The 144179-nt window shown below is 37.1% G+C and overlaps 9 protein-coding genes, 1 long non-coding RNA gene and 1 other non-coding gene across 24 annotated transcripts in view; 10 read left to right on the top strand and 1 right to left on the bottom strand.

The window, feature by feature from the left end:
• Positions 1-4885: 4885 nt before the first annotated feature.
• On the top strand, positions 4886-6205 carry LOC103429376 (thaumatin-like protein 1b). Its single transcript, NM_001425475.1, is given in 2 exon segments — positions 4886-4991; positions 5372-6205. Coding segments are annotated over 2 exon segments (747 nt in total). The 5' UTR covers positions 4886-4924; the 3' UTR covers positions 6052-6205.
• A 34718-nt stretch (positions 6206-40923) lies between these two features.
• Positions 40924-42250, top strand: LOC103411735 (thaumatin-like protein 1a). The gene is given in 2 exon segments (NM_001328785.1): positions 40924-41040; positions 41419-42250. Coding segments are annotated over 2 exon segments (741 nt in total). The 5' UTR covers positions 40924-40979; the 3' UTR covers positions 42099-42250.
• A 6067-nt stretch (positions 42251-48317) lies between these two features.
• On the top strand, positions 48318-61367 carry LOC103444147 (uncharacterized). 2 transcript variants are annotated; one of them, XR_011571083.1, is made up of 21 exons: positions 48318-48753; positions 50091-50243; positions 51279-51457; positions 54359-54466; positions 55143-55313; positions 55396-55959; positions 56208-56282; positions 56483-56611; positions 56698-56772; positions 56866-57075; positions 57289-57441; positions 57530-57744; positions 58100-58217; positions 58308-58440; positions 58527-58722; positions 58800-58905; positions 58987-59127; positions 59219-59342; positions 59498-59611; positions 60313-60746; positions 61042-61367. XR_011571083.1 is itself a non-coding variant. In XM_008383062.4 (20 exons), the coding sequence occupies exons 1-20, from the start codon at positions 48555-48557 to the stop codon at positions 60684-60686; spliced, it is 3537 nt and encodes a 1178-aa protein (XP_008381284.3). In that variant the 5' UTR covers positions 48318-48554; the 3' UTR covers positions 60687-61367. The 2 variants fall into 2 exon arrangements, 1 of the variants encoding a protein (XP_008381284.3); XM_008383062.4 differs by having other exon boundaries at positions 60313-61367.
• Positions 61368-88648: 27281 nt separating this feature from the next.
• On the top strand, positions 88649-93207 carry LOC139188012 (uncharacterized). The gene is made up of 2 exons (XR_011571082.1): positions 88649-91947; positions 92951-93207. It is a non-coding gene; the product is annotated as an uncharacterized lncRNA (long non-coding RNA).
• TRNAV-CAC (transfer RNA valine (anticodon CAC)) lies at positions 90791-90864 on the top strand. The gene has a single exon. It is a non-coding gene; the product is annotated as a tRNA-Val (tRNA).
• Positions 93208-94316: 1109 nt separating the features above from the next.
• LOC103444144 (protein TONSOKU) lies at positions 94317-105377 on the top strand. 2 transcript variants are annotated; one of them, XM_070804863.1, is made up of 20 exons: positions 94317-94646; positions 95148-95942; positions 96752-96928; positions 97191-97282; positions 98349-98447; positions 98604-99082; positions 99172-99215; positions 99305-99559; positions 99684-99825; positions 100429-100545; positions 101143-101243; positions 101377-101500; positions 101678-101790; positions 102937-103048; positions 103206-103310; positions 103405-103468; positions 103563-103683; positions 103804-103977; positions 104398-104515; positions 104608-105377. In XM_070804863.1, exons 1-20 carry the CDS (start codon positions 94374-94376, stop codon positions 105084-105086), a joined length of 3984 nt encoding a protein of 1327 aa, XP_070660964.1. In that variant the 5' UTR covers positions 94317-94373; the 3' UTR covers positions 105087-105377. The 2 variants fall into 2 exon arrangements, with proteins under 2 accessions (XP_070660964.1, XP_070660965.1); XM_070804864.1 differs by lacking the exon at positions 103804-103977.
• Positions 105378-109695: 4318 nt separating this feature from the next.
• LOC103421048 (putative glutamine amidotransferase GAT1_2.1) lies at positions 109696-111996 on the top strand. The gene is made up of 4 exons (XM_008359083.4): positions 109696-109920; positions 110151-110911; positions 111039-111251; positions 111539-111996. Exons 1-4 carry the CDS (start codon positions 109833-109835, stop codon positions 111788-111790), a joined length of 1314 nt encoding a protein of 437 aa, XP_008357305.3. The 5' UTR covers positions 109696-109832; the 3' UTR covers positions 111791-111996.
• A 2977-nt stretch (positions 111997-114973) lies between these two features.
• On the top strand, positions 114974-128986 carry LOC103444141 (LEAF RUST 10 DISEASE-RESISTANCE LOCUS RECEPTOR-LIKE PROTEIN KINASE-like 1.3). 8 transcript variants are annotated; one of them, XM_070804862.1, is made up of 5 exons: positions 114981-115924; positions 126690-126713; positions 126809-127147; positions 127248-128149; positions 128665-128986. In XM_070804862.1, exons 1-5 carry the CDS (start codon positions 115144-115146, stop codon positions 128692-128694), a joined length of 2076 nt encoding a protein of 691 aa, XP_070660963.1. In that variant the 5' UTR covers positions 114981-115143; the 3' UTR covers positions 128695-128986. The 8 variants fall into 8 exon arrangements, with proteins under 8 accessions (XP_070660961.1, XP_070660963.1, XP_070660959.1 ...); XM_070804858.1 differs by lacking the exon at positions 114981-115924 and adding an exon at positions 118942-120016; XM_070804861.1 differs by lacking the exon at positions 114981-115924 and adding an exon at positions 120940-121873.
• Positions 128987-129487: 501 nt separating this feature from the next.
• On the top strand, positions 129488-130663 carry LOC139188011 (uncharacterized). Its single transcript, XM_070804856.1, has one exon. It carries the CDS (start codon positions 129755-129757, stop codon positions 130226-130228), a length of 474 nt encoding a protein of 157 aa, XP_070660957.1. The 5' UTR covers positions 129488-129754; the 3' UTR covers positions 130229-130663.
• Positions 130664-134896: 4233 nt separating this feature from the next.
• Positions 134897-139917, top strand: LOC103401795 (uncharacterized). Its single transcript, XM_070804855.1, has 5 exons — positions 134897-135556; positions 137843-137879; positions 138491-138727; positions 138831-138878; positions 139350-139917. The coding sequence occupies exons 1-5, from the start codon at positions 135252-135254 to the stop codon at positions 139749-139751; spliced, it is 1029 nt and encodes a 342-aa protein (XP_070660956.1). The 5' UTR covers positions 134897-135251; the 3' UTR covers positions 139752-139917.
• A 590-nt stretch (positions 139918-140507) lies between these two features.
• The window catches only part of LOC103444327 (chloroplastic group IIA intron splicing facilitator CRS1, chloroplastic), a 5654-nt gene continuing 1982 nt past the window's right edge, over positions 140508-144179 (bottom strand). The window contains exons 2-9 of one of the 5 annotated variants that reach the window (XR_003776319.2): positions 144126-144179; positions 143876-144006; positions 143232-143582; positions 142987-143143; positions 141900-142192; positions 141746-141805; positions 141418-141587; positions 140508-141073 (exon numbers count right to left, since the gene is read on the bottom strand). The exon at positions 144126-144179 is cut by the window's right edge and continues 469 nt beyond it. Coding sequence is in view for 3 of the 5 variants with exons in the window: in XM_029108553.2 (XP_028964386.2) it covers positions 140990-141055; positions 141746-141805; positions 141900-142192; positions 142987-143143; positions 143232-143582; positions 143876-144006; positions 144126-144179 (1112 nt within the window). In the remaining 2 variants the exon portion in view is untranslated. Of the gene's footprint in view, positions 141074-141379; positions 141634-141745; positions 141806-141899; positions 142193-142986; positions 143144-143231; positions 143583-143875; positions 144007-144125 lie in introns of those variants that run through there. The other 4 variants (XR_003776320.2, XM_029108553.2, XM_029108556.2 and 1 more) reach the window with 4 other exon arrangements.

Here is a 144179-nt window from a genome sequence, read left to right as displayed (position 1 = left end):
CCCAAGTCTAAACCACACAACACAACTCAAAACGTCCAAGGGCATATTTGAAATTTCACGCTTAAAATATAAAATTTCGGGATGGGTTGTGACACATTTAGTGTTAAAAATGTTACAATTAGTATATTTATATTTATGGCTAAATTTTTTATCGTATATTTTTATTTTTAGTTTGTACCTATTTTTAATTTGTACGAATTTTTTTTTCATTTTTAATTTGTACCCATATATTAGTTTCTTTTTGTGTCCATATTTTTTAAAGTTTTATTTGTGTTTGTACCCATGTGTATACCGTCACATGACATTGTATATTTAATCAATGATAGAAAAATTACATATGGTATATTTATGTTGTATGCCTAAACTTTGTATCATATATTTATATTTTTAGTTTGTACCCACTTTTAATTTGCAACATTTTTTTAAATTTGTATTATTTTATTTTTAGTTTTATTTTGTACCCATGTGTTAATTTCTTTTAGCTCCTATATTTTTTAAAAATTCATTTGTACTCATAATTTTTTAATCTTTTATTTGTACCCTAATTTATTTATAATGTACCTGTCACATCACGGCTCAGGCCCCTACCACATTCCAGGCTCGACTCTGTCGTAGCATGATATTGTCTGCTTTAAGCCCCAACCACGCCCTCACGGTTTTGTTTTTGAGAACTCACACGAGAACTTCCTAGTGGGTCACCCATCATGGGAATGCTCTCGTGCAAACTCACTTAACTTCAGAGTTCCGATGGAACCCAAAGCCAGTGAGCTCCCAAAAGGCCTCGTGCTAGGTAGAGATGAGAATATACATATAAGGCTTACAGGATCCATTCCCTTGGACGATGTGGGATCTAACATTTAACAAGTTATTTATATCCATGTTTTCTTTTCTTTTTTTTTTAGTATTTTACATTTAACAAGTTATTTTAAATTTCGGGGACGAAATTTGTATTAAGGGGGTGGATTGTTAGATCCCACATCGCCCAGTGGAGTAGATCATGTAAGCCTTATATGCATATTCTCATCTCTACCTAGCACGAGGCCTTTTGGGAGCTCACTGGCTTCGGGTTCCATCGGAACTCCAAAGTTAAGCGAGTTTGCGCGAGAGCAATCCCATGATGGGTGACCCATTGGGAAGTTTTCGTGTGAGTTTCCAGAAACAAAACCATGAGGGCGTGGTCGGGCCCAAAGTGGACAATATCGTGCTACGGTGGAGTCAAGTCCGAGATGTGGTGGGGGCCCCCTGGATGTGACAGTACCCATTCTTCTTTATTAATGTACCACTTTGTTATATGTGAAAACCAATTTTTTTGTAAAATGTACCAATTTTTTTTAACACTTTGGATACATTCTTTTGCCATTTATTATTTCTTATTTTCACATAGTTTTCATCCATTTATTCAATCAAAATGTTTGAATTTTTTTTTATTATAACCGTTTCTAATAGTATTATAATGGGAGATTTTAAATTTATAGGATTATAAATCTCATAAAATATCATACAATTAATGTCAAAACTATAAAAATATAAATATTAATTGTAATATAATGAGGTGTACCAAGTCAAGGGATTTTGATCAAACTTTGAATACCATTAAGGTTTTAGTCAAAGAATGTTAAGGATTAAAGATTGCATCCAAAGTATCCCTTAAAATAATATGATTGCAAAGAATAAGTTAGGTATACAAAAAGGTTGTATGAGTTTAAATAAATTTTTTTTTTCAAAAGCATGTGGTTCCTTTTGTACCTATGGATAATATGTACTAAAATAAAATTTTCTTTTTCAGAAGCATGTGGTTCCTCTTGTACCTATGGATAATATGTACTAAAATAAAATTTTTTTTTTCAAAAGCACGTGGTTCCTCATATGTACTAAACCTACTGACTAAGTCACACAATGACTAGTTACTGTCACAAAATTTCAAAGACAAAGAATACACATTGGTGCTTACAAACCACAAATCCAAAACTGTCAAATAATATGAACATGCAGACTATTCACAAAAATACAAGATTTGAATCCTAATAATTATACTAGTCTTCCTGCACTCACTCACGAGCATGTGAAGGGCGGTTTTTTAATCATGGCGCGCTACGCGCAACTTACACATTTTAGATGTATTTATATGTGTGGATTGCTTCAATTTCTTGAAACATAAAAGAAAGGTGATTATCATCTCTAATAATACAGGTAGGAATTTAAAGTTTACTAAAATTTTTCTTTTTTTTTTAAGGGGAACAACTAGTGGAAGCCACGATTATCCACCTCTTTCAGGGAGCGGAAAGTTACTAAAGTTGAGGGAAATATTTGTGAAATTGAAACAGTGTTCGTGCAAAACCTGGTGGGACAAAATCTGGAACGCAGGAAAAATAGTATCCTAAACATTTAGAACAATATTTAAGAAGAGACGCATTCCTAAAATTATTCATGTTCTTTTTGCCTAGAATCTGTAAAACCAAACAGAGAAAATCCTTATAATTTAGTTGCAACTAAAAGCTAAATAAAAAGTATTATAACAATCCAAGAACTTTAATTGACCTTGATACATATAACAGCAAAACATATTCTTAACTCATATCGTTCTGTCCTTTTGAAAATTTATTGAGTTTGGTTAAAATCAAATATTAGCATTATATGGAATATAATTGCATTAAAAGTTGAAAAGGGAATTAAACATTAAAAGAAAGACTATAACCATATCATGAATTCAAAGGAAGCAAAATATTTTTGTACACTACATTTCTTGTGAAGACTCCTTGCGGACCATGTAATTCTCCTTTATTTACCAAAATTTTTGTTGTAGATGTTGAAACTCCTCTTGATAAAGCCACGTATAATTGTCCATAACTGAATACGTCGTCTGGTAGATAAATATTTTACTAATGCAGTAATTCTGTTTGTATTTTTGCTTGAATGCTCCACTAATTTACTGCACCAAAGCCTATTTAACCACAAATAAATGAGGAGACTATAGATATGGAGTTAATATTAGTAATGCAAACCACTAATTTACTTCAAATTATATTAGTAAACTTGTCACACAAGCAATTTAAGAGCAAACACAATAGTCTACGGATTCCCACATCTGTTATTTGGAAGTAACTGTACGCGTAGCAGTTGAACTTTTTTAAAATTAAAGTTAATTTTTATTTATGTTGCCTTAGATTTAATTACATTTTTTAAATAAAAAATGGAAGAAGAATAATTAACCATCCACAATGTGAGTTTGAAGATGCATTCAAAACATGTAAATACTATTTTGTTCTTTTTTTTTATTTGAGTAGTTGTCCATTGTTTTTTTCTATCAAGTGATGGCATTTTAGAGATATTTGTATGTTTTACTATTTTGCAGCTCGTTTACTAATCCATAATCAGATTGAGGGGAGTTGAATTAAGGAGAAATTGAATTGAAGAAGAATTGAGATGAGGTAGAATCAGATTAGATTCATGTTAGAGTAGTTTACTAAAATTGTGCGGAATCGGAGTAAAAAATGACATTGATCTATAAAACTGCTTACTAATTCACATGAATCAGAATGAAAACTAATGTGATTACTAAAATACCCCTATTTTAACTAATCTATTTTATACTCTAATTATTTTTAGTAAAATTTTATTGTTTTTTTTATTTTAGTAGAGAGAATAATTGTTTTTAGTAAAACTTTTATTTTTTTTTTATTTTTTTATCTTTTATTGAGGCATATACTGCTCCATTTTATCTTCCCCATTTTTTCATTTTTCACCATGACCCCATCTCTCTTCCCTACCCCTTAACCCATGGCCACCGCCTTTCCTGTCACTAATCACCACTAGCCACCTCATATGTCACCACCAGCCAGCTCCCCTTGCGCACTCTCTTGCCCCAACAATTTCCTCTCTCTCCTCCTATTTTTGATTTTGTAAACGGTAATACTAGGTTCGTTTAAAAAAAAAGAAGTAATATTAGAAAGATTAAATTTGTAAACAAAATTCGTAGATTAAATAATATATCATTAATACGAATGAGCACGCATATCAATATTTAAGTAATAATTCAATCATTAATTCTCATATTATTTAGTTTATAAAATTATATCTATTATTTTATTTTTCCTAACATCACTCTTTTGTAAATGTTTAATTCGAATCACCGCCAATAAACGAGAATGAGTGCAATTCTCATTCTTCTCATTATAACTCATTACGTAAACATGCCATTGATGTGCTCCTCCTCTTATGTATATAAATTATTAAAAATGGAGGGGATGAGGAAAATCGAAGCTGACAATTCAAGCATTCTAGCACTTGTTCATCTCCTTCACGGCAGCCCGATCCGTCTATCACGGTGCACAAATGGCGCAAGCTTAGCCATCTGTGTAGCTTGTTTGTCAAAAATTCAAAATCATGAGATTACTAATCAAACCTTTTAATTGATCTCTTTAGGATTTAACATTTATGGATCATATTAATTAACTAAGAGACATGTACTGCCAATACAGCTGCATGTACCAGAAAAAAAAAAAAGGATATTCTATTTTAAGAGAGAGATATTCTACTCTAATCAAAATAAAAATTGGATAGGCCGCATTTCATCCATATTTTTCTTCTTCTTTTTTAACATAAAGATAAAAACTAAAATTTAAAAATGAAATGAATATCAAATGACTCTTAACTTTTGGATTAAAAATGAATTTTTGGAGGGAGCAATTGCAGGTCAAGGATGATAACCATACCATTCCAAGACCAAATATTGTTATCCATTTGTTAGTTAGCGCGTTCGTTTTCCTAGTTCCCATTGCAGTTTAGACCCGTAATTCTTACTAGTGCAAAAGATCAAAAAAGTTAGGCATGCTCTAAGCCTATATAAACCCCCCTTGGTTCCTAAGTTTATCATCAAATCAGAAGTAAGTTAATTAGCAGCAAACAGGCAATTAAGACATATTCAATGTCGATGATGAAGAGCCAAGCAGCTTCCCTCCTCGGCCTCACCTTGGCCATCCTCTTTTTCTCAGGTAATATTATACAAACTTCTCATTATATTTTTTGTTCTTTCTGTTTCCTATTAGTCTCTAGTATATTGTATGCATGCCTACCTGATGCAAATATGAGAGGGGTTAGTCCGCACTATATTGTAATACTGTTAAACGTGAAAGTAGGAAGTCTAAGAGAGAATAACGATGATGGATAATTCCGTGACGTCCACTAATAATTTTATTAAAACAAGGAGTACTAGTACTTTTTAAAAGGATACCGTAAAAGTTCTCAATCCGGATACATATAAGTGAACTAACCAATGTGGCTAACATGAGATTAGATATATATTTATAATTGTATGTAGATTTTTCAGTATCAATATTCTTAGTATCTAGTTCTATGTTGAACATAAATGCAGGTGCACATGCAGCGAAAATCACTTTCACAAACAACTGCCCCAACACTGTCTGGCCAGGAACCTTAACCGGTGACCAAAAACCGCAGTTATCACTCACCGGCTTCGAACTAGCATCCAAAGCTAGCCAATCAGTGGACGCTCCATCTCCATGGTCTGGTCGCTTCTGGGGCCGAACCAGATGCTCCACGGACGCCGCTGGAAAATTCACTTGTGAAACTGCAGACTGTGGCTCTGGCCAGGTCGCATGCAACGGGGCAGGCGCAGTTCCACCAGCAACTTTAGTTGAAATCACAATTGCAGCAAACGGGGGTCAAGATTATTATGATGTTAGCCTTGTTGACGGCTTCAACTTGCCTATGTCTGTCGCCCCACAAGGTGGCACGGGCGAGTGCAAGCCCTCGTCTTGCCCTGCCAATGTTAACAAGGCGTGCCCGGCTCAACTTCAAGTGAAAGCGGCTGATGGGAGTGTCATCAGTTGCAAAAGCGCTTGCCTTGCGTTTGGTGATTCGAAGTACTGCTGCACTCCGCCGAATAATACGCCGGAGACATGTCCTCCCACAGAGTACTCTGAGATCTTTGAGAAGCAGTGCCCTCAAGCTTATAGCTACGCTTATGATGATAAAAACAGCACATTTACCTGCAGTGGTGGACCTGACTACGTCATTACTTTCTGCCCATAAGCACGAAATGGGATTATATATGCAGATGATGATATCTGTTTCTTTATGTAACAATAATGAAGAAGAATAAATTCCGCGGAGCTTGACACATTGCTGTTGTCAAGAATTTGTAATACTAATTACACGATCAAATAAAGGAACAAATATTATTTTTAGAATTTTATTTCCGTTTTATAATCATCTCTTTATATTATGTATCTCCACCAAATAGTATTTGAAAGGATCGTTTTTTATTGTTGGAACTTCCAAAGTAGTACATAACACAGTACAGAAATAACAGTTAATATAAAATGTTCATATAATTAAAACACGCTAGAGTATTAACTTGGATCGGAAATATAAAACCTTTTTGTTTTTTTGTTGAGTTTCTCCAAGTGCTAGCAAGAGTAGTTCTGTTGGTTTTTGTTTTCCTCTTTTTGGCCGGGCCGGATTGCCTAGAAGGATTTTTTATCCTTCTTTGATTTAGATGTGCGAGTGTGCCACCACGTGGCCTAGAATGATCGACGTAGAAAAAATGTAAGCCGCCGAGCAAGTAACATTTTCTCAGCTTAGGTTTTTTTTCTACCTCAGATTCAAAGGCTTTGATCGAACAACCAAGTGATGACATGGATGGAAGGGAGGGAAAATGGAATGAGAAAAAGGAATAGAGAATATACAAGATTAAACTTAACCTACTTATGAGAAAGTATAAATTAAATGAAGAACTAGTGCGTAGAAATAAAGGTAAATAAAATTAAGACAAGACTAAGAGTAAAATGCATAAATTAAAGAATTCAAAAGACGAGTGCTAACTACTCAGTACTACGGTCTAATGATATTTCTCTTCACTTAGAAGTGAAATGTCTTAGGTTTGAATCTTGTGGATTGCGAATTTGATACCAAATTAGGTTGCCTATTGTATGGCTTTGCCAAATTCCCCCTCCCCTCAGTGTAAAAATATCGATGTACTAAAAAAACGAGTGCTTGAATTAAATTTGCAATAGTAAAAGAGAATTGAAATACAATGCGTTGATTAAATTACAGAATGTAAAGAAATTGAGAGACAAGTGGGGGAAGTAAATTGCATGAAAACAAAAAAAATCTAGACTACGGCTCCTGGTTTGATTTATCCTCTTCTCATCCCACTGGTGTATCTCCTCCTCCTTCCTCTAATTTTTTATTTTTAGTCAAGTTTCGCCGCGATTTGCGGCTTGTCGAGTCGGTGAGTTCTGATCTAGTGCTTCCACTGGGTCGGGTGTTCCAAACACCATCACCTTCTCTTTACTGTCTGCCTTGGATGGCAGTGTTGCTCATGGATTTCTACGCGCTTCTTTCACTTTGATGCAGGTTCTTTGTAATCTGTGGTTGTGCTTGGACTAAAGATTGGAATTGGTTGATGGGATTGTTGAGGCGAGGCTCGATTGGGGGATGGGATGCACTGTTGCAGCAGCGTTGGTTGAGGCGGTGGTTGCAGCGAACCCTCAGTTGTTTTTAGTTTTATGTTTTCTTGGGACCCAACTTTTAGTTGGGCTCTTTTTTGGTTTGTTTGGAAGGTCCCATTTTGCTTTGTGTACATGTATTGGGCCTTTGTTGTAAGATTTAATTAGGATTTTGATATGATTTGATTTAGTCTAGGTTTTCTTGTCTTGTAGACAAATGATTGTTTTGATTTATTTATTAGTATTACTCATTTGTAATCTAATAGATACCTCTTTTTGAAGAAGAATAAAGAATTAAAGTAGTATTTGAGAATTGTGAGATGGTAGAGAATTCTAAATTTACCTTAAACCCTTTATATTCATCTTTTCTACACTTGCATAAATTGGTGCGGCCACACTATTGCATTAACCGTAAACATGGGCAAACACAAAATCACATTGACTCTAATAGTGGCATGACGACATTAAAGTCATTTCGGCCCACATTGTACTTCAATTTATATTAGCCCGGGATCTCAGTCCTAACCCTATGTAAGCCGTACATTCCCATATTAGGTAATTGAACTACTAGATCAAAGCTAATTAGACCAAATAGCGTAAATTCGGGTACAAATAATTTCTATTCATTAGGTTATAATATTGAATGGAGATACTACTTATAACGTGTATAACACCAATATAGAGTACATAACCCTAACTGGATATACGTACCTCATACGTCCGTTAGGATTAAAATACTTACAAGATGGGTTTGGTGCCAATTGAAAACGCAGTGAGATGATACACCAGTTTGTTCAAATCCGGTAGTAAGATTGAAATAGTGTTACAATCTAGTCTTCTGTTAGTTTATGAGAATTGGACAACAAATACTCTATATTAAATAACAGTAAATGGAGCAACAAATTAACTCGTAGAGAACATGATTTAACAAGGTAAAACCTCACCACTTGGAGAAATTAACGTCCACAAGCACTTTATCAGGCAAAAACTATCCACTATATATAATTCATGAGTCGATTTTGTACTTTATATTTTACCTTAATCTTAGTTATAATTTATTGGTTATTTTATTAGAACTTTGATATTTTGTTATGTATTTTTAATGTAGGATATTTGACTTTCTCTTAAGCAAAAAGTGATCAAACGGATGAATTTTGGAGTGATTTCAATTGGATGATGTTTGTCCATGTTTTAAGATAATTGTAACAAAATTTCAGATTTTTCTACCAAGCCGTTTGACCGTGGCAATGAAATAAAGACCCAGCGCGCAGCTTTCCCAGATTGACGTTTCTAAACGTTTTGGGTATTTTGAAGGTCAATATGGCATATTTTGAGAAAGATTCATTCTAACAAATTGTTAGGAACATCTTAAGCTTTAAAAATAGACCTTTTGGGACCAAATCAGAATTGATTTAGTTGGTTAAAAGATGGATTTTCTCTGCAGTCCAAATTTCAGTTTAACTAGGAAACTTTTTATTTCTTAGTTATCTTATTCTATTATGTTTCCTAGTTTTTAGAAGACATTTTCTAGGTAGGATTTTATTTTGTAGTAGTATAAATAAGGATATTTAGCCATTAGAGAAGGAAGAACGCATTACTTTAGGGGAAGGCACTACTTTTGACGATTCAAGTTTATTTTCAAGGTGTTTTCTATCCATGTTCTTAATAATATTTTGTTTTATGATTGTTCGTAACTAATTTCTTTTGCTAGGGTGAGGCTATGAGCCTTAGCAAGAATATGTAGTTTATTTTCAATTTGCTTATGATATTATGCATGTAAGTTTTGAATTATTAATCACCATATTGAAACTATCTATTTGTCTTAGTGATTGGTCACCATTAGGATATTTAGAAAAGTAATTTGATGCAATTTTGGGGGAGGGCTGTTCCTGGAATTGACTAAGGCTTGTTGTGGTTAATATGTGTAACTTCTTAGGATGGACGACATATCTTAAGGGTTATATGGTTTTTCAAAAGTTTTACAAAACTTAATAAATCTTGCATGTTCACATTCGATTTGGACACCATGAACAGATTGCATGTTAGATATACGTTCTATGTTAGAGGTTCCAAGTGGGACATACTTTAAACCTAACATTCAAAATATGCATGTGTAATTCATAAGTAACTGGAAGAACTGTGTAGGATTGTTAAGGTGACTATAGAACCCTAGTGCTCAAATTTATTTTCAAAACTATTTTCTTTTGTGTTCTTTACTTTCTCAATTTATTTAATTGTTTTTAATTAAATTCGTTTTTAATATTTTAGGTTATAAAACCATCCTTTTCCTAACTTTGTTTTCAAATAATTAATTAAGATTTGATTTTAACATAAATTATTCATTCAATCCCTGTGGAGAACGACCTTGCTAAATCCGACTATACTACGATTACCTTGTACTCTTGTAAGTATTTTTAAGTGTTTTTATCTCTACTTTTGCAGGTGGTAAAAATCTTATCAATAATCAAACAAGTACAAATAGGACTGGCAAAAGCCCACCTTAGTACCCTCCTAGTAGAAGGTTGTTTCTTCTTCACACCCTTGCTACTTAAACATGATCAAATACTTGTTTTCCGCGCTCCATCTCTTCTAAGTACACAACTGGGAATGCAGTCATCAATCACCTTGGAGCTTTATTCACCTTAATCTCATGTGTAGGGAATCTCCAATGGTAATTTTATTTGGCCAAAATTCTCCAAAGGTAATTAAAGTAGGTTAAATTGCACTATAAATTCCGACGTGACATATTGCTTACTCAATTGACTCATAAAAAAAATTTGTCACTCCAATGGATTAGCCAAACAAAGTAGTCAAATTTATATTCAATTGTTTTCTTTCTTCGATAACATCTACTTTTATCTTTTAGATTTGTCATCTTTTTTCACAAAAAATATTTTGTTATATATAAAAGAGATGTGGAGCTCGATTTGCCTACTCGTGGTGTAGTAAGTGTTGAAATGTCTCACATCGACCGTATCTATGAGAAAATAAAAGTTTAAATACCCTAATCTCACTCCAATTAATACCGATGCCTTTTATGATAAAACCCCACACCTGACGGTTTGGACATGTGGTAATTATCAAGTTGGGGACAATATCGGTGTTGTTGGAGGTGGACCTTGGGTCTATCTCTCTGATAATTCTACATGGTATCAGAATCAAGGAGCGAACTCGTACTATACTGCCACGTGATGGGTGGGTCTTCTTGGCCACGCGCAATGATGGTGGGTCCCTTGACCCTGTGTGTTGGGTGAGTCGTATTGGCTCCAAGTGGTTGTCGATGTGTAGATCTCCAACGTGTGACCCATTGATTGGGCCCCACGTGAGGGGGCGTGTTGAAATGTCCCACATCAACCATATCTATGAGAAAATAAGAGTTTAAATACCCTAATCCCACTTCAGCTAATACCGAGACCCTTTATGATAAAACTTCATACCTGACGGATTGGACATGTGGTAATTACTGAGTTGGGGACAATATCGGTGTTGTTAGAGGTGGCCATTGGCCCGTCTATCTGATAATTCTATGTCATTGACGCTAGCTTTTGCCTATATTTCTTCATCAAAAGAGATTTGCAACTATGAATGAAATGATTTGATATACAAAATTAAACCAATTATAAGAAATTAAGAATTACAAGGAGCGTTCTCATAATTGTTTTTTCGCACAAGAGCACCAAGGTTGCGAAGTTGTTTTTCTTAAATATAAGGATATATTTTACGTTTAGAGTTGAGAAATTTGGCATAAGCCACATGGCGGCTTTTCAAAACCATACTAAGTGCGAAAATTGTAATTTAATTTGAGGTTAAGATTACAGTTTTCAAATTAAATTACAATTGTCATTCAGTACTACGGACTGATGGTATTCCTTTTCACTTGGAAGTGAGAGGTCTTAAGTTCAAATCTCGTGGATGACGATTTCGATATCGAATTAGGTTGTCCATTGTGTAGCTTAACCGAACTCTCTTTTCTCCTATAGTAAAAATATCAAAGTACTAAAAAAATAAAAAGTCAATAGTTGACCTTTGTGGTACGGGTGGGTTTGAAAAATCAAAATCTGAAAAAAAAAAAAAAAAGGGACTAAAAACCGAACCGAAAAAAAAACCAAATTGAATCTGGTTTGTTTGGTTAGGTTTTTGTGGTCCGAAAACTGAACCAAACCGATATATGAAATCATATATAAATACAAAACCTGGTGGCGTGAGGATTCGAGAACCCCTTCCCTCCAAAGTTGGGGATAGTTGCTTTAAGCCAACTTGACTGTAAGCTTTGTGTTGATATAATTGTACCAATAAGTTATTTATAGGTATTCTAATCTTTAATACTTTATAAAATTTCTAAAGTTTACAAACCGTAGCCGTCACTCCCATTTCAGTTTTCACCTCTTGGTTTTCTCAAACACACTCTCTCCCCTCCCTGCTTTCTTTCTCTCTACTTCCTCAGCCTATCTCTCTCCTTCCTCTCTTCCTCCAAATCACCCTCTCTCTCCAGTTTTCTCCTACCCTCCTCGCGGATTCCTTCTTCCAAACCATGATTTTCCCTTGCCCCTTTGGAATCAAAATCCCCTCAAAATTGGAAGATTCTACTCCCGATTTTCCGATCTCTCACATGTAATTTTTGAATTAAAATGAATATGATTTATATTGTGATTTTGCTAAATTAAAATGGGTTTTTCTTTTAATTATTTTGTGGGGGGTTTTGCATATTATAATCTTCCAATTTGGCAACAAGGAAAGGAAACTGCGTCAAGTCGCGACCAATGAATGAGCAAATGCATAGGTGTTGCCATGGTTGACGAGAGGTTTAGGTATGAGTGGGCAGGTTTGGGTTTGATGGAGAAGAGAAATTAATGGAGAAATTTAGGTTGGATTTGAGATATGTGTCATGGTTGGGGATGAGAGGGACGGATGAGAGTGGAATGCAGGGAAGATTGGTTGTTTGGTTACAGGTTTAGAGCCTTAGATGTATTCTCCTTACTAAGTGAACTGACAAAAGAAAGAGAAAAAAAATCGAAACCGAACTAGAAAAAACAGAGCCAAACAAAAAAATGAACCAAACCAAAATTTCAAAGGAAAACTAATGAAAAGGGCTTGAAAACTTTAAATGTTAACCAAAAGCCATGCACTAACTTTATTTAATGGTTAGGACAAAACCCAACACTACACTAGTCCAAATAAAATGGGCCAAACAATAAGTGTCCCATTTTGCCCCTAACGGCAAAGTATTTCTCCGTTTGATATCTGTTCCTTCGTGGATCTCTGTGTTGTGGTCTGTCTCCCCCATTTCTTCATGAAACGATGCCGATGATCTCCTCGAGAATGCAAGGAGAGATCCCGACCAACGAAAAGCCTAGGTCCACTGACCTCAATTCAATCTTTCAATCTTTGGTATCTTTCTGTTTCATTTGAGCCCGTGCCAAGCGAAGGGAGAGGAATAAGAACACATCTGAATCCTCCTCTTCCTTTGCTCCCCTGCCCCAACTGTCACCACCTCCGCCGTCTCACCCGCTTTCAATCATCATCATCAGGTACGACTCTTCACTCATCTCCTCACTGTCTCCATCCATCAATTTATAAGCACACATATGTGTGTGTATATAGATTACCCGAATGATAATTTAGATTAATCATCTCATTTTGAGAATTGTTCTAAATTACGAACCGAAAGGCCCCGAATTGTTCTAAATATATAGTTTGTATTATTATTCTATATAAGTTTAAAAAAAAAGTTTTAGTCACATTATTTATTTTTATCATGAGAGTTCCTTATTATCATTACTAGGATAAATTTTACTTAACATGTTGTTGTCCAAAATTAAAATAAACTAATATTGTATTTGTATAGGCAAGAACTAAGAAGACATACATATAAGTATGAAAAATATGAAAGAATATATAAACACTCGTGATTCATCATTATTCCTCCACGAGTAGATAATGGCTACACTTACATTATCGTTTAAATTTTTAAAATCCTCCAAACCTTCATGAATAATGTTTTTTATTTGAAGGCAAAATTAATAAAATTAATAATAATTATTGTAGAAGTGTAAAAAATGTAAAAAAAAATATACAATCACTCATAGTGACAAACTTTCCAACTTGCATGAAGGGGTCAGCTTCGAAATCCAACACTATAATTCATAAACCTTAAATTTATATTTAACCGTCGATTGCCATTTACGCTTTATTCTTTTTACTGAATTTCATTTTTAAAATTTTCTTTTTTGAAAACATAATCATCTGGCGGATGTAAGAAGATAAATGGTTTAGATATTTGATATCACGTTTCGATATTTATGATTAACTGAAATATGAGTCGATGCCGTATAGTTTGTAGAAACATTATAACCATCAAACAATATTTTCACTAACCGTAAAACTCTGAATATAATATCAAGGATCCAAATCGTTCATCTTCTTGCATCCTCTAATAGATCAAGTTTTCAAAAAAGAAAATCTGAAAAAACAAAATTTGATGAGAACAATGAAGCGTAAATGTAAACAACAATCAACGGTTAAATTTTGATATATGATTTATATGATTATAGTGGCGAATTTCGAAGTTAAGCTTTTCATGAAAGTTGTAAAGTTTGTCATTACGAGCGTTTATATATTTTTCTATATTTTTTTACACTTTTACATTAATTAAAAACTATTAAAGACTTTAGGTAAGTGATAATATACTTAAAAGAAAAATACGTTTTTATATTTTGGATGTGACAATATGGTATGTATATATTTATTTAGTATTATGTTTTTCATTTGATTATTTATTGGTTTAAAATATATTTTCCTTAATGGGTAACGGGTCGGGTCGTATTACCTGTTAATATTATCGGGTCGAGTCATTTTACCCGTTTATTTAATAGGTGTTACACGACACGACCCGCTAAGATATCGGGTATGACACAAAAACGACACGAATGCCATGTCTATAAGACATAGGCCATGTGCCTATGATTGAAGTGACAGGTGATAGAAACCAACTCATTATCAGCCAAACAGCATTTTCTAATGGCATGACAAGTAAATAGATGATGACTCACTGCCTTCCGAGAGCCATTGGCCAAGAACAAAGCCAAGGTAGTCAGGCCAAATCGCTTATAAAAGGAGAAAGAGACACCAAAGACAAGGACACTTAAACAACCAATCAAAAGACACGCTCAAACAGCCAATCAAAAGATATACAAACTCTGCTCTCAAGCCAGTTCGTACCCAGAAAGCTGAAACTTGTCCAGATTCAATCATTTTAGCTATAGTTCTCCCGGAAAAGCCATCTTTTATCTAATGTAAAAGCTTTGCTACCTTCCCTTAGTGTTGTAATACCGATTCCCTCGTGTAAAACCTATTTACCTTCCATCTTTTTTAGCATACAACCTCTGTAAATACAAAGAAAAGTAGTTGCAAGAAGTTCAACCTTACCCGACAAGGCTAAATCTTGCCCGAGTCTTTTTGTTTTGTACTTTCATTTAGTATATATGTCACTTAATGTACTTTCCATCATGTATTCAAGTCATCTTCAACTGCTTTTCACTCAAGAGTCTCATTCGTATTTAAGTCTGGTTAAGTTCATAAACCTGGTTTCATTAAAAAGCAAATTATGATCGAGGAAGTGGTTAAGAGGGCCTTGAACTCCCTTCGTTTTGGACATACAAGATTATGAACCAAAAGACCTTGTTTACAAGGCAAGAAAAAGAACTTAACTCATCTGTGACAATCCCTTGATAATAAGAAGTTTAAGTAACTTGGGGCGCAAGTAATCAACTTAAACCACGCATATTCAACAATCTGTTATACTAAGATAACAGTGGCACGCTCAGATCTTAGTTAGTTTTGATTGCGAGCCTTAAGGCCTACACCAAAGGCCATACAAGGGCATATTTCAAACTAATTACAAACTTAACTTGCAGCACACCCAAGTAACAAGAGCTCGCCCAACGACCAAACAACGTGCCACCTGCTTAGGGAGCTGTGTAAGGGAAATCTTGCCTGAACATAGTTTTGGCAAACCTAGTGGGACCCTAATAATCTTGTATGCCAAGAAGAAGAAATGAGCGAACTTTCAAGTGGAAAACAGAGTATAGGCAACCCCTTTGTCCAACAAGATCAAACATGACAGATCAACCAGAAGATTTCCCCTCCCTACGAGTTCCTACGATCCTAAAGAGCCCAACTTATTCGAAGAAGTCTGGCAGGAAAGTTACTAATGAAGACTTACAAGCTACTATGGTACAAGTTTTGAGAAGTATGGAGAATATCACTTTGGAGACCAAAAGAGAAGTTAGCTGACTATGTTGCTTAACATGAACTCTACAGAGAAAGTTGGAGTTGGAGTACTCCACACCAAGATATGGGTATGCCAGGAAGGTGATCAGGGAAGCAAGCCTAGAGAAATGACTAGTAATTCCTCTATTCCCCTTACTCGAGAAAAATATGGATAAAAGGAAGAAGAATGAGGAAGTTGAGGCTAGTCAACCAGAGGAAGAAGAAATGCAGGAAACAAGTTTGCCCGACCCTCTGTTATTCCCACTAGATAGTAGGGGGCAGATCAAGCTAGAAGGAAGGAAGTTTGGAATGACTCAGCAAGTTGGCAAGTCCAGTGGAAAAGGTGTGCCCATAGTTACGGGCAAGCCTCCCTTATAGAACCATAGAATGAGGCTTTCTTAAGCAATGAGCGTAGCTCGAAGTAAGGACCTCTTTACACCCTCCCCACACAACAATGCAGCTAACCAGTAACTCATAAATGAGCTAGCTGAACTAAAAATGATGGTGGTCCAGAATGCTCAATCCCAGGCTCACCCACTATTCAGAATAATATATCAGAAGCCTTACCCTGAGTATATTGATGAGCAAAACCCTTTTCCCCTCAACTTCAAGATGCCCGCATTCCCAAGCTGCAGTGGGGAAGATTGTAATATGTCTTCTAGAGACCATATTTTCAAGTTTTCCAACTACTGTGTAGCATTTGAAGACAATCCTAACTACAAGTTGAGGTTATTTGGGAATTCAATGGTTGGTTTAGCATCTTAGTGGTACACTATGTGACCCCCTAATTCCATTGCCAACTGGGGGCAAATGGGGATGGCTTTCCACAAGCAATTCCATAGGGTGGAGCCCGAGATAACCATCAATGATTTAGTGGAAGTAAAACAGTATGAACATAAGTCTACAGAGGAATTCATGATGAGGTTTAGGAGGACAAAGATGAGGTACCAATTTCCCATCAATCATGCTCAACTCATAGCTATTGCCCAACAAGCTTTAAGGCTACCATTGAGGAAAAAGTTCTATGATATGCAATTTAATGAACTTCAAGGGTTAGTGATTGCTGCTACCAAGTATGAGAAGTTGTTAACCGAGAAGCAGCAAGTGAAGCATTCGTCTAAGGTGCCCATTTTTTACAAGAACAAAGCCCCAATACACCAATTGGAGTTTGAAAGTTTAGAACAAAGGGAAAATGACAGCAATGTAAGAGAAGGAATTGAGTTATGCATAGCAAAGATGACCACCCCTTCAAACCTTTAATGGTGAAGAGATTGGTTCAGCCTATCAATGACTAAAAGATTGTTATGAATGATAGAAGTTTTATGCCTGGAAAGCCCCCGAAGTACTAGACTTATTCTTTTAATTTGAATAAGGTTGTTGACGTTTATGAAGAGTTAGTGAGGGCAAGGGTAATCTTGCCCAACAACACCAAAAAGATGCCCGAACTTAAAGAGATGAGGGGGGAAAAGTAGTGCAAGCTTCACTACACTTTCAACCATTCCATAGTCAATTGTGTCCAGTTCAAGGATTGGATCCAGGATCTCATAGTCAAGGGGAAGCTGTTGTTAGAAAAACCTCAGGCTAACATGATGATTGACACATATACCTTCCCAGAAGCCCCCATCAACATGATCAACCTTAACTGGGTTAAGAAAGGAAAGGGAAAGGCTACTTGGGAAGAGAATAATGAGAAAAGGCAAGCTGTTAGGCCATATAAAGGTGTTAGAAGATTGCCCGACATACCATAAACAACTGTAATCAAGGGAGTGATCTTATGTAGTAAATGTCAATGTGAATGTGAATTAGAGGTGCTAACATCGCGCGCCATTAGTGATCGAAAGTTAGTAAGGAGAATTGAGATAAATGAACAAGATGCCCACATAAGTGTTAATCGAGCAGCAGAAAAAAAAACTTCCAAGAATGTGTTCCAAAAGTTAAGTTAAGATTCAGAACCAAAAGGCTTATCTGAGGTATTTAGGAACCATGAGGTCTCTGAAGAAGCTGAAGACAAGGAAGCCAAAATGCCAAGGTGGGTAGAAGTGAAACCTCCCTAACCAAGTTATCATGGCAGTGCAAGGCAATGATGGAAAAAGAGAACCATAAACCCAGTCCCCCTAGTTACTAAGAAAAACTCAACCCAACTTGGTCGAAAATGGTACATAGTCTGGAAAGATGGGAGACCTGTTCGAGAGATGTAAGCATCTATGATTGGAAGAGTCAAAAGCAGCATAAAGCCAATATGAGTTTATTGAAGATCCTTACCATTTTAGAAGTTTCTGGGAATGTTAAGTTTGAGGAGGCCACACAAGGTGGAACGAGACAACTCCAATGGAGAAGTAAAAAAGAGATAGAAATAACTAATAGTAAAGTGGAGGGTGAATGAGATCATGTACCACATAACCCTCATCCAGGGAAGTACAGAGTACTGAGAAGGGCTCAGGAGAATGTAGTGATAATGCTTACACCAGGTTGGAGACTAGAGCCTCTCTGTTTCAGGACTATTTCCCTTGAGAGGGGAATACCTTCACCTATACTGGAAGATGAACCCTACGAAACCCTAAGACAACTGCTTAACTTTGATATAATAGTAGAAGAGGAGGTGCCTGAGTTGATGCTAACCAATGATGCTCAGGCTTGGATGGACGAATTTGTGTATCAGATTAAAGGAAAGAAAGAGAGGTACTTGGACCCAGCAACTTTTATGTAAACATGACTTATGTTTTATCAGCCATGTTTTGCGTTGTACCAAATCAGCCAACCACAATGGAGGGTGATTACTTGGCACTATAACCAATGATGGCACTTGTTAACATTGAAGAAGTTAGGAAAGAAGTACCAAGCGTTGCAGACTTGCCCGAACCTGCATGAAAGGAGCCCGAGAGGGTATATTCTGACTGAATGGTGTTAAGCAACCCAAATCTGGCCCTAGCCTACCATCTCAAGCCCATATACGTAATTGCTCATCTAGAAAGAGTACCCTTCAAGAATGTGTTGATAGATGGTAAAGCAGCGGTTAATGTGCTCATACTTAAACAAATGAAGAGGCAGTGTAAAAGTAGGGAAGATCTTATTCCCACTGATCTAACAGTTTCTAGTTTCTTTGGAGCCATCACCAAAACCTATGAGATGTAACCCTTGGAGGTTGACTTGGGGTCCAAGCAAATTATGTTGGAATTCTTTATGATGGATAACAGCTCTACTTATAGAGCATTGCTTGGGAGAGATTGGATTCATCAAAGTTTGTCTATGCCATCCACTTTACATCAACAAGTTGTTGTTTACCATGAGTCCAGAGCCGAAGAACCAGGATTTTGGGAAATTGTGGAAGCTGAGTCATGACCATTTCTCCCCACAGCCAATATTGTTGAAGCAAGTTTTTACAATCCCAGTGTTAGGATCTTGCAGTGTTTGGGAGCTGATGAGAACAACCGCCTTACTATGGTGACGGCCCAAAAACTCCTAAAATAAGGATTGTCTCTCACCAAGGAGGAATGGGATAGGCCTCACATTGTCCCAGCTCACCAACACCAATGATGTCCGAACAGAAGAGGAATGATCAAGTGATTGCAGTCAGGTCCTTAATCAATAGACTATTGGTTTATGGAATAAAGATAAGAGAAGTAAAAGAGACCTCAATCAAGGAGGAAGTAGAGTAGGAGAAAGAGGCTTCAAGCACCAAGGACAAAGACGAAAAAGAGTTTTTGGGAGAGGAAATAGAGGCAGCCATTCACATGGCTGAGTGTATATATGACTTGGAATGGCCAGATGAAGTGCTCGAAAGCCCAAAGTCAGTTGAATTTTTATGCACATAACCCCAGAAACCAACACTAGAAGTACAAGACCCCTTGGAAACCATTAAATTAGAGACTGGGGAAGATCCAAGGCCAATACAACTCAGTGGCTTGTTATAAGCTGGAGATCGGGCAAAAAGGGTAGACCTTTTGCATGAATTCAAAGATTGCTTTGCTTGGCATTACACAGAAATAACTAGATTGGACCCTAGTTTAGTAGAGCACAAAATGCCTTTCAAGGAAAGGTACAGACCTGTAAAGCAAGCTCCAAGAAAAATGTCAAAAAAGATAGAGGAAAAGGTAAAAGAAGAGATCGAGAGGTTGGTAAATGTCGGATTTATTAGGCCTGCAAAGTATGTTGAGTGGTTGGCCAACATTGTACTTGTATTAAAAGTTGTAACTAATGTTATCCGATGTTGTGTCAACTATAGAAACATTAATGAAACCACGCCTAAAGATAAATACCCCATGCCTATGGTTGACCTATCCAGGGAAGCAGTTGCAACTTGCAATACACAAAGTTTTATCTTTCATGGATGGGAATGCTGGTTATAATCAAATAAAATGGCTAAAGAGGATATACATAAGACAACTTTTAGGTGCCCAGGGCATGTAGGAGCATATGAATATGTGGTCATGCCATTTCGGCTCAAAAATGTTGGTGCAACCTATCAGAGAGCAATGAATGCCATTTTTCAAGATTTGATCGGGCATAAAATGGAAGTATACATTGATGACATTGTGGTGAAATCTAAAACTGAAGAGCAACACTTAGAAGACCTCAGATAAGCCTTAGTGAGAATAAGGACCCACAAGCTAAAAATGAATCCTAAGAAATATGCTTTTGGAGTAAGATTGAGCAACTTTTTGGGATTCTTTATTCATCAGAGAGGTATGGAGATAGACAAAAACAAATCTCGAGCTATAATGAAGTCACCTTCTCTCATCAACAAAGTACAATTGCAAAGGCTACTGGGGAAGATCAACTTTTTAAGAAGATTTATTGCTAATTTGGCAGGCAAAATCCAACCATTGACTCTTTTACTAAGGTTGAAGAATCAAGAAAAGTTTGAATGGGGCCCACAACACCAAGAGGCTTTTGACAAAGTGAAAGTTTACTTAGCCTCTCCACCAGTGCTCATGCCCCCTCAGAGAAGGAAACCTTTGAAGCTCTATATCTCTGTCTCTGAAAAGTCAATATGAAGATTGTTGGCTCAGAACAACGAAGGGGGGAAGGAGCCAGCAATATACTACCTCAGTAAGATCCTTACTGAGGTAGAGACTAGACATACCCCAATTGATAAGCTATGTTTAGCTTTATACTTCATTGCCTGCAAGTTAAGGCATTACATGTTACCTTACCACATCCATATCATTGCCAAGATTGATGTGATCAAATACATGTTGTCTAAGCCAATGCTAACTGGAAAAATTGGGAAATGGATTCTAGCACCTTCAGAGTTCAGTTTTCAATATGTGCCTCAGAAAGCCAATTACAGACTTCTTGATCAAGCACCACGAAGCCCAAGATGAACTTGTCAACATCCTAGGAACTCTGGAAGTGGCCAGCCTTTGCATCATACCAAGTAAAGATCACTCGGACAAATAGGAATGGATCTAGCAAGAAGTAATAAGGATAACTAGCCTTTGGATTACTCCTTGGAGGTTGTATTTTGATGGATCTTGTACTCAATATGCTACTAAAACTAGGATTGTTATCATTGATCCCAAGGGAGTTCAACATTGCTACTTATTCCTTCTAGATTATCAAGATACTACTAACAATCGAGCAGAGTACAAGGCATTAATCATTAGCTTTGAAATCCTAATAGAGTTGGGGGCAATTGAAGTTGAGGTGTTTGGTGATTCCGAGTTGGTGATTAATCAGTTAAATAGAGACTACAAGTGCAAACACATCACCATGGCAGGTTATTATCTGGCAGCTACTCAATTGTTGAGTTATTGGGGTACTGAAGTTTCAGTTAATCGTATTCTTAGATAAGCAAATTTAATTGCTAATGAGATGGCATAGTTGACTTCTGGAGCACATATCCAAGAAAGAAAGATCGAGGTGGATGTGGAGGTACAAAGGAGGAATCTCCCTTCTATCTTTGAGATAGGATTCAGCCTAGATGTAATAACCAAAGAACCTAAAATAGAAAACTAGAGAACACCCATCGTCCAGTACTTAAAAAACCATTTTTCTCCCACAAGTAAGAAAATTAGGCAGCAAGCAATTAAGTTTGTCATGTGGGACAGACCATTGCTGAGAAAGACTCAAGATAAGATTATGTTGAAGTGCTTAGGCCTAAAAGAGTTAATGAGAGTGATGGCTGAAGTGCATGAAGGCATTTATGGAGCACATCAAGCTGAAACCAAGATGAGGTGGTTGCTAAGATGGTATGGCTACTTTTGGCCTGACATGGAAAAAGATTATAAAGCTTATGCCAGAGGTTGTGAAGAATGTCAAAGGCACGGACCCCTCCAACACATACCTTCAGTACCCTTGAAACCAATAGTGAAGCTTGGCCTTTTAGAGGATAGGCAATGGACTTCATCAAGAAAATTTACCCAGCTTCTAACAAGGGGCATACCATCATAATTGTGGCAACAAACTATTTCACCAAGTAGGTAGAACCTTCAGCTGTGAAGACTATTACTTCAACTGCTGTGAAAAAATTTATTGAAACCAAGATCTTACATAAATATGGGGTGCCTGAGACAATTGTTAAGGACTGAAGACCATCTTTTATTTTGAAAGAAGTGAAGGAATTTGCAAGCGAGTTCCAGATAAAGATGATCCAGTCTAGCCCCTACTATCCCTAATCAAATGGTTAAGCGGAAGCTAGTAATAAGATCTTGGTGAATATTATTAAGAGAATGGTAACAGATAGTCCAGAGAAATGGCATGAGAAGTTGGGAGATACGCTTTGGGTTTACAGAACCTCAAAGAGAATAAGAACTGGGACCACCCCTTATGCCTTAACCTTCAAGAAAAATGATGTACTCCCTATGAAAATCAATGTAAGTTAAGTAAGGCTTCAAAACGAGTTTGGTTTACATAGTGAGGAATACATTCAGGCCATATTTCAAGGGATTGAAGACTTGGATGTAGCCTGAATTGAAGCCTTAAACAAAATTCAAAAGGGGAAGAGAGCTATTGCCCGATCATACAACAAAAGAGTGAAGTTAAAAATCTTCAAAGAATGAGAGTTGGTATGAAAGACAGTTCTACCCTTAGGTGCTCAAGTTAGAGGTTTTGGGAAGTGGAGTCCCACTTGGGAAGGTCATTTCCTTATCAACCAAGTGTTAGACATATGAGGGTACTACTTAGTAGATTTAAAAGGAAATTTGCAAAGGCATCCAGTTAATGCCAAGTTTTTAAAGAAATATCACCCCCACTATGTGGGATGTTAGAAACTGCTAATGAAGTTTAAACATTGGCAGAGATGGTAGATCCTTTTTATTTAAAAAGTTAGATAAAGATGGATAAGTCAAATAAGTCAGAAAATATCTTTTATTCATAATGAGAAAAGTTACAAAATTCTAGCCTAACAAGTTCACATCCCTAGCTAATGCAGCTATCCTGGAATGATAAGTCTGCATAATGGTAAAAATTCGACCAGGTTCTTTAAAGGCAATGTTGTTGTTAGCTAGCTGGGCCCCGAAGTCATCCACCTCTTAGTTGACCCTTTCTTCAATCTTCTGGTAAAGTTTGCTTAAGAGGGTCATTTGCTCGGCCTTTAGTGCTGAGAGTTCCTCTTCCAACTTCTGGACCTCAGAGGCCACCACTATGATTCTATCTTCTATGACCGAGCCCTCCTCTACCAATTTCTGCAGAGAAGATAAAGTCCTGAAGTGCTTATCCTTGTAAAACTTGATTTTGTTAGATTGCCTCTTTGCCTAAATATGCTGGTCTCTCATAGCTCTCAAATTCTCAAGGAAAGAGAGAAATGACTCATATTGAACCTTTGACATTTGTTGAGCTTGGTACAACTTAGTAAGTGCTTTCTCTACTTCTTGGATAGCATTAAGGCTAAAAGAGGCAATGAAGTCCCTCTGCATCTACTCCCTAAAGACTCGGCATAAATCTTGAAGATGTTAGGGCTTAGAAAGATGCCTTGGAGACCTCAGCTTGGTCCTGAATTGCCCTAACTTTCTGACTAGTTCGAGCAATGAAGTCGTAACTGGAATGGAAGCAAGAGGATGAGGCATCACTCCAGCACCCCCGGAGACAGCAACGGTGGAGTCAGCTTCATTTCAAATGATGAGGGTAGACCTAGAAATGGAGGAAGCAACAGCAGCAGTCTTCTTCGGCCGAGGAATGGGAATCCCTATGACCTTATAAGCCTTGGGAGGTCGAAGAAGGACCACCTTGCGAGCTGCAGGCCGAGGAGATTTGCCCAAGCCCTCGCCAGAAGCCTGTTATGACCCAAGGGAAAAACAAGTTAGAGAATTAAGACATACATAAGTTAAAGAATAAGTAAAAGTGACAAGACTTTAATACCTGAGCTAGCCCTTAAATTATCGATAAGGCACCTCTGTGGTCGCAGTTGCCTTGGGAGAAGCAAGCGGACTAGCCCGAGAAGTAGCATGATGAGCCCTCAGGCTAGTCACTTTTGAGACCACAATGATCTCAGGGACTATAAGCTCCCTAAAAGTTGTTGGTGGTTGCTTGGTGGCCTCATGCACTAGAGAAGACTGAGAGAATGTAAAACAAGGTATAAGTATAAGTTAAAGGAGAACTTAAAAGGAAATTTATAAGGGCTTGAGAAAAAAGGTACTAATTGAAATGCTACCATCATCCACGAAGTGCAACATCTCCCCAATTGTTGGATTAAACTGGGAAGTGAGAGTCAGCACCATCGTTGGAAGAATAGTTGAAGAGGTGAGGGCTGAGGTTTGCCTGACTGAATAAGCAGATGCCCCAACCTTTGCCTATAAAAGAAGGAAGATGGTTGTTAGTTTCAAAACTTGGAAAATCACAAGCTTAACCTTGAATAAGAAAGAATTATACCTTTGAGGGCTTAGCCCGAAGAGGAGAAATATGTGATGCTTAGGCTGGAGGAGAAGAAGGCTCGGGCTGGGAGATCCATTCGCCTCGAGTATTCTATTACAAGAAAACAAGCAAAGAATTAGCACAATGGTCAAAGAAAGTGAACTTCAAAAATAACTTAGTGCTTAAGAAATGAAGCCCATACCTTTAATTCCTCGTGGATTATATTAAGGACCTCCTTATTTTCCTGTCGTACCTCTGCGCCCGATTGCGATCCTTGGGAAGTGGGGGCAGGTTTCTTAGTACCAGGAGGCCCTGAGTATAAAAGACGGGGAGTGTTAGTTCAAACTTGTGGAAAGTCGAAACTGCGAAAAGAAGACTAAAGCTAAAATCACTTACTGGAGGATTTTTGTTTCTTTCTGCCCGCTTCAGCTAGATGGGCAAATGAGAGCTTTGAAGATTGAGAAGTCTATGACCTAGTCCTCTTCCTGGTTGGAGTTGTCCTCGGGCCAGGCAAAGCAAGTCGAGGTTGAGGCCGTTCCTCGGGCTCAGACTGTGAAGATTCTACTACGGTCGTCTTTGCCCGCCGAAGTGCCAGCGTCTCTACCTTATGCCCAGCCTTGGCCTTTGAATCGTTAAAGAGATCAAAAATGTCTCCAGCATCTCCAACAGCTTAGCTAACCCTGCCCCTTTCCTTGCTGCCTCAGCAGCGGCCTCTTAGAGAACCAGAACATCTGCAACTTCTTCTTCTGGCCCGACATCCGCTTCTTCAGTGTTGCCTTGGGCTGCAAGACCAAAATAAGGGTTAGTAAATGACAGGTGATGGAAATATCGCAAGGAGAAGAAAAATAGAAGTAATAAGGTAATGCATCTATAAGAATGAGCTGGTTCTTTTCGTTGATCACCTCTTTTCAGTTCTCATGTTCTTCCTTCTTTGCGAAGGATTTGAAGAAGACTTGCCTGAAGAGAAGATCATGTGCCTATCTGATGTCTATATCGTACTTTTTTGACCATTTAGCCTCCCATCAAGTGGAAAATGATGGAGTGCACTCAAAGTTCAACGCCACGAGCTTGTGGGCGATTCTGCTCATCACCTCCAAGCTACGCCGAGCTACCTGAAAAGTCATGTCAGAGGGAAAGCGGAGGTGGAATAAGGTTCCACTGTGCATGGAATTGAAGTAGGGCACCAGGATGGCCTACTTGAACCCTAGCTGCCTACCACAGAAATTGAGGTGGTAGACTTCTAGCCCGCGATCATAGCCTATGCGGTCGCTGCGCATTCCCTAAGCCAGCTCCTGTTGTTGGATGCAGCTTATAAATTTCTCCTTGCAATGGTCGCTTGCATTTTCTCCAAAGGCATCTTGGAAGATCTAGTGTGAGAACCATGGATACTTTCTAGCACGGAGACACCCCACTCCAAGTCTACTCGAGTTTGACAAACCTTGAAGAAGTAGAGGCATGCAAGGTTGAATGGTTTGTAAGAGAAGCCTCTGCTAAGTTGCGAGCTGGAGCTACTCATTTGGGGAACTCTAGATTAAGCGCCCAAAACTCGAGGAAGTACTACTGGAGTTATAGCTAGACCATCCAGGTTGGCCAGTTAAGATTAGTTTCAAATGGCTTACCTTTGGTCATTTCGTACAGAATATGGTATAGATGGGCCAAGATGAAGGGCTCATTGGCCACGTCATCGAAAGAATGTAAGGCCTTCAGCAAAGGAACCCACTCTAGCTTCATTCTTTTGGACTTGTTTGGGAACATATGCTTGTTCAACCAATAAATGAGGAAGTACATGTGTTCCTGAGCCCTATCTACAGTGGAAGATGGCGGTCTGAAAGTCTTCTTTGAAAATAGGATAAAGCCCACAAAAGACATCTCATAGCTTTTGAAAGTGGATGGGTTATACTTCAGACGAATGATGGATTTTGAGGCACCCGAGCTCTTAGCAGTCAAGCAATAAGGCGAGGACCAATCGTGGGTAACGTCCATGCATCTGCCCGAGGGCCTTAGTCCGAAAACTTAAGCCATGTCAAGGACAATATGAGACATGGGACCCATTCTGAAGTTGAATGTATTGGTTCCATTGTTCCAAAAGAGAAGAGTTGTGGTTAGGAGCTCAGGCTTGGCAATAACAGTGACCTTGGAGAGCATGATGAGCTCGTAGATCCTATTGGCCATCCATTTCTATTTCTAAATAGGCTTGAGCTCGTCTACCCACTTTGACCAAGCCTCATCCTCCATCAATGGAAAGCCTCAGCGGAGTAGAGGCTAGGAGTAAACTAATTAACTGCGAGCATGTTATTTTCCACCGCAATTAGGACTCGGGCAATCTAGGCTGACACCAGGAAATGAACCCCTCAATTTTTGAAGAAAATTAATGAGTTTAGGCCAGCCCGAAGGCGATGAAAGTCGTTGAGTCAGCAATGCAAATTGACGATCCTTTCGCCAAACTTGCATTAGGTGCCATTGGTCGATTTTTGGGAAGAAAGTGAAGAAGGTTGAAGGCAGAAAGCAAGGAAGAACTGCGAAGGCAAGAGAATTCTGGAAATTCTAGAAGCTCAGAGAATAAGGATTGCTTGAGATGTTGGTTGAGAATTTAAATGGAGGTTATATAATGGGTAGTTAGTTAATGTTGGAGATCGTGGGTGCAAAGGTTTATTCGAAAATGGATGTTAAAAGTGGTACAAGTCCCGAGTTAAAGCATGCAGCTAGTGTTTAATCATAATAATTCCATTCTTCTTATTCCAGGCAATCACCTCATTATTAATGTCTCGATTGGCAGACTTAACAATGATTAAGGGGGGCATTGTTTAGGTTAATATTTAATGTTGGCCTTTGTGTTAGTAAGGCCCAAGGATGCCAAAGTAAAATGGAAGCTTGCCCGAAGCCCAATCGAGAGGCCTAAAGCAAATTGAAGCCATTTCAGCCAAGACATAGGTCATGTGCCTATGATTGAAATGACAGGTGACAGAGACCAACTCACTATTAGCCAAAAAGCACTTTCCAGTGGCATAACAAGTAAATAAATGATGACTCACTGCCCTCCGAGAGTCATTGGCCAAGAACAAAGCCAAGGTAGTCGGGCCAAATGGCCTATAAAATGAGAAAATGACACTCGAGACAAGGACACTCAAACAACCAATCAAAAGACATACAAACTTTGCTCTCAAGCCAATTTGTACCCAAAAAGCTTAAACTTGTCCAGATTAAGTCATTTTAGCTATAGTTCCCTTAGAAAAGCCATCTTTTGTCTAGTGTACTGCTACCTTCCCTTAGTGTTGTAGTATCGATTCCCTCGTGTAAAACCTATTTACCTTTCATCCTTTTTAGCATACAACCTCTGTAAACATAAACGAAAGTGGTTGCAAGAAGTTCAACCTTACCCGACATGGTTAAATCTTGCCCAAGTCTCTTTGTTTTGTACTTTTATTTAGTATATTTATCGCTTAATGTACTTTCCATCATGTATTCAAGTCATTTTCAACTGTTTTCACTCAAGAGTCTCATTTGTATTTAAGTCTGGTTAAGTTAATAAACCTGGTTTCATTAAAAAGCAAACTATGATTGAGGAAGTGGTTAATAGGGCCTTGAACTCCCTTCGTTTTGGACATACAAAATTATGAACTAAAAGCCCTTGTTTACAAGGAAAGAAAAAGAACTTAATGCAGACTTAACCCATTTGAAACAATCTTTTGATAATAAGAAGTTTAAGTAACTTGGGGCGCAAGTAATCAACTTAAATCACACCTATTCAACAATCTGTTATACTAAGATAATAGTGGCACACTCAGATATTAGTTAGTTTTGATTGTGAGCCTTAAGGCCTACACCAAAGGCCCCACAAGGGCACCTTTCAAACTAACTACAAACTTATGGCATGGACAACACAACTCAGGTGACGTGGGGCACGTGTGCCCATTAGGCTTCACACATAGGACAACCTACTATGATACCATGGAGAAAGTTGAGGTTCTACCCTAAAACCAATTGGTAATATGAAGAATAACACAACTACTTACAAGCACATGCAAGGTCCCTCCTCTCATCAATATAGGATTCATTCTCAACAGTTATTTATACCATCTATTTGTATCATCTCTCTAATAGAGATGAGACCTTTATGTGTTAGAGGACCCTACTTCTATTAAAAAATTAGTACAAATGATGGTCCAAATGGATGATAAATATAGCACTACTTGTTACAAAATCAATATCATGATTCATGAAAGTTTGCAAGGTCAAGATTTCAGGAAACAAGCTAGCGGCTCACTCATAATCATACAAATAATTTCTCTCAATTTACATTTTATCACGATAGGTGTGAGTTTTATTACAAAAAAAAAATTATATAATTAAAAGTGGAACCATTTAATTCAAGTTTAACTTAGGGAATAAAGATACATTAATTAATACCAAAATGGTGTGACCAAGTCTAACTTATCTATTCATTTCTTGGTTGCAAGGGTGTTCAAGTAATTCTATGCTTTTGTGAAATTCATTCTACAAATTGAAATTCGATATACCTTTTATATGATCAGGGTGGATCCACCTTGAGATAAGGTGGGTCAGCTGACTCCTCCAAGCTCATAAATTCTCTATCAAAAAGCTGGGTGCTACCATTTGTAAATTTGAGATGCCCTTCAAAGCTACATTCCAAATGCTCAATGAATTGCTTGTGGGGGTATTGGGCAGGGTAGTTGCTAGCCTCATGCCTTTGTATTCCTTGTATATGTTGGCCTCTGTCGGCATGCTCACTCAACAGCTATTGACATCAGTTGACATGCTCGTTCGGAAGCTGTTAACATCTATCAACAGACGTGCAATATTACTTGGCAAATGATCTCAGGCCTACCAAGGTCTAATGAAATGCCAATTTGCATGTTATTTTGTTCAAAAAGAATATGTGTGCTACACGCACTATTCTTATTGACACCCTAATATTATTTATTGGATCTGTCACTGTATACGGGAGATAACTGCTCCTTTAACGAAATGGAAAATGTCAAAAAGTCAAATTAATTTGTAGAATTTATGAGATAGACTACATACGTATCGTCTCTAAAACCTTAATTTAAAAAAAAATTAATACTTTGCAACCAATTTATTCATCAACTTCTTTGGTATAAATATATTACTATATTAAAAAAAATTAGTTAAAAAATGTAATTGGATTGTGAAAAGGGAAATTTTATTTAAACACGTATTAATTGTCTTTTTTATCCTATTACATAATTATCATCGAATACAAAATGAAATTAACAATAAAATTGAAATTTATCAAACCCACGCCCAAATCCTTGGATAATGAATTGGATCCCATTCGGATCTAAATTGTGGGATTCTAGGGATCCTCACATCTTAACCATTCATCGTGTATCGTGCGGTCAGAAATTATTTAAGTTTTTTTGTTTAAAATTAAGCATAAATAGTACATGACGAAAACTAGCCACAAGATATACAATGAATGGTTAAGATGTGAGGATTCCCTAAAATCCCTATAAAGTGGATCCGGAGAGAATCCTACCGCAATCCAAGGAGCCATGACCTTGAATTCCTTGGTGAGGAAAGCATCTAAAAGCAGACACTTTATGCTGCAAAATAAGGACTACGATTCTCTCCCCTCCTCTTTCCATCCTCTTCCATCCCCTCCTCTCACATTCTCTTATTTTGTCTTTCTCTTGCTATAAAAAATTAATATAAGATGTTAGCCTGACTTAACCGTAACCGTTCAAATAGGAGGGGAGAGAAAGGGAGGGAAAAAAAGAGAGGGAAAAGGATCCTACTCCGCAAAATAAAACCACAGGGACATGAAAAGTAGACGAGGTGGACTGCATTGTGTGCGTGGGTGCATACATTGGTGTTGTCTTTGGCAGTGTTTAGATTGGCCTAGTCATTGCAGCAAGTAGAGAGTAAACGAATCACAAGAAAGTTTTACATTTTTGGATGCATATATAACGTTTATACGTAAGATTCATAAATAATTAGAAACTTTATTGAATTATTCAACTTGACATAAATAAGTAGAAACTATATCAAATTATTCAACTTGTCTACAGAAGTCGAAGTCCAAAAAGTTTTCATTCCCATAAACAAGTAGAAACTTCACCAAATTATTCAGTTTGGGATTTTAATTTTTAAATGAGTGTAAAGATCAATTTACATTTTGAATTAGGTTTGTGAAGCTAGTTTAGATAGTAAATTTGAGTATAAAGAGATATTCATAGGGATGGACAACGGTTATAGCAGACAGGTAACTATGGTTATTTATCCATAACCGTTTAAGCTCTTACCCGCATAAACGTTTAACCAATGAGTAATTGCATAAAAGATTATACTCATACTCATAACCGTTTATAAATGGTTAACCATACCCATAACCATATACCGGATTAATCATAACCGCATATATCCGTTTACCCGTTTATCCGTTTTTTAACCCTCTTATCCTTTTTTTTAATCCATTTACCCTTGTTTTATCTGTCTACATATTTTTTTAACAATTTAAAAATTAAAAAAGAAATTTGTATATCTGAGAAAGTTTGGGAGTAGAATTCCCATTTGAGCGACATGCATCTGCATCCATAAGGATGTTGAAATTAAAGAAATTTTTTGTTGACCAGTATATATATATATATATATATATATATATATATATATATATATTACGTGCAAATCTCTGATTTCATATAGAACTACCCTATATAAATATATTTATATTTATATTTTGTTGTCACAGGTGATAGTTGCACTGTTGAAATTAATCAAACTTCGACTGTTTTGGCGAAGATGAGAGAGAGTTGGAGATGAGAAAGAGGGCACCGAGGACAGAAAATGAGCGGCGGGAGTCTGGGAGAGATCAAATAATTTTAGGATTTTTAGTTATGTATTAAATAAACAGTTAAATGGGTATTCTATTATAACCACGGGTAATGCTCTTAAATATTCATTTAAATTTTACTTAGTAAACGGTTATACCCATAACCGTTTGTTTGTTTAAACGATTACCCATAACCGTAACCGTGAGTTTTAAATGGACAAGTAATCACGGTTACTCATACTCGTGGGTATTTTGTCCTTCCCTAGATATTCATTCTTTAATTAAAAATATGAGAAATTAGGTTCACATCATTCTTTTTGCTACTCCATTGATTAAAATCCTATTCATTTTCAATTTTTGATCAATGTTCTTTGGGTATTAATAATATCATTAATTATTTGAATAATAAAATATTTTTATTTTTAAATATATTCCTTTTGACACACCCCGACCTACATCAGGGCATGTTGGCCGTCACGTGGGAATGACGTAACCATGTGCACAGTACGGAAGCAATAGAGATAAAAGGGAATTGCGAAGGAATAAAAATCAAACTACTAGCAAAACTAGTTAAGATAGAGTGCTAGTAAGAGATTAAGTGCGAAATACACAACCAGAGTATAAATAGTCCAAGTGTAGTCAAGCAGGACAAGTACTAATAATACAACACCCGAGGGTGATCCTACATGGTGATGTTCTGTCAGAACCCCCGTCAGAATCCTCGTGATCCACCAAAGCACTTCTACTTAAAACCTGGAGGGGCCAAAACAGAAAGTGTGAGTGGGCAAAAACAAAGCATTTCAAAATCATTTCATTTCTCAGAAGTTCTAAACCCTCGCTGTAAAACCTGTATAATTTCCTAGAAAATAATAATAATAATAAGTTATATCCGAAATCATACTCAAGATGAAAATTCATAGAAGTATATCATGCCAAAGTATCTCAATGCAATGTTATAGGTAAACCAGGAAAAATATATAAATGTCAAATATCGCATCAGCCAAATCTCTTTAACTCAAACTGCACTGCTGAGTATATAGCTCATAACCAATCTTAATCATATCAAATCAAATCATGCACACAAGTCGGAACCACCTACAGTGGTCTGTATGACAAGACTAGGTGTAAAGTAAATATGCTCTAATGCTATGATCACATGAAAGCTGTGCGAATAATCGTGGGTCACCTACGAGTCGAAACCAACTAAAGTGGTATGTACGACAAGCCTGTGCACCTAACTTAGATCCAAGGTGAGCATACGATGCAGGAGGTGAAGATCACGTGAATGACTGTGCCCTAACTCTAGGCGGGAGCACTAACACTGGGTGCAAGTTTATGAGCTCTCATCACATCACATCATAACTCGTATAACTGAAGTAATCTCACATTTTTAATTTATAAACTTACCTGGCACTTACCAGTGCGTCCGCAGCATCAATCATAATTATATGCAACTACTAATGCATAAATAAAATAGGCAGATACTTTGTGATGTGAGAATTACTTGACACACAAATTAAACCCTCTTTTTGACAATTGTAGTATAGATGTAAGTAGGGTATCGTTCTAAACCGGGGATTAGGAGGGATTGCTAATCTATCCTAAATTAATTTAAAAATATTAAACAAGACTCAAGGACACAAAACTAGGCTAAAAACTCTAATAACTCGAAACACACTTAGAATGACTCAAAATAATGAAAACAATCAAATTAGACACTAGGAATTGAAATGGACGGAAATTGAATTAAAAGATTAACAACAATGAAAACTAACTAAATAATATAATTTAATAATGGGGGTAGTTTGGTTTTGATGAAAAGTAAATTAAACTTAAATAAATTACAGAATTGACAAAAACATGAAATTAAGGTGAAATGATAAGTGACGGATTAGCTAGAGGGTTCTTCTCCACACATGACACATATGCAACCTAAATTGATTTTCAGTTGTTCTTTCAATAAATTGTAAATCTCAACGCCCCAAATTAACCGTGAATTGCACTAATTAACCCTCAGTTTTTCCACAATGTTATTGGGTTGGATGATTGCATACGACAACCCAAAACATTCCCTACAAGTTCCCTACATGAATTGCATAATAGAGATACAAGCAAGAATCATTAAGTTCTATGAAAAACATAAGCATTGACGAGGCACTCGTTACTATGATTTGCATGAAACTTATGCCAAGAATTTACTTAACATGATTGTGACTAGCAACCTTCACTACTTGTGAATATAAGTTCATAACGATTAGGTGAAATTCACTTATATTCTAGCATCAAATTCATGCATGTAAATTAAGTATGCATCCTTAATCGACATACAAAAATAAGTTATAAATCAAGCAGTTAAGCAAATTAAATCACAACTCAGAAATCACAACTGAAGGTAATCAATTCATATTACAAATATATTCATGGCTTTGAATTAACCTCTAGCCAAAATAAATTTAGTTACACATTTTTATCAAATTAAATCAAAAGTAAAACATAAGTTTGGAAAGATTTAACCGAGAAGAATGGAGTGAAGCCTCTGCTTTGTGCTCTGCGCAGTCCTCTTCGTTCCTCGCCAGTCTGCCCGTGCCTTCTCATGCGCCAGTTTCTGTCAGTCTCCCTCTCCTCACTGGTCTCACACGCTGCCCAAAAGGCAGCCTTCTTTCCTCTCTCCCGCGCCCAACAGCCTCTCGGTTTCTCTCCTTCTCACTTCTCACTGTCCCCACGTCCTGACATGCGCTTCCTGCGCTCCCCCATTTCTGTGCAGTGCCAGTCTGCCCGTTTCCTGCACTCAAAGCAGCCTGCTCTCCTCTGCGTGCTGCAAGTCTTTTTCAAAGCTGCAAGGGCAGCTCCCCTCTTCTCTCTCCGCACGTCTCTCTATTTTATTCTTTCTGTTTTCTTTTCTTCACACGCTGTCTTTCTTTTTATTCTTTTTTTCGCACTACCTCAGTGCTCTCCCGTCTGTTTCCACCTCTCTCACCTACTCTTATCTGCCCTCTCTGACCTCCTCTTTTCCTTGATGTCAATTAGCTTCTTTATCCTGAAAATCGATGAGTCAAAGTAAGTCCCCATTATTTAATTTTTCCAACTGAACTTGAAAGCAGGAAAGATAACGGACAGGCCATCCTCTTTATTTTCTGCCATTCACTTCCTTTGTTTTCTGTTTTTAGTCTCTTTATTCCTCTGTCAGTGCACTTTCATTATTTTTCTAATGGTCCACCCGTGTTTCACTTTTCTGTTTATTATTTAAAACTCATTTGTGCTATTTTTATTTTCTTTGCATAAAAGATCCTATAAACACAAAAATAACATAAATAGCTCAAAAATATAAAGAACTAACCAAGAAAAGACGAGTGAATTTGAAGTAAAAATATATATAAATATGATCCGATCAAATACCCCCATACTTAGCTTTTGCTAGTCCTCGAGCAAAACAAAGAAAACATGAAAAAGTACTAACATGAAAAACATTAGCTTCCCTCTATGTGACCCTCATCGAATTTCATTCAAGAAAACAAATCATCAAGAACCATAGCTAGCATCAAGGAACTAATCCAAGTTCATCTTCCTAATTCAAATATTAGCAGTAATCTTTAAATCATCCTTGAAGTGTAGTGTGTGAGATAGCCATGCTAATGCAATTTCAAGTTTTTATTTTTAAAATCATCATATGCAAACTAGCAACCTTCTCACGGGATATACACTCAATCACACATGTGTTTAGTTTTAATGTGTTTTGCTCAAAGAATCAAATGTGAAATTTCTACCATAAGCTTGCATAAAGATCACTTCTCCACAGTCATAATTGCAAAACTTAAATCAAGAGGACTTTTATTGGATGTAATGAGGCTTAGGGAGAGGGTTATTGAAATGAAAGAATAGGTAAACACAAGTTCCAAGCTACATTGCAAGCAATTCTTTTGTTTAGATTTATAAGAACTCAAGCTCTCCAACGATTCTTCTGATACCTCCAATCACACCCTTAAACTGAAACTTTAAAAACTTTTTATTTTCTTTGTATACAATCTTTCTTTCTTTTTTTTTTTTTTTTTTTTTTTAAATACAAACATGAAATACCCCCACACTTATTCTTTTGCCAAACACCTTCAAAGTATTTCACAAATGTTTCTCATAAGACAATCTCACATTGTAGCTTGCTTGGAAAGGGTAAGGAAAAAAAAATGTTTCAGGTATAAGGGTAGACATATCTGGTGATAAGAAATAAAAGGCTCAACATATACGGCTCAAATTGGCAATCTAATGATATCATTTTTCTTTGGGAAACATGGTTATTTGGGCCATGGTGGTAAACCTAATGCCTCTATCATTTCCAAGTTCATGCAATCAATGACAAACATTTCGAAAGATCGTTACGCAAGTTCTAGAGATGTATCTCACATAAGTTCATCACACATGAAAGAATAGGAGTGTATGAAAAATGCACACACTTTCAATAGGCTCAAAAAACTCACATAGGATGTATATGGTCACTAAATTCACATATGAAGCTTTAAGTCATACTTTAGTTTCACATTAACAAGGCTATGTGCATTTGGTTTTTCAAAGATGGTCAAACATGTACAAAACTAACAAGAGAATTAGGAATTTCACAAAACACATGTTAACTAAGTTCTTGATGATCATGGTTCAAATTTGATCCAATTATATCATTGGGTCGGGAAACTAACAAAAATCTAATTCAAAACAATAAGGGAAACAAGACAATATTTTTGGATTTTTAAATTTTCCGATTTTTTTTTTTTTTAAATTTTTTTTTTTTTTTTTAATGAAAACAAAACTAATTAAGAAAACAAAAAGCAACAACACAGAAACAAATGAAACCAGTTCGTAGTTGAAGGTACAAAAAATTTCAATTTGGTCATTTTTTATACTCTTTACCCCCAAACTTAAACTGGACATTGTCCCCAATGTCAGAAAACACTATAATGATGTGGGATCTAACATTTAACAAGTTATTTATATCCATGTTTTCTTTTTTTTTTAGTATTTTACATTTAACAAGTTATTTTAAATTTCGGGGACTAAATTTGTCCTAAGAGGGTGGATTGTTAGATCCCACATCGCCCAGTGGAGTAGATCATGTAAGCCTCATATGCATATTCTCATCTCTACCTAGCACGAGGCCTTTTGAGAGCTCACTGGCTTCGGGTTCCATCGGAACTCCAAAGTTAAGCGAGTTTGCGCGAGAGCAATCCCATGATGGGTGACCCATTGGGAAGTTTTCGTGTGAGTTTCTAGAAACAAAACCATGAGGGCGTGGTCGGGCCCAAAGTGGACAATATCTTGCTACGGTGGAGTCAAGCCCGAGATGTGGTGGGGGCCCCCTGGATGTGACAGTACCCATTCTTCTTTATTAATGTACCACTTTGTTATATGTGAAAACCAATTTTTTTGTAAAATGTACCAATTTTTTTTAACACTTTGGATACATTCTTTGCCATTTATTATTTCTTATTTTCACATAGTTTTCATCCATTTATTCAATCAAAATGTTTGAATTTTTTTATTATAACCGTTTCTAATAGTATTATAATGGGGGATTTTAAATTTATATGATTATAAATCTCATAAAATATCAAACAATTAATGTCAAAACTATAAAAATATAAATATTAATTGTAATATAATGAGGTATACCAAGTCAAGGGATTTTGATCAAACTTTGAATACCATTAAGGTTTTAGTCAAAGAATGTTAAGGATTAAAGACTGCATCCAAAGTATCCCTTAAAAATAATATGATTGCAAAGAATAAGTTCAGTATACAAAGAGGTTGTATGAGTTTAAATAAAATTTTCTTTTTCAAAAGCATGTGGTTCCTTTTGTACCTACGGATAATATGTACTAAAATAAAATTTTCTTTTTCAAAAGCATGTGATTCCTCTTGTACCTATGGATAATATGTACTAAAATAAAATTGTCTTTTTCAAAAGCATGTGGTTCCTCTTGTACCTATGGATAATATGTACTAAAATAAAATTTTCTTTTTCAAAAGCACGTGGTTCCTCATATGTACTAAACCTACCGACTAAGTCACACAGTGACTAGTTACTGTCACAAAATTTCAAAGACAAAGAATACACATTGGTGCTTACAAACCACAAATCCAAAACTATCAAATAATATGAACATGCAGACTATTCACAAAAATACAAGATTTGAATCCTAATAATTATACTAGTCTTCCTGCACTCACTCACGAGCATGTGAAGGGCGGTTTTTTAATCATGGCGCGCTACGTGCCACTTACACATTTTAGATGTATTTATATGTGTGGATTGCTTCAATTTCTTGAAACATAAAAGAAAGGTGATTATCATCTCTAATAATACAGGTAGGAATTTAAAGTTTACTTAAGTTTTTCTTTTTTTTTAAGGGGAACAACTAGTGGAAGCCACGATTATCCACCTCTTTCAGGGAGCGGAAAGTTACTAAAGTTGAGGGAAATATTTGTGAAATTGAAACAGTGTTCGTGCAAAACCTGGTGGGACAAAATCTGGAACGCAGGAAAAATAGTATCCTAAACATTTAGAACAATATTTAAGAAGAGACGCATTCCTAAAATTATTCATGTTCTTTTTGCCTAGAATCTGTAAAACCAAACAGAGAAAATCCTTATAATTTAGTTGCAACTAAAAGCTAAATAAAAAGTATTATAACAATCCAAGAACTTTAATTGACCTTGATACATATGACAGCAAAACATATTCTTAACTCATATCGTTCTGTCCTTTTGAAAATTTATTGAGTTTGGTTAAAATCAAATATTAGCATTATATGGAATATAATTGCATTAAAAGTTGAAAAGGGAATTAAACATTAAAAGAAAGACCATAACCATATCATGAATTCGAAGGAAGCAAAATATTTTTGTACACTACATTTCTTGTGAAGACTCCTTGTGGACCATGTAATTCTCCTTTATTTACCAAAATTTTTGTTGTAGATGTTGAAACTCCTCTTGATAAAGCCACGTATAATTGTCCATAACTGAATACGTCGTCTGGTAGATAAATATTTTACTAATGCAGTAATTCTGTTTGTATTTTTGTTTGAATGCTCCACTAATTTACTACACCAAAGCCTATTTAACCACAAATAAATGAGGAGACTATAGATAGGGAGTTAATATTAGTAATGCAAACCACTAATTTACTTCAAATTATATTAGTAAACTTGTCACACAAGCAATTTAAGAGCAAACACAATAGTCTACGGATTCCCACATCTGTTACTTGGAAGTAACTGTAAGCGTAGCAATTGAACTTTTTTAAATTTAAAGTTAATTTTTATTTATGTTGCCTTAGATTTAATTACATTTTTTAAATAAAAAATGGAAGAAGAATAATTAACCATCCACAATGTGAGTTTGAAGATGCATTCAAAACATGTAAATACTATTTTGTTCTTTTTTTTTATTTGAGTAGTTGTCCATTGTTTTTTTCTATCAAGTGATGGCATTTTAGAGATATTTGTATGTTTCACTATTTTGCAGCTCGTTTACTAATCCATAATCAGATTGAGGGGAGTTGAATTAAGGAGAAATTGAATTGAAGAAGAATTGAGATGAGGTGGAATCAGATTAGATTCATGTTAGAGTAGTTTACTAAAATTGTGCGGAATCGGAGTAAAAAATGACATTGATCTATAAAACTGCTTACTAATTCACATAAATCAGAATGAAAACTAATGTGATTACTAAAATTCCCCTATTTTATACTCTAATTATTTTTAGTAAAATTTTATTGTTTTTATTTTATTTTAGTAGAGAGAATAATTGTTTTTAGTAAAACTTTTGTTTTTTTTTTCATTTTTTTTATCTTTTATTGAGGCATATACTGCCCCATTTTATCGTCTCCATTTTTTCATTTTTCACCATGACCCCATCTCTCTTCCCTACCCCTTAACCCATGGCCACCACCTTTCGTGTCACTAATCACCACTCGCCACCTCATATGTCACCACCAGCCAGCTCCCCTTGCGCACTCTCTTGCCCCAACAATTTCCTCTCTCTCCTCCTATTCTTGATTTTGTAAACGGTAATACTAGGTTCGTTTAAAAAAAAAATGTAATATTAGAAAGATTAAATTTGTAAACAAAATTCGCAGATTAAATAATATATCATCAATACGAATAAGCACGCATATCAATATTTAAGTAATAATTCAATCATTAATTCTCATATTATTTAGTTTATAAAATTATATCTATCATTTTATTTTTCCTAACATCACTCTTTTGTAAATGTTTAATTCGAATCACCGCCAATAAACGAGAATGAGTGCAATTCTCATTCTTCTCATTATAACTCATTACGTAAACATGCCATTGATGTGCTCCTCCTCTTATGTATATAAATTATTAAAAATGGAGAGGATGAGGAAAATCGAAGCTGACAATTCAAGCATTCTAGCACTTGTTCATCTCCTTCACGGCAGCCCGATCCGTCTATCACGGTGCACAAATGGCGCAAGCTTAGCCATCTGTGTAGCTTGTTTGTCAAAAATTCAAAATCATGAGATGACTAATCAAACCTTATAATTGATCTCTTTAGGATTTAACATTTATGGATCATATTAATTAACTAAGAGACATGTACTGCTAATACAGCTGCATGTACCAGAAAAAAAAAAGGATATTCTATTTTAAGAGAGAGATATTCTACTCTAATCAAAATAAAAATTGGATAGGCCGCACAACGAGTCATTCATCTGCTAACTAAATATTGAACTCAGTATAAATATAATACGTTATTGTGATTTATGTGAGTTAAATTTGAAATCTCATACAAACAAGTGAAAAGAAATATAGCTAATTAGACTGCAATACTAGATGAATAGTTAGCCCGCATGATCAATCAACTCAACTCATATTATAATACTATATTGTTCATTCATTTTTCCATTATATGAAAATGTGTTTACAAACCATTTGTATAATATGTGATTGGTGATTAACATTGCATGACACTGTTAGAATCTCATTAAAAAAATAAGACATATTACATTGCATAATAAGATATGTTTGATAATCATTTAGTTTTTAATTTTTATACTTTGAGATACGAAGTTTACATAAAAATGATGAATGATGAAGAGTGGTGGGAGGAAAAGAAACAAAAAAGAATGAATGAAACAAATTTATGAAAGTGAAAGCTTAACATAATTCTTTTTTTTCTTTTTTTTTTATGAAACTTTTTTTATACATTTTTCTATGTCTCTCATGGTCTCACCATTCTTTCTTCATCCTATATCCTTCATTTCATCCATATTTTTCTTCTTCTTTTTTAACATAAAAATAAAAACTAAAATTTAAAAATGAAATGATTATCAAATGACTCTTAATTTTTGGATTAAAAATGAATTTTTGGAGGGAGTAATTGCAGGTCAAGGATGATAACCATACCATTCCAAGACCAAATATTGTTATCTATTTGTTAGTCAGCGCGTTCGTTTTCCTAGTTCCCATTGCAGTTTAGACCCGTAATTCTTACTAGTGCAAAAGATCAAAAAAGTTAGGCACGCTCTAAGCCTATATAAACCCCCCCTTGGTTCCTAAGTTTATCATCAAATCAGAAGTAAGTAAATTAGCAGCAAACAGGCAATTAAGACATATTCAATGTCGATGATGAAGAGCCAAGTAGCTTCCCTCCTCGGCCTCACCTTGGCCATCCTCTTCTTCTCAGGTAATATTATACAAACTTCTCATTATATTTTTTGTTCTTTTTGTTTCCTATTAGTCTCTAGTATATTGTATGCATGCCTGCCTGATGCAAATATGAGAGGGGTTAGTCCGCACTATATTGTAATACTGTTAAACGTGAAAGTAGGAAGTCTAAGAGAGAATAACGATGATGGATAATTCTGTGACGTCCACTAATAATTTTATTAAAACAAGGAGTACTAGTACTTTTTAAAAGGATACCGTAAAAGTTCTCAATCCGGATACATATAAGTGAACTAACCAATGCGGCTAACATGAGATTAGATATATTTATAATTGTATGTAGATTTTTCAGTATCAATATTCTTAGTATCTAGTTCTATGTTGAACATAAATGCAGGTGCACATGCAGCGAAAATCACTTTCACAAACAACTGCCCCAACACTGTCTGGCCAGGAACCTTAACCGGTGACCAAAAACCTCAGTTATCACTCACCGGCTTCGAACTAGCATCCAAAGCTAGCCAATCAGTGGACGCTCCATCTCCATGGTCTGGTCGCTTCTGGGGCCGAACCAGATGCTCCACGGACGCCGCTGGAAAATTCACTTGTGAAACTGCAGACTGTGGCTCTGGCCAGGTCGCATGCAACGGGGCAGGCGCAGTTCCACCAGCAACTTTAGTTGAAATCACAATTGCAGCAAACGGGGGTCAAGATTATTATGATGTTAGCCTTGTTGACGGCTTCAACTTGCCTATGTCTGTCGCCCCACAAGGTGGCACGGGCGAGTGCAAGCCCTCGTCTTGCCCTGCCAATGTTAACAAGGAGTGCCCGGCTCAACTTCAAGTGAAAGCGGCTGATGGGAGTGTCATCAGTTGCAAAAGCGCTTGCCTTGCGTTTGGTGATTCGAAGTACTGCTGCACTCCGCCGAATAATACGCCGGAGACATGTCCTCCCACAGAGTACTCTGAGATCTTTGAGAAGCAGTGCCCTCAAGCTTATAGCTACGCTTATGATGATAAAAACAGCACATTTACCTGCAGTGGTGGACCTGACTACGTCATTACTTTCTGCCCATAAGCACGAAATGGGATTATATATGCAGATGATGATATCTGTTTCTTTATGTAACAATAATGAAGAAGAATAAATTCCGCGGAGCTTGACACATTGCTGTTGTCAAGAATTTGTAATACTAATTACACGATCAAATAAAGGAACAAATATTATTTTTAGAATTTTATTTCCGTTTTATAATCATCTCTTTATATTATGTATCTCCACCAAATAGTATTTGAAAGGACCGTTTTTTATTGTTGGAACTTCCAAAGTAGTACATAACACAGTACAGAAATAACAGTTAATATAAAATGTTCATATAATTAAAACACGCTAGAGTATTAACTTGGATCGGAAATATAAAACCTTTTTTTTTTTTGTTGAGTTTCTCCAAGTGCTAGCAAGAGTAGTTCTGTTGGTTTTTGTTTTCCTCTTTTTGGCCGGGCCGGATTGCCTAGAAGGATTTTTTATCCTTCTTTGATTTAGATGTGCGAGTGTGCCACCACGTGGCCTAGAATGATCGACGTAGAAAAAATGTAAGCCGCCGAGCAAGTAACATTTTCTCTTTTTTTTTCTACCTCAGATTCAAAGGCTTTGATCGAACAACCAAGTGATGACATGGATGGAAGGGAGGGAAAATGGAATGAGAAAAAGGAATAGAGAATATACAAGATTAAACTTAACCTACTTATGAGAAAGTATAAATTAAATGAAGAACTAGTGCGTAGAAATAAAGGTAAATAAAATTAAGACAAGACTGAGAGTAAAATGCATAAATTAAAGAATTCAAAAGACGAGTGCTAACTACTCAGTACTACGGTCTAATGATATTTCTCTTCACTTAGAAGTGAAATGTCTTAGGTTTGAATCTTGTGGATTGCGAATTTGATACCAAATTAGGTTGCCTATTGTATGGCTTTGCCAAATTCCCCCTCCCCTTAGTGTAAAAATATCGATGTACTAAAAAAACGAGTGCTTGAATTAAATTTGCAATAGTAAAAGATTGAAATACAATGCGTTGATTAAATTACAGAATGTAAAGAAATTGAGAGACAAGTGTGGGAAGTAAATTGCATGAAAACAAAAAAAATCTAGACTACGGCTCCTGGTTTGATTTATCCTCTTCTCATCCCACTGGTGTATCGCCTCCTCCTTCCTCTAATTTTTTATTTTTAGTCAAGTTTCGCCGCGATTTGCGGCTTGTCGAGTCGGTGAGTTCTGATCTAGTGCTTCCACTGGGTCGGGTGTTCCAAACACCATCACCTTCTCTTTACTGTCTGCCTTGGATGGCAGTGTTGCTCATGGATTTCTACGCACTTCTTTCACTTTGATGCAGGTTCTTTGTAATTTGTGGTTGTGCTTGGACTAAAGATTGGAATTGGTTGATGGGATTGTTGAGGCGAGGCTCGATTGGGGGATGGGATGCACTGTTGTAGCAGCGTTGGTTGAGGCGGTGGTTGCAACGAACCCTCAGTTGTTTTTAGTTTTATGTTTTCTTGGGACCCAACTTTTAGTTGGGCTCTTTTTTGGTTTGTTTGGAAGGTCCCATTTTGCTTTGTGTACATGTATTGGGCCTTTGTTGTAAGATTTAATTAGGATTTTGATATGATTTGATTTAGTCTAAGTTTTCTTGTCTTGTAGACAAATGATTGTTTTGATTTATTTATTAGTATTACTCATTTGTAATCTAATAAATACCTCTTTTTGAAGAAGAATAAAGAATTAAAGTAGTATTTGAGAATTGTGAGATGGTAGAGAATTCTAAATTTATCTTAAACCCTTTATATTCATCTTTTCTACACTTGCATAAATTGGTGCGGCCACACTATTGCATTAACCGTAAACATGGGCAAACACAAAATCACATTGACTCTAATAGTGGCATGACGACATTAAAGTCATTTCGGCCCACATTGTACTTCAATTTAGATTAGCCCGGGATCTCAGCCCTAACCCTATGTAAGCCGTACATTCCCATATTAGGTAATTGAACTACTAGATCAAAGCTAATTAGACCAAATAGCGTAAATTCGGGTACAAATAATTTCTATTCATTAGGTTATAATATTGAATGGAGATACTACTTATAACGTGTATAACACCAATATTTTGTTATGTATTTTTAATGTATGATATTTGACTTTCTCTTAAGCAAAAAGTGATCAAACGGATGAATTTTGGAGTGATTTCAATTTGATGATGTTTGTCAATGTTTTAAGATAATTGTAACAAAATTCCAAATTTTTCTACCAAGCCATTTGACCGTGGCAATGAAATAAAGACCCAGCGCGCAGCTTTCCCAAATTGACGTTTCTAAACGTTTTGAGTATTTTGAAGGTCAATATGGCATATTTTGAGAAAGATTCATTCTAACGACTTGTTAGGAACATCTTAAGCTTTAAAAATAGACCTTTTGGGACCAAATCGGAATTGATTTAGTTGGTTAAAAGATGGATTTTCTCTGCAGTCCGAATTTCAGTTTAACTAGGAAACTTTTTATTTCTTAGTTATCTTATTCTATTATGTTTCCTAGTTTTTAGAAGACATTTTCTAGGTAGGATTTTATTTTGTAGTAGTATAAATAAGGATATTTAGCCATTAGAGAAGGAAGAACGCATTACTTTAGGGGAAGGCACTACTTTTGACGATTCAAGTTTATTTTCAAGGTGTTTTCTATCCATGTTCTTAATAATATTTTGTTTTATGATTGTTCGTAACTAATTTCTTTTGCTAGGGTGAGGCTATGAGCCTTAGCAAGAATATGTAGTTTATTTTCAATTTGCTTATGATATTATGCATGTAAGTTTTGAATTATTAATCACCGTATTGAAACTATCTATTTGTCTTAGTGATTGGTCACTATTAGGATATTTAAAAAAGTAATTTGATGCAATTTTGGGGGAGGGTTGTTCCTGGAATTGACTAAGGCTTGTTGTGGTTAATATGTGTAACTTCTTAGGATGAACGACATGTCTTAAGGGTTATATGGTTTTTCAAAAGTTTTACAAAACTTAATAAATCTTGCATGTTCACATTCGATCTGGATACCACGAACAGATTGCATGTTAGATATACGTTCTATGTTAGAGGTTCCAAGTAGGACATACTTTAACCCTAACATTCAAAATATGCATGTGTAATTCATAAGTAACTGGAAGAACTGTGTAGGATTGTTAAGGTGACTATAGAACCCTAGTGCTCAAATTTATTTTCAAAACTATTTTCTTTTGTGTTCTTTACTTTCTCAATTTATTTAATTGTTTTTAATTAAATTCGTTTTTAATATTTTAGGTTATAAAACCATCTTTTTCTAACTTTGTTTTCAAATAATTAATTAAGATTTGGTTTTAACATAAATTATTCATTCAATCCCTGTGGAGAACGACCTTGCTAAATCCGACTATACTACGATTACCTTGTACTCTTATAAGTATTTTTAAGTGTTTTTATCTCTACTTTTGCAGATGGTAAAAATCCTATCAATAATAAAACAAGTACAAATAGGACTGGCAAAAGCCCACCTTAGTACCCTCCTAGTAGAAGGTTGTTTCTTCTTCACACCCTTGCTACTTAAACATGATCAAATGCTTGTTTTTCGCGCTCCGTCTCTTCTAAGTACACAACTGGGAATGCAGTCATCAATCACCTTGGAGCTTTATTCACCTTAATCTCATGTGTAGGGAATCTCCAATGGTAATTTTTTTTGGCCAAAATTCTCCAAAGGTAATTAAAGTAGGTTAAATTGCACTATAAATTCCGACGTGACATATTGCTTACTCAATTGACTCATAAAAAAAATTTGTCACTCCAATGGATTAGCCAAACCAAGTAGTCAAATTTAAATTCAATTGTTTTCTTTCATATAACATCTACTTTTATCTTTTAGATTTGTCATCTTTTTTCACAAAAAATATTTTGTTATATATAAAAGAGATGTGGAGCTCGATTTGCCTACTCGTGGTGTAGTAAGTGTTGAAATGTCTCACATCGACCGTATCTATGAGAAAAGAAAAGTTTAAATACCCTAATCCCACTTTAATTAATACCGATGCCTTTTATGATAAAACCCCACACCTGACGGTTTGGACATGTGGTAATTATCAAGTTGGGGACAATATCGGTGTTGTTGGAGGTGGACCTTAGGTCTATCTCTCTGATAATTCTACATGGTATCAGAATCAAGGAGCGAGCTCGTACTATACTGCCACGTGATGGGTGGGTCTTCTTGGCCACACGCAATGATGGTGGGTCCCTTGACCCTGTGTGTTGGGTGAGTCGTATTGGCTCCAAGTGGTTGTCGATGTGTAGATCTCCAACGTGTGACCCATTGATTGGGCCCCACGTGAGGGGGCGTGTTGAAATGTCCCACATCAACCATATTTATGAGAAAATAAGAGTTTAAATACCCTAATCCCACTTCAGCTAATACCGAGACCCTTTATGATAAAACTCCATACCTGACGGATTGGACATGTGGTAATTACTGAGTTGGGGACAATATCAGTGTTGTTAGAGGTGGCCATTGACCCATCTATCTAATAATTCTATGTCATTGACGCTAGCTTTTGCCTATATTTCTTCATCAAAAGAGATTTGCAACTATGAATGAAATGATTTGATATACAAAATTAAACCAATTATAAGAAATTAAGAATTACAAGGAGCGTTCTCATAATTGTTTTTTCGCACAAAAGCACCAAGGTTGCGAAGTTGTTTGTCTTAAATATAAGGATATATTTTACGTTTAGAGTTGAGAAATTTGGCATAAGCCACATGGCGGCTTTTCAAAACCATACTAAGTGCGAAAATTGTAATTTAATTTGAGGTTAAGATTACAGTTTTCAAATTAAATTACAATTGTCATTCAGTATTACGGACTGATGGTATTCCTTTTCACTTGGAAGTGAGAAGTCTTAAGTTCAAATCTCATAAATGACGATTTCGATATCGAATTAGGTTACCCATTGTGTAGCTTAACCGAACTCTCTTTTCTCCTACAGTAAAAATATCAATGTACTAAAAAAATAAAAAGTCAATAGTTGACCTTTGTGGTAGGGGTGGGTTTGAAAAATCGAAATCTGAAAAAAAAAAAAAAAGGGACTAAAAATCGAACCGAAAAAAAAAAAACCAAACTAAATCTGGTTTGTTTGGTTAGGTTTTTGAGGTTCGAAAACCGAACCAAACCGATGTATGAAATCATATATAAATACAAAACCTGGTGGCGTGAGGATTCGAGAACCCCTTCCCTCCAAAGTTGGGGATAGTTGCTTTAAGCCAACTTGACTGTAAGCTTTGTGTTGATATAATTGTACCAGTAAGTTATTTATAGGTATTCTAATCTTTAATACTTTATAAAATTTCTAAAGTTTACAAACCGTAGCCGTCACTCCCATTTCAGTTTTCACCTCTTGGTTTTCTTAAACACTCCCTCTCCCCTCCCTGCTTTCTTTCTCTCTTCTTCCTCAGTCTATCTCTCTCCTTCCTCTCTTCCTCCAAATCACCCTCTCTCTCCAGTTTTCTCCTATCCTCCTCGCGGATTCCTTCTTCCAAACCATGATTTTCCCTTGCCCCTTTCGAATCGAAATCCCCTCAAAATTGGAAGATTCTAATCCGGGTTTTCCGATCTCTCACATGTAATTTTTGAATTAAAATGAATATGATTTATATTGTGATTTTGCTGAATTAAAATGGGTTTTTCTTTTAATTATTTTGTGGGGGGTTTTGCATATTATAATCTTTCAATTTGGCAGCAAGGAAAGGAAACTGCATCAAGTTGCGACCAATGAATGAGCAAATGCATAGGTGTTGCCATGGTTGATGAGAGGTTTAGGTATGAGTGGGTAGGTTTGGGTTTGATGGAGAAGAGAAATTAATGGAGAAATTTAGGTTGGATTTGAGATCTGTGTCATGATTGGGGATGAGAGGGACGGATGAGAGTGGAATGCAGGGAAGATTGGTTGTTTGGTTACAAGTTTAAAGCCTTAGATGTATTCTCCTTACTAAGTGAACTGACAAAAGAAAGAGAAAAAAAATCAAAACCGAACTAGAAAAAACAGAACCGAACAAAAAAATGAACCAAACCAAAATTTCAATTCAGTTTCGATTTTGACAAAAATCCAAAACCAGCCCTATTTTGTGGTGCACCACTACAGTTTTCCATGCAAAATACACGTGGTGAATGTACTAATGAAAAGTGCGGTCAGCAGATCTACAATCAACAAGCATCGCATCAACGGTTGAAAAGAAGAGAACACGGATGAAATGAATGATGCGTCGCACCCAATCGCCCACGTACCCTCGGTCCTTCCCCTCTCTCTCTCCCACACAACTCAACGACTCGATCCGGAGGAGCTCCTGAAGAAAATACGCAGCGAGAAGAGAAAGACAGAGAGAGATAGAGAGACACAGAGAGAGATCTGCTTTGGTTCTCTGGTTCTTCAATGGCGTCGCGATAAGGTTCGGAGGTTGTGAGCTCCGATGGACGTGGAGAGGTCGTCGTTGTGCAATTGCGTCGTGAATTTTCTGCTCGAGGAGAACTACCTGCTCACGGCGTTCGAGCTACTCCACGAGCTGCTCGACGATGGCAGAGACGACCAGGCCATTCGACTCAAGGACTTCTTCGCCGACTCCACTCAATTCCCTCCCGATCAGATCTCTCGCTTCAACTCTCTCCGAGGTTCGTAAGATCAATTCACACTCGCACACGCTCTTCTGAATCTGTTTGAATTCGGTTGATTTCAAATCTTCGTTAATTCTGTTTGGTTTCTAAGAAAATGCGGGGATGTGTTGAGCTAATAGATTTGGAATTTTGGTTTCTACTCTGTTTTCTTTGGCATTGTTAATGGCACCAAAATGGCGCGCTCGTGATCGTTTACTTTGCCTAATTTTGAATGATCCTTCGTCTCCTTAGCGGCTTCTCGCTAATGATAACTGAAAATTTTCGCATTCAAAACATCATTGCCGATGGCAATTATAGCGAAAGTCGAATTACATTTTGTTTGTTTGAGGGGCAAGTTATATTTGAAACTAGTTACAGAACTCAAAAGTGTTTGAAATTCTTTTAATTATCTGCCCAAATGGGCTACCTCAACCATCAGATAGAAGCACTGTATAAGGGATGGGCGATAGGCGATAGGCTATAGGAGGAACTTCAGTTGGTTGGAAGAAAACACTGGTTTATTCTAGGAATTAGCCTGAATTGAGAATGAAATTAGTTATGCAACATGTCAATTTTGTGAAAATGTTACTTTCTGCGGAGGAGTTACTTGGCATATTTAGAGAATGCAACCAAAAGTGTGAGTATGTGGTGGGTGCATAACTGGATTGCACGTGCTTTTGGCTGCCAGGTGCGAGATCTGAATATCAGTTTCTTGATGGCTTTGTTCTGGAGTTCTGTATAGCCTTCTTTAGTTGTGTTTTCTGTTAAGTGGAACTATGTTTGCTTCATTGGTTGCCTTTTTCTGTATTAAATTTTGTTTGATTCATTAAAACCTTAAGTTTCCGGAAAATAAGGTTGTCAAAATTAGTGCAACGAGCTTGATCTTGATCGTCAGTTCGAAAAACTGAACTAAGAACATCCTAGTATACTTTTTTCTTAATGAGGTTACCATTACCAACCCAATCCCTAACCGATTTTTATTTTTAATGAAAAGGGAAATAAAATACTAGCCGAGGGAAGGAATTCCATCAGTATGTTGCGGCTTCTAAGCGCAACTACAAGGGGTGTTTCTGGTAGTGGAGATTGACTGAGTGTGTGTGTGTTGGGGGGTGGGGGCAAGAAAGCCTAACAAGCCCACTAAACTGAAAGCTGAGCTAACAAAATATAACTTCAATTGAACCTTCTCAGTAAAGTGGTAGAACTGATTTACAAATGGTTTATGTCTCTGCCTCATGAGGTGATGATTGGAGCTTGAAAAGAAAACTTCTTGTACCTCACTAATCTTGATACCAATATTTTCTATTGGAACATTACTAATGTTTTATTTTTCTACTGCTTCGATTTTTGGAATGCAGTCGCAGACCCTCAATGTTTGCTAGAGGAGAAAGAAGCAGTAGAAGAAAAATTAGCAATTAGTGAATATGAGCTTCGCTTAGCCCAAGAGGACATTTCGAAACTGAAGGCCGAATTGCAGAAGAAAGCAGAATCACCTTCAAATGAATTGAGAGGTAAGTTTCCCTTCTTCCCAGAATTTCAAATTCTATTCTTGTGCTTGTTTTAGCTTCTAGTCTGATATATCTTTTCGAATGGTAGTCACTGTGATATTGTTTGCTGCAGAACTTTGTATTAAGTAACTTCGTATTTTCATATGGTTTGGTTATTAAATCTCTGCACATATCTTGTCATAAAGTGCGACCATAATGCCATAGGCACATCTATAGTGATGTTATTAGGTAAAATAACGAGGCAAGCTTTGTTGGTTTTGTCATATTGGATATGGACATCCATGCCTGTTCCTTTGTTTTGAAGAAGAAGCAAATTTTTATTGCAAAGAAACAATAAAAATACAAGAGCGGACAAGAAGTCCGCAAAAGCACAAACAAAAAAGGTCATACCCAGTGCACAAGGCTCCCGCTTTACGCAGGGTCTGGGAGAGGTGAATGTCGGCTAGCCTTACCCCCATTTATGGAGAGGCTGCTCCCAAGTCTCGAACCCGGGAGCACAAACGAAACAGGATAAATAGCAACATCACCCTAACACTTAGGAACTATGAAAACATCACAAAACTAACTAATAGCAGCATTCCAATTACTCCAAATTTCTGAAAATGAAAAATCTCTAAATTCTGTAGTAACCGATGCCCACAGAGATAACCATAACCAAACTTCATCCCAAAGATCGTCCCTTCGACTTACTTTGTAGTCCTAAAAATCAGCCTGTTTCTTTCCATCCAAATGGCCTAAAAGATAGCTGAAATTATACAGCCCCATAAGACCTTGGTTTTCTTTGCATCCGTGCCTGTTCCTAGATGTACTGGAATTCAGTTTTGTAGAAAACCTTCTAACAAATGAATGCCATTGCTGGAGACTTGCACCACTTTTTCCTCTTCTTATTACTGTTCATTTCTTCTATATTTTCAGGAATCAGTATTTCACCTGTAAACAGTGGAAAAATTTGAGATTCACCATATGTGCAATATACTCCTTTACTAGTAAACTGCAAACATTTCTGTTCCATGATTTTCTGCTCATATTTGTATTCAGATTCAAATGCCAATGTTTCCGTAAATAATGGACCAGAATTTCAGCGGCAAAAGAGAGATGTTTCCTTTTCTGATTTGGGTCTGTTGAAAGATAACGAACGCAGAGATCTTAACTGTGCAGTAAAAGAATATTTGCTTATAGCGGGGTATCGGCTTACTGCAATGACATTTTTTGAGGAGGTATGGATCACCATGAATGCTTGTCTTTTTCTCTTCTTGCAATTATCTTATTGTGTTTCTCTTCTTTCCTTGTTTTTCCCCAGTATTTTTATATGTGAAAGGATGAGTCCTTTCATTTCTGTGGCTCACCTACTGTTTATTGGATTCAACCTCCAACAGTAGATTAATGGTACTGGATTGTAGACAAGTCTTGCTAGGGTAACTACACAACACATCTTAACAATATTTACCTGATTTTATGTATATGTAGTGTAAAATTATGTTGTAATTAGAATTCTATCTTAGTTAGAATGTCTTTTTGCTACGTCTTTTGGTTGAGTTTGTGTTTATTGGGTTATTGATACTTCTGTCTAGAGATTATTTTATTTTTTGTTTTACGGCCCATCATTAGGGAGAGCTATGAAGCACCGAAACGTGAATTCAACCAGTTTTTAGGCAAGTGATGTTGGAAAGTTTAAAATTTTAAACCAAAAGTGAGTAAATTATATTTTTAGCCATTCTTTAGGGGAATATTTTCATCCAAACATTAGAAGTTTTGCTTCAAAAATATGTGACAAAGTCATCACCTACAAATTGATATGGGGGCGTTGAGAGTGTTAGAGATGACTTTTAATTTTTAATTCTATACAACAATAACAAAAACCACCACCAAGCCTTGTCCTATTAAGTGGAGTCGGCTGTATGAATCCTAAAATGCCATTGTGCTCGATTTTGCACCAAGTCTTCCGTTAGCTCCAAGTACTCCATATCTTTTATTAAAGTCTCCTTTAAGGTCTTCCTAGGTCATCCTCTACCCCTTTTTCCTTGAGCCTTCATCTTATAGTCGCATCTTCTAACCAAAACATCTATAGGTCTTCGGTTCATGTGTCCAAACCACCTTAACTGATTTTCTCTCATCTTATCTTCAATTGCGGCCACTCCTACTTTGCCTCGGATATGCTTGCTCTTAATCCTATTTCAATGAAGCATTCTCATCTCCGTTACACTCATTTTTTGCACGTGTTACGTTTTACTTTTTGACCACCCAATATTCCGTGCCATGAAGCATTGTTGGCCTTATTGTTGTCCTAGCTTTTCTCTTGAGCTTTAGTGGCATACGACTTTCGCTCAACACACGTGATGCACCCTTCAACTTCATCCATCCAGGTTGTATTATATGATTGAGATCTCCATTTAATTCTTTGTTCTTTTGCAAGATAGATCCAAGATAACGAAAGCGTTCACTCTTTGGTACTTCCTAATCTCCAATCCTCACCCTATCTCATTTGGACCCCATTTCCACTGAACTTGCACTCCATATACTATGCCTTTGACCTACTTAGGCGAAGACGTTAAGATTCCAACACTTCCTGCCAAAGGTTAAGCTTTGCATTTACTCCCTCCGCTTTTCATCTAGCAATACTATATCATCTGAGAAAAGTATACACCAAGGGATATCATCTTGAATATGTCCCGTTAACTCGTCCATTACCAATGCGAAAAGGTAAGGACATAAAGTTGAGCCTTGGTGTAACCCTATGGTTATGGGAGAGCTTTCAGTTTGTCCTTCATGAGTTCTTACTACAATCATTGCTCCATCATACATATACTTTATTGCTTGGATATATGCCACTCAAACTCATGTCCTCTCTAAAATCCTCCAAATAATTTCTCTTGGGACCCTATCATACGCTTTTTCCAAATCTATAAAGACCATGTGCAAATACTTTTGCATATCTCTATATCGCTCCATCAATATTCCTAAGAGATAGATTGCCTCCATCGTCAAGCACCCTAGCATGAACCCAAATTGATTCTCTGAGATCCGTGTCACTAGCCTTAGTCTATGCTCAATTACTCTCTCCCAAACCTTCATTGTATGACTCATTAACTTAATACCCCTAGAGTTCATGCAATTTTGTATGTTGCCTTTGTTTTTGTAAATAGGCACCAAAGTGCTTTTTCGCCACTCATTTGGTATCTTCTTCGTTTTCAAAATCTTATTGAAAAGGTTTGTGAGTCATGCTATATCCGTCTCTCCTAGGACCTTCCACACTTCAATTGGTATAATTTTTAATTCTATAAGAAGTAAGAATTAAAATTTATTACAAATATTCCACAAATGTAGTACAATAACAATAAGGGGTAAGGCTAGCCGACATTCACCTCTCCCAGACCTTGCGTAAAACGGGAGCCTTGTGCACTGGGTACGACCTTTTTTTTTTTTAGTACAATAACAATAGGGCCATCAAAAAGATGATGAAACACTCATAAAAGAACAAATCCATATTGATGATGACTGACTAGTTATATCCTTACTGATCACTTGGTGTAATACTTTCTCTATCTCTCTTGTCGGAAGGATGATGACTAACTAGTTATACCTTAATCTCTCTTTGTATTTCCTTACTCCACTCTCAAATATCTTCAGACCAAAAAACAAGTTATTCTGTTTTTTGTTTTTATGTTGATCAAGCATAAAACTAGTTTCGTGGGTGAAGAACCCCGTTGTGCTCATGGTTGAAACTTCCCTGCCGATGAGTTGTTTAATGTTAGTTTGATTTACTTATTATTTAAGTAATGGCAGCTTTCTGTCATTGTAACAACAGCAGGCTTAATTTGTTTTATTAACAAAAGAAAGAAAACGGTTTGCAGAAAACAAATATTTAAAATAAAGAAAAGAAAGATGTTTTACTAGATTGGAATTGCTGTTCGTTTCAGTAATAAGTAGCATTGAACAACTTTTTAGGAACTATTGTACTAGGTTGATCTCTTGGAAGCCCCACTAGGTTTCTAAACCTTTGCATCAGGTGAATGTGGTGCTATGTTCACTTTGTTTGTGTGGCAAATCTTGGTATATTATCATACCCTGTTTGACTAATCTTCAAATATTCTAATAACCTGTCAATACATTCTCCGCAGGTCACAGATCAGAATCTAGATGTTTGGAAGAACTCACCTGCATGTGTGCCAGATGCACTGCGCCATTATTATTATCAGTATCTTTCATCCACTACAGAGGCTGCTGAGGTACTTCCCAGATTATGTGATGTTGGCAAGTTTCTGAAGTTCCATATACAGAATGTCTTTTACCATGCTTTCCCCGACCTTGTTAGACAAGGGATTCAAAGCTTTTCACTTGCTTCTGCTTTTGTGGTCATGGCCTGTGTCCTGTAGCATGTTTGTTGTATGTTTATTACTCAAGTAGCAGTGTAGCACAAATAGTCTTAGCCATTGGAAATTAACTTCATCTGAAATTAAAGCTTCATTAGTTGCTGGGTGTTGCTAATTCTATCTAGTAATCCATGTTTAGCACTTTGGCTAACTCGACCACAACTAAACCCATATCTTTTACTTTGTGATGCACTGAACACATTTGTTATTTAAGTTTGCAATTTTTTTTCCTCTAAAACCATGGCTCAAGCATATCAATCTGTAGATCTGTGGGTTGTGAAATTTTCATCAAGTTTTTGCTCATAAATTATTTCTCAATATGCACCATTCTTTTCCTTAGTTTCTGCTTTGTTTGCAACAACACTTGTTGTGGATGCATACTGTCTTGACTTAAATACCTAGATTGTCTTGATGTCAAGTTTTAAGACTTGAAGTTAATTAGTTAATTACTGAAACTTTGCAAGTTCAACTACTATGTAGGATTTTCATTTTTCTTTTTCTAAACTCAACATAAATACTTTGCTATATTCAGGAGAAAATTTGCATGCTCCGAGAAAATGATTCATTATCAAAAGAAAAGGAGAGTCTATATCTTGAAAAGCTATCCTTACTTAAAAACAAAGATTTGGCTGAAGGCCAAATAAGTACTCTAATCAAATCATTGGAAGCTCTTCAGAAGGATCTTAAAGACAAAGAAAACCTTGTAAGTCTCTTTATTACACTGCATTGAGATGCTATCTAATGAATATTCATACGTAAAAAATAAAATACACCCTTTATTTCAGGTACAAGATCTGAAGAAGTCCTTGGAACACCAGAGAAAGGAGCTCAATGATTGCAGAGCTGAAGTCACTGCATTGAAAATGCACATTGAAGGATATCGTTCTGGACGGAATATGGTAGCTGCTGATGCTGATCAAATCCAACCTCTGTCCTTGGAAAAATACAAGGAAGAAATTAAATCACTACAGATGGAACTAGAAAGTTTAAAATCCAAAAACGCAAAAGCTAATGATTATTCAGATTCCACCAATTTTGGAAAAGAACCTGTGCAAATGGAAGAAAAGGTCGTTGTCGTGGATGAAGATAAAAGCGTAATCCCAGCAATTGATGTAGAATCGAGAGTTGTGGAAAAGGAAGAAGATCAGTCTCTGGCTGCTCAAACTTTTCATGATAACACAGTTAAACCGAAGGAAGTTTCACATGAGGTTTCTGTCGGTGTGTTAAGCGATAGTAGTACCTTGGTGAATGGTGATAGCGTCTCCAGACAAAATGGTGAACCTTCATCAGGCAGCAGCCTACATTTAACGTCAGAGAAGCTTAGTCCTGAAGATGTTTCCGAGAAAAGGGCAAGTTTCTTTTACATTTCTTTTATTGCATCAATGCCTTTATAGGCGGACCAGATCAGAAATGTTTTTCTTCTTCCAGAGTTGGCTCTTCTTTTCATATCTACCCTGGCACAGCTCTTTTTCTTTTCGTTTTGGATGGGACACCCATCTAAATTTTCAGTATTAGAACGTAGAATGATGTTTTAGAAGCTTTGGAACCCTGCCTTTCCCTTCTATTCCTTTTCTAAAGTTATGCTTATATTTTACAGGGCTTAGAGACCATTCAGATCCTTGCTGATGCTTTGCCGAAGATTGTTCCTTATGTTTTGATCAACCATCGGGAGGTTTGCTTCTTTTACATTTTCCTAATAAACATACGTACATATATATTATATGTATGTGTATATATAACATATATCTATATTATTATCTATTGTATGTATGTACACCATATTCTATATTAAGTTTTCTACATATGGACCATTAAATGGATCCTTTAATAGAAGGATATATTTATATTTTTTTATTGGTTATGTATTCACAGGAGCTTCTTCCCCTAATCATGTGTGCGATTGAACGCCATCCAGATAGCAGCACTCGGGATTCCTTAACCCACACATTGTTTAATCTAATCAAACGCCCAGATGAGCAGCAGAGAAGAATTATAATGGATGTAAGGCTAATATTTAAAGTACTACATTATTTGTAAATAGCTGCATTGTTTTGGACTTGTTCCTGAATATTTTAACTGCATTTCAGGCATGTGTTACCCTTGCTAAGGATGTAGGAGAGATGAGAACAGAAACAGAATTGCTTCCCCAGTGTTGGGAACAAGTTAGTTTGAGCCCCCATCTTGAGAGGATCTTCTCTAACCTTTTCGTATTTCTGATAAGTTTTTCTTATGTTTCTCCGGTTTGTGGGTTGCAGATAAATCATATGTATGAGGAACGCAGGCTGCTAGTTGCTCAATCATGTGGAGAGCTTGCAGAATTTGTCCGTCCTGAGATTCGTGATTCTCTTATATTGTCCATTGTTCAACAACTCATTGAAGATTCTGCAACTATTGTCCGCGAGGCTGCTGCACATAATCTTGCATTGCTGCTTCCACTCTTCCCGAACATGGACAAATATTACAAGGTCAGCCTCACTAATATGCTTCAGAGGCTCTCATGGAGAGGAATTCTGACTTGACAGAAATGGCTACAATGTAAGCTCTAGAACAGGTTGATGCCACATGGTCTAGGGAATGGAGAATTTTCTCCTCATAATATGATGACTGACAAGAAATAAAAGTATAAAGTAGGCAAGGATATGTTTCTCCAATATTTTACTGTATTTTTTTATTTATAGGTTGAGGACTTGATGTTCCAATTGGTCTGTGATCCCTCTGGAGTGGTGGTGGAAACGACGCTTAAGCAATTAGTTCTTGCAGTAAACAAGTGGGGAAACAAATTAGACCATATCTTAAGAGTTCTACTCTCTCATATATCAAGTTCTGTTCAGGTCAGTTTGTGTTTAAATATATTTTCCACTTATGACTAAAGTCTCTCGAATAACACTTTCTTTAATTTGCATCCTTGTGACATTGCAGCGCTGTCCTCCTCTTTCGGGCGTTGAAGGTTCTGTGGAGTCACATCTTCGTGTTTTAGGTGAACGAGAACGCTGGAATGTTGATGTTTTACTACGAATGCTAGTGGAAATTATTCCTTATGTGCACCAGAAAGCAATTGAGATGTGCCCAGTTTCATCTGATCCTGAAACAACTGGAACCATATTTTCCAAATCTTTCCTTGAATTGTATGCAGGGTAAGCTCTATTCTCTCTTTTTTTTCCTTCTTTATTTTACTTTCTTATATATTCTTTTTTCAAGAGGTCGCACTTGGTGCGATGGCAAGTGCCTTCGCCCATGAGCTGGTCTCTGGTTCGAGACTTGGGAGCAGCCTCTCCATAAATGGGGGTAAGGCTAGCCGACATTCACCTCTCCCAGACCCTGCGTAAAGCGGGAGCCTTGTGCACTGGGTACGACCTTTATATATTCTTTTTTCAGGCCTGTCTACTGCTTTCTGACAGCACATAGCCATTTCACATTTGTCTTTAGATGGTGATATTGTTAAATTTTGATTTACTATAACTGCTTATGAGCATTTTGTTATCTCGGTAGTGGACATGTTCAATTGCCTGCATTTGAGTGGCTGCATGTCGACTGCTTTCCTGCTTTAATACAACTCGCATGCTTGTTACCTCCAAAAGAGGATAATTTGCGAAACCAAATTACCAAGGTATCTTTCTCCATCTTTGGTGTCATTTTTATATTACATCATCAACAGTACTTTTATTAGTTGTTTCTAATCTAAATGTTGGTAATGCAGTTTCTATTGGCTGTATCAGAACTCTATGGGGATTCTTATTTGACACACATAATGCTGCCTGTATTCTTGGTAGCCGTTGGGGAAGATGCTGAATTGACATTTTTTCCATCTGCAACCCATTCCGGAATCAAAGGTAATAACTTTAAAGTTATTTGAAATCCTTTCACACCAGTGTGGCGTGTGCTCTTAATTGTGGATATTATCTACAATACATAACAGGTTTGAGGCCAAGAACGGCTGTGGCTAATAGATTGGCTACCATGTGTGTCCTACCTCTTCTCTTGGCTGGTGTTTTGGGTGGTCCAAGCAAGCATGAACAATTACTGGAGTACCTGAGAAAGCTATTAGTTGAAGGTGTTGCAAATCAATCTACGAAGTGCAATGCTGAGATTGTTGATGCTGTTCGCTTCCTTTGGTTAGTAAAGGAATAAATACCCTTTGCAACTAACTTTTCATAACTTAATTTTGACCGAAGGGCTTTTCATAATGCAGCACATTTGAAGATCATCACGGTATGATATTTAACTTACTCTGGGAAATGGTTGTCAGCTCCAACATAGATATGAAAATAAATGCCGCCAATCTGTTGAAAGTCATTGTAAGTTTTGCCATTCTTGGAGTCCTAAGTTCTTTATGTGTCAGACTTTAAGCAATAATTATTGGTTCCTTTTGTTTATAGGTTCCATATATCGATGCGAAAGTTGCATCAACTCATATATTGCCTGCCCTAGTTACTCTGGGCTCTGACCAAAACCTGAGTGTGAAGTATGCAAGCATAGATGCCTTTGGAGCAGTGGCCCAACATTTTAAAAATGACATGGTATGAATTCTCTTCCTTCTGCAATTAAGATATTAGCTATCTTAATTGAACAGTTTTCATACATCTGACTGACCAAATTTAAACCTCCCAGATTGTTGATAAGATACGTGTTCAAATGGATGCTTTTCTTGAAGATGGATCTCATGAAGCTACCATTGCTGTGGTTCGTGCATTGGTGGTTGCTGTACCACATACAACGGATCGACTTAAAGATTATATCCTCTACATGTTTACTCAATAAATTACTATTAGCACATTTTCATCAACTTGTTAATAAGCATACAAACATTATTTAGTTCGTTGGACAATGTTCTAGTGGATTCATTATTGAATAGTCATTGGGTTACTTTGTTTCTTTGACATGATGTACATCTTTTGTCCAAGATTTTTCAACTGACAGCCACTCCACCTTCAAGTGACTTGATGCGGCGGCGTGAGAGAGCCAACGCATTTTGTGAAGCAATCCGTGCTCTGGATGCAACAGGTTTTCATTTTTTTAGGACCCAAATGTTCTATTTATCGTTATTTTATTAATTTTTCTTCCCTTTCTGTGCCCTTACACACCTTGAGCTACATTATCATTCGCTTGCTTCGTATAATATTGAACATGACACTTGTGTCCACTTCTTGGGAACATGTTAAAGAAATTTGGTTTTTTTATGCAAATTATTTTCAGAATTAATATACGTTATGCAAAGGGAATCACATGCATTTTTATTTTTAGTTTTACTCTCAAAGATGTTATGCTTCTTTAGCATGCGAACAAACATCAATATTAAACTACTATAATGTTTATTATGATACACGGATCACTAGTTCTTCTAAGTTTTTGAGCTTACATGCTGGAAATCATGTGTTTATGTAAAAACAAGATGTTTGAGTCAATACCCTTAGGTCATATCAGTTTCACTTTGACTGATCTTCGTTGGAAGTTTACAATCATGTTTAGAAACTAGTTTTTTGTTGGTGCCCTAACAATTCCCACCATGCCAAACTGTAGCTTCCTAGCATTCTTAACTGGTTGCGAAGACTTTTGATGACTTACTATTATGTTAAACCGATGGCCTACGATTATGTTAAATCCATTCTCAGCTGAGTTTATTTTTGCAACCATATGTTTCAGTTTTTTCAGCGCATTCTAATGTGTTACTGATATTGAGTTTCAAATGTACGTAATGAATCCAGATATTTCGGCAACTAGTGTTCGGGACTTCCTTATGCCTGCGATACAGAACTTGTTGAGAGACACTGATGCGCTTGATCCTGCACACAAAGAAGCCCTTGAAATTGTAATGAAGGAGAGATCTGGTGGAACCTTCGACACTATCAGTAAGGTGATGGGGGCTGGGCTTGCATCCTCCGTGAGTAGTTTCTTTGGTGAAGGTGGTCTACTGGGAAAGAAAGAAAGTCCCGAGCCACCACCAGAGCCGGTTGAGTCCCCGAAGGCTGCACCATTACCACCTGCAGAAGACACTAGATTAAGGAGAATCATGCGGGGAAATTTCACTGACATGCTGAGAGGCAAAGCAAAGGGACCAGAGGAAACTCAGAACCAATAAAATGTGATTTGTTTCTGGAAGGGGGTGGCAAGAGTTTTATATCGCGTCTCGCTATCTCAGGTGAAGATCATCCAGTTAATACAGACATTTTTTTCTTCTTCATATTTTGGTCTACTCGTCGTAAAAAGGGTTTGAAGAAAGGAAGAGCAATATTGTGCTGCATTTTTGTGATTCTGGTGTTAGAGTGTAGGACTTATAGGATTGATCAACCAATTGAATTTAATCGATAGTTTTCGTTATGTCTTGATCCTGACCTCTTCGTGATTGCTGGCTGTTATGTAAACCGGCTTCATATCAGGCAACTTGACCTTTACATCTTGATATATTTCAGTGTTGGTTCTATACATTAGTGCAGATACGGGTGTTGAAGATCCGTTTCAATGTGCTCAAACCGACCAGTTTGATCCGCTCCAATTCCATTTGGATCAGGTGGAAGTGGATCGGATTCGATTATTTGGCAGAGTAGACTGGATCCCCAAATTTCGAATCCGACATGATTGTATGGACGGTGGATTTGCTTCCGAGTAAAGTCCAAAAACCAATCTGTTCTCTTTTCTTTCTTGCTTCTTATAGGCAGTCGAAATTGTACTAGGCTTGAACATTATGTAGGTGATTTGATGGTACTCTGTTTAATAAATTATAGAACCTAATAATTATCCTACATTCTTTAGTTTAAACTTATGATTGGAGTGTGACGTTAATGCTACGTATCATGCGGTGTTATGAGTGTTTTAGCCGTTAAATTTGATATATACAACTGTTTTAGCGATTTATTTCCATATCATTGAATACTACATTCCCTTGTTATGAACGTTAGGTGGAGGACTTTTCTATGCTAATCATATATATAGTATACTTTCTCTTGACTTTATATTGGGTGGAAAATTTTGGTATTCAACTCAGTATTTTGTAAATCCACTTTCTCGAGATAATGCTAAAGTTGTTTTCGACTCAGGCGCACCAACTTTTTCTACACTTGGTGTCTCAATTAATCATCTCATAATCATACAGTTGGGAAATATTCCTTCCCCATTGCTATATTTAGTGATCCAATTAATTCCGCTAAATTGTGGAAATTTAAAAAACATTGTAAATGACCATTTGCAACAAAAATATAGTTAGGAAACATTCCGTTCTCCCTTGTCATATTTAGTGATTCAGTCTAATCCGTTAAATCATCAAAATTTAGAAGCCTTTTAAAATATAGAGCATTTCTATTAATATAGAGAGTATCTACTTCTGTCTCGTCGCAACTTCGTATTAGGATAGAGAAATACTACTTTTCACTTGTATGTGAGAAATCTTAAGATTAAGTTTTGTCGATGATGAATCCAACACTATACTGAAAGAGAAGTAAACAAAGTTCACAAGCATTATCCACGATAAAGATCAGTTTGACGTTTTCGTTTCAAGGGATCATCATGTGACACGGTTTTGTCTAGTGTTTTAAGTTGACTTCGACTTTACTTCCTGTTAGGTCTTTTCCTTCCCGTGAATTGCTCGCATGGCCGTTTCTCTGCCAATCTCGAATTCGAATCTTTGCTTAAGAGAAGAAAGATCGTAGGAAAGGCGCAAAAGGCACTTTGATTCGCGCACCGAATTAAGGACTCTTTTTTTATTAGTCTACATTTTCCTCCGCAATTTCCATGACTCATCATCTCTTCTTGTGGAATATTGTCCCCATATTACCAGTGGGATTCACTTATCAATGCAAGGTGGGGACCCCATGACTGGTTTCGAAAATGGACTTGGATTGTCTGCTCTCCCATTTCGGTGCCCTCTTCGTACCCTTCTGTTTGTGTGGTCACTGTTAAGCCACGTCAACATTTTATATTACTATTTCTTTTTGTTTTATTATTTTTATAAAAAAACAATATAAAATGTTGACGTATCTTAACCGTGACCACACAAAACAGGAGGACACGGGGAGGGCACCGAAATGGGAGGGCAGACAATCCAAGTCCTTCGAAAATTGGTGGAAACACATGATGCAATGCAATTGAAGGACCAAAGTGTGAATATGTATAAGTTCTTGAAACTATTTTGTTATCAATTTTAATTGTAGGACTTAGTTATGGTACATACGTTTATTTAATAGATTTTTCATTTAATGATTACGGTACATACGTTTACTTAATATATTTATCATTTAATGGTCTGTTAGGATGTTATTAAACTCTTGCAAATCACATGTCATGTCATCATTTTATATATGTGTTTGTTGGTCCATGTGTAAAAGTTGTTAGGAAGTTATTTCGAATCTTTAGCTGTAACAATTTATATATTTTGCCTTGTCCAGAGCAAAGTATGTTGAAGATATTGAGTTGTATTTTGGTTCTTGAGTAATAGCAATTGTTCTTGTGTATACGAGTCAAAGTCCAAATACAATCTATTAGATATTATGTTCTTTCTTCTTGGTTGCGTAATTTTATAAATTTCTACTAAATTTTAGGGTTTATCGTTACATATTTAGATGTCAAATAATAATAATTGTACACATGTTACAAAATTTGGATGATCTCTTACAATTAGTTTGACACAGATACGTGAGCGCAACCAAATTTACTAGAGTGAATGTTATCTCCACTACATTTAGTTCAAATTTTTTCTCCACAATTAGTTTTATAGTATAATATCACTTGTTATGTCATTTGTATTCTACACGAAATCTAACTTTACTTCCATAATCTATTCTATCTCATTTTACCACTTGTACTTATCTTACTTGCCCCAAGGTTGCCCAATTATGTCAATTGATTGAGAGAATCGTGTAGTTTAATAATAGAGCTACTTGGGGTTTCTCAAGGAAAGAATTTGGGTTAATTTTTTGCATGAGTTTTTGCTCTCTTTTTTGTGCTAAGGTGATTCTTATGGCTTCATGTCTTTTTTTTTTGGTCAATTATGGTTTCATGGAGAACCCGTACTGTGTCAACAAACTAATGCATTTTTCAATTCAGTTGACAGCATAGATACGAAGTATTTGCATTTTATTTTTAGCTTTTTAGTCGAAATGATTTTTAAAATTGACATAAGTTTGTCCACTGTTAATCATTTTAGTAATTATAAAAAATCTGTCAATATTCTCGTCAAGTGAAGGGGTTAGTTTGACCAAAATATCCCCAAAAAGTGGTCATGTGGTTGTTCTTGTTATAATTTAACGACGATATTGATAGATTTTTCACAAAATGATCAAAACAATTTATAAGGGACAAACTTATGGACCAATTCTATTAATTTTCATTGTCAGGGATCAAAGTGAGGAGTTATATCAGGGACTAATAAGTGGTCATGTGATAGTTCACATGACAATTTAACGACAATAATGACATATTTTTCACGAAATGACCAAAATAATTATAGTGGACAAACCCACGGACCAATTTTATTAATTTTCATTGTCAGGGACCAAAGTGAGGAGTTATATCAATTTCAAAGACAATTTTAAACCAAAGGCCTTTAATTTTTCTTAAATTTATTTACTATTAAGGAGTAGAGGGAGGATTCAAAACTATAATGAGAAAAGTAAGATGAGATGAGTATAAGAGAGAAAAGATAGACAAAACAAAATATAAAAATATGTTTAGAGTTCAAGCATGGTAGACAAAAAAGTTATAGTGTTTCGGAAAAAAAGCTAAGAGAAATGCAAACTGTGTGCATATTACATCAATGCAAAAAACAAAATGGAAAAAGTAGCCATGACAAGAGTCTTTCCCATCCACCACGGCGTTGCCTACTCCCTCATATATATATATATATATATATATATATATACACACACACACACACATAGCTTTCATGCATGTACGTGATATTACATCAAAAAACAAAAATGAAAAAAGTAGCCATCACAAGAGTCTTTCCCATCCACCACGGCTTTGCCTACTCCCTCCTATATATATACCAGCTTTCATGCATGCGCTCATATATATATACCAGCTTTCATGCATGCGCATGAGGGCATGCAAAATGTATTTTTTGATTTACGGCGTGTTATGCGCGACTTATACGTTTTAAATGTATTATGCGTGAATTGACAAAAGGAAAGTCAAATATTTGAAGTAAATGAATAATCTTAGATCATGCTAGAAAAAAACCCCTCACAAACCAATTAAAGCAACTAAATTCACATAATAAAATCGTTCTTTTAATTTCCATATACATTCTATTGAATTTACATTAAGAATAGAGAAGATAATATTTAATAAACAACTGATTGAATCACATTATTGCTAGCCTATTGTAAGGTTAGTGTAGATTGTAACAGCCCGTCCCTAAAAATTATGATTTTTATAATTTTAATAAGTGAGCTTACGAAAATGCCCTTCGCGGCAAAGTGTTGATTTTTTTGTTGATTGTCTTGCCATGTCATGTAAGGTTCGTTTTCTCAGCGTATCCTCGTATTACTCATCGCTACGGACGCGTGTGCGCAAACGAAATGCAATTTGGAGTTATAACGAAGGAGTTATTAACGTTTTAGTAAATTGGTTAAAATCTAGAAAATTCCAGATTTTTGAAGCAAAATCTGGGATGCCACGTGTGTGGCCCAGATTAAAAGGAACAAAAGATGGTCGGTGCAGATGAAGTATAAAGGAGAGAAAGGAGGGAGAGGTGAGACAAATCAGAAGAGGAGTGATGTGAAGAGAACCAATAGGAAGCAGAAGAAAGGAAGGGAAGGGAGAGAAATGAGAAGCACAGAATCACCCTTGACCCGTGCGACCTGCGAACCCGGTTACGACCCGTAGGTTTCTCCGATGAAATTCATCATTTTTCCGATGGATTGGGCCAATCTACCACTCCCAATCCTCATATTGACCATTCCTCTACCATTTCTACATCAAATTTGAGGAGATTAGGTTCGGAATTGGGAAGAAATGATCCCGTGGGTGCCGTGAGACCGTGGCCGAGATCCACCAAATTTGAAACGTTTTCTTCCCATTACCACCACCATTGGACTCCCTTTGAGGCCTGGAACAAAGCCCAAGCATTGGTTGAGGTGTCGGAGTTATTTTGGAGTCGAATTAGGAACACACCAAACCTAGGGTTCCGGCGGGTTTTCATGAACTTGAGGCTTTTTCCAGCCAATTGGCCTTAGTCAAAGGTATGAAATTTGCTCCACTCACTGAGATCTTTATTTCTGTAATCTTTTAGAATTTTTATGAATAGTTGATTTTTCCGGCAAGTAAGGGCGACGCGTGGGTCGAGACGTCCCCTAACCTTCCTAGGATAAATTTGAATACCCTGATTCCATTGGTGAAGTTCGATTGACGAATTTCCGTCGTTTGAGCGTAGTTCCATTAAGGTCCGCTGCTTGATCATTATAGCAATCGACGATCTGACCGTTGGATCGTCACCAGACTTTGATACGTTATAGTACATAATATTTGAGGATAATAGAAACTTACAGATCGAGAATCCGACGTACGGATCTTCCCAAATAGGATATGTAAGTTACATGTTCTATTGATAAGAATTATAAGACATGATTTGATAAATGTTCTAGGCGCCGATTGTTCGTGACGCCTTAATGTTTGTGTTAGCGAGTTGTAGCGCAGACTCCAGGTGAGTGAGCTTTTGCTTTTCTATATATAAGTATATATGCTTTACATTTTCGCAGAAAACTATTTTGAAACGAGTGTATTCTTTTAAATGCCACGACATGCTTGCATTTCATTTTATTATATGCATTGGTATGTATATGCATACTATTGTGTGATGCCGCGGAGGCCAGGTAAGTTCAGGTGAGTACTATATGATGTTAGAAGTTGCATTGGTTATGGTTATACGTAGAGACATGTATAGCTCATTATCCTGCACCCCGGTGTCAGTGCTCCCGCCCGTGGCCAGGGCACAATCCTTCATGTGAAGTTCACCTCCTGTACCGCACACTCACCTTGGATCCAAGTTTGGTGCACAGCTCTGTCATATAGACCATATTAAGTGGTTCCGACTTGTAGGTGACTTGCAATTATTCGCACAACCTTCATGTGATCGTAGCACTTGAGCGTACTTATTTACAACAGCCCTGTCGTACATGCCACAATAGGTGGTTTCGACTCATGTGCAGGCATATTTAATGAGATATAGGTTCAGCCGTACAGGTCACGTTAGGTGACTCCGGCTGGCTTATCATTTTACATTGATTTATTTCACCTGGCTTACTTATTTCATTGATGAGATACTTGACATGGCATATACTTGGTTTTCACTATTCTCGAGCATGATTTCTATATATGTATGTATTATTATTTTCTAGGAAATTATATGGGTTTTACAGCGAGGGGTTATAACATTTTCAAAGGTTTTTATTAAAAACTTTATTTTCAGGCCCATTCACCCTTATTTTGCGCCCCTTCAGGTTTTAGCTACTGAAAGTTCGTATCGGCGAGGATTCGTGGCGAATCTCAGTATAGGTGGCTACCTCTGAGGGTATGATCCTTACCCACATTACTGTACTTTACTTATGCTCTAACGTCGCGTGTGAAATGAGTTCATTCCTGCTCACAATGCATTTTTGTCTTTAGGTACTTCTAGGTTTAAATTTATTCACATTTTCCACACCACTACTTTACGGTTTTGTCACCTTCCAGGTGTCGGCTAGCACAGCTCGATTTGGAGTCATAATGGACATTCCAGGTCAGGGTGTGTCATAGATAATATTGTTTGTTCAAAACAAAACAAAAAACAATCATTTGACAACTAATTTAATCATATTATTATGCGCGTGCAAAAGACCTTTTTTATAACTGGCATTACACACCTCTTAAGATGTTTTGAACATGTTTAAAAATAGGGAAAATAATATTTAATGAACAACTAGTTGAATCACATTATTGCTAGCCTATTGTGAAGTACTAATTTTTAGAAGAAAAAAAACTATACAAAATAATTATTTATTACAAAAACACTGTCAAAATGATGAAAATACCCCTGCATTATTTTGGGTTGCTTTTGAAATTTTTTTTTTTTTTGGGCATTTTTGTCCAAAAAATTTCTGTGAAGCTTGTGACCCCAAAAGTGGTTGTTGGCTTGGCTTTATATATAAAGATGCATTGAGGGAACTTGCCCAAGTGCACCATATACAGTACTCTCTCTCTTTCTTTAAATCTTCTTTACCAAGATGATGAAGTTTTCATCATGCAGTATGGTGTGACAACAGTAATGGAGAAGTGTACAAAAGAAGACATGAATACAGAGAGAGATTTCGTAGTGAGAGAAAGTAGAGAGAAAGCTAAAGTAATGAATATTCAGCAATATTTCATTGAATTTATTACTCTAACATCTGTCTTATACATGGTCTAAAATATCCATAATATCCCGATATTTCCATTGAAATTTCCGTGTTTTTGGACTATCGATATTTTTTTGGACTACCGATATTTCCGATATCATCAATATTTTTGACCTTACTAAGTCACTCATGTATCTTACCATGCAATGTATAAAGTGTAAAATATTGTACTAATTCATTATATATAAATGATTATGGTGTGTTTAAACTTCTTTCATTAATTACTACATATTTTCTACACTCACAATGTTTGCCAGCTCGCTATATAATCAACTTAAATCAGTTATATCTATCATGCAATGCATTTCCTTCCAATTTTTTGTGATAAACTAATAGATAATTGACTAAATAAACATCTTGCAAAGTTTCAATAAAAAATTCCAAATTTTTCTTACAATTTCCGTGGTTTTTATTCAATTTTTATCGATATCGATAATATCCCGATATTTCCATCGAAATTTCCGTGTTTTTGAACTACCGATAATTCCGATATCATCGATATTTTATACCTTGGTCTTATGTAAATACAAACCCATTATAACTAACTCAAGATTCTCTACTATTCTAATAACACATGGCACCATCCTAACCATTCCTTATATTCCAACATTCCCCCTCAATCTTATGAAGAGAAGGACCTAACATAAGATTGGAACAATGAACACTAAACTAAGAAGAACACAAGCCCTTTGTAAGCATATCAGCACATTATTCTGTAATAGAAAGAAACTGAAGCAAGATTGTCCCTTGTTGAGGCCTTTTGGGAGCTCACTGGCTTCGGGTTCCATCGAAACTTTGAAGTTAAGCAAGTAGCGCGCGAGGGCAATCCCATGATGGGTGACCTACTGGGAAGTTCTCGTGTGAGTTTCCAGAAACAAAATCGTGAGGGCGTAGTCGGGGCCCAAAGCGGACAATATTGTGCTACGGTGGTGGAACGGGCCCGGGATGTGACAGATTGAAATGGCTTTCGTCACCCTCAGGTGTCGGCCAGCACATGCCTATCCGGGTATTCAAGGAATATCGAGGTCGTGACGTGTCATACCAAGATTCATTCTGCCACGGAGATATCTTAAAATCCGTTTAACAGCAATGAAATGATCTTCAAAAGGGGCATGCATAAACTAGCATACCTAATTAATTGAATAGACTATGTCAAGTCTCGTAAAAGTGAGATATTGGAGAGCCCCAATTATACTCCTATAGGTGAAAAGATCTGAGAATGGAAGGTTGCCATGGTTAAGTAACTTGTGATTAGGATGATATGGAGTAATGCAAGGCTTGCAATTCAACATATCAGCCTTTTGTATCAAATCTTTCATGTACTTGGACAGATAAACAAAAGTACCACTGGACTAATACTCAATCTGCAAGCTGATCGTCGTACCCAGTGCACAAGGCTCCCGCTTTACGCAGGGTCTGGGAGAGGTGAATGTCGGCTAGCCTTACCCCCATTTATGGAGAGGCTGCTCCCAAACTCTTTAGAAAACCAAGATCCTTCATATCAAACTCTTTAGTCAACTGATTTATCACACTTTGAACCTTAGCAACAATATTACCAGTAAGAATACTATTATCCATGTACAATAGAAGAACAGCAATGGATTGATTCTCATACTTGACAAACAATGATGGAAGAAATTTGGTAAACCTCTCATTCCAGGCTCATGGAGCCTGCTTCAACCCATATAGTGATCTCTAGAGTTTACACACATGTTTTGGATGTATGGGATCTACAAAACCATGAGGTTGAGTCATATATACGTTTTCTTCAAGAAAGCCATGTAGAAAGGCATTTTTAACATCCAACTATTTGAGTTTCTAGCCTTTGGAAGCAGTTAAAGAAAGTATAAGTCTCACTGTGGTAGGCTTAACCACATGACTAAAGGTCTCATAATAGTCTAACCCAACTTCTTGTGAAAACCCCTTAGCTACAAACATGGCTTTGTATTGAGCAACTATACCATCAGGATGTTTTTTTATCTTATAAATCCACTTACATCCAACCAAGTTCTTATTTGGGGGAAGATGAACCAACGTCCAAGTTTTCTGTTGAATAAGAGCATCCATTTCCTCTTGCATTGCACCTTGCCACTGTGACAATTTGGATGTTGCATAGAATGATTGGGGCTCTTTGAGAGAATAGTCTTCAGATTTAACTTCAACATAAAATGTCTTATTCTTCTTAAAAATACCCGACTTTGACCGAGTCATCATGGGATGAGTATGTCAATCAACAATAGACACTTGTTGAAACTCAAAAACCTGAGAGATATTAATATTAGGATATAATTCAGAAATGACCTGATTTAAGAACTCACTACTGATGCAAGATCCACTGATAGTGAAGTAGAAACTGGTAATGAAGAACAGGTACCAAAAGAGACAAGGTCACTTGTTGGAGAACAAGACTGAGTAAAATATTTTGAGAACTTGAATATCTGGAGAACACTTGTGGAAAAGGTATAGGCACCAATGGAGTATGATGAAAATTATTGGGATGTACTATGTAAGGTATAAAGGCAAATGTGTGACTAGGACTTGATTTAGGAATATGATCCATATGTATTGCAGGAAAAACACTTTCATCAAATAAGACATGACTAGAGATAATGAGCTTATTGTCTTTAGGATTAAAATAGATGAACCATTTATATTGAGCAACATACCCAAAAAAAAAAAATGCATTCACTGGTCTTTGGTTCAAGTTTATTAGATCTAAAAGGCCTCAATGATAGATAACTAGCACATCCAAAAATCTTCAAGTGATCCCACTACCATCACTTGGCAAAATTCTGATATGTGCATTAAAGAAATTTGTGCACAAAAGCTTGAAATTGAACGAAAAAATAAAAAACAACATCTTTATCCATTATGCAAATATACATGTGTACCTTGTACATTCATCAATAAAGAACACATACTACCTATATCCCTTAATAGACAAACTAGGCAAAGGACCCCAAACATCAGTATGAATGACTTCAAAAGGAATTACAGATTTTGAAGCCACAGAAGGAAAAGGTAGATTTGTAAACTTGCATTGTAAACAAGTTGTACAAGTATGTGAGGGTTCAATACAAGTAAAGGGAATAATTGTTTTAGAGAGTGCTATCTTAACTACTAAATTAGAAGGATGACCTAGTCTGCAATGCCAAAGCGCATAATTTATTCTTTATCTAATATATGCTGCTGGAGAAACTTGAGAAGACTTCATAACTGGAAATAGATATATAACATTGTTACTCATTCCTTGATACATAATTTTTTGAGTGACCTTGTCCTGTATGCACATAGAAAACTCATCAACAGTACACCTACAATTATTATCCTTGCACAGTTGATGCATAGATAATAAATGTTGTGATAATTGAGGTACATGTATGATATACTTTAAAAAAAGATTATGAGATTGAAGGGGAAGATTAGATTGTCCAATATGATCAATAAGTAAACCTTCTCCACTAGCACTAGTGACAGTATCTGAGGATGATTATGGAGCAACCATTTGAATGTTTGACAAATCAGAGGTCATGTGGTGTGTTGCCCCTGAGTCAAGTAACCAATATTCTTGATGTGGTGCAAATGAAGAAGGATGAGATCTTGCAGTCATAGCAACATGAGGATGGTTTTGAGAACGCATCATTGCAGGATGAAACTGAGGATGATTAATCACAACTGCATTTGGAAATTGTGAAGGTAATGTTGCATGTTAAGAGTTGGGATATGTATGAGAACTAAAAGCTTGAAATTGTTGTGGAGAAAACATTTGTGTCTGTGGATAAAATTGTGAAGGCACCATTTGAGAAAAACCATTATCTCTGTCAAAACAAATTGCGGTAGTATGACCAGTTCTGTTGCAGATTTGACACCCTTTTTGAAAACAATGAAGAGCATTATGACCTTTCTTATTGCAGATCTGATAAACTTGAAGAGGTTGATACACTTGTTCATTAGCCATTGGAGAACTGGTAGATTAAAATTGAGAGCCCTGAAAAGTGTTATGTGAAGACTGCTATGAAAAATGAGAACCAATTTGTTAAGGTTGCTGAAAATTGTTATAAAACTTCTTTCCTTTCCCTTTTGTTTTGAAGTTATTCCCCTTGAAGTTGTTGTAAGTCCTTGAACCACTATGAGAAACAAAGGCAAAATGAATATTCATATGTGGCATTTGATTTGGAAGTGACATTTGTTTTAATATTGGGATTTGAGATATTTGAGGATGTGAAGAAACATAACCAAAAAGATTATGAGATGAACTATGACCTGCATCACCAAAATATGGTTTTGAACTAGAGGATTCTCCAACATCATTGATTGAATTAGAAGCATACATTAGTGGAGGCCTGTTTAATAACTTCTTCCAAAGTAGCTTATTCAACTTTCAGCTAAGATCTCAACTCTTTTAAAGATACAAGGTTCTCCATGCCCCTTATAACTGCCTTGATAGTATTGAACTCAGGAGGAAGACCTCTAAGAACAACAATGACAATATCCTCATCTGAAATAATCACTCCAACAATAGCAAGTTAATCCTTATAATCTTTAATTCTCCGCAAGTACAAGTCAATAGACTCTGGTCCTTTCTATATGTTTTGCAAATCAATCTTCATTTGAACTACACTTGTTATAGTCATGTTAGAAAACCTTTCCCTCATATTGGTCCACATTTCTTTTGAACTCTGACAACTAATGACATAGGACAATGCAGCAGTAAACATTGTAGCAGTGATAAGAGTCATGAAGGCTTTATCATGAATCTTCCACACTTTGTAATTGAGAGTAAGATTTTATGGATTAGCAACAATTTCCTCATCAGGGTCAGAATCATTATATTTATCCGGACAGGGAATATATCCATCAACAAAACCAATAATTTCATTTCCCTCTAACAAAAGTCCCATTTGGAAATTCCAAGTAACATAGTTGGAATCATCCAATTTCACTGTAATAGTGTTACCAACACTAGGAATCAATGAGGAAATTGGTGATTGAGTAAGTGCTAATTGAGCAACAGTAACCATGATGATGAATACAAAATCGACTTTTCTTCAAGGCTAAGAAAGCAACCAAATCACATAATTCTTCAACAAGATTTACCACAGACGAATAACAATATGTAAGCAGACAATGATTGTAGTAAGAAAACAGATCAACAACACAATATTCTTCATACTAGAGACGATCAAGAAAAGCTGGACAACTCAATTTCGTCGACAATCACAAACTAGCAAAACGAAATTAGGATAACACTACAACGCAACACCTTCAATCGACAAGAAGATCAACAATTTACTGAGTAACTTCAAGAAAATCAATCACCGACTTACTGACGAAAAATGCCCAATTTTTTCTAGGGTTTTATTCATCGACTTAGCTCCTCGAAGCAACAAGAGCAACTACCACCAAGAACGAAGCACCAGAAAAAAGCGACGAGACGAGCGAAAGCACATGAATCATTAACCGACGACGATGTTACCATTTGCCAGCGAAGATACCATGACAACAATAATAGAGAAGTGTACAAAAGAAGACATGAATACAGAGAGAGATTTCGTAATGAGAGAAAGTAGAGAGAGAACTGAAGTAATAAATATTCAACAATATTTCATTGAATTGATTACTCCAACATCTGTTTTATATACATACAAACCCCTTATAACTAACTCAAGATTCTCTACTATACTTGTTTGTACCATACTTGACCAATCCCGAAACTACTGAGCACCGGTCAACGTTATACCGTCAAGGACCCAGAAGAGTTTCCTTCCAACCAGGAGGCTAATCACAGTGCGACACGTGTCAACATCAGAAGCAAATCACAGTGCGACACGTGTCAACATCAGAAGCCAATCACAACACGACACGTGTCAATGTCAGAACAAAGCTAGAAACTCTTCTATAAAAGGAAATCATTATCCCACAATATTTCCTAATGTCATTTGTACTAAATCATTCACTTGTACTCACTAAATGAGAGCTTGAACCTATGTACTTGTGTAAACCCTTCACAATTAATGAGAACTTTTCTACTCCGTGGACGTAGCCAATCTGGGTGAACCACGTACATCTTGTGTTTGCTTCCCTATCTCTATCCATTTACATACTTATCTATACTAGTGACCAGAGCAATCTAGAGAAGGTCACAAACTTAACAATTTCTGTTGTACCAAAGTCCTCACTGATTTTGTGCATAAACATTTGGCGCCGTCTGTGGGAACGACTTTTGTTCCCACTTTCTTCAGCTTTGTTAAGCTGGTTTCCACCATTTGTACACTCTTTTTTTACCAGGGAGCGAAAGAAGCAACAGCACACAGAATGACACCCCTTTTGCACCTGGTGCGAAGCAACGAAATAAGGAACAAAAGAAGTTTGCTCTTCAGGCTAAAGTCGATGAGCTGGAGGCTCAGAACAACAAGATGGCGATGAAGAATGAGATCCTCCAAGAGTAGTATGAGAACGTCTTTGAGATGCTCCACAAGGCTAGATATACTAAAACACACGAGCTCATCACCCTTATGGAAGTCAGCCATCAACTGGGTGCCCTTCAACACGGAGGGTCATTTGCCCTCGACATGGGTATTCCTGTTGAGGAGCGAGCTACTCATCGAAATGGTGACCAACATGAGACTTCTCTCAACCCAGCTGCTTCGACCCGAAACAAGAGGAGTGCAGGAAGGCACCTCTTTACAGAAGGAGTAGAAAGATCGAAAGCCGTCTTTCGTGACTGTCGAGACTTCCTAAAGTAACGTCGAGACAATCTCATCCATGTAAGCTTGAAGATCAATGACCCAAGGGTCTCTGAAAGACTTGGTCCCCTCTCATGTCCCAGGCCGGTTACCAATTTGGGGAAGGGGAAACAAGTTTTAGAGGAACACGAAGGTATAGGGGACTCAGAGATGTTCCGACAGACATACCTTGGAAGTTAGTAGGCGAGTCCAGGGAAAAATCACATGCTCTGGATCAAACCTTTCTACTTCCAAGAGGAGATGGAGATTTACGAAAGAAAGCTCCACTGGTACATGACTTCACTCAGGACCCTCTTATCCTACAGCTTCCTAAGGAAGTAAACAAGTTCAAAGCCAAACGACAAGCTGAGATACCAAATTAGAACCAACCTAGGCCTGGCCCTCTTACAAGGAGGATCCTCGACACCTTCCTTAAAGCAAAGACAAAGCAAAAGCTTGGCTTGCAACTCTATACTAGAAAGGATGACGCGATTGAACACCTTAACCTCTTTGAGTCCACCATGGCATACCGAATGCACACCGATGAATAACGATGTCTTCTCTTCCCTTCCACCCTCTCTAGCGGAGCTCTAAACTGGTATTACCGTCTTCCACCTGAGACGGTAGACTCATTTGAGGAATTGAGGAAATTGTTTGTTTCTCAACATATTTTCCAGACCGATCGCTTGCACTCTGCGGATAACTTGTACACTATTCGCCAGAAGCCAGACGAGTTATTACGTATGTATGATGGCCGCTTCAGCCATGAGTATTCCCGTTGTGCCGAGGTAGATGACAAGACTGCCCTCAAAGCCTTCACGACAGGCCTACGTGATTGTTTTTTCAAGTACATGATCAATGCCAACACTTGGAAAACTTACTCTAAGGTGATGGCACAGGCTTACAACCATGCCTCGGCTGAGGCAATGACATATCAAGGGAACCCCCTCACAGCCACCCCTTATCAGCAAGTAGGGAGTGAAAGCTAGATCCAACCAAATGAGAAGACCTCGACCTTCCAAATGGCAGCGGTGCTTCCATCTGCCTTACTTAATACTTCACCAAGTCAACATACATATCAATCTTAGGGCAAAAGGAAAGATTTCCATCCTCACCAGTCTCATTTTAGTAAAATGAGTAAGGGACACTATCGCGATAACCAAGGGTATCGCCACGATAATGCACGCCCCCAGGCAGTCAACACAGTTGGCCAAGCACATGTCAGGACAGGCCCTACCCAGAGGTATGAGACATACACACCTTTGAACGCCACATGTGTGGCCATTTACCCCAGCATAGCACACCTGATACCGAAACCAATGCCGAGGCAGCCGGGTTACAAGCCCACGAAGAACACGGGCAAGTTTTGCTGCTACCATAAGCATAACTGCCATGATGGCGAGAAATGTATCACCATTCGTGATCATATTGAAGCTTTAGCGTATGAAGGAAAAATTGATCGATTCCTTCTTCACCCTTCAAGGGATAATCGTAACCAATGCCAAGTGAATGTGATATATTCCATAAGCAGTGGCACACCCATATCTGAATCTTCCAATAGTGCCATGAAAAACAGTGAATAAGCTTTAAGACCTGGCCACCAAATGTTTCACATGGAAGACATCATGGGAGGCAAGTACCAAAAGCCTAACTGGATCTAATATGTTTCTACCCTAAGGAAGAAAGAGGTATCATCTACCCTCACAACAACCCACTGATCGTGGAGGCTCACATAGCCAACTTTGAAGTACGACGAATCCTGGTAGACACGGGGGCTTCGGTCAATATCATGTTTATTAAAGCTTTCAGGGCACTTAATGTAGCTGAACACTTGCTCGATCGCTCGATTTCTCCTCTGATAAGCTTCTCCGGTGATATCGTGTAACCTATAGGGAGCATACACTTACCTTTCACCATTGGTACATGCCCTTACACAGCTACCATTACCACTAACTTCCTGGTAGTTGATTGCCTAACAGCATACAATGTCATCTTTGGACGCACATGCATCAATGATCTCAAGGCCATGGTATCCACACATATGTTGTTAATGAAATTTCCAACCTCCTATGGCAATGGTTACATCAGAGGAGATCAACTTAATACACGGTCATGTTACAACACTTCGGTCAAGCAACAACGCCTGAATGTGCCTAAGGAAACCTTTTCTATACATGACCAAGCCATAAAGATCAGCTCAGACGAAGCCAACTTGGATCTTCACGGTGGCAACAGTCAACCCGACGATTCTCAAGATGACTCTTTCACCCAGCAAGCACAACCCGCTGAAGAGCTGGAGAAGGTTTCTATATTAAAAGATTATCCAGATCGCATGGTGAAGATTGGCACCACCTTGTCACCACCCATTCGGTTGGCATTGATCTCTTTTTTGCAAGAGAACACTAAGGTTTTCACCTGGTCATACGAAGACATGCCAGGCATCTCTCCCGATATCATATGTCATCGCTTGAGTATTGACCCCGAGACCAAGCCGGTGAGACAGAAGCGAAGATCTTATGACGCTGAACAATATAAAGCAATGAAGGCAGCAGTTGAAAAACCCAAAGGCATAGGCTTCATCCGTGAAGTCAATTACCCAACATAGGTAGCAAATGTGGTCCTTGTTAAGAAAAATCTGACCAAAGAAAGACTCCTGCTCCAAAAGGTCTTGTGGAGAATGTGTGTCGACTACACCGACCTAAACAAAGGATGTCCGAATGATAGCTTTCCTCTTCCTCTCATTGACATACTTATAGACTCTACAGCAGGGTGTGAACTCCTGAGCTTCATAGATGCTTACTCAGGATACAACCAAATCCTCATGAACCCTCCAGACCAAGAACACATAGCCTTCACTACTGATAGTGGACTATATTGCTATAAAGTCATGCCCTTCGGCCTAAAGAATGCAGGGGCGACTTGTTAAAGACTAGTCAATTCGATGTTCGCAGAACAGATTGGAAGAGCATGGAAGTTTATGTTGATGATATGCTAGTTAAGAGCAAACATGTTGACCAACACATCACCAACCTATCTGAAACTTTCACCATTCTGAAGAGGTATTGAATAAGGTTGAACCCTAACAAATGTGCCTTCGACATAGGCTCTAGCAAATTCTTAGGCTTCATGATAAGCCAACGAGGCATTGAGGCTAATCCCAAGAAGATCAAAGCAATTCTCGACATGAAGGAACCGGTAACTTCAAAAAACTTCCAGAGCCTTACTAGCAAGGTGGCAGCCTTAACTAGGTTCATCTCTAAGGCCACAGACAGATGTGCTCCTTTCTTCAAAGCACTTAAGGGAAGTAAAAAGTACATTACATGGACTGATGAATGTGCCGAGGCATTCAAGAACCTCAAAGACTACATGAGTAAAGCCCCTCCGCTCTTCAAACCTAAGGATGGTGACACTCTCATTATCTATCTGTCGGTATCGGCTTCAGCAGTAATTTCTGTTCTCATTTGAAAATATGGTAATGTTAAACGACCTGTCTACTACGCTAGCAAGGCCTTACAAGATGCAGAGACACGATACTCCAACATTGAGAAATTGGCTCTAGCATTGGTCATGTCTGCTCGAAAACTTCACCCTTACTTCCAAGCACACTTTATCATCGTGCTTACCAATCATCCTCTTTGATAGATACTCCAAAGTCCTGACATTTCGGGGCGAATGATAAAATGGGCGATAGCATTGGGTGAGTTTGACATCTCCTACCAACCAATGCCAGCTGAGTAGGGCCAAGTAGTGGCAGACTTCATCGCCGACTTCACATATCCTGTTGACATTGTTTCTAGGCCTTAAGAAGTGGTTTCATTACCCTCGGAAGCTCAGAAAATAGAACCAACAGCCCCAGCATGAAGTCTATATGTTAATGGCTCATCCAACCAACAAGGTTGTAGAGCAGGACTAGTCATTACGACCACTGACAAAGTGGCGATGGAATATGCTCTTCGTTTCAAATTCAAGGTGTCAAACAATGAGGCCGAATATGAAGCCCTCATAGCAGGCTTACATTGAGCCAAACACCTTGGGGTTAAACGAATTGATATCTTCAGTGACTCCCAATTGGTGGTTAACCAGGTCACCAACAACTTTGACGCTAAGGATAGCTTCATGGCAGCATATCTGGCACAAACACAATTATTACTCAAGCACTTCCACTACCAGATCACCCAAATTCTTCGAGCGGCAAACAGTCATGCAGATGCTTTGGCTCACCTCGCCTCAGCGGTGAAAGACAAGATTATGAGAAAAATTCAGGTCAAATTGTTGGCAGCACCAAGCACCATGGTTGCGGAAGTGTGCAACTTACAACAGGGGGATAGTTGGATTACCTCGATTTATAGATTTCTTGCTCATGGCACCCTTCCAAATGACAAAGTTCAAGCTAAGCAGATTCGATACAAGGCTACCCGTTACTTAATCATTAATGACCAACTCTACAAGCGGGGTTTTAACCTACCATACCTAAGATGCCTTACACCCGCAGATGTGGAAATTGTCCTTCGGGAAATACATGAAAAAGACTGCGGAGATCATGCTGGATCTCAATCCCTAGCACCCAAGGCTTTTCGCCAAGGATATTACTGGCCAACACTTCACCAAGATGCCATCGAAATATCTCGCTCATGTGATACACAACTATTCCTCACTCCCTTCCCGAGCCGCTCACTCCTATGATCAGCCATTGGCCCTTCGCCCAATGGGGACATGATTTAATCGGCCCAATGCCTACAGGGAAGGGTAAGGTCCGCTATGCAATCGATGCAGTTGACTACTTCACAATGTGGGCTGAAGTAGAACCCTTGGCAACCATTACTGAGGCAAAAATAGAAGACTTCGTATAGAAGAACATCCTTTGTAGATTCGACATTCCCAATGCGATAGTCACTGACAACGAGCGACAGTTCGACAATAATAAGTTCAAGATGTTCTGCTCTAAGTTCAACATCAACTTATGTTCTACCTCCCCAGCTCATCCCCAATCTAATGGACAAGTAGAAGCCATCAACAAAATAATCAAGCGAACTTTGAAAACCAGCTTGGACAAGGCTAAAAGTTGTTGGCCAGAATTTGTACCCTAAGTTCTTTAGTCATACCGCACTTCGTATCGGACATCAACAGGAGAAACCTCATTTTCACTTGCCTTTGGTACAGAGGCAGTTATCCTAGTTGAGCTTGAGCAAGTAACGTTCCGAGTCCAGAACTACGTGCAAAGCGAAAATGACAAACAACTTACCCTCAACTTAGATCTAAACATTAAAACCAGGCTCACTTGAGGAATGTCGCCTACAAGCAACGCATCTCTAACTACTATGACTCAAGGGTCAAACCTCGTTATTTCAAAGTGGGGGACTGGGTATTGAAGAAAAGATTACTCTACGACAGAGTCCCAAGTGAAGGAACACCTAGTTCAAACTGGGATGGACCGTTTGAAGTTGTTGGCATCAATCGCCCTGGCTTCTACAAGCTTATAAGCTCCGATGGCAAAACCTTTGGCCATCTATGGAACGCTGATCACTTGAAGTACTATTACAAGTAAACTCACAGTGTACAAGTGTTAAGCTTCAGCCGTTCGGCATCTTATGTAATGAAGACTATTTGGCATGAATTCAATAAATAGGTGATTTAGACAACTCGGTCCTAATCCTCATACATTCCTAGCAATGAAACACTCGGGTTTAAAGCTTCAACATGAATGCTTCCAACATAAAACAAAACCTAAGTATATGTTAACAAAACTATACAAATAAACGAACAGCTTCACAGTATATTCGTTCAATCATACATTCCAACACATTCATACATAAGCCAATTGTGATTCGAAAGGGCTCAACATACTTTGTGTCATTCGACACTTGCTACAATGTGCCTCGACACCTTGCCCTTATTCTCACCAACCAGGTGATGAAATGTGAAGAAGGAACTTATCTTCATGCCACCAACCAGGTGATGAAATATACAACTCGTACTCTCCTTCATGCCACCAACTAGGTGATGAAATGTACAACCAATTAAGTGATGAAATGTACAACCCGTACTCTCCTTCATGCCACCAACCAAGTGATGAAATGTACAACCCATACTCTAATATCAGTTGGCAACTTGCCACTCATGCCACAACCAGGTGAAGAAGGAACTCATCTTCATGACACCAACCAAATGATAAAATGTACAACCCATACTCTCCGTCATGCCACCAACCAGGTGATGAAATATACAACCGGTACTCTAATATCATTTGGCAACTTGCCATTCATGCCACTAACCAGGTGAAGAAGGAACTTATCTTCGTGCCACCAACCAGGTGATGAAATGTGATGAAAGGTGATGAAGGAACTCATATTCATACCACCAACCAAGTGATGAAAGCAACTCACCATTCATTCCACCTACTAGAAGACGAGTGGTATAACTTGTACATGTGAACTCCTAGCATTCACAAATAATCAAAAACCCTCAAGCTTGACAACTCAACTAAGGGAGCACTTATGCCCAACAAGAGTTATAGTCACCAACAAAGTCTTATTGCAAGCAAACAACAACTTCAGTGCATGGCATACGAAGATCAAGCTATTCAGCCTTCTTGCATCTACTTCAAATATTTCTCTTCTGTAACAATGCAAACACCACAATTCTCAAAAGCTTCACACTCTCTTGATCAAGACAGTGTGAAGCAAAATCAATTTATGGTGCCAACAAGAGCTTCATCAATGGAGGGCAACCATAATTCTCAAAAGCTTCACACTCTTTTGATCAAGACAGTGTGAAGCAAAACCAATTTATGGTGCCAACAAGAGCTTCATCAAAACCAATTTATGGTGCCAACAAGAGCTTCATCAAAGGAGTTCAACTACAATTCTCAAAAGCTTCACAAAATCTTGATCAAGGCAGTGTGAAACAAAACCAATTTATGGTGCCAACAAGAGCTTCATCAATGAAGGGCAACCACAATTCTCAAAAGCTTCACAAATTCTTGATCAAGATAGTGTGAAGCTAAACCAATTTATGGTGCCAACAAAAGCTTTATCAATGGAGGGCAACCATAATTCTCAAAAGCTCCACACACTCTTGATCAAGACAGTGTGAAGCAAAACTAATTTATGGTGCGAACAAGAGCTTCATCAAAAGACTTTAACCACAATTCTCAAAAGCTTCACTCACACACTCTTGATCAAGACATTGTGAAGCAAAACCAATTTATGGTGCCAACAAAAGCTTCATCAATGAAGGGCAACTACAACTCGTAGAAAGCTTCACACACTCTTGATCAAGACTGTTCGAAGCAAATTCAATTTATATGGTTCATCAAAACCTTCGACTACTACAAGGTGTGGCTTGCATCACAATCTCTTGCTCAACAGTGTGGAAGCAAAATTTGAATATGTTGTCTCTCCCACATTTTCAAATTTCTAATTTTCCCAAAAAAAAAATTGGGAAATTCAACAAATATCTAGTTTTCCCAAAAAAAAAAAAAAAAAAAAAAAAACAAAATTGGGAAATTCAACAAAGCTTCATCAATGGAGGACAACTACAAATTCTCAAAAGCTTCACACTATCTTGATCAAGATAGTGTGAAGCAAAATCAATTCATGGTACCCATTAAAAGCTTCAACTCCAAAGGTTCAACATAAAAGCTTCACCTACAAAACTTCAACTCCAAAGCTTCACCTACAAAGCTTTAACACAAAAGCTTCACTCATAAAAGCTTCACTCATAAAAGCTTCACCAACAAAAGCTTCACCCACCACAAAAGCTTCACCTACAAAAGCATAAAAGCTTCACCTACAAAAACTTCACCCATAAAAGCTTCATCCATAAAAGCTTCACCAACAAAAGCTTCACCCAAAAAAGCTTCACCTACAAAAACTTCAACTACAAAGCTTCAACACAAAAGCTTCACCTACAAAAGCTTCACATTATCTTGATCAAGATAGTGTGAAGCAAAATCAATTCATGGTACCCAACAAAGCTTCACTTACAAAGCTTCACTTACAAAGCTTCACCTACAAAGCTCAAATATATATATATATATATCAATTCATGGTACCCAACAAAGTTTCAACACCAAAGCTTCACCTACAAAGCTTAAATATATATATATATTCAAAAATTTGAAAAAAAAAATTGCCTAGGCCTCCTCTTTTTTGGGCCTAACAACTTTCATAACAAATATATATGAAGGCGGAGTTTTGGGCTACCACTTAGAAGGGAAATGCCTCATTCGTCAACTCCCTCGACCAAAGATTTGGGGGACTCCTACCATATGCTACTACACCTTGATACTCGAAAGTCTCACGACCACTCAATGACTTGGATTTTTGAAGTTTCCAACCGAGAAGTTTTCCTCACTCGGGAAATTAAAGGAGCACTTCCTCAGCATACATGCTTCACTCACAAAGCTTCAACAAAAGAAAAAATTCAAAGAACTTAGTGAAAAAGGCATTGGTGTATTTAACATAATACGTTGAAATGAAGCAAAGCTTGTTTATTGATATCTCCGATAAGTTACAAATATGTACATATACATGAATCAAAATAAACAAATAAGAGGGAACCTTCACAAAGGTTGCTCAAGAGAAGTCTCAGGAGTTGGTAGAGCCCCAGAAAGATGAGGCACCAGATGGTGATTATTCGGAGCCTCAGTACTAGGCAGAACCCCAGAAGGAGGAGGCACCGAAGGTTGATCATTTAGAGCTTCATTACGCGGTACAGCCCCAGGAGATGAAGCCAATAAATGCCTTTGGAACAAACCCACAAACTTCTGATGATCAAGTAAAATCTAACCATCAGATTCTTACAGCTGGTCAAGCTTCATCTTCATATTTGTAGCATAGTCATGTGCGAACCTGTGCAACTGTTTATTCTCATGCTTGAGCCTTCTGATCTCCTGTTTGAGATTTATCACTTCAGCCGCCAATGATTCAACTTGGCGAGTTTGAGCAAATAGGCGTTGGGCCATATTAGACACAGAACCTGCACACTGAACACTGAGAGCTAGAGAATCCTTAATAGCCAACTCATCAGACCGTTTGGAAAGTAGTCTGTTATCTTTAGGAATGAGAAGGTTCCTGGCCACCACCGCAGCAGTCATATCATTCTTCATCACAAAGTCCCCAACGGTAAGAGGACCAGTAAAGAATAAGAAGGATGGGCGCTATATGTTGTCTGGAGAAGGCATGGCTGCATCTTCACCAAAGTTCAAGTCAAAACGACGGTCGAATGGGCCAGACATTCTCAGAAATGATGAAGGAGAAATGAGGTGCAATAAATCTCTGAAGTACAAAAATAAGGGGAAAATTCCTGCAAGCAATAACTCTCTGAACGTACTTCTTGCACACAATTGGTGCCCCTATAAAAGAAAGGGCAACATGATCGTTAGTTCAAAAATTGAAGAGGCACAACTCTCCGGATTTCGAGAAGCAGATTTTCTTGAGTAAAATTTGTCAACAATCCCCACACGCAACATCAACTCCTCGGGTACCACAAATAACTTTGCCAAAGATCTTTGACAAAGTTTAGACACATAAATTTTGAAGGTCCAGCTACCCTACCATTACCCACAAAGGTAAAGGAACAACACCAGTGCTTGATAACTGGAAGTCCCTATGTGTGTCAACCTCCGTGCTCAGTGGCAAGGCAGACTGGCAAAAATTCCCAACCTTTACTCACATTCAAGAAAACACTCCCAACAGGATTACTTGCTCAAAAATCGAAGAAGCACCGCTCTCCAAATCTAGAGAGCCAGACTCCTAACAGGATTACTTGCTTAAAAATCGAAGAGGCACCACTATCCGAATCTCAAGAGCCAGACTCCCAATAGGATTACTTTCTCAAAAATCGAAGAGGCACCATTCTTCGAATCTCGAGAGCCAGATCCCCGACAAGATTGCTTATTCTAAAACCGAAGAGGCACCGCTCTCTGAACTTCGAGAGCCAGATTTCATTGGATAAAGCTTGTCTGCAATCTTCACACGCAACATCAGCTTTCCAAATACCACAGACCACTTTTTCAAAGTGCTCTGACAAAGTTAAAATACGTGAATCTTGCAGCTCTCACTACATTGCTATGATCGAGAAGGGTAAAGGAATAGCGTTACCACTCGCTTTTAGGATAATTCCTATATATGTCGACCTTCATCCTCCACAGCCAGGCAGACCTGCAAATAAAAAAAAATGCTCAACTTTTCTTCACATCCGAGAGGGCACTCTCAGCAGAGTCTCTCGAAATACTCAGCTTCTTTTCCCCTCGATAATACCTCTGCAAACAAGCCACACCAAAGTAAAATTATCTCATATCATCAGGGTTAAAAGTAAGAGTATCCCATATCATGCGATTTCCCTCTCTTTTCCTTTGGCAGTGTTCTTACCTGCAAGACAAGGAGAAAGAGAGTAATCAGCCAGCACTTGGAATCAAGCTTCCAGTCAGGAACTAACTGCGTGGAACCCCTTGCCTGATTACTTACCTAGCATTGTTCTCGAGTACTCATCTTCAACATCTTATGCTTCCAGAGAAGATACCACATCTGCCTGAGGAACAGATAGGGCAAGTGAGAATGATACAAGGAAGCATGTGGAGACAAGCGTAACAGAACATGTGTCGATACATCTACTACTTTGTCAACAGCAAAAGTATCTCATATCATCAGGGTCGAACATACTCTAGATTTGATGGACTTGTTTTGACCCTCAAATTCTTGAGTCGGCCTTATACTCTGGAGAAAACCAGAAAACCCTCCAGCCCAGTTCAAGAATAAGTCTGTGGAAAGTTACTTATTCAAAAGCAAAAGTATCTCATATTATCTCTTCTCCTTTTTCTTCTCTTTATCCTTCTTGCTGCCTGCAAGATAGGGAGAATGAGAACAATCAGCCGGAACTCGAAATCAAACTTCTGATATGAGACTGATTGCTTGGAACTTTGATTGCTTACCTTGTCTATCACCTCTTTCGGCAAATCTCCTACCTCGGCAACTTGGGGGACTCCTACTACATGGTTGGTATTGCGCTTGACCAAGCCTGAAACTAAAAGTAAGCTTCAAGTGAAATTGATTCATTACCTTGTGCATCTCCACCGATTAAGGATACCACCCCTAGATTGAGGAAAAGTACTTCCAGAGAAGATGCCACATCTACTTATGAGACAGATAAGACAAGTGAAAATGATACCACACTTCGGTACTTAGAAGTTTCGTGATTACTCAGCGGCTTGGATCTTGCAAGTCCCCAACCGAGGAGCTTCCCTCACTCGGGAACTTAGGGGAGCACTGTTTGTACCATGCTTGACCAATCCCGAAACTACTGAGCACCGGTTAACGTTATACCGTCAAGGACCCAGAAGAGTTTCCCTCCAACTAGGAGGCCAATCACAGTGCAACACGTGTCGACATCAGAAGCCAATCACAATGTGACACATGTCAACATCAGAAGCCAATCATAACACGACATGTGTCAATGTCAGAACAAAGCTAAAAACTTTTCTATAAAAGGAGATCATTCTCCCACAATATTTCCTAATGTCATTCTCCCACTGATTTTGTGCATCAACAATACTAATGACACATGGCACCATCCTAACCATTCCTTATATTCTAACATGGTGTTGTGTTTGGTGGTGGCGGTGGCAGTGGCGGTGGTGCTTTACCAATTGAAGAGGATGACAGAGGCAATGACATGCAGTCCGGTGAAGTTGAACCCATGCCTTGAGCCAATAAGGTCAGGGGCAACCCCTTCAGACACTTGCTACCAGAAGCTAAGGGAGCAGAGGCCTAGCCTCTGTGGGTACATCAAGAACCCAGCCCTCAAGACATAAGTCACCAGCCCCAACGCCAGAAAAATTGCTTATTCATCTGGCGTTCCAGCCCCTCAATGCTAAATACCATCACTGAGCTTCTGAGATCATGAACAAATCTTAGTTATATTATATAATTGTAATAAATATAGATGATGAAAGTATTGTCATTGTTCATGTGTAGCTACCATGGTATCGTTAATCAGTGTACTATGATGAGAAAAAAAAATGGTACCCTATCAAGTAATAAAAATAAGGGAGTTTTAACGAAAAGGTAGCGGTATTGTTCATTTTAATGAAAAATCACATTTTTACACTAAAAAGTCAAACCTGGTCCTATTCACTTTACCCTTTATTTTGTCCTTATCGTTAAAACTCAAAGTTTTCAAGTCATTTTCATTAGTTTTCCTTAAAAATAAATGTTTGTTGATGACTTGTGAAAATGTGTGGTTTATAAGTTGTTAAACGATTGCACCGATGGCAAACGATGAATTGTCTTGATAGTTAAAACAAAATTCTTTTTAACTCATTGTGTTTCATATACAAACTCTTCGTTTTCACATATGGTAAATTACAGTATTAATTGTTTATATTGAAAAAAAAATACGCTTGCATCTATTAATTTATTTAAGATTTAACATATATATAAATAATTATAACTTGGCATTATAATTAACCATACTCCCCTAATTCATGAACTTTGGATCTGAGCGTGCAAGAGCTTGGTGATTTTTGGGTGGGGTGTCGGTAGAGCTTGGACTTCTGCTTTCTTTGAGTCCCATTATCCCCAAAATCTAAAACCTTTTTGGTATATCCTGCTTAGAGTAGGGGATTTTGGGTAAGATAGTGCCATGACGAGTACTCATAATTAATGGTGTGCGCACATTTCCGTCAAATTAAGTATTTCATCTTTATACATGGAGAATTAAATTCGAGATCCTTGTACACGGAGATGAATGCTCTTAGCGAACTGAACTGTAATTTCTTTACAGTGTTTTTACCGTGCGTGAGGCACTATTATGGTCATATATAGCGCCCTTTCTGCCCTAATGATGTGATGTTGGCCGCTACCAACTCATGAGGTTAGACGGCTGAGACTTGATCATATTAAAGGCTTGTGTTTGTGTCGCATCGTTTGTGTGTGTAAAATACAGTTTCGACCCATTTAATAATTTGGAGCAATGGTTTACTCAAACATGCTACAAAATTCTTGTTCATTTTGAGTTGTGTTGCCTTCAGTCTCGTCCAAAATTGTGATCTTAACAAGATAAGACTCAGATTGTAATGGATGAAGAACATTATACTATCAAACTCTAGAAGCTCAGTAGTAGAACAATATAATATGTTTCTGGCTTCATGTTTGAAACTCTTTCATACTCTTCACAAAATCTCACTTTACGTCTTCATAAATGCTTTAACGTTATACTTTTTTCATTAATAATATTGCTTTATTGTCATTTTTTATGCATTTTGTAATTATGACCGTTGGGGTCTTTATCACTTGGTATGAAATTAAGATGGACTTGAGCTTGTTCTAGATAATCAATGGGAATTTGGGTTTTTTTTTTTTTTTTTTTTTTTTTTGAGTTTTTGTTCTCTTTTTTTATTTATTTATTTATTTTTTATGCCAAGGTGATTCTTGTGGTTTCAAGTGTCAAATGTGAAAACGAGTTGAAAAGACCAAGGAGGGCCCACACTATGTCAACAAAACTAACGTATCTTTCAATAGTGTTCACGCGACAATTAACGACGATATTGACAAGGTTTTCACGGGAAGACCAAAATAAATTTTAGTGGGCAAGTTCAGGGATCACTTCTATCAATTTTTCTTGTCAGAGACTAAATTATTTGGATAAAAATTCTTTATCTATTTTTTTAATTTAAAGAGAGGGAGATGATTCAAAATTATTATATGAGTAAAGTAATATAAAATATGAGTATAAGAGATAAATTCAGACAAAACAAAACATAAAACTCTGTGTATTCAACTATGGTAGGGTTTGATGCTCCAAGCTAGTGAGTCTGCTTGACTGTGGCCACGGGCAAAGCAAACTTCTTCATAGCTCTCGGAGCTCGAAAAAAGTGAATAACTATGACTTGCTACCAATTGTTTCTTTTTTTCTTTTTAAAGCATGGTAGCCAAAAAAGTAACATGTTTCGGAAAAAAGCCAAGATAAATGCTAACTTGGTGTATATATCATGCCAAAAACAAAAATGGGAAAAGTAACCGTAACAAGAGTCTTTCCCACCCACCACGGCATATAGCCTCCTCCCTCCTATAAATGCGCACTGAGGGAACTTGCCCAAGTGCACCACATACAGTACTATCTCTCTCTCTCTCTCTCTCTCTCTCTCTATAAATCTACTTTACCAAGACGATGAAGCAGTCATTGCGCAGTTTGGTGTTGTGTTTGGCGGTGGCGGTGGTGCTTTGCGAAGTGGCGAGGACGGCGGAGGCAGTGACATGCAGTCCGGTGGAGTTGAGCCCATGCCTGGGGCCAATAAGGTCAGGGTCAGCCCCTTCAGGCACTTGCTGCCAGAAGCTGAGGGAGCAGAGGCCTTGCCTCTGCGGGTACATCAAGAACCCAGCCCTCAGGACATACGTCACTAGCCCCAACGCCAGAAAACTTGCTTCTGCCTGCGGCGTTCCCACCCCTCAATGCTAAATACCATCACTGATCTTCTGAGATCGTGAAGAAATCTCAGTTATATTGTAATAAAGATGGACGATGAACTCATTGTCATTCATGTGTAGCTACCATGGTACCGACTATCAATCATTGTACTATGATGAGAAAAAAAAGGGTACTATCACTTAATGAAAATAAATGTTTGATGATAACTTGTGAAAATGTGTGGTTTATAAGTTTTTAAATGTTTGCATCTATCGCAAATGCTGGATTAACTCACTATATTTCAAGTTCAAACTCTCTCTTCTTCTAGTGTTAATTAAGGTACTAATCGTTTTTATTGAAAAAACGTTTGCATCCACCAATTTATTTATTTATTTTTTATTTAACATTAGATATATGTAATCATTATAACTTGGCATGATAATCAACCACAATCCCCAAATTCATGAACTTTGGATCTGAGCGTGCAAGAGCTTGCTGATTTTGTGGTGGGGTGTTGGTGGAGCTTGGACTTTTGCTTTCTTCGAGCCCCATTATCCCCAAAATTTAAAACCTTTATGGTATCTTGCTTAGTGTTGGGGTTTTTTGGGTAAGATATTGCCATGCCGAGTACTCAGTACTTAATGGAGTGCGCACAATTCTATCAAATGTATTTCATTTTTACAGAAGCAATACTGGAGAATCAAAGTCGAGACCCTTCAAAACAGAGGTAAATATTCTTAACGAACTGAGCTGTAATTTCTTTGCGATCTTTCTGCCGTGCATGAGGCACTATTATGATTATATAGGGCCCTTTCTGCCCTAATGATATGATGTTGGCCTCTACCAACTCATGAGGTTAGAATTGATCGGTTCAAGCTAGGACTTGATCATATTAAATTATTAATTAATGGGTTGTGTTTGTGCCGCATCATTTGTGTTTGTGTGTGTAAAATATAGTTAATTATATTTCGACCCATTTATTTAATCATTTCGTGCAGCGTGTTTACCCAAACATGCTACAAAATTCTCATTCCCTTTGATTTGTGTTGCCTTCAGTCTATCATCCTAAAAAGATTGGACTGGGATTGTAATGGATGAAGAACATTGTAGATTGTACTATCCAACTCTAGAAGCTCACTAGTACAACACCATAATATTTCTTTTCGGCTTCATTTTTGTTATTCTCTTTATACTCTATACAAAATCTCACTTTACGCCTTTATAAATGTATAAATGTTATAATTTTTCCGTCAATAATATTGCTTTATTATCAAATTTTAATAAATTTTGATGGATTTAGGTTGTTGGAGTCTTTTAATAATATTGCTTTATTGCTTTATTAGGACCGTTGGAGTCTTTATCACTCGGTGTGAAATTAAAATGGGTTTTCAGCTTGTCCTTTCATATTTCTAAACGTCTTTTGATTGACGAGTCAAATCTTTTCGTAAAATCATCTCAGATAATCAATAGATATATTTAAACTTGCCATCAACAAATATTAAACAAGATTTCATTTCCTGAGTAAAAAAATATATCATTAAATGATAATATTAAACCGCGAGCAATGCCCTTTAAATTGGAGCCTCGTAGGTTGTCGTTTCGCTATAGCTCATGTTTTGTGTTCACAAGTCTACATGCATCACACTTAGTAAAATAACATTAAATATAAAAACCTCGACAAATCAGTCTGGGTGGTGTAGTCGGTTATCACGCTAGTCTCACACACTAGAGGTCCCCGGTTCGAACCCGGGCTTAGACATCCATTTTAGGTTTTTACTTCTAATTTGTCTCTGTTTGTCAAACAATGGATTTTGTAAGATTAAGTGTTAGATTAGTCACCGACAGGATTCGAACCCAGACCGTCATACAAGAGCTCTGTGAAATCCCATCTTCGGAATTTCACCATTTATTACGTATTTTGTAATTTAAATTCGTATTTCGTGATTACGTTATCTTTATTAGTTAATTTTAATTCCACTAATTATAAGTTTAGTAATTGATTAGTTATCGAGTTGGAAGTTTCATAATCAATCTTTATCTTTCGTTGACATTTCGCAGTTACAACTGGTGTTTTTAAATAAATCTTGAACCCACGAACGCATAGGCGAAAGTCGTTTGCGAGTCCGAATTATAATGGTATAGTTACGGACGTTTGCAATGGTGAAAATATAGATTGTGGGAATTATTTTAATTTCCACTTATGGGTAAAAGGCCCATATTTTTTTTTATTAATGGACCGGCTACTATAAGTGGAATTGGGCATTTTAGGTGGTGGAAAAAGGTTAGTCAGCAGCCTAGAAAGGGGACACAGCAGGTTTTTTTAAAGGATGAGAAAGGACCTATAGGAAGAAAGAGAGGTTGACACTTTCTTTTCCCATTTGGTGAACCTGTGTACACCATCAACCCTTTTTATTTTCGAACCGGCCAATTTTAGGTCAATTCCTACCATTTCTCTTTTGATTTTTCCTATCTCCTTCACTTGCAACTTGCTCAACTACCTTCCTCCTTCCCTCTCTACCAAAAAATTAAGGGTTTTTAAGGTTTATTTCATGTAGAACTCCATAGGAGAACCCATGAGTTTTCGACGACGAATTGTCATTCCGAAGAGTATTACCATTCACCATCACCCTTAATCAACTTCCCTTGGACCCAAGAACAAGACCCAACTGGTTGTTGGGGCATTGGAACACCAAGGAAGCCGAATTGAAGAACACCCACTCTAGGGTTTCGTTGGGTGCGAGCCAATTTAAGGACCTTCCTGGTCAAATTGGACTTGGCCACAGGCGGTGATAGAACGTGATGCCTTGACTATCATGCTAAGGTACATTAGCACGGACTCCAGGTGAGTGACTTTAATATATACGATATTGGTAATTATCAGGTTGTCATAATTATGATCCTGTATGGATATGAATTGGTTTTATGAATATGTTCTATTGAATTGTTATTTCAATACTTCGACATCTATTTATGTTTATGAAATGGGGTGTGGCGTGTATATTGGAAATGTGGTTTGATTTGTATGATTGGCATGTTGAAATTAATGTGAGGACTAGTAATGACCATTAACCATTATGATGGGGATTTGTTGCTTCGATATTGTTTCACCTTCCGCTTCAATGATTTGTTCTAAATTTAGTAATTGTGTCTAATCTCCCTTTGTTGAGTTTTTGTAAATTAAGTAGCATGTGCTTGTCTCATTTCTTTAAGCTGCCATACATTCTGATTGTTGGTCTTCTGCGATTCCGTTAAGTGATGGTCCGAAATCGTATCCACTCGGATTCCGTTGAGAGATGGTCTGGAATCCCTTCTATTCTGATATTCTGTTGTGTGATGTTTTGGAATCGTATCTAAATTGGGTTTCATTTAGTTATTGTTACGTATTGTATTTAGCGATTCCGTTGAGTGAGGGTCCGGAATCGTATCCACTTGGATTCCGTTGAGAGATGGTCCGGAATCCCTCATATTTCGCGATTCCGTTGAGTGGTGGTCAGGAATCGTACTCACCTTGGGATTTATTGAATTTGAATTGTGATGACTTCAAAGGTGTAGGCTTCGGCCAAACTGTGTCACTGTAACTCTACTTTTTATTGTGTTGTATGAGAAGATGGTTGTGAGATTTTGTGATTGGTTTCAGACGAACTATTGGATGTCTGGGTGACTCATTCGGGGTTTACAAAAGTTGGTATTGATTTCTTATGAATGATTTATATTCAAGATATGTAAACTGTGTTTGATGGTTGGCATTAGAATTATTATCACATACTTGATATTATTGTCACTCTCCTAAGCTTCGCAACTTATCCAGGTTGTTGTTTGCCTGGTGCACCATTTCGATGGTGTAGGCACTGATCATACAGGTGATAGGTTTGAGTAGACTCCGAGAAGTTTGTAGGTGGGGGTAGCAGTTAAAGATTATGCTTCTTTTTTGGGATGTACATATTTGTAAATATTTTGTGGAGAACTTAGCCACCTTCACATTATTTTGGGTTATCAGTTAAAGTATTTCATTCTGTATCTTATACCGTATTCAACGAACATTATTTTCCTTGTCACGTGTCAATTTTCGACGTATGTTGGGATTGGAACGTGACAAGCTCAATACATTTCCACCATTATGGTAAAGGCCACTTGCAATGCATATATAATTATACTTCATCAACTTTTGCTCCACATTTTTATATGTGACGATCTATAGTTTGTTTGCTTATTATATTAACTATAAATAGCTCATTTCTACTTCTTTCAAATTTATGTGCTTCCATGTCTACACATAAACGATGTTAAAAATGAATTTCACATTGACCAGAGGAAGATTTTTTATGAACTTATAAGTAAGTTGACCTCCTTTTCATATTGCTAACTGGTTTTATAGTGAAACCTCAACTTTTTCATAGTAGAAAACTATGCTTCATTGGCAACAATTGGATCTTCATTGGGAGAAGTTGTTTATTTTTGCAATTTCTCTTAAAAGCATTTTCAAAGAAGATGTCAAAACTGCTACATAGACATACAATAGTAAAAAATGGCAGCAAACTCTTTCCAATCGAGCCTTCAGTTTCTTACGTGACGTTGAGTTAATTGAAGGCAAAGCCTTATGCTGTCAAATTCATTTAATGATTTTGTAATATATATGATGCAATATATAATAAGTGTTTTTGTGTGTTCTAAGTATTTGATTGGCTGTCTCAATAATTGAGCACCACAAAGAGATAACAAAATATATATAGAATGACATTATTATTTAACGTATCGGATGGATCAAAAAAATTACAAAATGTAAATTACCAAATAGCCCTCAAATATCATTTGACGTTTTAAATTAACATTTTATTTGAAGATATTCCAATAGGAACAAAATATTGCAACCGAATGTTAATGTCATGTCAGTACTAACATTATATTCACAATAATATATATGGCGTTGATATTCAGTTAAAATATCGATAATACCATTGATATTCGATTGCAATATTAGTATATTACCGTTCACGTCGAGAATTTTCGCCTCCCAATGGTCCATTTGTTCATTTTTGTAGTTTCTTTTTTGGGCCGTAGCCCTTCCGATCCAATGTACCAAAACAATAAAAAAATCTGGCCCGGCCCACATAGATTTTGTTTTGGCGGGAGTTGAGCCCTCCATCTGAAATTTCCAATTCCAAAAGCCTAAACGTCGGAATCTCACAAATATATTTATATATATACACTCATACGCACACACACACATTCCGATCTCTCTGAATCCCTCCGACGAATTAGAGAAACGAAATGCCTCGGGAGGACGCGCAGCTGTCGGCGGCGAAGAAGTCATACCGGAATGCGAAGGCGGTGGGGAACCACGAGGAGGAGGCCCGGTGGGCAAACGCAATCGGCGACATGTTGAAGAAGAGAGGGGAGTACGTGTCGGCCCTCCAGTGGCTCCGAATCGACTACGATGTCTCCGTCAAGTACTTGCCCCAAAAGCATTGCCTACCCACCTGTCAGTCCCTCGGCGAGCTTTATCTTCGCCTCGAGTGCTTCAAAGAGGCTCTTATTTATCAGGTATTTTCTCGATTTGGGTTCGATTCGTGTGAATTTCAATTCGATTGGAGTCTTCTTTTTTTTTTTCCCTGGGAATTTATGTTTATTTTGGTATTAAGAATGTATTGGCAATGGGAAAGTTTTCTGATTGGTCGCTTTTGGGCAAAACGAAAAGTAAAACAAGTGATTCGGGTGAATCAGTATCCCACTTCTTAATTTGATTAAAAAATGTTGAGCTGAGTGGAGATGTTTTGTTAGTGAGAAAATGTATCTGTTTGGTTAGTGAGAAAATGCATGAAGGTGAAAGGGATGATGACCCATTGATCTGGTTAGTACCTATAATTGCTGAGTTCATGTTTTTCGGTTTGTTGTTTGGGATTTTCATATGGTTCTGTCCTCTGTGTAGTCTTAACAAGGGAATTAAATTCTTTAGCGCCTCTTATTTTGTTTATGATGGAATAGTTGTATGATTTGTACTTTTGGAGAAGAAAAAATTTGAGACTTCACCTCTTTTTGTTGCAGAAAAAACATTTACAGCTCGCTGAGGATGAAAATAATCTTGTTGAGCAGCAAAGGGCCAATACCCAACTAGGTCGTACCTACCATGAAATGTTTTTAAGGTCTATTGATGAACACTGCTCGATTCGGAATGCCAAAAAGTATTTCAAGTCTGCTATGAAGCTTGCACAGATGATCAAGGAGAACCCACCTACTAATAATTCTTTCGTTGAGGAATATATTGATGCCCATAACAATATAGGAATGCTTGAATTTGATCTTGACAATTGGGAAGAGGCTCGGAAAGTCTTAACTAAAGGATTAGAGATTTGTGACGAAGAGGAGGTAATGGAAGACGATGCTGGGCGTAGCAGGCTCCATCACAACCTTGGAAACGTTTACATAAAGCTGAGGATGTGGGATAATGCTCGAGAACACATTGAGAAGGACATTATGATATGTAAAAGAATTGAGCATTGTCAAGGGGAGGCAAAGGGGTACATCAATCTTGGTGAATTGCATTACCTAATTCAGAAGTATGAGGAAGCTATCCATTGCTACCAAAAAGCACTTGAACTGGCAAAATCAATGGAAGATGAGGATGCTTTACTCAGGCAAATTGATCAAAATATTGAGACTGTAGAAGAAGCCAGGAAAGTAATGGATGGGCTGAAGAAAGAAGAGCAGAATCTCAAAAAGCTAATGAGAGACATGGCCAGTGCAAGAGGCACACCACGTGAGAGGAAGTGTCTGCTGCAGCAGATTGCTTCTCTTGATTGTCTGATTGAGAAATCAAGGATGATCTTGGCCTGGCCAAAGGTACATACTTGACTCAATATGTTTTCTCTCACTCTCTACTCTTTTGAACTGTATGTTGTCCATTTTGTCTCTTGTTTCTATCTTAAATATATCTTTGTTGGTAGAAAAGAATTCCTTGTATATTTTAGTGCGGCATATGAGGCTGCATGTTGCATTGTGAGATAGTTATGCTCCATCAATCATATATATATGTATATATTTTCTTCTGCATTCCTAAATTCTCTGTCAGTAGACCAATTGGGTTGGGATATGGTCTTCAAGGTTGTGTTTCACCAAATTTGTTTCCAACTCTGCTCTGTAGGATAAATTCTTTGATTATTCAGCTTCAATGAAATCGACCCACAACCAAATGAATCTACCGGTGTTAGTTCTGATGAACAGTCACTCACTTTTGTCCAATTCGTTGGATAAATTTTCTTTTTTGGTTGGGCTTTTTTTGGCCATGTAGTTTGCACAATTAGTTTTATTTGTCAAACTGTAAAAACTCATTCACAAGCTGCTTTATTCTTTGGTTGGAAAGATTTTGATGGTGACAAATCTTGTTGGTATTATATGCTGTTAGGGAGGTCTCGAGGATGATTATGTAGAAGGGTTATTTCATGAACATCATTGTTTTTAATACAGCAATTGTCTTCTGTTACCAAAAGCAAAAAATGCATTTTTAATCATCTCACTAACATCCCTTATTCTTGAAAGTTGAATGCAATAATGGATAAGTTAACTGAAAATTCATAGCCAGGAAGTAAAGATTATTCTTCCTCTGTGAACGAGAGCAATGCTTTTCATTATTGTGAAATTTTATTTTTCAGCTCCTTGAATTTGCAAAAAAGAAGAAAGTTTTAGCAAGTGAGCTTTATGACCAAGAAAAGATCAGTGATTCACTTTTGGTTATTGGAGAATCATACCAGAACCTACGAGAGTTCAAGAAAGCCCTTAAATGGTGCACGAAGAGTTTGGAGAAATACAGGTCAATTGGCAATTTGGAGGTAAGTTGGTGTATGTTTTATAACATTATACATTATGATGAGTAGTTGTGTCCTTGGAAAAGAAGTAATTTGGATTTGAAACGTGCTTAAATTAATTCTTAGTAGACTTTGGCCAGCTTGGTGTAGGCTATGTCATGTAAGTAGAGATCGTGATGGTCCTGCTAGGCAACATCGGGATTTCATTCATGTATTTTGATCAAGTTGATGTTTGTACTGTACATCCACTGTTACTAGATGCTTACTTAAAACTGGTAATGTTCAGGGGCAGGCGTTAGCCAAAGTTAATATAGGTGATGTTTTAGACAGTGTTGATAATTTGGAAGGAGCACTAGATGCATTTGAAGAGGGCTACAGGTATGGTTTCTCCAGTGGACATTTCTTTTTGAAATTGGAAGATAACAAAGAAGCTTTCTAATCACCATGCTCAGCACAAAACCCACCTGGTTGCATGCATGGGAAATTGTGAAATACAAACTTTTGATATCATAAACACCTGTGAGCAATTGGGTCACATTGCTTTTAATGTTCTGTTCATTTATTTTTGCAGTCTATTAATTTTCATTGACAACTTGCTATAAAAAAAAAAATTTCAAAATGCATTTTTACATGACAAAGAAGTTGTAGGTGTTGTCGTAGGGTGTGGATAGTATGCTTATATTCAACATATCAAAAATAAATTCCAGAAAATAAAAGGAATATTATCTTTTCATAGCTCAGTGAGAGAGTACATAGGTGTTTAAATAGAAAGCAATGCACCAGTTTTCCTAGTATTATAATGTACATGATTAGTAGTTTTCCAAACCAGAACCAGCTTGTTTTCACATTAAGTAATTCTCATTAAGAACCTTAAAGATAGTACTTGATCACAATGCACATTTTATTTCAATTCAAGTTTCCCTTGTTCACTTTTATAAACTGCTGCTTTTAGTTTTAACATTGTCATCGCAATTCACATGGTGCGTGATATCTTGATATGATTTTTAGATATTATTTTATTCATTTGAAAATTTTAGCAGTCCTAAGTAATACAGCGTGTCCTAATGGTTCTCAGGGAGTTCACTACCGAGAGAAAAAAAAAACGTCCAAACCAAAAATGAATTGAAATTGATTTATTATAGGTGATTTATATTAGAGACTTGTATGAAAGAGAGTTCATTCTGACTCTTGAGTACCCCCAAGGTGTTTGTGAAAGAGTCATGTAGCCAACCTCAGTATTTGGGTTGTGTTGAGTTTGTTTTCCATATATGAGCTGTTGGTACTTACTCTAGCTCTTAAGTTAGAGTACCATTCATTTGTAAATTTGGCTATAACTGTATAACTTTCTTTTATGACCTCCAAAAGAAACTTAGTTCTTTTCTGACCTAATATGAAATTTACTTGCTTTCAAGGGTTGTGTTGAATTCATACTACTGTCCTGCAGGCTTGCTGTTGAGGCTAACCTTCCTTCGGTGCAGCTAATGGCACTAGAAAATATGCACTATAGTCACATGATAAGATTTGACAATGTGGAAGAAGCCAGGTAATTCTTGCGATCCCCTTACCCAAATAGGGTGCAGTGGAGTTCTTCATATGGAAAATAATTACCGAGTGGTTTATGTATTAGAATTTTTTGTTGCATCATTTTTTGGATGGAGTTTTCTATAAGTTGTTTTTAAGGGCAGATGGTTCTTTGTAGGAGATTGCAGTTTCGTATTAAAGAATTGAAGAAATCAGAACATAAAGATCTTGAAACAGAGAATGTGGCAGAGGATCGCTGCTCTGAATCTGATACAGAAGGGAGTGGTCATCTGTCAGATGGTGTGTATAATGCATGCTGTTCTTCAGAGATTAGAAAATCTAGTTCCAGCAGATCACAGTCTTTAGCCAGTGTGGAAGAGTTAAACGATGATGAACCTTTAATTTCTCTCAAATGTTCCACCAAAGATTCACTCAAGGTGAAATCCACTCCTTCAGGAAAACAAAATAACACCATCCAGACAAATGTTTCATCAAAAAATTTGTCGAAGACAGACACCAATGAACGGACAGTCATTGGGCGTAAACGTGTTCGTTTAGTCCTTTCTGATGATGAAGATGAAATGCAAGATGAGGTACCCTGCTCAAAAAGCTGGTCTAAGAAACAACCATTAGAATTTGTTGCTACATCTGATGAATGTAAGTTTTAATCAATGACTAATTTGATCTTCAATTATAACCACAGTGAAAAGCCATAACATTCAATTATATTTCTTATCTGGTTGCAGTGAAGAGTAAAAGTAACACAGCCAGTCCTGCTCGTATATTTCAGGTAGGGCTAGTATCAGATTAATCATGGAGATTATTGTCGCCCTAGTGTTGTAGATGTATTTTAAGTGCTTTCTTCTTTGGGTTTTGTAGGATGTCTCAGCCTATACCACAAATGGTGCCATGAGGTTTTGCGATCCTGTTGATATTGAACAAAGCTCTAGTTCATGCAAATCCAGGAATCTTAATTTGATCCCTCAAAAAGGCAAAGGTTTTAAAGCTTTAAGATCCGATGGAAGTCCTATTGTTGCTAATGGCTCTAAAGGTGACACCAGTGTCTCTAAAAATTTAGTGTATGACAATGATGCTGCCCATCTTATGTTTCTTACGTCTGATGATGAACACAATGTGAGTGCTACTCAACTCACTTGTATGCAGATGGTTCTATTTGGTTCTATGTCTCTGATACCTTGTTGCCACTGTTTTTTAGTTGTATTATTTACTAAATTGTGGTCTTCTTTGTTAATTGCAGCAATGCATTACATTCAAGATTGACAGAGACCTAATACATTTGGATTATGACTCATTTTCTGATAAGTTAAGCATTGAGTCTATCAAGACTGAACTGGCATGCTTATACTACTTACGGCTTCCTATAGAAAGAAGATCAGAGGGTAGGCATCAGTCGAGTTTAGCATGTTTCTAGTTGCTAGTATTTATATCACTAAAATGTTGGCAAGATGATTCACTGAATTGCAGCGGATATGTTATTTCATGCAGAGATTTTTATTTTATTTGTATTCATTTTTAAGGAAGGAAAGAATTTGAATGTTTTTTTTTTTAAACATTTCACTATTCTCCAAGATGAAAACTAGGTAGTTGTGCATGATATAAACACTAGGGTGTTTGAAATAACTTTGCTGTATTGTTATCTGTATTGTGGCACATACAGAGGTGTTGTTGCTGAAATAATCATACTAAGTTGGTGATTTCACAATTAAAAGAGTAGGCTACTTTGTCTCAGTGGTGCACTACAAATTCTGGCCAAGTGGCTTAGACATGGTTAAGCTTGCCTGCATTTGGAACTTTTTATGTGCTCTTTAGTTCATTTCATGTGTCTAAATTGAATGCTTAAATTTTTCTAGGTTTTATCCTTAAGAGTTTGGCACCATTGTGTTTTATTGCTCTCTCTCTCTCTCTCTCTCTCTCATGTTAAATGATCTGTTTTCTTCAAAACGTCTTGTGATCGTACTAATACTTAGATTGTGCATTTTCAGGGCTGCTTCCAAAAATAAAGAATATAAAATGGGGTGAGAGAGTTATAGAATCCTTGGAAGCATTTGAAATGCTTAAGCAGCATATGGGGAAAGCCTTGGTTGAAGCTTTTATTGATGGTATGTGCTCCAACAGTTCGAAGCTCACTTCATATGTTCTGATCTTCATTTAAATGACATGTCTATTTGAACTCTTCTTTTATTTTAGACATGCACTGTGTTCTATTCTGTTTTGTTGGAAATGCGACTCTCATTCAAAATACATGATGTCATTTAAGATTTAACTGATTGAAGGCACTATTCAATTGGATACAACATGGTTATGTTATAATTGTAATCCTATTAAAAAATGTACTATTTTGTAATTGCAATCAACAAACTAGTCCTTTGGAGTTATTTTCACAATGCATCTGATTTGTTTTTATTTTTCTGGGATTTTCTTGTGGTTCTGTGGGGTTATTACTTTCTTGTGGATTGTGCAAACCAGATAATACTTTTCAGAGTCCATGATGTCATGATTCCAAATTCCAACTTGGATGTTTATGGTTTTCTGTTTACAAGGATATGTACATATGATTTTAGATTTTTTGTAAATTTGTTTATAGTTTCTGCTAGGAATAACATAAGATTCTAAAAGGAAATATATTATTTTCCAATCTCTTTCTTGTATGTTAATAATGTTAATATGCAATCCAACTTCACCTGTTACCAACACAGGATGGGTTCAAAAGAGGTTGATAAAACTATACACTGATTGCTGCTATAAGTCATCTGCGACACCCAATATGAAGCTGCTTAAGAAACTCTATGAGCAGGAGGTAAGGCTGGAGGAAAATTGAGTGAGGACATCCTTGTTCTGTATTCTACAATCTATTGTGAGATGATAAACTCATATTTTTGTTTGGACCTTTACTCTATTTGCTGATTGTGGTATTTTTTTTCGTCTGTCAGGTCTCAGATGATGATGTTAGTGTGTCTGATTGTGGACTGCAAGACTTTTCATTAGCCCCATTGTTGGATGCCCTGCATATAGATAAAACATTTGGAATGCTAGACCTTTCTCACAATGCGTTAGGTAACACTATAGCATCTGATTTCTAGGCTACGGTTATTTAGATTCGAAAATGTTGCTTCTGGACTAGAAATTATGGAGTAGCCTTGCTGTAAACATTCTTCACCTAGACTCAGGCCTAAAAAATTATCCCAGGAATTGTGGGCTGTATTAACTGTTTATTGGCTCATTGTTTTCCAGGAATTGATACAATGAAGAAGCTGCAGCAAGTAATCACATCATCATGCCAAAAGTATGCTGGGTTGATGTTGGATCTCCACTTCAACCGATTTAGTATAACTTCTTTGGCTCAGGTATTTAACCAGCGTTGCAACAATTTTTATGTTAAAGCTTAGGCTGACTTCTTTGATTGATTCACCTACATGTTTTTCCCAAGTATTGAGTTTATGCAAGAAAAAGTGCAAGCAAGAGTGAACTTTGACTCTCTCCCGTCTTTTGTTTGTTGCCAGATGTCTATATTGTGGATAAGAAATCCACCATCTGAGATCAAATCTAATGTACTAGATCAGACCTCTCAAATAGGACTAATTTACAAAAATCAAAACTTTAACCCAAACTCATTCTACAGCTGCTAACACATCCATCATCTTAGAAGAACGAGAATAATCCCTGAACTCATTAAAAAATCATGCCCAAAAAGCTGCCCAGTATCTAACTCTATCCCAGTAAGTTTTTAGAATAATGGTATCAAAGCAGGAGATCTGGAGTTTACATCCTAGTAATTATCACCTCCTAAGCTCCTAATGCAGGCTATTACAATTTGAGTTGCTATTGCATAGTCTAACGGCTTAAGTTCGGAAAAAATGGCAAACCAATAATTTCCTTGTAACCAGTTAAAGAGTGAAACTTCATCTATCATTTTGTTTGTTGCCAGATGGCTATATTGTGGATAAGAAATCCACCATCTAAGATCAAACCTAATGTACCAGATCCGACCTCTCAAAATGGGCTAATTTACAAAAATCTAAGTTTTAACCCAAACTCATTCTACAGCTGCTAGCACATCCATCATCGTAGAAGAATGAGAATAATCCCTGAACTCATTCAAAACTGATGCCCAAAATGCTCCCCAGTATCTAACTCTGTCCCGGTAAGTTTTTAGAATAATGGTATCAAAGCAAGAGATCTGGAGTTTGCATCCTTGTAATTTTCACCTCCTAAGCTCCTAATGCAGGCTATTATAATGTGAGTTGTTATTGCATAGTCTAATGGCTTAAGTTCAGAAAAAAATGGCAAATGAATAATTTCCCCTAACCAGTTAAAGACTGAAACTTCATTATATGCAATGACTATTGGATCATGGATTTTTGTAGTTTTATTATATGCAATGACTATTTCAGTAGGAACTATATAATTTAATTTTCTGTTAGCAGGACAATGGTAAGGCCTTTTTGTACTCACTATCAGTCCCCAACCATTTTCTGTGTTTCAATCTTCAGATTTGTGAATGCCCTTCGCTATTTGCTCGATTGGAAGTGCTCAATATCTCTGAAAATCCTCTTACTGATAGATGTGCATCTTGCCTCTCCATTATCTTAGAAAATTGCAAGGGTAAAGTGCTTTCCGTGAAGCTCAAGCATTTAAACTTTTTCTGTTCCTTGTTGATGTGTAGTAGCGTATATGCTTCTTGGTAAATCTAGTTCTTTTAATGGATTTTGTTCAAAGTAACACTAAATCATCCCTGCTTATATGGGACTTTGCTTTGTAGCTCTTTGCAGCTTGAGCATAGAGCGCTGTTCTGTCACGTGTACAACAATTGAAAAGGTTGCCGATGCATTGAATGCAGATTCTGTGCTTGAGCAACTTTGTATAGGTATGCTTGACATATGGTAATTGCAATACACATCAGTGGCTGGACTATTTTTCTGATCACTTAATAGGTTGTCTCAATTCCTCTCCCTCCACAGGATATAACTCAATTCGCGAAAATACCATCATTAATTTACTTTCCAAGCTTGGCACTTTGAAAAGGTTTAGATCTAAACAAAATCAATCTTTCTTTCAGTATGCATAGGTAACTCTATCCACTAATTGGTGCGAATATACAAATTTCTTTCTTATGCAGATTTTCAAAATTAAGTCTGAATGGACTGAAGCTAAAACAGTCTGTAGTTGATAGCCTTTGCAAGCTTGCTAAAACCTTGTCCTTGTCAGGATTAAGTCTTCGGGAGACTGGAATTGGTATTGTGAGTGCACTGTCATTTTGCATTAACTTCTCACTTTTGTTTGATTTACATCATTAGGCATATTCTCCGACTCCTTTCTGGCTTTCTTCCAATTTTGTTTATTTTATTTTTCTTTTGAAGGATGGGGCATTACTATTAACTGAGTCATTGTTCAGCCAAACTTCAGAGTTTGTGAAACTTGACTTTTCAAAATGTGAAGTGACGTCAAATTATGTTCACAAACTAAGCACTGATTCTTCTATGATCTGTGGCATTGTTGAGCTGAACCTTTCGGGAAATCCTATCATGGAGGAGGTTTGTTCTTTTGATTCGGGGTTTGCTAAATGTCAAACTTGTTATGTTTGCCTGGTTTCTGCTCTCTGTTGCAACTGGAAACCGCTTTTTATTGGTGGCAGAAGCAGCAAGTAATACTATGTCTGAAAACTGGAAATTGTATTATAAGTTTCAAATATGAACTTGCTTGTCAGCTTCACTACCATAAAAGTTCTAAAAGACGGTGGTATTTGAGTTGTCTCAGTCAAAAGCTGATCTAGATCATTTTTATATAGAATTACATGCAGATATAGCCCTGATAAGCCTGAAGAATGTTGTCATTAGTCTCTTTGCTAATCTAAGAATGAGCTTCTGCTATGAGAGAATTTCTTGGATCTTACCAAGACAAAAAGGGTAGTCCATGCTTTTCTAATTAATTCCATTTCATAACTATGAACACAGGGTAGCAATGCGTTATCATCAATGCTTTTGGATTCTCAATGTTCTCTGAAAGTGTTGTCCCTTCAAAAGTGCAAGCTTGGGACTGCTGGAATTCTTCGAATAATCCAAGCACTATCGGGTTCACACCACTAAGCTCACCCCTCTGTCCTAACTCCCAAATATTAGTCCCTAGAAGTGAACTAATAATATGTTGTTTGATGTTTCAAGCAGATAATGGTTGTCTTGAAGAGCTAAACCTTGCTGACAACGCCAATGTGGAAAAACAGTACTCTGAATCTACTCCGACCTCATCTGCACCAAAGGAAGCTAATCCTGCTCAACCAGGTTCCTGCCAAGCGAACACTGATTTAGATATGCTTGAAGTTGCTGATAGTGAAGATGATCAAGAAAAAGTTGAAACTGCTGCACATGAATTTGATGACAGCTGCACAAGCCCGTGGCAAAGTACTTCCTCGTCTCCTAGGAGCCAGTTTATTCAAGAGCTTTCTACCGCCGTTAGTATGGCAAAAAATTTGCAGCTACTGGACCTTAGCAGTAACGGCTTCTCCAGAGAGAATGCAGAGACATTGTATTCTTCATGGTCAAGCTCGAGAGTCGGTTCAGCACGGAGGCATATCAAGGACCAGACCATCCATTTATTTGTGAAGGGAATCAAGTGTTGTGTGAAACCCTGCTGCAGAAAGGATTAGTTTTCTTGCTTCTTGCTGCAACAACATCCTCATTGAGTACCAGTACCAACTTCACCTTTAAGATCACGGTGTAACTTCATACTTCCAAATTTATCGCACATTAAAACTGGAAAATGTATAGATACATGACTGCGTAATCATGCAGACCATAACCTGACGCCAGGGGCATGTTGCTCCGCTCCATTTCTATTTGCAATGAACAAAAGTTTGATACAGTTTCGATGTTTTCTTTTTATATTGCTGTCAATGATATTTTGTTTTGGGCCTTTGGCTCTGCTCTTGCTCGAGGAATACTTTTGATTTCTGTTAGAGCTAGTTTGGTATTGTTCTGCTTTTAAAAAAAATTGTTTATGTTGTGTTGTGAGAATAAATAGTTGTAAAATAAATTTGTTGAGTGTTTGGTAAATTTTTTTTTTGTTAAAAGTTTTTTAACTATTTGGTAAACTTTTATATAAATTGTTGTGAATATGTTAAAGGACTAAAAGGATATGGTAATATGATATAATAATTATCAAAGAGAATAATGTAAAGGTAATAATTGTAATTTTGTAAAATATGTGGAGTATATTTGCTATTTAAAATTTTCATTAAATTGGCATGCTTTTGAAAAGACAAAAAAAACTTTTCTTAGAAGCATGGTAAACCTTGTTTCTACTTTTCTACCGTCATTAACAACAATTTTAAAAAAACCACTTTGTTTTTGTCTTACCAAATGCATCTGATGTTCTGAATTTTTTAATAACTTTTTTTTTAAAGCACCACAATTTCAAACCAACTCTCAAATGGATTGTACTTGCTTAGATTACAGACATGCTCTGCGTTTTGTACCCTTTTACTCAAATAACAAATTTTAATTTTTGCAGTTGAATACGTGAGACATAATGTTATCATTTATATGTTTGTATCTGAAGGCAGTCATGTAGAACATGTTTTAGTACGTATAGTTCGACCGACCCTTCAGTTGAGGACATGTAAAGACAATGGGCTTTACTTAAGTTGCCATATACAACTAAGCACGCCATCAATCAAGTTTGGCAGCTATTATTTTTTTTTTTTTAAAGAGGTGAGGAATTAAGTTGAGTCCCACAATTAGGGGTGGATCTATTCATGGATCTAGGTGGTCCTGGGACCATTTGAAAGTCGAAAGAAGCCCCTGTTAGGACTTTTGAGGACCAAGTGGTGGAAGAGAGAAGACTATCATGGCTATGCAACATAAGCTTTGCATAAAAAAGAAAGATCTAATACAGATGAATGTGAATACAAAGAAGACTACCATGCCTTTATTGTTCTTTGAACTTTGATTCCAACAAAGAAGAAAGACTTTCTTGCTCCATTTCCCAAGTAACCAACTCCCCATTTTCATTTTTTCATTTTTTAAGTGTAAACATACACTTATTTATATGATGCAATAAATTTACTTAAATCTATCTACTCCTTCTAGACCCCATTTAAACGCATAAGCGCTAGATCCTAACCCGCCGTCCTAATTAGCGCCTAATGTATCTTAATTGGGACCATCCGATATTGGAATCTTAAATCCGCCACCTCACACAACAAGCCAGTTGCTACCGCAAGTCAAAGTTAGGCCAACATGAAACCCACCATATTTAGACAAGAACCTGTATACAAAATAGTGGATATGATTATGAGGAAAGAATCAACGCTAATGGTTTATTTTCTCTCACATTTCTCTCCAATTTCTCTGTTTTTTCATATTATAGTTTATTTTTTTTCTTTTAAAATTTATATATACACACACACATAATGTGTTGTCTTCGTTTAATACTAATTAAGGATACGTATTTTAATATACACAAAACCCATGATCTCCATATTACCAGAAATAGAATAGTCTAGCAAAGTGGATAAGTTCACCACCAAATAAGTAGATCCCTGGGTGTTACCTCCACATCAGATATATGAATATGTCTCCATGCATGCTAATCCAGTTGTCGAATTCTCCAATTCCAAAGTAGTAGTTAAAGTATTCCCCAGTCAGCTTCTGATCAGCTTTGACCCGTCTTAGTTGAAACCTGTCGACTTAACGTTAGTATATCCATGCAAAACTTGAAAGCCAAATGTCCATCATTCCCATCTGCATTAATTCATCAACACTGCCTCTTACTCTTCACACTTCCACGACTTGCATGTATTTCCATGTCTTCAAGTCCCAACCTTTCCCACATATCAACGATCTGGCAGAAGCGAATAAAAACCTAAAATTCAACGCATGCAACATATCTCACAACACACACACATATATATATATATGTATATGTATGTGTGTGTGTATATCACCATGCATGAATTTTGTGTTTTGAGCATGCAACATATCTCACAACATATATATATATATATATATGTATGTATGTATATGTATATGTATATATGTATGTATATGTATATGTATATATGTGTGTATGTGTATCACCATGCATGAATTTTGTTTTTTGAGCACTAAGCTAATTACTCTTACATAAAGTTAAAGCATGCCTTGCATTCATCCAAACTCCAAAACGAAAACTGTTTTAAGTTTGTTGCTCGATTTTCCACTCACTCTACTGTACAATGTACCTGTGTAACGGTAATATGGAAGTATTCGAATTGAGTTTGCCTACTTAATTAAATATACTGACGATTAAATTGTACTTCTTATGAAATATCCGTTCATTGCATTCGAATATTTTCTTGGAAACCCTTCAAGTGATGGCAGCCATCAGATATACATGAAAAAGGATAAAATACTTGTAATTAAATTACTAAATTAGTTCTGATTTTATACTTATTATTGAACTTATTGTTAAACTAATTTTCTAATTTATAACATGATGACATTTTATTACAGTTTATTTGTTATTTAAACAAGGCCGCTTTTCTTTTCTTTTCTTTTCTTTTTTTTTTTGGGTTACAAGGGAAGGCCTACATCCACAAAACACAAAAACAACTAAACAAATCTGGGTCTATCAACCCCCCATAAATCTTACTGAACTAAACCACCAACACCAGCCTAAAAAATATGACATCCATACTCTAAAGAAGGATTGATTCCTGCTAATGTATCCGCAACATAGTTTTATTTTCTGCTTTTCGAATTCGGCCGTCGGAAAGCAGGAATCCTAGTGATGTAATTCCTGGATCTGTGGCTAAGCGTTTTAGGTCAGAGTTCCGATTTGAGGATGATTTTGTAGAGGAAATTCCAAGTTTGAATGTTACCCCTCCTCTGAGTTTCAAGGAGAAATTGTTAGGGACTACTACCTTTAAGGAATCGAGCTTTTTAAGGGCACCTTAAAAATTTAAGCTCCTTTTTTTTTGGTTTTACAAAGCAAGCTCATGTTTACAAATTCTGACAATATTTGTTAAAAAAATACCTAATTTGGTTACTCTCTTATTTAGTTTTTCTTTTATTGTTGTATTAACAATGTCATACTCATTCGTAATTAACAAAATATATGTCACTTAACAAGATTTAAACATGAGAGTGAGTTACCAACGAAGAAAGGAGGGGCACTTAAGAATTAAAGATAAATTATTCTCTATTTAAGATGATTAATACAATAATTCTACAACCAAAAGATGAGTGAGAGGGGGTCGTGGCCCCAAAGCACTACCTCCCTCCTCCCCTGGAGAGAATATGCTAGAGTTTGTGTGGAAATTGATGCCATTCATTGAAATTGAAGGGGGTCATGGTCAAGATAGAATCAACTAAAACTATGACAACGGTAAGAAGATAGATTGTATAATGTTTTTTTTTTTTTGGAGATGATTTTGTTTTCTAATTTACTACTTAAATATGGTATTTAACTATTTAAAAGACACTCTTTACAATTGAATGAGTGAATACAATATTGTTTGGAGGAGAATAGCGTTGGGGAATGATTGACTTATTCCCGGATATGCTTCACATCTTATTTAACATAATCATCCTATATTTAATCAAATTTCGGATATGCTTCTCTTTTTCTTTAATCTTTTATCGAATATAAACAAGATTCTACACTAGAGGAAAGTTTGTACGGATAAAGTCTTAAACCACTTGAAAGAAAATTATTTATTAAGATTATGATAAAAGCACGATATAATAATTTGATAAGGGTCGCTAAAACCATGTTCTCTCCGTATAATTATTTGATAAGAATTGCAATATTATATGGGAACTACTATTTGCACTCTAAAAATTTAATTGTGCATTCCTCACAAAGAGTATTTTTCCTTTTAAAATATAGAAAGGTTGAAGTACACAATTATATTTTTGGAGTGCCAATAATAATTATCTATTATATAATAAATTATTTTTGATCTTCTATAATTATCAAATTTAAGGGATAATGTAATTATGTATTTACCTTTTTTGGGTTTTGATGAAACATGTTTTGGTTATGAATTGTTAATTATGATGGTAGGTATATCAAAATACAATTACATAGTAGGTAAATCGAATGTGTATAAATATAGCAATGAGAAATAATAATTTTTATATAATTGATTAATTTTGTGTCATTAAACGTGTTCAACAAACCGACCTTGGAACCGGGGAGCTGTATGCGGCGACAAGACTACGCACTCCTTCTTTCAATCTTCTTTAAATAGCGCTCTTTTCTGGCTTTCTTATCCTATCCTCCCCTAATTTTAGTAAATCAAGCTCTCTACTTCTTTCTACTTATTCGTCTTCTTCTCCTCCAACCCTGAAAATAATTAAATTAATCAAGACACCCAAACAACAATAACTTTGATCGCGCACCCACCGCCATGGATTCTGATCTCTCTGTCATCCTCCCTCGCGTCCTCATCGTCTCTCGACGTACCCTTCGCAAGAACAAGTTTGTAGATTTTGTGGGTATGTTCTCAATCCCCATAACAACAACAAATCCATTTTTTTTATTAATAATTTTAACGTTTTTATTACAAACGATATTTCTATTCTAATCTAGATTAGGAAAGCGAAAAGGTTTGAATCGTTGGATACGAAAACCTATTCACCAGGACAATACACCACTTACTTTAATGTTTTGTTGTAAACGTAATGCATAGTTTACTAATTAATCTTTTGTGCGCATGTGGTTTTAGGTGAATACCATCTTGATCTTATAGTAGGTTATGGAGCAGTTCCAGTAATCGTGCCCCGAGTAAATGGGGTGCACATGTTATTGGACAGCTTCGAGCCCATCCATGGAGTCCTCCTCTGCGAAGGAGAAGACATCGACCCGTCTCTCTACGAAACTGAGGTCGACGTCTCAGGCCTTTCATCTGAAGAGTTGGAGGAAATCAGGAGGCTCCATGCAAGCGACACAGCCATCGACAAAGAAAAAGACTCGATCGAATTGAGGCTGGCGAAGCTCTGCCTGGAACGGAACATACCCTACTTGGGAATATGCAGAGGTTCACAGGTCTTGAATGTCGCATGTGGAGGAACCCTTTACCAAGACATCGAGAGAGAGCTCTCGAAAAAGCACTTGGAAGTTGATGATCGAAAAAATGGTGTCTATGTGCAACATATAAATTATGAAGACTATGATGGGCATAGGCATGTGGTGAAGGTGGTGGAGGAGACTCCTTTGCACCATTGGTTTAAGGAGTCATTGGAATCAGGAGAACAGAAGATGGAGATTAGGGTTAATAGCTATCACCATCAAGGCGTTAAGAAATTAGCACAGAGATTTGTGCCAATGGCATTTGCACCAGATGGTTTGATTGAAGGGTTTTATGATCCAGATGCTTATAATCCTGAGGAAGGTAAATTTATCATGGGATTACAATTTCATCCAGAGAGAATGAGGAGAGCAGATTCTGATGAGTTTGATTATCCTGGTTGCCCATCTGCTTATCAGGTCTCTTTGCTGCTTCAATTCTTTCAATTTTTTTTTAAATTTTTGTATAGAATATGACATATGGGATATATTGATCATTAATTGTGGGTTAATAGGGAATTAAAGAAAATTTTATGGGATTTTGTAGGAATTTGTGAAGGCAGCAATTGCTTACAAGAACAAGCTCAATAGTTCAGCTTCAGTGCCACAATCTTTGAAGCTGGATGGGGAAATGGAGAAAAGGAGAAAGAAAATTGTTAGAAGTTTCTCAATTGCAAGAAACATATACACAGGAGCCCTAGGAAGTGGTATGTATCAAATCAAAGAATCTGAACTTGAAGCTGGAGCAGAATTCCTTGAGGTATAGATTATCAAGTGTGTGAGTTACAGTTTTTTGTATCAATTTTGTTACCTGTTGCTCAAGGAATACTTTGTTACTTATCCTTGAATTTTTTACCAATGGTGGAGATTAAGTAGATATGCTTTTTAGTGTTTTAATTTCTACTCTTGATATCAAATTCAAAGGTGGGTAACCACGATTCTTTAATCACTAGGTGATCTAGATCGGACGGACTCTTGTCTGATATTTTCATTTGGGTAACTTTATATTGATGCAAATATGTTTTTTTTTTTTTGTCTCATCTGCAGTCCAACACAGCACTGAGCAGACAGCAGGAGAATAGACTGAAGCAAATGGGGGCAACAGTGAGAAATGCAGGCTCCTACAAACAGAGATTGAAGTTGAATGAGGAGAGAGAGAGACTGGCAAGGGACGTGATGGGGAAAATGTCAGTGGAGCAGTTGTCTGATCTGCTGTCCTTCTACCATATGATGGGCAAAATCTGTTCAGAAGTGGTGGAAAGAAAGCTGAATGGGATTGTCAATGATATTGGTTATTAGTTGAATTAATCAAATCATATGTCTTGTTTGTAAAGGACTCACATATCACATGAATCTTTGGGTGATGGGTTCATCTCTTAGTCTCCTTTTTACTTGTTTCTCTTGTTTCCTGTTGTTTACACATGAAAATATGTCAATATCAACCCTTTGAGAAATGTTTTCTCAATTGAAAGTGGAATAAAAATATGTAACTTCTGTGCATACAAGTGCAAGTCTGCAAACCCCAGTATATTGGGCACCTCTGTCTAAATTTTGATGTGAAAAAGACTAGTTTTCTCTAACATAAAAAGATTATAATTTTCTAATTTATTTTAATAACAATGGTCTCCAGACATCAATTAAAAGTAATTGTAAGTTGCTTTTAAAAGCTGCTTTAATAATCAACGAAGTTGAGTCTTAAGTGAATATTTTCAATTCATTAGTTTTTTAAATTGGTCGCTACTACCTACCACTAACCTTACACCATCATCATTGGCACCATCACTTTTGCCACAATCGTCACCATCGCTTTAACCATAACCGCAACCACTGCCACAATAACAACAACATCCACCACCGGCATTCCCACCACCATCATTCCCTCCGCCGCCATAAACACTACAACTGCAACCACTACCCCTATTGTCACCACCCTTACCACCATTGTCACTTCTGCACCCCAACCACCACACCCCACTATTGATACCCACCGTTGCCACTTTCATAACAATATCCACCCCCACCGCCACCATCACGTCCTTCATGTCTACCACCTACAATTGCAACCACCAACCTTATACCACTACCAACATCAGCACCACTAACATTGCCACCGCAAATGCCAAAACCTTTACCACAACCACCACTATCAATGCAACCAATGTCGCAACCATAGTTATTGTTGTCACCACCTCATATCATACCTAATTTTGTCATTATATACGATTATATCACTTATTTTAAAATTTACCAAATGTTTTTAAATTGATTTTATACTCTTTAAAAATATAATTTATCAAAAGCTCAGTTGTTTTAACCTTTAACTAATTATTCTTAAATCACAGGAATCCCAAACTGCCCCTTAGTCAAGGGCCTTCTTCATCGCGAGTGAGGTCGCCACTGCTAACTCAGTCATGCGTCAACTAAATTTGGCGAATCCGAGGCGTTCCAAGCCGCTCCGCTCCATTTTTTAGTCGTATTGGAGCCACTTCAAGTCACTTGTGACTGGAGTTCGGCACCAGTTTGCCGAACTAGTGCTTCTTAGGTATTGGTATTTGGTGATGTGTACCGGAGAAACTGTCACATCCCAGTCCGCATAGTAAGATATTGTTCGCTTTAGGTCACGCCCTCATGGATTTGTTCTTGGGTTTCCACCCAAAAAGCGTCTTACTATAGGGAGGTGAGCATGTACATATAAGGCACATCACCTCCTCTCCCCCGTGTGATGTGGGATCTTACAGAAACTTTTTTTTTTTAACAAATGATATTATCTACACTAGGGAGAGGGGGTGAGCTTAGCCTGACAATGTGCTAGCAATAATGTAGTTCAAACTCACATTTGACGAGAATCAAACCTAAAACCTCTCACTTACAATTGAAGAGGAATACCACTAGACCGTAGTACTAAGTGACAACTTAATTTTTTATAAACCTAAAAGTTTGTTGTTTGTTTGCCGAAAGAAGGCCCAAAGGTTTGTCTTTTGTATAAAATGTAGCATCAAAGCCCAAAATTTACAATTTTAAAATAGAGAGTTTTAACGAAAAGCCTGCGGTACTGTTCACTTTAACGAAAAATCACATTTTTACACTAAAAAGTCAATCCTGGTACTATTCACTTTACCCTTTATTTTGTCCTTATCGTTAAAACTCAAAGTTTTCAAGCCATTTTCATTAGTTTTCTTTTTAAAATTGAGATGAGCGGACCACAATTTTGAAGGAGGTAATGTGAAAACAAAACCCTAGCAACTGAGCAAGAACCACTTCCAAATGATGAAGATCTGGTCAACACGCGTCGAACCTCAAAATGTCACGTTCTCACTTTCCTTTCTATACCATTCGTCTTAAAAGATAAGTAGCAATTTTCTTATTTTCTCTTTCAATTGCATCTGCTATATAGTGTCCAAGCCCGAAACGAGTCTTTGTGAAAGCTTTCAATTTCACAAGTTAAGTTGGTTAGAAAATCGTAATACAAAATATTTTAGAATGATGTAGCTAGAGTTTTCACTTTTTAGTTTTCGTTTGATGCATGTTTATACTTTTCAGTTAAATATATGTGCTCCTGACAATGGTGGATCTATGTGAATTTGGGTTGTGTTTGCTAGGATTTGTAGATCTGCTCCATATGAGTTATTTTCTTCAAATGTTAGCTTTTATTTCACGTTATGCTTAATGATATATGTGGTGAGTGTGATCAAAAGAAAGTGATGGGAAGTAATAATATTTATACACTTTGGTGTGAGTTAATTTTTACCAATATTTCTAAAATAAAAAATAACAAATAAAAAGAAGGACAACATACCCCTTAAATACCACCTAAATATCTTCTAATTAAGAGCCAACTACCGTTGCAAGACCGTACGTGATCAGGTTGGTGGGAGTTGGATGAACCGACCCGATGTAATTTGTGAGGCCATTAAAATCTGTGTGTCTTTGCTTGTTGGGAAACGCTTGTACTTAATGAAAAAGTTTTAGTTGTGACATGAAAACGGGTGGTACAGTACGTGTTTTTACGTAAGTGGTGAAAAATTTTATTTTTTAAGTTATTAACTTTTTAATACATATATCCTACAATTTATATAATGACACGTGATATACCATCCCGTGTGACGATCACACTGAAAAATTTCTCGTACTTAATTATTTTGGCTTGACTTGTAGCAGATAACCCCAAACGATAAAAATCACACGCAGAGGTGAAGAATTTTTGCCTTGCGTTAAATGACACTTTTTGATCAAGTCAACAAAACCACACGAGCCATTCTACACAACGATTCAATAGTTCATTATCTTAGTTTGACTATTCAATACCAAATTATCATTGTTTCATTTCACTTTAAATGTAAGTGAGAAGTATTATATTCGACTCTCCTAAATGATGAATACGATACTAAATATAGCTAGCTTATTGTGTATCTTAATTAGTCGAATTCTAGATCTCTCGATTGTATATAAAGTATTTAAAAAAGAATAAGTAAACAAAACCTCATGGAGTACTCATAATTTGTCCCATATATCCCATCATCTTTGAATAAGCTTTTCCCATAACGTCACTAGCTCATCTCCAGTTCCTTCCTCGTAAGTGTCGCCCCACCTCCAACCACAACTACCAAACTCTATTCATTTCATTTCTATCAAAACACTCTCTTCCCCCAAATATGAATTCCTGGCCTTCTTACTCATCCCATTTCGCCTTCTTTGTTCTCATCAGCATTCCTTTTTCCTCAAGCTTCGATTCGTACACAAATTGTAGCAATACGTTTAACTGCGGAGGCATCACAAAAGTGGGATTTCCCTTTTGGGGAGATGGAAGGCCGGACAATTGTGGCTATCCGGAACTGAAGCTCGCATGCTCGAATGATGTTACCACCATTGAGAATATGGGGGTCAAATACAGATTGTTGAAGATTAACCAAGATGAACAGACACTCAAAGTTGTGAGAGATGACTACTATGACAAAATTTGTTCACCAAAGTTTGGGGACACCAAACTCGATTCCAATCTTTTCGACTATGTTTTCGGTTCTTCGGATGTCACGTTACTCTATGATTGTGCTTCTAGCTCACCAGCTGGAGGTTTCAAGTGCCCCGACAACGAAACTTACGCGAATGTGGCTGCAGTACCTGCAGTTGTCCCGGGCACTCCGATTTGTAAGTCAAAGGTGGTTGTTCGGATTAGTGATCCTACAGGTCTCGGAATATTCAGTATACTGAACGTGACGGCACTTGAAGCTGCAGTGAGAGAAGGGTTTGAGGTGAAGTATAAGGTGGATAGTGGAAAATGTGACGAGTGTGTTGATTCAAGGGGTGTTTGTGGTTGGAATTTGAATGAGACTGTTTGTCACTGCCCAAATCAAACTTCCGAGTCCCGGACTTGTTCTGCCGCCACAACAGCGGCCATAAACAATCCAGCAGCAGTGCCACTGCCACCTGCTAAAGGTATGAACTAAGAACCCAATAGCTGTGCTTGATTTTGCATTTTAAGCTGAATTTCTTTCTAGTAACTTGAATCCTTAACTCGTCCTACAATTAATTAGAGGGAAAGGAAATATCAGTAGGCTAAACAATTTTGGCAACTGAGTTCCTTACATCAAACTTTTTTGGGTATAGTGATCATCAACTGGATTTCGGACTTTCAATACTTGCATAGATCATAGTTATTGGAATTATTACGATTCATGACTTCCACATACGTACAGGATACATGTAGTGATCTCCACATTACAGTCCGTATTTCAATATCTAAAGAAAATTAAGAATTAGATTGATTAGAATAAGGTAGTGGATCCTATTCCCTGTTGAGAGTTGTCACACATTGGTAAGGGACAATGTTTGTTATGTGCTTATATGGTCTTGGACTACTCCTCATATTGCCAATTGGTTTTATGGTGGACTCTCAATTTCATCATTACCGACTTCCATTCGAAGTAGGTAAACATTCATCAGTACCATACAATTATGTGTGCCAAACCGGCTACACTACTTTGTTTTGTCCCATGGACTTATGTGACTTCATTAAACCCATGCCAAATTGAGGGAATGGGAGAGCATATACGGTTAGAAATTGCTTGAACAAACTAACCGATGTTGGAGAATTAGAGAGTGGCTAGGAAGAGTGTTGAAAGTACTAATTATACCAAGCAGGGACTGTGGGACTGTATATATTGTTTAGAATATTTCAGTCACTGTCAATTTTAAGAATATTTTAGCCACTTTTTGGACTCCATACGTATGTAGACAAAATTAGAGTGATTAGCAATGTGATCGTGGTAATAAAATGTTTGAAAACAAATGAAATTGTTGTCAACTGTACAAATTTAGCATATTAAACCATCTAAAGAAATAATAATAAATAAATAAAATCAAAATTATGTAAGGCTCTTTTCACAACCAGTTTATCAAAGGAAAAAAAATATACTCATAAGTGATTTTTGTGCAACACCTTTTTTTAACCATAATTACGATTTATGCAGGTATTACTTAAGTATTGATTTACGTACTTATTTTCTATTGATGACACATCACATAATTTATGGGTAATACTAGGGAGATCAAACTTTTAAATCAAATTATGCAAACCAAACGTGGTTGTTACTTGTTGATGATTGAATTATTAATTAAGTGTCGACTAATGCGCTTTTTTTTTAATTGTTGACACATTATTTAGTTTATAAATTTGATTTAAAAATTTGATCTCCCTAACATTATCACACAATTTACAAATGTGGTTTAAATTGATAATCTACTTTAGCTAGGCAGATAATTAATATTAACCTTCCATAACAATTAGGGGTCATGTAGTTTAGTGGTCAAATTAGTGCTGATATTTGTCAAAGTTTGAGGGCATGTCCCTTTCAAATTATAATGAAGTTGTCTGAAGTTGGAAAAGATGAACCGGCTGTGTCTTAGTCCTTACTTAATTGGTTTGTCAATAGATTATAGGAACATGATAGGGATTGGGATATTTTTAAGAGTTTCAGAGTCTGATCGATTACCACTTTATTTTTTGGTTTTTAGTTTTTATTTTTTTATTTTTTGTACTCAAGGTGCGTGAGGACAGCGTATGAGGTCCATCTCTCCCTGTTTGAAATTGATATACATTTTTGGACAATCTCTTTACGAAAAATCCAAACTTAGAGAAACTTAAATTCAAACTCCGTATTGGTTTGATTATCATTAAAGGTGAATTTAAATTACATTATTATAACTAGTTAAGTGTAAGGCTTAGCCTACTTTCCCGTCCCTGTAGATAATATTGTTTAATAAAAAATAAAAAATACTCCACACTTTTTTCATTTATCAATTACTTAATTTAATAGTTTATGTGAATTTTCTGTATGATGTATTCTTCTCCATAAAAAATTATAAATAGGATTACAATTGTGTGTACTACAAGAAAGGTAATCAAAACCTAATTACACATAGCCAAATATACAAATCAAGATTTCAAAATCCCCTCCTGCGAAAACTGACCCAAGCCTAACAAAGCGCGTAACTTCGCACGTACATAGCCTTCCTAACCAATCTCTAATATGCCATTTCTCCGCTCATTATATAGTATTTCTGAAAAACTGAAGTTCCATTTCTCCAACAACGAAGTCTTCTTCGACAATGGTCTGCTAGCAAATTAATGACCCTCCAAATGCTCTATTGTTGTGTGATTATGCACTCTAGTAAGTACCATCAATATCCAATCATTATCAGTTGCTAGCTTCTTACCTTTTAATTGGAAAGAGCGTCTACACTTTTTCATTCCATAATTCTACCAGGAAATCAACAACCCTCCACATGCTTCATAGTTTTGTGATTATGCACTCCAGTGACCAACGTAAATATTCAACCATCATCAGTTCTAACTTCTTACCATTTGATTGGAAAGGGTATCGATCCACACTTTTTTATTTCAAAATTCCTTCCGTCTTCATCCTTTGTAAGTCTTTTATGCAAATTTGGCTCACATATCGTCCATTCCCTTCACAACTCAATGTAAATCTAAGACTCATGTTACATTTTTGTGCCCAACCTATTATCGTTATATATATTTCAAGATCCTTGTCGGTTACTTTGCAAATGAACAATTATAATTATAATTTTGATTAAAATTAAATTGAGAAATATGACAGTGGATTGGAAATAACACTTCTTTAATTTTTTTTTTTTTATAAACATTTTATCCCTGTCGTATTATTTATGGGGTTCTCCCTCTCACACAGAACAACTTGAGGAATCTTTTCTTGTTTATTGTTTTCATCATGGCATTTTCCTTACATTTGTAATATAGTAATTAAAAAAAAGGTGAAAATAATTTTCTCCTTTTTATTATAACGACCCTTCTAGTTGCGACGGCTTTCAATGACTCCATCACCCCTTGACTTTGCGTATAGCTTCTGGAAGGCTGGAACGACATACTTTTCATACCTCAATATAAAAATACCTCTAATTAGATCATTCCGAGTGGGCTAGGAAATTACCTACAAATATTATTAAACTAGTACGAGGCGTCTTCGGATTCGCCGGTGTGCAAGACATTCAGATAAGAATGTTGAAAAAACATATGAGAAGAAAACGCATAGCAGAAACAGGAGAGGCTACTGTTTCATTGAATATTTCAAAGGCTTACATTTCATGACTTGGAAGTTTGAACAACTTATATATATATATTATTCCTTGTACTAATTCCCCATTCCATCTGATGCTCCAATCTCTTTGCTGAGAGTTTTCCTCCAACATCCATCATGCATTTCTTTCTGCTCCAATCGTTGTTTCCATTTCTTTTGATCGCTTCCTTCCTTTCGATCAACGTCGAGTTAAGTCTATGCCAGAATCAACAATTCACAAACTGCAGCAGGAATATCACTTGTGGTAGCGTCGGAGGCATATCCTATCCCTTTTGGGGGGTAAACCGAGCTAGTTACTGTGGTCAACCCGGATTTGAGGTCCAATGCCTAAACAACTTCCCTGTGTTCAACATGAAGGGTGCGAGCTATAGAATTCTCCAAATGAACACTACAAATTCTCGGACCGTTAAGGTCGCTAGGAACGATTACTGGGGTACTATTTGTCCTCAGACTTTTGTCAACACCACCCTCAACTTCTCTCTGTTTGATTATGTTTCTGGTTATAGAAACATGACGTTTTACTACCAATGCTTTGCCGCCATAACGCTTCCTAGTCCGCAGTCCTGCAACATAAGCAATACAGTGAGCCCTGTTTACTATGTGACACAACCGGTGACAGTTGGTCAGGCATATTCTGTGAGCTGTACACATGAGGTTATTGTTCCCGTTTATGAAGAAGCTGCTCTTGCTATAGAGGCCGCCACTATGCCCAGTCAAGCAATTGTCACCGATGCGGTAGAGGGGGGTTTCTCACTGCAATTGGAGATTGACAACGATGAATGCGACAAATGTTTGGGATCAGGTGGACAGTGTGGGCTTGACAATACTAATAATTCTGGATTCAGATGCTTCTGCGCAGATCGAGCCTATGCATCCACATGTAATGGAACTAGTACTTCAAGTCAAGGCGGAGGTACGTCTGTCCCTTGTCATTCCCTTATAAATTACACATATGGAACTCCTAGCTTGCTCTTTGTTTTAGATGATTAGACGTAAACCGTGTTTAATTAGGCGTATGTGTTAGAAAACCCGGGCCTAAAATTCGGGTGTGAGCTATCTGGTCCCATGAAAAATTAGGAAGCAGAGGGAAGGGATCTAGTATAGTTAGAGCCAATTGTTTGCATAAACAGCAAACAATTAATGGATTAGTTTGGTACCCATGTTTGATTCAATGTTTTTGGTTTCTGAAACCAATTATTACTAATAACGTAGCTATGTTAATCATTTCGAAAACTATGAATTATTTTTCGAATTGAATACCAAACAACTACTTATATTCCTTGGAAATACTGCTCGAGCCACCCAAAAACTCTTAAGATTGTTCATTTTTTTGTCATTTTGATCCCTTGTTGTTACCATAATCATTTAGTCAACCCCTTTTGATGCTCTTCTCACACTGGAAACTTTTTTTCTTTCTAAGTTCTCGTTTTACCTACTACAAGCAGTTAAATAAAAGTTTCTGCACACATGTCAAACGCTATATTTCTTTCAGAAAATACACCTAACCTACCATACAACTCTACAATTCCACCGAAAACGTGAGTCACCCTTTGTTGACTTTGATGGTTGTAATCTAAGTGCAGAGGGATTTAGCTATATACAAATCCAAAATTAAGCCAATTTTTCTAATAAGGTGGCTCATCTGTTCGACAACCAATACATATTTGGTGACGAGACCTCTATTCAAAGCTGACCATAAAAATAGTTAGACTTGGCCTCCAAAACTTTCCATTGACTATAAGCACTCCTAATTAAATTAACGCTCCAATAGAACCTTCTATTTTTAACTATTAAAAAACAAAAAACATAATTAAACAAAGATTTAACCTAACGTTCACTTGGTCGTACTTCCCCACCTATTTTGTCTTCTCAGTCCTCCTTTGCAGATGACGATAATTCCACGTTCATCTCCTTCCTTTTTCAACCACTTTGAATACCTCTCTCTCTCTCTCTCTCTCTCTCTCTCTCTCTCTCTCTCTCTATCTAGCCATGGAAACACATCTCTATCCCTTCCAAAAAATCTCTTTACTCCTTGTGATCACAACTACCATATGCCTTTTCCATGTTCAAAATTCTTCGGCTGCGGATGACGATCGATACCTCAACTGCAGCGCGTCATTTCAATGCGCAAATTTTCGGGATGTTCCTTATCCTTTTTGGGGATCAAGCCGGCCAGATTATTGTGGCTTCCCCGATTTCAAGCTCAACTGCAGCGGAGATGCCCCCGTGATCTCATTTGAGGGCCAAGATTATCGAGTCCTCGATATAAACCAATCTACAAGTACTCTACGGGTTGCTAGAACGGACTTTTGGAACAATCTTTGTCCGGTGTCACCTGCCAATACCACCATAAAATCAAGCCATATCGAAAATACTTCGGATGCTCAAGAAGTACTTCTGTTCTACGATTGTCCACCAATTTTCATTCCTCTTCCAAATCAGCCCACAGGTCAGTTCAATTGCAGCGTAAACAGTAGGACCACTTCCATTAATTACTTTGTCACAAATTTAGAGCTGCCGAATATTAGTGGTTACTGCAACACGACTGTCACTGCCCGCGTTTCTCAATCCGCAGCTGCGGATTTGGGGTTGAATTCGTCCAAGGATAATCTGGTTGCTGCACTTGATTCCGGGTTTGGGTTGAAGTGGGATGCAAGTAATACCTTGTGTGGCCAATGTCAGGTGTCTGGGGGTCAGTGTGGGTACAATATATCTTCAGCTGAATTCACCTGTTTCTGTAAGGATGGACCTAATCCCGCAAGATGTGAAGGTATGCGCCTAAATATCTTTTCAGTATGTTTATGATAGAATTTAGATATTAATCTAACCAAAAACGAATTGGCAATACGTGGAATAGACTGTAGATTATTGACGTCGGATTGATGCACTCAACATTCCGGATTGAAATTAGTATTTGATAGTGAAAGAAATTGTCGTGCAGAATTTTCTTAAAAAATCCTGCACGACAAACTTATATTACCAGTTTAGGGTGGTTTATATCCATTTGTTTTAGGCTTTAGCACATCTTCATGTGTTTTTGTTAGAGACAAAGGAAAATGCGTGAGAGAAATGGCAGATGAAAGAGGGCGGAGGAAGGGTAGAGGAATGATGGTGCAATGCGGAAGCAATCTATATGGAATTAATCGGATTGAGAGAGAAGAGACGAACCCTAAGAGTATGCAACACACATTACGTGCTCGTGGCCATTTCTATGTCCTTAAACTAGTGATCTAACTATACGATCTTTTAAACTATCTCCAATTTTCTAAAGAAGTCATTTTCTTACACCTTTTTTCTCCTTCTTTGCTTCTTAAAACTACTAACTAACCATGTGCTCTTTTAAGTTCTCTTATTTTCTAGAAAGTAATTTCTGCGCACCATTTTCTCATCGTCTGTTGTTTTAAGCTCTCATGTTTTGTTCTTAATCAAGCTATATAACCATGCTCACTACCAAACACCCTTCTCACTCCTATTCCAGGCTCTCAATCTCCATCCAATTTTCTTTCTGATTACCATGTCAAAACTCATATGAGGAATTCCATTTGGAACCTTCAAGTTGGGGGCCTACTTTTTTTTTTATTTCTTATTATCGTCTTTAATTTATGCTTCTAGATTCCAATCTTCCATTAGGCAGCTGGCATTTTCCATGCCAAAACAAAACCCACTCACATGTGTATCATATGTAGGTGCATTTTTTGGTCAATGCAAATCACCTTGGCAGAATGTTGATGACCATGTCATGGACTATGGTGCATCATGGTCCATTGAGATATATTGCTATTGAAAAAAACTAGGTTTAAGTACGTAAAACTCCTCAATCTTTTGGTGTTATTTCAAGTTAGTCCTTTTAAGTTTCAATTAATTTTTTATGTTAAATAGTACTCGTGGCAACGATGAGCCCACTAATAAGCTTATTTGAACAACAAAACTAAAAATAAAATAACGTAAAAAATAAAGATTAAAATAAACCAAAATGAACAAATAATATGAGAAAGGAACTATTTTTGTATTGGTCATAACTTGTTTGGTTCTCAGCAATCTTATGCTGCCTGCCATATAAGTTTTTCCGTACCGACATGGAGAACAGCTGGAGAAACATAATAAAATACTTATAAGCAAGGTTCTAAAAGTTGCTAGGCGCTAGTCGGGCGGCGGGCTGGGGCCTAGCGCCTAGGCGGCTAGGCGGGGCCTAGCGCCTAGGCGGACTAGGCGGATTTAAGTAAATCTATCATATTTCAGGTAAATAAGTGTCTGCTTCTACTTGAAATATATATAATTTCATCATAAACTACAAAATAGAATGAATATATATCATGAAGTATTGGAACATAATGAAAACATGTGAAATAAGTATATAATGTTTGTTCATTCAAGTATGCAACAAGTCTCTTACAATTTATTGGAAAAAAAAACAAAATGAAAAATGAAAGTTATGTATTTTCTGTCTAAGTGATTTGCAACCTAGGCGGGCTAGGCGGGTGCCTAGGTGGTCTAGGCGGTGGGTTGGGGCCTAGGCATTAATCGGGGCGGTGGGCTGGGGCCTAGCGCCTAGGCAGAGATTTTTAGAACAGTGCTTATAAGTATTGGATTAAACATTGATTATTTTTAAACCTTTTATTAGAACACAAGAACTAGAATGTGCATCTATTAATTACGATAATGCGTCATATTATTATGCAGAATTTTCTTCTATGTTTTTTTTATTTAAACTGTGTTTCATATTTTGGGCTTAATTAGGGTTTATTTGAGTGTATTTTTTATTGGTTTCAAGTGCTTATATTTCAACAGAATAATACTTGACTCTATAAGTAGCCACATGTAAGAAGTCATTTATCTTCTTACATTACGCGTTGTAACATTTTGCCATGCGTTGCCATAGTTTGAACCATTAATTCATTGTCTTTATCATAATTAAAGATAATCTCTAGATTTGTTTTTTAAATTTAAACACAGTTTAGTTATCCACATTAGTTGCACAAATTGACGGTCATGGTAACAAGTAATGTCCCCATGATTAACCATCAATTTTTTTCATTCATATGGAGAACTGGACGATCTTCAAAACAAATGAAGATGATTTGTATGTGATGATAAAGAGAACAAACGGTTTAGATTGTGAAGTTTGTATTATGAAATGATGTCACGTTGTTATGTAAAGAGAAATGACTCTTTACATGTAAGAAATCAAACAATGTGCAAAACAGATATGCTAGGAAACTATACTTTTCCAATACATTAGGAAGTTGTTGATTAGAGTGGATTTGCTTTGCATTTGAAGATGATCCATTGGTGTAAATTCAGTTATAAATTTTGAACAGGTCACTTTTGGCAAAAACTTCCTAGGTAGAGTTTTCTTTTATATTTTTCGTCAAATTTCTTTAGGTACAATTGAGGGAAGAACACGATTTCTTCCATGTTTTGATGTTGGTTGAAGAAAGCTCACATGCATGCATGCCTAAGGCATTAAACTACTAAAACGTAGGTCCATTTAATCAAACTCTAGATGGAGATTGTTCTTTGCAAATTAACCACCCCCCCTCCCCCGACCCACAAAACACCCCCCCCCCCACCATGATTTAATAATAACTAAATTGCATGTGCGTAGTTGTTGAACTTTTAAGCAAAATATTCAGCACACCTCTTTTTTTCTTCGATATGCTCTTTGATTACTTTTATATTTTTTTATTTTAAGTGAGAATTTTAACTAGAAACACGATATGCTAACTACTAGTACAATACATATCTTGTATGACATCTTCTTTTCGCACCCAAAATCTCCCTACTTTGATCAACTGCCATTAATAAGAAATCATCTACTTGGGTTCCATTCACCTTGTTTGACTCAAACCTTTTAGTAGTTGACCAACACTCGCACCGATCACAAATAATTAACAATAATTACGGTATTTAATGACAAATAATACTACAAATACTTGATGAAATTACCAAAATGCCCATCAATTATTGAACAAATAAAATTCCTTCCGTAGCATGCCAACGCAAAGAAATCGAAACACAGCCTAAAAAGTAAAAAGCGCACATCTTTTGTCGGCGGCCTCCGAAAAACATTCAAAAACTGTGTACAGTCCAACATTCAAGTCAACCAACGCCGCCCGCCACGTCATCACAAAACCTCCATCCTTGCTCCACATTTCATCACTGAACTCTGATCAATTCCCGCTTCGCCCGCCCCCAACTCCCAGACGCTGTCGTTTCACTCCCACCTAACCCTCAATGCTCCCGCTCCTCTTCCTCTTCTTTCTCTTCTTCTTACTCTGCTCCGTCGACGTTGCGACGTCGTTTCCCGCCCATGCCGATCTCTCCAACTGCACCCAAACCTTCGACTGCGGTCCCCTCCGGAACCTCACCTACCCCTTCACCGGTGGTACCCGCCCCTCCTACTGCGGCCCGCCGGAGTTCCACCTCACCTGCGTCGACGACTCGCCCGAGTTGACCATCGGGCTGCTGAGCTACCGGATCCTCAAACTCGACCCGGCTCACCAGAACATGACCGTCGCCCGGTCCGACCTCTGGAACTCTACCTGCACCGACAAACTCGCGAACTCGACTCTTGAGTCCGAGTTCTTCAGCTACGATGACGACGACGACATGGACGTCACTATTTTCTACGGCTGCAATTCCACTTTCATCGATCCCAAGCCGCAGAATTGGTTTCTCTGCGACCTTAATTTCCCTTTCAAAGACGCTTATTACTTGATCGGGCCGGTGCCCCTCGACCCGATCGTGAGCGAGTTCAAGTGCTCCGTCGGGATTACGGTGCCGATTCTCAAAACCACGGCGGCGGTTCTCGTCGGCAACCGGTCTCTGTTTAAGGAAGCGATCATGGCCGGGTTCAATGTCAATTATACGAACCCGTATGAGAAGCAGTGCGCTGAGTGTCTTAATGTCAATGGGCTTTGTGGGTTTGACTCGGATAAGAACCGACCCGTTTGCATTTGCGGCAAACGGTTGTGTGACCCGGCAGGTATTTTCCTTTTTCTGGGTATTGTAGAATTCACTCCTAGTGGTTTTCTGGGTATTGTAGAATTCACTCCTAGTGTTGCGATCTCAATGTTTCGTTGATTTATTTGTTTTGGAACATGGATTTGTGTTTCTTTCGTTGACTCAAGTAGACGAGACTAACTACTCTTTGAACTGCACAAGTAAACTGTTGTTTATACTTGTAGCAAAACTATATACCCCCATATGGCATGTTCAGAGTTGATGCAGCATACATTTGGAGTTTAATTTGAAAATATGTGAAGTTTGCAACACTTTGTGTAGCAGAATCGTTGGTACACCGTACATTTGGGAGTATATTGTAGTGTATGACATGCAAAGTTCTTGATGCAAAAAGAATTCAAGTAGATGACTAATTCGGTCCACTGCTTATTAGTTTCCCATATATAAGTTTACTTGGTTTTATAGAAGCTGTATGGTATCTACAGTTTGTTAAATTCTCTTCATGTGTTTCTAACTTTCAAATCAAGTTTGGATGAGATGATGTTCTTTTTATTAACTTTTTGAATCTGCTATCAATTTTTTTTTATTAACACTGCTTTCCTTTTCTTTTCTTTTTTTTGTAGGAAAAAAGACGGGAATCGCGATAGGTAATAAATCACTTCATTAACAACTTACTGTAATATTTCCACTGGCATCATGGGGCGGAGAAGAAAATCTAAACAGTATTTTGTTTCATCTTCAGGTCTTGCTGTAGGAGGTGCAATTCTTTTCGGCATTTTTGTTGGGTTCTATTTTTATTATTTCATCCAACGCAAGAAGAGGAAACTTGCTGCAGAGACTCAAAGCAAAGAGGTTCCTACACCCCTTACAAGCACTAGCGTTGCAACTCCCTCAACTAATCTCTCTCAATCTCAGAGCATCCCGTCTTATCCCTCTTTTACCTCCAAGCCTGACTATGATAATAAGGCGAGCACTTACTTTGGAGTTCAGGTCTTCACCTATACTGAATTAGAGGAAGCTACTGAAAATTTCAACCCCGCTAAAGAGCTTGGAGATGGAGGCTTTGGCACTGTTTACTATGGTTCGAAAATACTTCCTTTTCCACCTACTTTGCAAGCAATTTATCTCACCAACAGATAATCTTGATTATGTTTTGTTAAACGTTCTAATTGTTCGTCCAGGTAAACTACATGATGGCCGTGTAGTTGCAGTGAAGCGCCTTTATGAAAACAACTTCAAACGTGTGGAGCAATTTATGAATGAGGTCGAGATCTTAACTCGTCTTGAACACCGGAATCTTGTCAAGCTGTATGGATGCACCTCAAAACGCAGCCGAGAACTTCTCCTTGTTTATGAGTATATTCCTAATGGAACAGTGGCTGACCATCTCCATGGGAAACGAGTGGAATCTGGCTTTCTTAGTTGGCCTGTTAGATTGAGCATTGCCATAGATACAGCTGATGCACTGGCTTACCTCCATCGCAATGATGTAATACACCGCGATGTCAAGAGCAACAATATTCTCCTAGACGACGACTTTTGCGTGAAAGTGGCTGATTTTGGTCTGTCACGCTTGTTCCCCAACGATGCCACCCATGTGTCAACTGCTCCGCAAGGGACTCCCGGCTATGTTGATCCCGAGTATTACCAGTGCTACCAACTCACAGACAAGAGTGACGTATATAGCTTTGGGGTGGTCCTGATCGAGCTTTTATCGTCATTACAAGCAGTGGACACCAATAGGCATCGGCTTGACATAAATTTGGCCAACCTGGCCGTCAACAAAATCCAAAACCATTTAGTAAATGAGCTGGTCGATCCTCTTCTCGGGTTTGAAACAAACGTTTCAGTTAGAAGGATGACAACAGCTGTGGCAGAATTGGCTTTCCGGTGTTTGCAACAGGAGAAGGATATGCGACCGACCATGGACGAAGTGTTGAAGGGTTTGAAAGCAGTCCAAAACGAAGATCTTGGTTCAGAAAACGGCGAAGCAGTGGTGCTGGATATCGGAGCAGACGAGGTTGGACTTTTGAGGAATATGCCACCCCCGCTTTCACCGGACTCGAATGGAACTGATAAATTGGTTAGCAGCTCTACCACACCTAGTTCCTTTTAGCAGTAGAGATTTCCATATCCTCCTTCCTTTTTTTTTTCCAGTGGGCTGCAGCCTTGAGTTCTAAAACAGATGGTAAAAAGTATTGTATACTCTCATATACACGGATGTTAAAACTCGAGTATCTTTCCATATCGTTAGTTGATTTTCTTTTGATTTGTTGATACAAGTTATATTGAAGAAGTATCATCACAATGTTGTGCATGCTTAGCAGACAATGTACATAAACAAGTGAAGCCATCAGCACTTGAAATGTATTTTTGTTAGTATTTTCTTATCGGTTTTTCGATATTACAAATAGAACATATTTAGGTTCAGCAAAGTTAGCTAAAACAATTTGCTCTATACTCTGCACCGAAGTTTGAACCCCTTTCCCTGTAGTTTAGACGTTTGTCAAAAACCTAATACATGGTTTTTCTTTTTCTTTTTTTTTAATAACCTTTCCTCACATTTTAATATTTCTTTTCTATTTTTCACCTCAACAGGTTTTTAAGAGATGGGACAAAACTATTTAATCCAAGCCATGGTGGTGAGAGCAATCTGGCTGCTTCTATCCTCCAGATCGTGGGATTGATTTGGTAACTCGTAACTTGTAAATCTAGGAAGGATGCCACTACGCAAATTGTTATTGCCGGATTAGGGACTGACTAGGTATACGATGATACGATGACACAATACGATACGTTCTTTATTATACAGTACGGCGGAGATGAATTTGGACGGTACGGTATTTTGTGTGAATGTACAGTACAATTATGTATAATTATACATTTTTATATACACAATCAAACCAAACAATTATTCTTATTCTTCAACGCCATGTCATGGAGTACGCTAACAAGCTTATTTGTAAAAGCCCATTTTATTTAGAGTACGAAAGTTACGCGTGACATGTACATAAGAAAAAGTTGTTTGACAATTTGACACCAGAAGCCAAAGAAAAGCAAAGATTTGAGGGGATAGCATCGGATTTCAATTTGTTAGACCTTGACTTTCACTTATTAAATTTGAGAAAGGAAGAACAAGTGTGACATTTACTACAACTAAAACGCTGTTTAGCGAGAAAAAACAAAAGACAAAAAAAATTAAATATGAGATCGGTTGGTCATCGAACTTTATCAACAGGTGAATGGATTCAGTAAATGAATTACGAACCGTTTATCTATTTATTATAATTGATTGACTAAACAACATTGATTTAATTATTTTTTTATAAATATAATTTTTAAATTATTTATAATATAACAAAATAATCATAAGCAGAAAATTTTGTAAATGGACCGCTAAATGAATTGGGGAGAATTTCTTGTCAATGTATGAGAGCCAAGCCTTTTTCTTTCTAAAGCCCCGCCCCACACTCCACTTTGACACCTATGTTCTCCTCTCCACCAAAATACAAATAAATAAAATACATTTTTCAGCACTATTTGCTTGCTCACTCCAATCCCAACCCTCCCACTCCTCCCCAGATCAGATCTCACATTCCTCCACTCCAATCCCAGCACTTTGACACCCATGATTCTTAACCGTTGAATCGCCCCCCGCAAAATTCACACCGCCAACTCATCGTTTACCATGGTGACCCTGCAAAAAGTCAAGCTTTTAGCGACTCAATGCGCCGTCACCGATAGCCCAACGCGGAGCCCATCGGCCAGCCCAGTCATTCACCTCCGCCGCCGCAAAACTCTAAGAATGTTCCTCTCCCGCCAGGACCACCGCCGATTGCCTAGCCGGACCAATTCCTCAAAATCTCCACCCATCGACGGCGACAATCGCGACGGTGATCCGCCGCAGAAGAGCAAGGATGTCGCTCGGGTTCGGCGCAAGCTCAAGGACCTCTTCGTGTCGTCGCCGCCGCTCGAAGATAGTGTTTCGGATAGGAGAGGTCGAGGAATTGTGGACGGAGAAGAAGAGCGAGGGTTGTTATCGGAAACCGGAAGTGGTGGCGGTGCCGGTAGGTTTCCGACTCGGCGAGGCGGAGGGTTGTCGTTTCGAAATAGGTTGCTGAAACGATCTTGGCGGCCTGTTCTGGTTTCCATCCCCGAGTAGCAAGGCGTTCTCAATTTTGTGTGAAAGTACGGATAATTCCCTTTTTTTAATTTTTTTTATTTGTTTTTTGGAAAATATGATTGGAATGTAATCTTATTAGATTAGTTTTTTTTTTCATTTTTTATTTTTATAAATAGTAAATAGATTCATAATTTAATATTTTGGTGGCAACGGGCATATTTTGGCGCCGCCCAATGCTAATGTGCGCCGGAGCTGCTAAGATTAAGAGCAAGTCCACCGTTGGACCTTGCTCGGGGGACAGGCGAGAGGAAGGGCCCGAGGGCCGGTGGGTTCGGCTGCACCGTACCGACAACGATACGTGGCCTTCGCGGCCCCATATTAGCTGAACATCATCTCCGCTATTTTGTCCGTTACATTTAAATGTACGTCAGGATCTTATTATTAAAAATTTTAAAGCATGGTGGATTTGTGGAATTTTCTTGTGGAGCAGTAATAGTTCTTATTTAAAAAAAAAAAGATTAGGCCAATTCGTGGATTTAGGCCGTCTTCAATCGAAAGGATAAATATAGTCTGTCCAAAAATATTACTTTATAAGAAATTATTTTTACATGAATGATAGATCATATTTATATATTATCTCAAAAGCTAAATATAGTCCCTTCAAAAATTTATGGGAATTGTTACTAACACTCCAAAAATTAGCACTCCAAACTTTCTATAATTAAAAAGAAAAATACACTTGTGAGGAGGGTAGAATGAAATTTTGGAATGTTAATAACAGTTCCCAAATTTATTAGTTTTAAGTTTATACTTTAAATTTATTATTTTATTTAATAAACTTCCGTTGTATGTTTTCAATTTAACCGTTTGATTTGAATCAATTATTATTGTAGAGGAACTGTGCCTCACAAAAGGCTATGAGGGGGCTACATTTGGTCAGTCTAATGCTTATTTGGCCAAATAATGGCTTGAATTTTTGGACAACTCAAACTATTTTTTAGCTTTTAAACCTTTAGACCTTTTCATTGACGATGACCTTAGTGTCTTGTATTTTTTTTTTCACTTAAAGTAGAATCATAAGAGAATGAATTACATAAAACGTATTGATCACTATGTGATGTAATGTATTTTTATATGTAATTTATCTTCACGTGACAATAACATTACTTCACTAAAATGTCTTGGCGCCGCTGAATGTGTTTCACTATAGTTGCTCTCCTTGTATAATTGACATTCCATGCCAATCTACTCAGAGATGAATGCTAAACGTAGTGGGTTGTAAAAAATAACTCTAAACATCAAGATATTCTATCACTTGAATAATAAAAGATTAATTCTTACTTATTTGGTAATTAAACGAGATTATACAAGGACAAGGTTTGGACAAAGAAACTAGGGGAGTAATTAATTTTTTAATTAAAAGTCTGTCTCAGTTGCAGCTTGCACGTGTTGGTTTCAGAGAGGTTCCATAACCAAGTATATAGAGTACAAAAACTTTGCAGTAATACGTCCCAAAAATTTATACTAATGGACCCAATAATCATGATTTGGAACACATATGCACAAATTAATCATTTTAATCACGTCTTTAATTGTAAATTAAGAAACAAAGATGAGGAGCTACTTAGCTTGTTAGGATTTGAAAGGACACAGCCTTTTTCTTTGGGCTGAGACGGACACAACCTTCATACTAAGGTTTTGGGTCGTGTAAACTTCCTAATTTTGGGCCTTCACCCTTTTGTTGTTGTTTTATTTTTTTTGTCAAACCCTTTTATTGTTGTTGGACTGCATTTATAAGAAAGCTTACGTGGAATAAGTACACAACCTTATTAAAAAGGGAGTTTTAACGAAAACCCCACATTCTTGTTCATTTTAACGAAAAATCATATTTTTATACTAAAAAATCAAACATGGTATTATTTATTTTACCCTTTATTTTGTCCTTATCATTAAAACTCAAAGTTTTCAAGCCCTTTTAATTAGTTTTTCTTATTAAAAATGGAACTTTAACGAAAAGTTCCGGTAATGTTCACTTTAACGAAAAATCACACTTTTACACTAAAAAATCAATCTTGGTACTATTGACTCTACCCTTCATTTTGTTCTTATCATTAAAACTCAAAGTTTTCAGACCACTTTTATTAGTTTTCCTTATTAAAAATTCATGTTGATCCATGTTCGTTGTTTCATATAATTTTGATCACACATCTGACACTATCGTCGTGACTGTCAACGAAAATGAGCAACTCAGACTCGAATTGTAAGATCCATTACAATTCAAAAGCTCAACCTTGTTTGATGATTCTTGAACCATTATAAATCTTAGGATGTCTAATATACATTTTTTTTAATAAAAGATATTATTTATACTAAAAGAGAGGAGGGATGAACTTAACTTCACAATGGGTTAGCAATAATATGATTTAAATTCGCATTTGGCGAGAATCAAACCTAAGACCTCTTATCGTTATGAAAATCGACCATGAACTTAAACATGAATTGTAAAGGAGAAGTTAAGGTTGAGTTAACATTTCAAGCATACATCTCACTTTTTATTTATTTATTATACATATATATAAATTATTAGAGGGAGGAGAAGGATTCAAAATTATTGCAATAATTTAGAGATTCATAAAAAATAAAATAAAAATTTAGGAAAGAATAAGTTTCAAATCCGAGATGTATGGATGGAAAGCCAACACTATACCCATTATAATATGACCATATTGGAGCACATGCAACTTAGATCCTACTTTTTGTTTTCTCACGCCAACTTTGCTAATTAGTATCACAAAAATTAGGTAAAATCTATGTACAAGGTTCATTAGCAACATCGCCACCATCACTCGATTGTGCATCCACCACCATTGCCGTTACCACTCCTTAAAATTAGTTTCCTTTTCTCTTTTTATTTTCCCTACCATTCTCTAAAACCCTTTTCGACCTCATTGTACGTAATTCAAGCTCATCCATCATCAATACATATTTATTAATATTTTAGGTAAAACTGTATTAAACACTATTACATTGTTTTTTTTCACTCACAACCATATTTAAAATACATCGACAAACGCTTAATTAATTTACTTTACAACTGATAATTCCAAAAAAAACAACTTATACAAAAAGTAACAACAATACCAAACTCAACTTTCGTCCAATTGACTTTTGAAAGGGTATTTGCCTTCTTAGAATGTCAAAAATTCTATGTAGAGTGTTTTGACAAAAAAATGGTTTTCTAATTTTGAGGAGATGCCAAAATCCTACATAGATTGATATTCTCCATTTTGCAGCCAAATTTGAAGTAAAGGTCCAAAAAAAATTGTTGTTTTATTTATTGTTGGATACACATATTTCCTTCTTTGTTTTTCTTCACTTATTGATTATTTAATTATTAAATTTGTATTGACTTGATTTTATAAATAACCAAATAAACATTTTGATTCAGCATCTCAATTTTTTTTTTGTACAATTGGTATTATCTACATTAAGAAAATAGAGTAAGCTAAACCTCACAATGAGCTAACAATAATATGATTTTAATTCGCCTTTAGGAAGAATTGAACCTAAAATCTCCAACTTACAAGTAAAGATGAATACTGTAACATCTCACATTACCCAGGGGAGTGGATCCTCTAAGCATTATATGTATATTCCCATATCTACTTAGCACGAGGCCTTTTGGGAGCTCACTGGCTTCGGGTTCCATCGGAATTCCGAAGTTAAGCGAGTTCATGTGAGAGCAATCCCATAATTGAAAATTTCATTAATTTTTTGTTAATTATTAGCACGTGAGTCAGCCTTATGTTCTAACAATTAACGGAGAGTTTCATTTAGCCTAATATGTACGGAGGGTTCCGTTTTAGTTTAATATATATGCCTCGCGTGCTAATAATTAACATAAGGTTTATAAAATTTTCAATTTTTGACATAAATTCTAACAAACTTCATCACAAAAGCATAAATTCTAATTTCTTTATTTCCATATAAACGATCTTCCAATTACCTTATCACAAGGGAAACTAATAGTCCAATTAGCCTAATGACATACCATGTGCCGATGCTCATCTGCGATCCCCCTTGAGCATACCTTTGAATTTTGATGTCTCCCAGCACACCCAAAGTGACCACGTGATACTTCAACTCGACGACACGTCACAGAACCAAACTCCACGTCAGCCGAACAGATCGTCAGACACTCAGTGGACCCCACATACCAATAGGATTTGGATACTTGCCGAATCCCCTCCCTAGGGATCCTAGGGATCAACAAACACAGACCGTTGATCAAAAATCGTGCGGTCACAATTTTTTTATCTTTTTATTTTTCAAGCCAAACGATGCTGCTTTACTTTTAAAAATATAAAAAAACATTTAATTAGGACCGTACCATTTTTTATTAACAGTACGTGTTCGTTGATTCCTAGGATTCCCAGGGAAGGGATCCGGTGAGGATCCAAATCCCATAACAATAAACCAAGAGATTTTTAATCTGCCGGAAACATAGTCGGAATAAACCAAGAGATTTTTAATGCGCCTAAAACATAGTCAGTATAAATCAAGATATTTTTTTAGTATATCAAAAACAGTCGGTGCATAATATGTCATAATATAAATAGTTGGATACTTGAAAAAAATTTATGTTTAACACTTATATTATGACATTTAATATATCAATGTTTCCGACACACTAAACATTTCATCAAGCCCACCTTGGGCCCAACTCCCCACCCCTCCTTATCTTATTCTTATCCCATTGTGTCACACTAAACATTCATATAAAGTCGTCGTTCGAAGAACAAAAAATTTAAAACAAACAAATAAATTAAAAAAGAAATAGACGACGATGATGTGATTTCCTCGGCCAACTTTGACACGTTCTCTCACTCCCTCCAATTTCCACTCACCACCGCCTTCCACATCCACGCGCCGCCACAGGCAAACAATCACGTGCTTCTGTCGCGCTCGTGTCTGTCGGTCTGTTTAAGGCGAGATCGATCCAGTGGTGTGCGTTTGGGGACTCTGAAATTTTGGTTGCCGCTGTGATGAGAAGAACAATAAGATGGGCGGAGTGACCTCTTCGATCGCAGCCAAGTTCGCGTTTTTCCCGCCGAGTCCGCCGTCGTACAGAGTCGTCGCCGACGAGTCGTGTGGAGGGAGGCTCTACATTCCGGAGGTGCCGAGGAGGGACGACGTGGATGTGCTGAAGCTCAGGACTCGCCGGGGAAATGAAATCGTGGCCGTACACGTCAAGCACCCCAAGGCCTCAGCAACCATGCTTTACTCCCATGGAAATGCTGCTGATTTGGGGCAGATGTATGAGCTTTTCGTCGAATTGAGTGCTCGCCTTCGGATTAATTTGATGGGGTAAGTAAGTGCTTTTGATTGTGGATTTTGTTTCTGGGGTTTTTGAATTTGATTGCTTTCAATCTATTTGCCAATAATTCTTATGCGATTGCAAATTTGGAGTTTTTTTTTTTTTTTTTGTAGTGTTTGTTAGTTAATGCAGTTAATTTATTGCTAATTAATCCAATTTAGAGTTATTAATGTGAAAATATATTAGGAAGTAAATCTTGTAAAATTTGGAAGCATCACTACAAGATTGGTTGGCTCAATTACAAATATTCCAATAAATGCAAAATTGCAAATCAGTGCCACCTAAGGTAGTATAGAAATGTGGTATAAAAACATGGTATGTATAGCATTGACAGCAAAAGTATAAAACTTTGTTAAAGTATTTATAGTTCTTCACACAAAGCAAATTGAGCCTAGTTAAACAATTAATTAATTAGCATTAAGATCTTGGGAGCCCTTGGGAGCCAGCTGAAAGCCAAATTTTCCCTTCTCCCCAAAAATAGACTTCCAGTTTTGGTGTTTTTGTGTTCATGTCCAGTTTCTATATTCCCTAACGAAAACAGCTAGATTTACGACGATGTAGCATAGAAGGTGAATAATGTAGCCAGAAAGCTCATGTCGAGGTTTTATAATTTTATTTGATTATTTGCCCTTTTGAAGGTTAAAGTTTTATGCGAGCATTCTTTGATGATAACTATAAGGGTGAAGCTCTAACCTTTATTGCCTAGTCTAACACCTTATGTATTATTTTTGTATTCTTTTCTGTGGTGAAGCTATAGTCTTTAGTGCCTTGGTCAATCTCATTTAGGAATAAGATAAATCCTCCTTCAGACTTATGGCCGAAAAATCTTTAGCTTATATTGCTTTGGGCTCTAACCCCAGATTTCCATGCTTTTGTTGTCGTGTGTTAATACAATAATGTTTGGACCATTGGCTGGGTAAGTATTAGGTTGTTGGTTTAAATCTGCACCCCTTCATTTGATTTAATGGCAATAATTTGCAACATATCAGAACTTTTATCTGTATTAGTAAATAGCTCTGCATAGTATAAGATTCTCATCCATGTCTCTGTTGGATTGAATATATTGATAAGTTTCGAGATATGTACGGAGCTAGGTATTTTCAGTGAGCGTTAGGTCTATGTATGTGGTTTCTCATCCACAATATAGATGTTGGCATCAACTGTTAGCGATTCTGGTGGAAAAACAAAAAGATAGTAACTACTAACTAGTGATCTTTTATGAAGATTCTTACTATTCCAAGTCTTAGATAAATAAATAGGGTCATTGATTTTTTTGGGTGATTGATTTTATTGTTGAACGCTATTCACAAGTCTGATTGGTTCACCAGTGATCATATTGGTCCTATAGTTCAATTATCGGCAGATTCAGACATTAAGTATGTTGATCCCTTTGGTTTTGCCTTCTTTGATATGCATCTACTTGGTTTCCCTTACGTCCATATACACATGAGATACAAATATCAAAAAAGAAAATGGGTCCATTCTAACAGTCACACAAGTAAAATATTCAGAGGTTATGACGTTGATTTTAGGAAGATATTAATTCATATTGCTGAACAAAGATGTGTTATCAAAGTACATGTAAAGTTATACCATGAGTGTTTAGTAATCCACTAAACAATAGAGAAGTACCCTGTCTGAAACCAAGCAACCAAAGCGAAAAATAAAAATAAAAAATAAAAAACCCGTAGAGAACTTGATTTGAAATGCAGGTGAAGTGAGTCATCTTTGAATGCCTATTCCCACAAAATACCAATCAGATAATGCCTCATAAAGTTTATTTAAACAGAGGAACGTGACAAGATGTTCAACTATGTACACAGGTCAATCAGATTATCAAACACATTATGTTTGGTGTTGGCATTAAGGAACTCAAAAACAAGATTTTTTTTATTAATAATTATAGCAACCAAAAAGCATTCAGTCGAGACTCATGACCAGTCCAGTAAAGGAGTACCCGCAGGCTGTAAACTCTCACAAATTTTTGAAAAATCACCAAGAGACACAACGAGCACATACTAGATATTTCAGCTCACCCACCTGGCGGCTCTATAATTCTGCAATTGTTTTTTTTTCCATCCAAAAAACCCCTTTCGTTTGTTTCTACATTCCTATCCAGAAAGAATAATTGAGTTTGTATAGGCATAGTGGCGGTCACAGTGGTTGCACTGGCAGGTTCTCATTTGTTTTTTATTGACGCCTCTTTCTTTAAGTGATTATAATATGTTTCTATCATGGACTTAATTTAATAGTGTATGTTTACATGGATTTCGCAGGTATGATTACTCTGGTTATGGACAGTCAACTGGAAAGGTTAGAAGCCTAGTCCCACTTATGTTGTCATAAGATGCTACCTTCTTAAAGTGTTTATGAGATCTGAGAGTTAGATATGGTTTATCCAACTTAATTGGTGTAACGTATGATATCAGCTGTGTCTCTGTGTGTATCTTTTTATTTATTTGTTTTTCTCTTTTAGGGAAGGGTGTTAGATCATGGTTTTTGTTTTATTTCTTGTTCAAGATATTAAGCTTCTGATCCGGCTGTTAAAATGAATAAATTCATTATACTTTTCTTTGGCTGGGAACTATATGGTTAAATGGGCACTCGAGTGTAGAAAATGTGAATGGAGATACATCGTGCAAAAATGGATTCTGATTAGGAAACTAAGGTTGGAGATCTTTAGCATGTTAGTATCCTTGTTTTTGGTTGTTGATTTTCCAAGAGAAAAATGGACTGTAGCTTGATGCATCTGAATATATGCTTGTTTCCTTTTGTTATTATATGCGAGTGATAAATATGGGTTTTGCATACTCATTCATTGATGTCCGTTGCTTGCCAAATTACTTTGTGAGTGTGGCTAAACAGTTAGGTTTAGTAGCAGTTCATGCGTAATAAGTAACAGTCACCCTTTCCTCTTGAATCAGGCAACTGAATATAATACATATGCGGACATTGATGCAGCTTACAAATGCCTCAAGGAGAAATACGGGGTCAAAGATGAACAACTAATATTATATGGTCAGTCTGTTGGTAGTGGTCCCACTGTTGATCTTGCATCACGTCTCGCAACCTTGAGAGGTGTGGTGTTACACAGTCCTATTTTGTCTGGGCTGAGGGTATTGTACCCTGTCAAACGGACGTACTGGTTTGATATTTACAAGGTAATTTTGTAACAGTGATTTTGCACTGCCTGCTTGTTTCATCCTCCAAACAGGACTTATATTATTGTTTTCTAGATTGACCAAAAACTATTATCTTTTCCAGAATATCGACAAAATTTCAATGGTGAGCTGTCCTGTTCTGGTTATACATGTACGTTTATCTCCTCTCTTCCAGTTTTTACTCTTCTCTCTGCACACACACACACACACACACACACACACACACACACACACACACACGTCTGAATGCAGACAGAGTTTGAAGTGTAACCACACAGTTCTTTAGTAAATTTTCAATAGATTACAAGTTTGTGGTAGAATCTGCAACTTTCTCCCGCTGTTAGGGACAGAAGATACAAAAGGATGTTTCATGCATCATCTATCAAACGAATGATATAAGTGAATTTGGTTTAGCAAAAACTCATTTGATTGGTTTGAGAATTTCATTTTATGTGAGAGATTGCAGTCATCGTCTTCTCATTGGAATCAGGATAGGGTAGCCACTTCATTTTAAATGGTTTATGTTACCGCCACTCGTTCACATTCCCTTTCCATCTTTTCTCATACTAGAAACTGCTGCTTGTTTTGTGTGGAAAGTAGTAATAAAATGTTCCATGCCCAGGGGACAGCAGACGAGGTCGTAGATTCGTCCCATGGGAAGCAACTATGGGTGCTTTGCAAGGAAAAGTATGAGCCTTTATGGCTCAGTGGAGGTGGACACTGCAATCTTGAACTTTACCCAGAATTTATCAAACATCTAAAGAAATTCGTACACAGCCTCAGCAAGTCAAAATCGACCACAAATGGTTCTAGAACAAGTACAGTAGATTCTGAGAACAAGAACAAACTATCTGAAACCGGTACTTCGGATTCAACTGAAGTGGGTTCTGATCTTCCAGAAGTTTCTAGAAACAGTTTAGATAGTCGACTAGAGAAATCTAAAAAGTCGAACAAGCCCGAAAAGTCTCGGATGAGCACTGACCGAGTCGACACGTTTAGGAGAAAGAAGGGATTAGTGTGGTGATTTGTTATTACATGGAGAGCAGTTGAAATAAGTCGTGTTGTTTAAATGATGCGTCCATTCCATAGCGTGTTGTTCACATAAATTATATGTTTCATTTTGTATGTATATTCTGCAACTAGGGAAAGTCCTGCTTTGTATTTCTAGTGCGAAATCAGCTTCATTTAAACACGCCGGAGACCGGAGATCTTCGCAACTAGGGAAGAAACCTACGTGATCGGTGTTGCTTTTGAATTGCCCTCTAAAAAAACTCCTTACTGTTTGGAGTCATGTGTGCTGTGTTCCTCTTATGCGTCTCCTCCCCGTGTTGGTTCATTTGTTCACGTCTCCGCCTCTTGTCCGCCTCCGCCTTGGTGGGTTGTTCCAAAAGCACTCGCAAGGCGGAAACAGTTTCCTCTCCGATGGCCTTTTCATCCCTTTCCTTTCATTTTCCCTCTCTTTTCTTGCCTTGTTTCTTTGGCCTGGTGGAGTACCAGACCTGGCATTCGTGTCTCGTGTCGTTTTCGTATCATACCCGATATTGTAACGGGTCGTGTCGTGTAACACCTGTTAAAATAAACGGGTAAAATGACCCGACCTGACCCGAAATCGTGAATGTATTTGGTGGATCTTGAAAGGCCACCAAATTTTCGGCAACTATCGAAGGTAAATCGTGAATGTAAATCGCCGTGCTCCTTTCGCCATTTAGGAGTAAACATTTGAATGAAATGTGTGGAAAGTATGTGAATTAAGTACATAATGTGACAACTTTGCAGGAAATGTTCGAACGAAATGAGTGAAATGCATGATTATGTTAAAAGGTTGCTATATGAACTTATTACATGGGAAAAAAAGCCATTCAAACACTTAAAGTTCTGCATCCAATCCTTCACCATTCGATCTATATGCTATTTCAATTCTTCTTTACTCTAGCAGAATGAATTTCTTTCTCCTGTCTTCGTCACTGCTATCGATTTCAAATGTCCTCACAGCTCCATGTACAGTTGTCACCCCGCTTTCATCTAGACTGCAAAGCTGATGCCCCTGAGATGCCAACCGTGTCACAAGCGTTGCTGGGTTCTGGTCCAGCAGGCGTAGTAATTGCTAATACTACTACGGATTTCTACTTCAACTATACTTATGATACTCATAAACTCATATTTATAAGAGCCTTGAAGAGGGAAACGATTTCGGACTCCAGGGGGTTACCGCTGGAGAGGAAACAATTGTAAGGAACTTCATTTGGTAAGTTTGTGGTACATTCAGACTAATGCTGGAAGGTAGGCTTCAATCCTTGGAAATTCCTCCAAAGCCATTCTTGGCTTCTCCTACAAGATCTCAACATTCTGGCACAATATCATCATCTCGATAAAATGTTAATGATTTCCAAGGAGAAAAATGATGTTACCGAATCTAGTTAAAATACTCTGCATGCAATTGATACTAAGTTATGAAGTGTGTATGCACAAAAGGTGAGTGTCACGCGAATAAATTACAGTTTTACATGATGTCCTCCATCCTCGTGAACAGAGGCTGATGGATAGATATACTGTATCTAAGTGAAACTCTGGTGATGTCTAATTTTCTGGAGTTGTACATGTGAATTAGACCAGTCAAGTCAAATACTTGTAGAGTATATGTGATATAAACAATTTTGGAAACTAAATATTCTAAGATTCCAAGGCCTTACTTGTAAACTGAATTGATGACTGGGAAGAAGTTTCTGTCTTATGGAAAAACAGCATCCTTCCATAAAGGAGCCAAATACTCAAGGGAAGCAGCTCGACACGTCTTTTAATTAATAGTTTGTCAAACTTCGGATTCTCTTCAATTAATTCCTCTATTTTGTTGCAAAGTTTCCTGCCATTCACGGGCTCAAAATAATTCTCATCTCTTGAAGTACTTACTATTGAGGCAATGCATGAAAACAAGGCATATAGATATCAAAAGTATGGACAAGCATCTTGTTCAAGTAGGCCTAAAGCATTTTCTTTCAGGTTATATACTGAAACTCTTACCAGTTTCAGTTTCAAATCTAAGGCTGCCTGCTGTCTCTGGGATGCAAAAAACTTGAGCGACTGAGAGAGAAAAAGAACAAGGTTCAAATTAGAAACAGATATATACTATACAAAGCTCGAGAAATAGTACAACGACAAGGAAACAAGATCTTACTCCAATTCTCTGCATTTCAAGAGATCTATGTAATGCTTTTCTTTTAGATAGAAGATTCCCACATATTGGCTTAAAAGGCCGTCGGTAATTTCTCCCACGATAGATAATAATAGCGTGGCCCTTTTTTAGCTTATCCACCGAGACGAGAACCCCACCACTTTCTGCTTCAAGAAGCTTCGCAGTGTACATGACCTGTCCAAACAGTTTCTGCATTGTAATAACTTTGACTACCTCCCTGTGCTTCCAGTGCTGATGAATACCTTCCTTTACCCCATTAAAGACCCCACGCCTACCTGAAGCCAACATTGAAGCAATGAGATACGATTACAAAGACAACTCATCAACCAAGATAACTACCAGATTTCGATTTCACTTAAGGGTTCAGAAATAAACTAGTGTCCCCTCCAAACAAGCTCTTGAATAGGCTCTAATAGAAGATTTTTGAAAACGTCAATTTGACTAGGCAACATATCACAATCAAAAGGAATTACACATAAATGTACAGAGAAATGAAAAGTAAGCAAAAGGTTAAGCCATGAGTGGGACTGTAAACAGAATCCTAGCTCTCTTAAACGTCATCTGCAGACTGCTAAAACATCTCAGAGTTGGAACCCCAATGAGGCCAGGAGTTAAAGATCTATAGTGGTAAGTAATGAAAATCTGATTTAGTTCCTAGCTTTCGATATGCAAACCCTTTTTTTTTATTTGGATGAGAAGAAACACAAACCTCAATGCAAACTCAAGAAGAATAAAGTTTGGAAGAGCTATACATTGTTACACACTATATATATATCAAGATTAATCTCTTACTTTATTAAAATTTATTAAAAAAAATAAAAAATAAAAAATAAAATAAAATAAAATAAAATAAACCATGATGATTCACCCAGATAGAACTCAACCATCCATGACAAATCCACTGACCCACAAAAAAAGAAAAATAACAACGAAATTGAAGAAAATACTGGTAATATGGGACTAATGAGTGATTCAATATGTAAACATCAAACCACAGATAATGAATGTAGAAAGAATAAAGTAGGGTTAGAGATAGCTATGTGTACAACAGACGGAAGTTTATCTTTACCAAGTACTAAGCAACTATGCATCTTCAGTCCTATCTTTCGGAAACATTCTCTCTCTTCTTCAGTCATCATTTCTTGGTCAACATCCTGCTCAGCCGGTGTCCATTGAGAATTCAACTTTGATAACTTATTTGTTGATTTCTCTATTTTTCTGTTTAGCTGAAAACCATAACAAACTATTATAAATGGAAAACATTATAAAAAAAGTGAAAAGTGGTAATGAAGGTTTCATGGATTAGCATCTTACAATGAACGCCTTGTGCTCTTGATTCCTCAGCTCCCTCCCCAGTCGTGCCTTTTCAGCTTCCAGCTTAATTTCAATGTCTTTATTTCTTCTTATAAGGTCTCCATACTCTGTTTGGATATTATGGAATTCTGATAATGTTCCCACTGTGCCAGTACTGCCTAATGGTTCATCATCTTCAGAAAAAATTTCAATTGCTTTCAGGCGTGCATGTTCTTCATGGAGTTGCCATCTATTGAGCTCTATTTCTCTTTTTGCTACTAAATCCGACACTCCACAAGGAAGAAAGTCCTTGCCTCTATAGAGTAATATAATAAACTTATTGCGCAGTAACAGAACTCCTCCTGTGAGACACTGCATTAGTAAAAATTGTCCTTGAGTTACATAATTAGTCAAGAACTTGAGATTAATTTTTAATTTTGTTGTTGATATTACAGCTTAACTAAATTTATGATAACAGAAAAGGAAAATTGCCAATTATGAGTTCTGATCAGGCGATATACATTAAGGAAAATGAGCGGCTGACTTTTCCTCAAATGTTAGCCATTAATATACACCTTTTATTACCCAATAATGATAGGATGCATAAATAGCGTTTTGATTGAGTCGTGGATGTCATGTATATGCATACATTTTCTTAAACTTGCCTTCAGCTCATATGCCATTTGCTCATTGTTTGTATTTGGAACTCCGAACTTCACAGCAATCTTTGCTATCTGACTTTTCTCCCACAACTTTAAGATGGCAGCAGCCAAGCCTTGAAGTTTCCTATTCCTTCCTTGAGAAGGTTGAAAAAGGAAACCAAAATTAGAAAACATTTCATACATACAAATGCATGTATGCACCATCATGCATTGTCAATTATGTCTATTTTTATGTCAGTAGGAAAGGTAATACCTAAGACAAAATGAGTAGGCAATGAACGAGCGGACTTCCTCAAGTTAGTTAGTT

This window comes from Malus domestica, chromosome 09, assembly GCF_042453785.1.
Source record: "Malus domestica chromosome 09, GDT2T_hap1".
Taxonomy (NCBI): Eukaryota; Viridiplantae; Streptophyta; class Magnoliopsida; order Rosales; family Rosaceae; genus Malus; species Malus domestica.
Note: the sequence above shows the minus strand (reverse complement) of the source record. Positions and strands in the feature narration are given on the sequence as shown.

What these genes read in the sequence shown, in the direction of transcription:
- LOC139188011 (XM_070804856.1), top strand. Translation starts at nt 129,755, where the DNA reads ATGGTGACCCTGCAAAAAGTCAAGCTTTTAGCGACTCAATGCGCCGTC.
- LOC103421048 (XM_008359083.4), top strand. Translation starts at nt 109,833, where the DNA reads ATGGATTCTGATCTCTCTGTCATCCTCCCTCGCGTCCTCATCGTCTCT. An exon ending in GTTGCCCATCTGCTTATCAG is followed by an intron (nt 110,912 to 111,038) that starts GTCTCTTTGCTG and finishes GGGATTTTGTAG; the next exon opens with GAATTTGTGAAGGCAGCAAT. An exon ending in CTGGAGCAGAATTCCTTGAG is followed by an intron (nt 111,252 to 111,538) that starts GTATAGATTATC and finishes TCTCATCTGCAG; the next exon opens with TCCAACACAGCACTGAGCAG.
- LOC103444144 (XM_070804863.1), top strand. Translation starts at nt 94,374, where the DNA reads ATGCCTCGGGAGGACGCGCAGCTGTCGGCGGCGAAGAAGTCATACCGG. An exon ending in GTCCTGCTCGTATATTTCAG is followed by an intron (nt 99,216 to 99,304) that starts GTAGGGCTAGTA and finishes TGGGTTTTGTAG; the next exon opens with GATGTCTCAGCCTATACCAC. An exon ending in AGAAACTCTATGAGCAGGAG is followed by an intron (nt 101,244 to 101,376) that starts GTAAGGCTGGAG and finishes TTCGTCTGTCAG; the next exon opens with GTCTCAGATGATGATGTTAG.
- LOC103444147 (XM_008383062.4), top strand. Translation starts at nt 48,555, where the DNA reads ATGGACGTGGAGAGGTCGTCGTTGTGCAATTGCGTCGTGAATTTTCTG. An exon ending in ACATGGACAAATATTACAAG is followed by an intron (nt 57,076 to 57,288) that starts GTCAGCCTCACT and finishes TTTTATTTATAG; the next exon opens with GTTGAGGACTTGATGTTCCA. An exon ending in GATGCTGTTCGCTTCCTTTG is followed by an intron (nt 58,723 to 58,799) that starts GTTAGTAAAGGA and finishes TTCATAATGCAG; the next exon opens with CACATTTGAAGATCATCACG.
- LOC103401795 (XM_070804855.1), top strand. Translation starts at nt 135,252, where the DNA reads ATGGGCGGAGTGACCTCTTCGATCGCAGCCAAGTTCGCGTTTTTCCCG. An exon ending in CTTCGGATTAATTTGATGGG is followed by an intron (nt 135,557 to 137,842) that starts GTAAGTAAGTGC and finishes TGGATTTCGCAG; the next exon opens with GTATGATTACTCTGGTTATG. An exon ending in GTCCTGTTCTGGTTATACAT is followed by an intron (nt 138,879 to 139,349) that starts GTACGTTTATCT and finishes TTCCATGCCCAG; the next exon opens with GGGACAGCAGACGAGGTCGT.
- LOC103444141 (XM_070804857.1), top strand. Translation starts at nt 119,221, where the DNA reads ATGCATTTCTTTCTGCTCCAATCGTTGTTTCCATTTCTTTTGATCGCT. An exon ending in TACTTCAAGTCAAGGCGGAG is followed by an intron (nt 120,017 to 126,689) that starts GTACGTCTGTCC and finishes TTTTTTTTGTAG; the next exon opens with GAAAAAAGACGGGAATCGCG. An exon ending in CTTTGGCACTGTTTACTATG is followed by an intron (nt 127,148 to 127,247) that starts GTTCGAAAATAC and finishes TTGTTCGTCCAG; the next exon opens with GTAAACTACATGATGGCCGT.